We start from the raw sequence: 144,179 nt of genomic DNA on the forward strand, positions 1-144,179 counted from the left end.
TTAGCTCAAGGAAGATAAATCAGTAGAGAATCAAATTCAGATTTTAATAAAATGAGATTCAGACCTGTAACTGCATCATATGCTACATAGAAAAGTAGTCATAGATTGGAACAAGTGTCCCCCAGAACATGTTGGAAGAAGACATGAGAGATTAATTTTAGTTCATTTGTGAAACTGTAAAATAACTCTCATCTGCTTCTATATAGGATCCATTTAATCTGAAATCTGGTAGCAATTGTTGGAAGAAATGTCCTTCTGGGTTTGGTTCCAAGTGGGGAAAAAGACACTGGAGACATGGAGGCTGCTTGGAAAGATGGTTTTAATGGTGGACAGGACCACATGGCTTGAGTCCTGAACAGAAAAGGTGATCACATGCTTCAATGTTGGGAAGAAGAGAAGAAAAGAAGGACTGAGATGTTGAGGCCCTGGTTTTATACCCACTCTGGCCTTTGATCTTGAGCTTGTATTCTGATTGGTTGTCAGACTCCCATAGGGCCATGCAGGGGCAACTCTGTAGGCTACGTTTTGAATCCAGATTTGGTTGAGTTCTCAGATGCCATGTGGGGAGTTGGGTAAAGGGCCAATATTATCATGCCTTAATCCCATCACTCTGGAGCTGAAGGGGAGAACTCTTTATTATGTAAAGTGAACTAGCTCAGGCTTTAATGGCCCATTGACAAGGGGGGTGGAGGCAGGAAGCTGCAAGAAGCTATTCTCTCTTTAAACATGTTTCTTCCTTTTCACATCCAGGGAAATGTAATATTCTGCCTTTTCATTATTTCCTAGGATATTTCATTTTTCTGGGAGAGGGCTGGGTGATAACTTTCTACACAACTTTTTCAACTAATGAAATTTATGAAGAGGCATACGTTTTTGTGATCTGCACTAAGATTCATGAAAGTGTGTACTTTTCAATAAAATGTGTTACTTGAAAAAGATCCTATCAGAGTCCTGATTTTTGCCATCAAAGTTCTCCTCCTACAAATTCATACTTTGGTGGAAAACAGAATAGATGTCTATGTACAGTGTTCATAATCACAAAAAAAAAGAAATAAGTTCAGCTGTTGATTAGGTATAATCAACAAAAGTTTATCAGGATAGAATTATGTAGTGGTTGTTTCAGGATAATGAGGCACATTTCTCTTTCCACTCAATTAACTTTTTCTTTTAATTATGTAGCAATAGTTCCATAAGTATGCTCTGTTTACACTATAAGAAAAAAAAAACCCTGCTCAATGTCCATTTGCTGGACTAAATTAGAAAATTGGAAGTGGTTGTGTTAGAGAATTAAGATGAGGATGAACCAGGCTGAGAATTTGATTTAATGATGAAGTTAATTGGAGATGAAGCTGATCTACTTGCTGGATAATGATTTGAATGTAACTTTAAACACATTTCTGTAAACTAAAATAAACTGAAGGTAAAACATACATGAAAAAATTTGCTTTTTCCTTTCTTTCAACATCTCAATACACATGAATGAACTTAAAGCTTTTTTTTCATAGACATATGTGAAATACATAACAGAATAACAGACTTGGTGTCAGCGTTCCAAATATCATGCAGAATTAAATCATTGTCCAAGGCAAAGTAGTCCTTAAAACTCCAATTTAATAAGACAGGCATGTTGGCATTAAGCTGGTGAATTTCAACTCTAATGTACATCCGGTGAATTCACCCAGTCAAAAGTTCATCATTTTTCCCCACACCCCATAATTCATCACATGGTCCAATCTTCATCTTCCACGCTGGCATGTACACCCCTCTTCTTCCGGCCAGGTGTCGAGGTGTGGAGACAAAAGACGACCTTGAGCTTCTAAGAAATTCATAACAATACATTCCACAATCCTACTCCTTTCTATTCCCCCTTCCCAACTACTATACCAATGAAACAGCATAATATATATATGTTTTAATTATGTGGCAGGCCAAAGATCCTAAAAGGAACAGAATTACAGGCCTGACAGGCGGCCTCTCCTCAAGAGAAAAACGTTTCCTGAAAAGAGAATAACATAAATGTTAACCATCAAATTTTAACCACCTCTTCCTCCCCCAGGGGGACCCTTTGCCTTATCAGGGAATTTCTCATGGAATTGCTTCACTAATTTATCTGCTTTCAGATCCCAACTTTTCACCCACGTAGCTTCTGACAAAGGGTATCCCTTCCAATGCACTAAATATTGTAAATGATCTCTATACAGCCTGGAATCTAATATTTTTTTCACTTCATAATGTGTTTCCCCTTCTACCACTACGGGAGGAGGTGGAGTTTGGGTGGATGGTCTCGTGCTAGACTCCCTTACCGGCTTCAATAAGCTACAATGGAATACCGGGTAAATTTTCCCTAAGAGTCTGGGTAGGCTGAGTCGAACTGTAACTGGATTAATTATCTTTTCTATTGGGAAAGGACCTAGAAATTTTGGACCTAATTTCTTACTAGGCATCTTTAATCTTATGTATTTAGTAGACAAAAAAACTTTGTCCCCCACTCGAAAGGGGGGTTGTAGGGAACGATGTTTATCAGCTTGCTTCTTGTAGGCTTCTGCCGCATCTGTTAGTGCCTTTTTGGTATTCTCCCATCCCTTCTTTAGTGCCTCCAGCCATTCATTCAGGGACATGGATGAGGGAGGTTCCTTAGGTAGTTCAGGCATGGGAACGAATTCCATGCCACTGGTAATCTGGAAATGAGTTAATCCGGTACTGCTGTGAACCGCATTATTATATGCTACTTCAGCGAAAGGTAGCAAGTCCGACCAATTGTCTTGCTGATAGTCCACATAACACCGGATATACTGTTCCACCATCGCATTGGCCCTCTCTGCTGCCCCATTTGTGCTGGGATGAAATGCTGAGCTGAGTCCCTGCGTGGACCCGATCGATTTTAGGAATTCTCTCCAGAACTTGGTGGTGAATTGAACTCCGCGATCTGAAATGATCCTTTTTGGAACTCCATGTAGGCGATAAATGTGTTTCACAAACATTTTCGCTAATTTCTTTGCGGATGGTAGGCTTGAACAAGCGATAAAGTGTGCTTGCTTGGAAAACAAATCAATAACTGTCCAGATTACTTTATTACCACTGCTATCTGGAAGTTCGACAATGAAGTCCATTGCTATCTCTTCCCATGGACGGCTAGGGTTGGCCACTTGTTGTAGTAGTCCAGGGGGCTTTCCCGGACGGGTTTTCATTGTTGCACAAGTAGCACAGCTTCTTACATAATCTTCCACCTCCGACCTCATCTTCGGCCACCAAAATTGACGTTTAGCGAGGTGGAGAGTTTTCAGGAATCCGAAATGACCTCCTAGTTTCGCATCATGACTCCGCTGTAGCACTTGCAATCTCATTTCTGCAGGGACGTACAGTTTGGATCCCTTCCAGGCTACGCCATCATTAATCGTTAGGATGTCTTTGTTGTTGTTGAACCATGGGTCTGTCTGGAGGGCTGCTTTCAGTTCGGTTCTCAGTTTATCTTGGCTTCGACTGGTGTCTTGAGCTGCCTTTTGGTGAGAAGGAGATATGATGGTGTGGAAAATTTCTTCCTTCTTACTGTCAAACTGGGGTTTCCTCGACAGTGAATCTGCTAACAAGTTCTTCCCTGCGGGGATGTGTTTAATTTCAAATTTGAACTTTTGGAAATATTGGGCCCAACGGACCTGTTTGGGGGATAACTTTCGATGGGCAAGGAGAGTTTCAAGGTTTTTATGATCAGTCCATACCTCGAACGGTATATCCCCCCCTTCCAGGAGATGCCTCCAGGTGAGCATGCTCCACCTGATCGCGAATGCCTCTTTCTCCCAAATGGGCCACCTTCTTTCCGTAGTGGTGAGTTTCTTGGAGATGTAAGCGCATGGTAAGAGGTGGCCTTCTTTATTCTTTTGTAGTAGCACTGCGGCTATCGCGACATCACTGGCATCCGTTTGGATTATGAAAGGTCGCTCTGGATCGGGGTGTTGCAATATGGGTTCTTGGGCAAAGAGCCGTTTTAATTTCTCAAAAGCCTTTTGACAGTCGATTGTCCATTTTAATGGTTGGTTTGCTTTTGGTTTAGTAGGAGAAGGCCCCGTTCTTAATAGGTCAGTCAATGGTAGGGCAATTTCAGCAAAGGTTGGAATAAACTGCCTATAAAGGTTTGCAAATCCAAGGAAGCTTTGTAATTGTTTGCGAGTGCTTGGAGGTTTCCAATCTAACACCGCTTTCATTTTTTCTGGGTCCATTTCTACTCCTTCATTGGAGATACGATATCCCAGATAATCTAGCGAGGTCTTGTGGAATTCACACTTTGACAATTTTGCATAAAGTTTGGCAGCTAGAAGTTTTTTCAGGACTTGCCGTACCAGTTTCACATGTTCTTCCATGGTCTCAGAGAAGATCAAGATGTCATCTAAATAAACAAGTACTCCACGGTACAGGTGGTCGTGTAGCACTTCATTTATGTACTGCATGAATACTGCGGGTGCTCCTTGTAGTCCGAAAGGCATGACTTTATATTGGAAGCTGCCTAAGGGAGTATTAAAAGCGGTCTTCCACTCATCCCCTTTCCGGATTCGTATACGGTAATACGCCTCTCTCAAATCCAGTTTGGTGAAGATCTTGCCCTTAGCCAAGTGGTTCAACATATCTTTCATGAGAGGGAGGGGATAGGTATTCTTTTCGCATACCGCATTCAAAGCTCGTAAGTCCACACAGAGGCGAACCCCCCCATCTTTCTTTTCCCTGAAGAGCACTGGGGCCGCTACTTTTGATTTTGCTGGTTCAATAAACCCTCTTTTCAAATTGGTGTCGATGTACTTCCTCAATTCTATCATCTCTTTAGGCGTCATAGAGTACATTTTGGGCTTTGGTAAGGTTACCCCAGGTTTGAACTCTATGGCACAATCTGTGGCGCAGTGAGGTGGAAGGTAGTTTCCGTCTTCCTCACTGAACACCTCCGCCAGATCCCAATAGATCTTTGGGACTCGTTGGATTCCCGGAAGTTTAGTGTCTGCTGCGGTTGCTGCGGGTTCTGGATGGGTTGGGCTGTTAGGTTCCAATGTTCCTGGGTGGCCTTTTGGTTCCACCGGTGGTAACGGCCCAAGTCCAATAGTCACCTTTCTAACACCATCCTCCCACTTTATGGTAGGTTCCCACTTGTCCAACCATGCAAGCCCTAGGATAACTGACTCCTGCATTCCGGGGGCCACGATGAATCTGAGGAACTCATAGTGGCGGCCTATCACCAGTTTTACTAACTCAGTGATCTTTGTAGCCGGAGCTCCCCCAATTAGGGTTCCATCCACTTGCTCAAACGGAATGGGATGTTTCAGGGGTCTGGTGCGTATACCTAGTTGCTCCACTATTGACATGCTGATTAAGCATCGGGTGCAGCCGGTATCTATAATCACCCCAACTTCCCCTTCTACCCCCGTTTTCGGTATTTGGAGTTTGGCTTTTATTTGGAAGGGGCGGATAGGTGCACTCACCATTGGGTCGTCTTCTGGGTTTCCTTCCTCTTCCTCCTCTGAGGTGGCCAGGGCGTTTTCAGTGGCTCCGCTCTCTGCCCCTGCTGGCTGTTGTGCCAGACGACTTTTTTCTGGTGGTTTTCTGGGGGTTTTCTTGACTGTGCTGGCAGGTGGTTGGCGTGGTTGTGGAACTGGGGCTGGAGCCCAGCATGTAGATGCCCGGTGGCCAAGCTGACCACAACGGTAGCACTTTATTTTGGGGGCCCAGGAACGCGGGGTTGGCGGGAGCTTTCCAGTTTGCTGCCTCTGCATTCGGTGGGCTAATGGTTTTTTTTCAGGGGTTCTGGTACCTGGCTTTGGATAGGTGTTAATCTCGTGGTCCAGTATGATTGCAGTGGTGTACCATTCTTGGATACGATCTGGGGTCCCCCTTACGGCACAAGCTTGTTTCAGTTTGGGATCTAAGGCCTTTTTGAACGTACAGACCAATAGTCTCTCTGGCCAGTAACGTAGTCTTCCAGCTATTCTCCGGAATTCCCAAACTAATTCTTTGACCGGCCGACCCCCCTGTCGTAATTCCTGGATCTGGTCTTCAGCATCTACCTGTTGGGCCACATCGTAAAATCGGGCCCGCATCAGTTGGATGAACCCCGTTATGTCATCTAACTCAGGAGCTGCTTCTTCATGGAGTTCCGCTATCCATTGCGCTGCCTCTCCTTCATTCATCCCCTCTGCTATTTCTTGGATCAGTTCTCGATCCGTCAGGTATTGTGGGCCTACTTGGTCAACGTATGCCAACACTCGATTCATAAAGTAAGCTAGTTTGTCTCGGCTGCCATCATAGGTTGCACGGAACCTTGGGGGTGTGGGAGGAGGAGGGGGTGCTGGTGGTTGAACCGGAGCAACCTGTCGGCCTGCTGCTTGGGGTGGTAAGCTTCTTTGTGGGGCCACACCCATCGGTTGGGCAAAAGCCTGCTGAGGCATTGGTGGGGGGGCTGGGCCCTGTGGTGGTCCCAGTCCCTGGCTCTGCCTCTGAGCAGCTATTTGGGGTGGCGCCATTAGTTGGGAAGGGGCAGGCGTCCACTGGCATTGAGCCCATCCATGACCCGGGAAGAAAGCCCAACCTGAATTGGCTTGATTGATGGGTCCAGAGCCATCGCTTTGCAGAGGGGGGGAGGTGAAAGTGTTCCAGGCCCCTTTCGGCTGGTTAAGTTTTACTTCCCAACTTTTTTTCACTCCGGGGGGGGGGGTGCTGATTCGCTGATGGCTGTGTGGAAAGACCCAAGGTCTCCGCTCCACTGCGCAGCAGTTTCTCTGCTGGGAAAGGATAATGTGGGCTTTGCTAGGCTCCACCCGGGTGGTTCTGGGGGCCCCAGGGGTTTTTGTTCACTCACATTTAGGCGTCGGAATTGGTCCGGAAGGCCCATCAAAGACTGGCTGCGTGATAGCGACTGAGATCTCCATTCATTTGCTCTTCTCCCCATGCTCCAGCCGTCTGTCAGAGTTCCCTTGGGGGGGCCCCCTCCTTCCAGCAGGCATTCCTGAGAAGCAATAAATCCCGAAACTTTCTCCCGCAGATCAAACTCCGTCTGTGAGGGATATCTTGGTTTCGGTTCCTTTCGCCGGGCGCCCTGCTGAAGCTCCCTTTGCTTCGCCTCTGCTTGTTGAACCATTTCTTTAGAAGGTGCATAGATGGTTTCGACAAAAATAAGCGATCCATCATCCTTAGCTTTCTCTGCTGCATTCTTTCCTTCCTCCATCTTCACTGAAATTTCGTCCTGCCCAAGGTTGGGTCAGAGCTGGGATTCAGTACCCCGATGAAAGAAAAAAATTTTTTTAAGGGAGAGTTGAAATAATGTCAGCGTTCCAAATATCATGCAGAATTAAATCATTGTCCAAGGCAAAGTAGTCCTTAAAACTCCAATTTAATAAGACAGGCATGTTGGCATTAAGCTGGTGAATTTCAACTCTAATGTACATCCGGTGAATTCACCCAGTCAAAAGTTCATCATTTTTCCCCACACCCCATAATTCATCACATGGTCCAATCTTCATCTTCCACGCTGGCATGTACACCCCTCTTCTTCCGGCCAGGTGTCGAGGTGCGGAGACAAAAGACGACCTTGAGCTTCTAAGAAATTCATAACAATACATTCCACAATCCTACTCCTTTCTATTCCCCCCTCCCAACTACTATACCAATGAAACAGCATAATATATATATATGTTTTAATTATGTGGCAGGCCAAAGATCCTAAAAGGAACAGAATTACAGGCCTGACACTTGGAGGGCCTTAGAGGTGTTCTAGTCCAACCCCTGCTCAAGCAGAAAACCTAAATCATTTTAGACAAATGTTGTTCAATCTCTTCTCAAAAACCTCCAGTGTTGGAGCATGTTAAAATATTCATGACTGGGAGAGATATGGGAACAAGGTCAGCCAATGAATAGGCATAGCAACTAAATCAGCCAATGGGCGCTTAAAAAGGTCTGAATCTATGCAGAGAATTGAAACAGAAACTTAAGCAGTCTGCTGCTCTGAGAAGTAAACTAGCAGACTGTCTGAGCTTGTCTGCTGAAATGAAGCTAACTGCTTCTGTTTGCCTGTAACTCTCCTGCCTTGTTTTTACTTGGAAGAACGACCTGTTGGTATTATACATTTATTCATCTAGTCTTATGTATATAAAGAAGTTAATGAATCCTGCTGCATCAGTTATCTGTTTGTGCTTCTGGATTTGAATTTATGCAACAAACTCTGACACACAGTACCCACAACTTCTGGGGGCAAGTTGTTCCACTGGATTGATTGTTCTGTCAGGACATTTCTCCTTAGTTTAGGTTGCTTCACTCCTTAATTAGTTTCCATCCATTGCTTCTTGTCCTACCTTCAGGTGCTTTGGAGAATAGATTGACCCCCTCTTCTTTGTGGCAACCCTTGAGATATTGGAACACAGCTATCATATCATTCCTTCTTTTCATTAAACTAAACATACTCAATTTCTGCAATCATTCTTTGTATGTTTTAGCTTCAAGTTTCCTAATTATCTTTGTTGCTCTTCTTTGCATTCATTCAAGAGTCTCAACGTCTTTTTTTTATCATGGTGACCAAAACTGCATTCAATATTCCAAGTAGGATCTTACCAAAGCATTACAACGTGGTATTAACACTTCATGTGATCTTGATCCTATCCTTCTGTTAATGCAACCTGGGGATTGCATTGGCTTGTTTTGGCATCTGAAGTACACTGCTGGCTCATATTTAAGTAATTGTCAGCTAGGATTCCAAGATCCCTCTCACAGTTACTACATAAACAGGCTTTAGACAGTCTTAGAGAAGGATCATCTCCAATTATACAACCTTCAGGGGGGGAAAGGATACAAAATCGAAGTTGATTCTGCGTGATAATTTTAAGAGAAGAAATATTAATTGATTAAGGGGTAAGCTGAAATGCTTAATTTAAAAGCATTCAGTGTAGGCAGTCCAGTTTAAGATTTCAACATCTTTTCTGCCCTTTGTTCCTCGTAAAATGCCTTGGAGTGCCTCATGACAACATCATCTATAATACTATACCTTTTGTGAGAGCCAGTTCGGTGCAGTGGTTAAGGCATCGGGCTAAGAAACTGGGAGACCATGGCTTCTAGTTCTGCTTTAGGCATAAAGTCAGCTGGGTGACCTTTTGGGCCAATCACTCTCTCTTAGACCTCAGAAGCAGAATGAAAAACCACTGAAATTTACCAAGAAAACTGCAGGGACTTTTCAAGGCATTTCCCAGGAGTCAACGTGACTCAAAGGCACAAATATACAATACAATACAATACAATACAATACAATACAATACAATACAATACAATACAATAGTAGAGTTGGAAGGGACCTTGGAGGTCTTCTAGTCCAACCCCCTGCCTAGGCAGGAAACCCGATACCGTTTCAGACAACGGCTATCCAACATCTTCTTAAAGATTTCCAGTGTTGGGGCGTTCACAACTTCTGGAGGCAAGCTGTTCCACTGATTAATTGTTCTAACTGTCAGGAAATTTCTCCTCAGTTCTAAGTTGCTTCTCTCCTTGATTAGTTTCCACCCATTGCTTCTTGTTCTACCCTCAGGTGCCTTGGAAAATAGTTTGACTCCCTCTTCTTTGTGGCAACCTCTGAGATATTGGAACACTGCTATCATGTCTCCCCTAGTCCTTCTTTCTCTTAAGCTAAACATACCCAGTTCCTGCAACCGTTCTTCATATGTTTTAGTCTCCAGTCCCCTAATCATCTTTGTTGCTCTTCTCTGCACTCTTTCTAGAGTCTCCACATCTTTTTTACATCGTGGCGACCAGACCAATATGAATATGAACATGCTGTTTAACCTAATAAATTTAGCTTAGGAAATTAATGTCATATAAAGAGAAACAAAGAATTAATATAACCCGATGCCACTTTGAATGCAGAACTTTCATTCTAAAATAGTTCACACATTTTTCATTATATCTTGGCAAGAGGCAATAAATAAAAGCCCAAGAAGCAATGCAAATCTATGCTTATTTTTTTTTATACTTGGCTAAGCAATGCAAGTTTAATAACCATCAGTCTGCAATATTTTTCTTATAAGACACATAAGTTTAGCACTGTCAGTTCCACTCCTGAGTTTTCTATATTGTCGCTGCAGAATTCTGAGAGGTTATAAAAGGTTCCCTGTAATTTTCCATCTCTGGACAAAGTTAATCGAGTAATTAATTTGAGTATGTTTCTCAACATCTATTGCTGAAATGGAAATGATAAAATAGCTGCCATCTGTAGTACAGAATGTAAGACTGCCAACATTAGTTTTGATAATTAAGCAATTCCTCTTTTGTTGGTGTCACAGGGCAACTATGTACTTAAATAAACTGCATTCATCACCATGGTAGGATTAGTGATTTTTGCTTTCCTGTCACGACCTTTAAGAGAAGAGCAGTTTAGGCCCATTGATAGCCCGTCTACTAATGAATATATGAAGATCAGGCTAAAGTAACTGTTCATCCAGAATCATTGATCTATGTACATACAGTATATATAGCTGACAATTCACATGGAACAATGAGACCAATGGAAAAGAAGCAAGCACTCTAAGTCAGTCTTCAACTATGGGATTCGTGGATATCTCCCTTGACGCCTATTTCAATTTTTTTAAATAAAAAGAAAGTGATTAGGAAGATGGCAAATTTCAAAGAAAAGCACCAGTCATCTCCCTAAACACAAAAAACTGTTTCTAAGTTTGTTGCTAATTATTTCTTATTAATTTATCACATTTGTATAGCTGCCCATATCACTTAGTGTGATGAAATATAGTCTGGATTCCCAAAAGGAAGGGGCTGCATCCCAGAGGGCAAAGAGGCAGCAGAGCTTGAGAAATTTGGCCACCAGGAAGATGATGAAAAGAAGCTCCTAGCTTCTCCCAAATTATATCTATAGTTATGCAAATAATTGCTTTAGTCTGGCAAGATTCTGTCTGCAGGTGAGGAGCAATAAAGGAAATTATTCATAAGTAACTCCACATGTAGGTCTTGGACCTTGGGGCCTGACACATAGTGACTCCAAGTACATAATAAGACAAGATACATAAGAAAACCCACAATTAAAATTGAAAATAAGATAAGGAGATCAAAGACAGAATGGCAGCAAGTATACAAAAATTAACTAACATATAGCCATTCACTCTATCATGGGATTCCCAAGGTCACTGGCAGAATTATGTCTTGAAAGACTCTCAGAAGGTCAAGAGGGTTGGGGCCAGCTTCACCTTGGTGGGACTTACGTTCCATGGTTCAACCTTGAAGCCATATGTCAATCAAATCTTTATTTCAGTCATTGACCACCACAGCAATAGATAATCAACCCAACAATTTGATTAGAACAAAATAATCAGAGACATAATTTTCTGCTTCTGGATATAACATGGTATATAAGGGACATGAAATGAGAAGAAAGACCTAAATCAAAATTGCCTATATTTAAGAAGCCAGAGAAGCAATCACTTTTCATCTTACTCTAATAGCAGTATAAAGAAATCTGGCAATGTTCAGAGAAAGACTGTCTGATCAGATAAAAGGAATCACATGTAAAATAAATTAGTGTAGTTTGGACATTTTATCAAGTGAGAAATCAAACAGGCTCTAATGTCCCTATAAAATCAACAACACATTAACCAATGGACAAGTAGATTCTACATCACCTGTACCATATAGGCATAATTGAAGAGCATTTGTATCTTCTTTCCAGGACAGCTAAGGATAAAGCATTAAATTAAGCTTCAAAGTCTCTCCTCAGTTTGAAAATTGTGATGAAATTTAAGCATCTTGCAGGTCTGATTAAAGGAGATTAGCTGCTAAAAAAAATGTTCCTTGACTGGAAGGACTAATTTTCCTGTCGTAAGGTTCCAGCAGTTTCCCCGAGCTACTGAAATTGCAAAGAGAGTGAGACTGGAGATGAGGCTTGCAAAAAATATCAGCTTTTATGTATGGCCATAGCAAAAGCTGGGTGACAAAACTATGTCCAAAACATACAAACAAATGCATGTAAGGAATAGCCACACCCTATGAGAGTGGCTCAGAGTATTATATACATTTTAGGCAGATAGAAACAAAGTTTAATTTCCTGTTGTAAGGTTCAGAACAAAGTTTATCCAATCAGACACAAAGATTCGTTACCAACGTGAATTTTAAAGCGTTCTTTTGTTCAAGCTCTTGTCTCTGTCTATCTTATCTATGGAGTATTCCTATAACCTTGTGTAGGGGGTGGCAGCCCCCCTTTGCCAAGTTGTTTTTCAGCAGAATGCTTTAAGGATTTTGAGCCAGGAAAACTCCTTAGTTTGGGTCCTTTATCTATGCAGCTTGATATTCCCATGTAACAATTTCTTCTACTAGCTTTCAAGAATGTCCCTAGCTTTGAAGCCAAGAATAGAAGCGAGATGTAGCAGTGAAATAACATTTGCAGTCCACTAATTAAGGTTACAATTTGCTAGAAAACAATTAATTTCTAACAGTATACAATAATATAAGCAGAAGCCAATATTGATTCATATTGATTCATATCAGTGATGTGCGGTGAGGTTTATGGCTGGTGAGGCAATGACACAGTGGTGGGTTTCAAATATTTTTAGACTTGTGGACTTCAACTCCCAGAATTCCACAGCTAGACATGCTCAGTTCCGATTTAAAACAACATAATTTGTTTTTCTCCTTTGTGAAATAATTTTCCTTTTTTCATTTTCTTTTTCTTCTCCCTTCCCCTCCTCCCTCCCTCTCTCCCTTCCTCCCCCTCTCTCAAACACACATACACACAGAGAGAAGTTGGATTGGACTATCTCTCTTACCCCCTTCCCTCTCTCACTCACTCTCAAACAAACACACACACACACACACAAGTTGGATTGGATATCTTTTCCAGTGGCTTGAAAGCAGCTCCTCTGCCATCCCCCCCATTCCCCTGCTGCCTTCCCCAACACCTCCACCATTGCAAATGCAGCCTGCCGTCTGGGTGGGAAATGCCTGGAATGCAATAAAGCCCACCCACTCACCTCCTGCTGGCAGGCTGGGGTGAGAGGAGAGGCAGAGAAGCCGGAGGGGAGCTGATCCAAGCCTTCCAAAAGAAAGAGGCTGGGGGAAAGTGTGTGCTACAGCATGGCTCTTTGCCTGGCTTCCGTGGATGACTCTGCTTAACTGTTAAAAAAAGTCTCTAAAAAAGCGCCCTCTACTATGAGGCAGGAGAGCTGCGTGCCTCACCTACATCAGGAATTTTTAGGCTTTTAACCCTTGCTTAACTCTGCTCAAGTGATCATAAAATGCCTAAAGTCAGACTAGATGAGGCATGCAGTTCTCCTGCCTCATAGTAGAGGGCGCTTTTTTAGAGGCTTTTTTTTAACAGTTAAGCAGAGTCATCCACGGTGAGGCAGCAACTAGCTCAGCTTTTTCCTTTTACATTTTTTTTCTTTCATGATGAGAGCAGTGAGGCTGTGCCTCATTTGTCTCACCTGACTGCATGTCACTGATTCATATACTCCTTCACTGTCTATGTCCAGAATATGTCTTTTACCTGTTCAGGCTAGAAAAAACCCCATCTTCTTCATACCACAGAGGCAGAAAGGTTTCCTAAGAGAAACCATAAAAATGCATATTTTTTTAAGGTATCTCTTCACCTAGAGTTATAATCATCTGCTAGTATCAAAGGGATTCAATCCTATGGGTAGAAAATTACCTTTACCCAATATGCAAGGAACATTAGCCAGATTTTAGTTTGAAGTTTCTCATCTCACAGCAGAGAACAATATTGGCGATATTTCTCAAACATTTAGATTCCATAGTTTCTGTCTTGGAATAGTTGTCTTAGGGGCAGAGCAGGGTGCCATATAGATATTGATAACACACAGTGCTAAATAGTTTTAAATTGCATAAAAAGGCCCCTCTGAATTGGTAAAAGAACTTACATCTATGGCATAGTGTGTCCTCTCCTTTCCCATCTCTTTTAAAATTGTTGCCAAATTGTAATTTGCATCACAACAGTAAAAAAATGGTTATAAAATCCATGGGAAATACCAATTTTAAAGGAGGAAAATCTAGAAAAAAAAGATTCTGAACCAAATACTGTAGTAAAATATTTTATATCAACTGTATAAAGTTAACAGCAGTTTAAGAACAATTTTATGTCAACCACGTAACATATTAAGAACTATCCTTACTCTCATTAACAGTCAGTAAAGTCAGTGAACAGTTAAAGTAACAAAAATAAGGCTGTAATGTTTTTATTTGAACCCCAAGAATTCCTCTTCTTCGCTGCTATCAGAAATGGGGAAGGACAGATCCACGCAGTCATTGTCATCGCTTTCTTCCTCACTGGTGTTTGCCTGCCCCGTTTTTAGATGACCCAGGTGGCTACATTCGGCGTATAAGACGCACCCAGATTTTCACCCTCTTTTTTGGAGTAAAAAAGTGAGTCTTATAGGGCAAAAAATACAGTAATTATATTCATTTATTTTAAATCCAAATTAGATTAAATCAGTGCTTCTCAATTATTTTCTGTCATGCCCCCCATAGGAAGAAGAAAACATTTCGCGCCCCCCGCGCGACTGTAAATAGTATCATTTGTCTATAAAATTGTTATAAGTACACCTCTGCATAACACTGTATCCTTATTAACGTATAAGAGAATAAAAAAAGAAAGAAATGTGGATCAATTTACAACAAAGAATAGCTTTATTAACTGTAGCAGAAAAGATTTAAAGGAGCACAGGATTTAAAGGAACACAATATTAAAAAAAACTTTAACCTGCAAAACAAAAATATATAAAATAATTTGAGCTGAGCCCCCCTTTACGGAGCCTCGTGCCCCCCCTGGGGGGCCCGCCCCACTATTTGAGAAGCACTGGATTAAATCAAGTTTAGGTTTTACCATTGACTTTAACAAATTTTGGGAATGTGACCCCCTTGTACACAACTTAAAAATCAAATGTGGACTTCAACATGAAACTTTCAGTCTCATGTAGCACATCCCACATCAAGGCATGATGTAAACCTTTCTGAATCATTTGACCAACCATAGTGGATCTCTCTATTTAATCTAGCAGTTTTTGAGATTCTCACTCCTTTTGCTTATTGTCATTATAGTACTGGATGTGGATCTTCTTTGATGATTCACTTCTTTTATATTGTAAATTGCCATGGGAAACTTGTTTTCCTTGATTAATGACACTGCCAGGTTCTTACAAGAGCTATATACTGTATCTGATTAGATGATCCATGAAATATTGCAATTTAGTGGAAATCCAATTATGAACATTTGGAGATACTTGATGCCTGAAGAACATTTTCTTTTAGGGATTGGTTCAGATATTGTATTGATTTGAAGAGGCTCTTTTCATATTCTGCCACGTTGGAAGTGCAGTTGGCAAGATGGAAAAAAATAGCCTTTTCAATTTGTAGCAATGTATTTTCAAGAGAGAAATAAGAAAGAAGAGCCTAACAATCTTGCTATCTATGCGTTGAGTTTTTGCTCTCTTTAATGCCCCTCAGTTAGACACTCTGCAAAAGGACTACATAAAAGGAGAGCCAGTTTAGTGTAGAGGAGACTCTGAGTTCTAGGCATGCAAGCCAGCTGGTTGACTTTGAGAAGTCACTTCTGCCAGCTCAACCCCCTCCCCCCTTACAGGGTTGTTATTGCTGGGAAAATAGAAGGAGAATAGGAGTAATAGATATGTTAACTGTCTTGAGTTATACATCAAAAGGTGGGCAATAGTAACAATAAGAACTTGGAACAGCTTCCATTCTGCAACATATCTTTAGCATCATCAAACAATATCAGCCTATCCCATGTCCTTGGGAAGGACTTGAAGGTTGGATAAAAATGCCAAATCCAGTTTACACATCTGGCTGACCGTGCAACCAACCAAGGTATATTCCACCAATAGTAATAAGTGCCTTGGGTGCAATTCTAAAACACCTGATTTTTTTAATGCTTGCAATAAAAAATGCATATAAATACTGTTTATTCTGACTGTTGTAAATTATATTGAAGTAACCTTGGTTTTGATGTCATGATTTCAAAAAAATCTCTTATTTGGTGAGATATGGGTTTGATTGACACAATAAATACGGAATTGTATTGCAGCTCAGTTATAGATAGGCAGTGTTGTTTTATTCAGACAAGCTTTTTCAGCTTTAAGTTGACTTGTTTTTTAGTGAAATGGCTTTAACTGGTGAATGTAGTTATTTTTTAAAAAAAATATTTGTTTCCACTAACTGTTGTTATGTTTTAATTTTATTTTATGAATGAGACTATTATTGAAAGGTTGTCTAGGAATTTAATAACAAAATGATTTAAAATAGGATGTGATACCATTATTGAGTTATTTTAACATTGATTTTGCTCCAGAAATGGAAACTATTTAACCACCCCTCACTCACTTGTACCACGTCAATTCAATTTTTGATGGTGGTAGAAGTGATAGTAGTTGGGTTGCTAAATTTAAGAAAGCAAAAGAGAGGAAGGTGGGGTCTAAGGCAATCTTTCTTATTATGTTATCATGATATCAGAATGTTGTCAGAAATGATCCTTGATGCCCGGCTGTCGATGGATGACCATGTGACAGCCATGGCGAGGGGGGCATTCCACCAGGTTTGCCTGGTGCGCCAATTGCGCCCCCTATTGGATCGGGACGCCTTACGCACAGTCACTCATGCGCTGGTGACATCTCACCTGGACTACTGCAATGCTCTCTACATGGGGCTCCCCTTGAGATGCACCCGAAGACTTCAGCTAGTTCAGAAAGCGGCCACGTGGGCCATCATGGGAGGAACAAGATACTCCCATATAACACCACTCCTGCGCGAGCTGCACTGGCTACCTGTGGTTTTTTGGGTGCGTTTCAAGGTGTTGGTCACTATCTTTAAAGCGCTCCATGGCATGGGACCTAGTTACCTGCGGGATCGCATCTCACCTCACACATCTCTACGACCTATCCGCAGGGAGGGACTCCTCCAGGTGCCATCCGCCAAGCAGTGCCAACGGGTGTCGCCTAGGAGTAGAGCCTTCTCTGTGATGGGCCCAACCCTCTGGAATGACCTCCCCCCCGATATTAGAACTATTAACGACCTCCGCTCCTTCCGACAGAAGCTTAAGACCCACCTGTTCCAATTAGCTGGCTTAGCCGATTTATAGCTCCATCTTTCACCTCCTGGCAAACATCTTATCGTGGAATTTTTAAGGGAATTTTAATCTTATTTGTATTTTAATTAAATATGGTACAGTATATTTTCTACCTCCTCCGTCTATGTCTATGTTTATGTATATGTATTCTATTTTGATATGTATATGGTTTTTAATAATAACTGTACACCGCCTCGAGTCCTGTTTAGGAAAGGGCGCGGTTTATAAATAAAAGTTTGATTGATTGATTGATTGATTGATCCAATCTAACCAGTGGTGGGTTGCAGGCGGTACGCCCCGGTATGGGCGTACCGGTGCTGCCGGGAGCACCAGGTATCGTTCCGGCACAGTGCTCCAGAGGGCCCACCCGCCTGCCCTCCTTACCTGTACTTGAGCTCTTTGGCGCTTCTGCTTCCGCGCACAGAGCATTTGGTGCCTGCGTGATGCTCTGCCAAGCAGCTGGAGCATCACAGAGGCGTCACAGAGCATTGGAGGAGGTAAGGACTCATGCGCATGTTGCTGTGCACGTTCATGTGGTGGACACTGGGCCTTGTTGCACATTTCTGATTGTCCAGCTGATGCCAAATTCCCTCACCTTCATTCTAGGTAAAACAGGTTTGTGTTTCAAGTGCTGAAGAATGGTGGATTGTTGTCACTACAGATAGATGTGCCACCTGTCCTGGGAGTTGCTTCAAATGTGTGCCATTCTACAATCTAAGCTTTTGCGTTGTTGCTACTGTTGTCCAACACCAGAGATCACTTGAAGCCAAGCTCCTGTAGTGACCCTGCTCAGAAAAAAAACAAAAAAACAAATCTACAAAGGTCCAAGTGTTAGTGATCATAACCCAGCTACCAATGAGGAAAGGCTTGAGTCCAAGACAAATGATTAACATGGCACAGCTGGTCAATCTGACCTGAATGATCATGCAGTATGGGTATCTTTTGGATGAATGTAGGGCACAGACAGTGCAGCCTTGAAAGGAGTATCCGTAGGAAGGCTTTTAATACAATACAATAGTAGAGTTGGAAGGGACCTTGGAGGTCTTCTAGTCCAACCCCCTGCCTAGGCAGGAAACCCTATACCGTTTCAGACAAATAGCTATCCAACATCTTCTTAAAGACTTCCAGTGTTGGGGCATTCACAACTTCTGGAGGCAAGCTGTTCCACTGATTAATTGTTCTCACTGTCAGGAAATTTCTCCTCAGTTCTAAGTTGCTTCTCTCCTTGATTAGTTTCCACCCATTGCTTCTTGTTCTACCCTCAGGTGCTTTGGAGAATAGTTTGACTCCCTCTTCTTTGTGGCAACCTCTTTTCATTCGGTCCTGAAGACCTGAGGTTAAAAAAATTCCTATTGAAGATGGGAATTCTCTACATGTAGCACAGAAATAATAGATTTTGCTTGATGTTCAATTAAATTCCAAAGGCTTTCATCTTTGTCTAGTATTTCAGCATGTTACAAATCTTTTTGCCAATCCATATGTCATGCTGAGGAAACTCTCCTTAGTCACTTTAATTCATGCTATTCTCTTAAGCACCATTTCAATCTTCTCTATTAGAACTCAACATTATGTTCTGAACCAAAACTGGCAACAGATGATGGACATGCTTTTGGTTGTGCTTGAAAGGTTCAGTAATTTTCTTCTAAACTACTTCATGTTTCAAGATTTAAGATATAAGGCTGCTTGTGAGGCAATCCAAACAATATGAGAGAGAAAAAAGACAATAGTCTATTTGTTGACAGGCATTACTTAAAATACATATTAGAGCACATTATTTAATAGGGTTGCATTTAGCCTTCAAAAGAAATACTTTGGAGCAGCAGTCACCAATTGGTGGTCCGTGGACCACTGGTGGTCTGCAAGAAAATTTTGGTGGTCCACAGAAAAATTATTTGCATTTTTTTATATTGCACTAAATCAGGGGTCCTCAGTATCTCTTGGGCTGGATACATGCAATGAACATTTGTGTTGCTGCAGAGAGTCTCCCCCTTCTGGCTCTTTTGTATGGGTTAGAGGAGGGAAGAAATTCGGACAGGGGGTCTGCTTCAGCCTCCTGCTGTGGGGCTTTGGGCGAAGGCTGGAGTGAAGTGCCACTGGTGGCAAAGAGCTGGAGGGCCCTGTTCCAGTGGGACTGCATCATGGCCTGGAACTGGCTGACCATCTCAGCCCACTGAGACTCCAGGCGCCAGTACCTGGCCTTGCACTCCGGCAGGTCCTCCCTCTGCTTGGAAAGCCTGTGCTCGTAGTCTTCAGTGAGGTGCTTCTGTTGTGCCTCCTTCTCAGTCAGATCCAATTTGAACTGAGCCAGGTGTTTTGCCAATTCTTTCTCATGGTGGCTGCTAAGCTCCAGCAACTGTTTCTTGTTGGGGCCCTCTTTCTTTGGCAATATCTCACATTGGATGCCAATAAAACTAATGAGGAGAAAGCTAATAAATGTTGAGCCTTTGTAGCAGGAATTAACTATCTCAAAATGGAAGGATGGAAGAAGGAAAAGATGATGGAGAAAGCATTATTTTCTGAGAACAATCTGTCCAGAAAATGATTTATTGAACATAGACTTTTTTGCTGCTGCCTAATAAAGATCCTTGCTATCTTAAAAAAATATCATTCACAGATTATTAAGTTCTATGATTTTTTTCCTTAATATAATTCTCTTTAACTTAGTTCATGATTTTTGATCTTAATGGAGGCTGTTCTTCTACTGGTACTAACCAGGGTAATGATGAGCTTAATAGTGGAAAGTAAGATCAATTAGGACTTGAAATGTATGAATATATGCAGCAATATTATCAGAACATTTTCAAACTCTAATTATATGTATCTAGGGTGAGAAAATGGATTTTTCTACATAGTGCTACTATTTCTTTTTAAATCAGTCAGTTTTATGCTGTCCTCACATGTACTTATGTAGAATTTTCAACACAATCCTTCATATGTCTATTTAGCAGTATATGTTACTAAATTCAGTAGGGTTCATTTGCAAATAAATAATAGATTGAACATTATTTGTGAGATGACATACATAGGATTACATATACAGTATCTATGATTCAAAATTACTTCTATAATCAATGGATCTTTTTACGCTGATTTCAGTGGTGTCTAAGTGCAACTAATTCATCAGAATTCAAAGCAATTACAGAATATGGATATATAGCATGCATATAGTACATAGGTAAAACCGCCATCCTGGGCCCAGCGTTTGGGAAGCCAAGCTCTGCCTATCACAAGCCAGGACAAAGGGTGAGTGATGGAGGAGTAACACCTCCTTAAAAAACCTTGGTCCAGCTGGCCCATCTGATAGCATCTTGTAAGGGCCCCTTTCCAGGGTTACAGGAGAAGGCGGTCAATGGTTTTGAAGGCGGAAGAGGGCTCTACACCCCAACGACAGATGAAGCAGCAGAACCATCTTCTAGGAGAAGGGAAACTCTGATTATAAACCTCCACTGCCTTCTGGCTAAATCCACTACTGAAAAGGCTTCAAGAGTCAACCTTGAGGCAAAATCCGGAGACGGAGTCCCGGCAGCAGTTTGTGACTGTGTACCAGTGGCGTAGCGTGGGGGGTGCAGGGGGGGCCGGCCGCACCGGGCGCAACATCTGGGGGGGCGCACGCTCGCACTCGCAGCTCTGACGATGCCATAGGTCCCTTCTCCGATCCGGTTCAGCTTCTCGAACTCCTTGACGCTCCGGCATCTTCCCAGCTGGAAGGAGAGCTGGTGAGAAGGCCGTTTCTGCGGCTTGGGGGCGTGGGGGGGGGAAGCAGCCGGTGTGTGTGTGTCGGGGTGGGCTGGGGGAGCAGCTCCTGCCTGGATGCAGCACCGGCGCCCGGCAGGTGAGCGCGGACTACACACCCCAGCCCAGGCTCTTGCTCCGCCATGCTCTTCCCTCCGCCGCCTCCCGCTTGCGCACAGGCCAGCTGGAAGGGGCGGGCCAAGAAAGCCTGCTGGGTCGCCCCTGCCCGGCCCCGCCTGCCAGCCAGGAGGGCTTGCTTCGTTCCTGGCCACTGACGCTCTTCTCCGAACAGGGGCGATGGGCACCTGGGCAGCCCTTGCCCGGTGCAATTGGAGGGAGGGGGCTCACCAGCCTCCCGGCCCCACAAGGCAGTCGGTCTATTCCTTCTTTCCTCAAAAGCAGGGACCTCCCCCCTCGCCTGGATCCAACTCCATGCCAAGAAGCCTCTTACTCACTTTAGGAAGTGAAGAAATTCTAAAAGTAGGGTTGCTGCACCTGAAATTATAGCCCCAATATTAATTGATGTGTGCAGGTACAGTTCTGTTCTTGACTTACTGCATTTAACAAACACAAATATTGGAAGAGAAGTTACAGATCCCTCATTTACCTCTGGCTAAGCTTTGCCATTCCTCCTTCTCTTCCCCCACCTCCAAATGTGGCCATGAAGGTGGATTTCCATTTATGGGGGGTGGGGAGGAAATATAGCCCCCTAGGAAATATAAAAATGCTTCTTGCTCCTGACGGTCAAAAGAAGGCTGGGAGACCAAGAGGGAAGGCATGGGGGGGGGGTGCTAAAAGCTGCATGGACCTCTCACATTCTGTTGGGAGAATTTCCTGGGTTCCAAGGAAAGAAAACACAAAAAAACAGTTGCTTGGAAAGAAGTTCCCTATTTTATTCGGGTCTAAAATTGTTCAAAGCTTGTTTCTAGGACAGCTGACAACAGACTGGCACATCAGCAAGGTTTATATACCTTTTTTAGCCTTTGGTGTGAGTAAAATACGTTTTTATGACCACGAGAAAGCAGGAAATATTTTTATAGTTAAAGGAAATATTCTGCTTGTTACCTTCTTTATCAGCAGAAACTTTAATAACTGCATAACATTCCCCATTGGAGGGAAGCCTCTCATTACAGCCAAATACAAAAGGCACCGGCAGTTTTAAAATTTCACACACCTCCGCTCCCTTTGCAGGTGCAAAGCAACCAAGGACGTCAGTGGCTGAAAGCTCATCACCCGGCCTGCAGCCCTCTTGGAGTCCACTTAGCCGACCGTTATTGACCCTGCGCCCGCACGGCGTTCAGACGAGACTCCAAGGGCATATCTGGGATGTATCTGCACGCAACACTCCCCAGACACGCATCCGGGGTCTCGTCTGAATGCATGGCCGACCCGTATGTGCACAGGGTCAAGGCTACCGCCGTGAGCAGGGTCGCATCGGGGGTGCGGAAAGAGGGTGCGTGGCAGCTGGTCTGAGACCGGGTTGGAGTCTCCAGGGGACTTCCAAACCCGTCATCCCCAGCCAGCCAATAGCGCTGCCTGGCAGTGGCGTAGCGTGGGGGGTGCAGGGAGGGCCGGCCGCACTGGGCGCAACATCTTAGGGGGCACAAATTACTTGCCTTGCCCCGGGTGCTGACAACCCACGCTACGCCACTGCTGTGTACAACCATGTTCTAGTAACTCCTGCGACACAGGATGATTGGAACCAATCATATCGGCTCTGCCATTCCATTGGACTATTTCAGTGACATGGAGAGGGGGGAATCTACTGCTTGGGAACAGTCTATCCTCCATATTAATCTACCCAGGCCTCGTGCTCTGGAGAGGACACTCCAGCTTTGCATACAGCCAGAGCACGATACCATAGTCTTTTGAGACTGAAGATGCCAATGCAGTACACAGGTATATAGATCACTTTTATTTATGAATCCAAAAGTTTGAATGATGGATGAGTACTATTGTGTAGTTCTTCTAGGAATAATTAAAGAGAAAAAATAACTTTTCTGTCTCATGGATCGATAAAAATATTTTATATCCCCAGAAATCAATCTAAGTTAAATGAAAGTTCTGAGTATTGATCTTGATTTGAGAAATTCTTAAGTGAAGTTGTGGGATTACATTCTTTAAGCCTAAACCTTTAATTCTCTCTCAGAAGATTTCTCTCTCTGTGTCTCTCTGAGTGTATCCACAAGCATGGAATTTTAAATTACGTCAGATAGTCTATTTAATCATCTTTTTAAAAACATTTATGCCTTAATGAGAATTTTTTTTTTTGTCAGGTGAATAAGCACCCTTTAGTTGATATTTCTGTTCTATAAATATTTCCATCCTCTATAATAATTATGCTTGCAAAAATATATACTTTGCTTTTGAAAACCCAGCTGTATTGTCTTGTTTCCACATATTGCATGAAGAATGAGAAATGAATAGTTTTGGGAGACATGATCCTAATTCATGTACACAAGTGGACATTTGCCATTATATCTTTCCATTCTTTATGCTGACAATTCTGCCAGATGGACATTGAATGGGATGAAACAAGCTCCTGTAAAAATGCATTGCTATTTGGTAATAAAAACCTTAATAATCCATGAACATCAGTCCTCCAAGTATTCTGGATGGGATTGCGCTCTTCTGAAGGCATTGATTTATTGCTTGAATCCTCTTGGACATGTGGGTCTTCCATCAACAATTTGTGCCATTAACAAGGAATATTTTCAATACTTCAGCTGGAGTTTCAGTTATTACCCAACATACAGCAGATCAGAATGCTCTGGAAATGTAACTCATCACTTGGTCACCACAGGGATGGACTACTGCATTGAACATTTTACAGACAGCTGCCTTTGGACATGGTTTGAAAGCTACAAGTGGTCCAGAATATGACAGCTAGTTTCCTAATGAGGTATCCGTTTCCCTGGAAAATCCTACCTTTACTAACATCACTATACTGGTTACACCGATCTTTGGGAGCCCATTCAGAGTTTTGATTGTTACCTATAAGGCTCTTTACTGTCTAATCCACAATTTGGAAGATCTTAAAATCCTCCCCACTTCTTGGAAAGTATATGGTGGATGACTAACAAGACTTCTCTGGAGCAATCCAATTTTTGGAGTATGCTTCTGCAGGAACTACCTATTTTTCAGAGTATAAAACGCACCAGAGTATAAGATGCACCAAGATATTGAAGAGGCAAATTTAAAAAAAAGTTTTTGCACTCTGCAGACTTCCCAAAACCACCCCATTTTTTGCGAAAACGGGCTAGTGTTAGGAGGCTTATAGAGTGCTCCTGGGGGTTGGGGGGGGGCAAAATTGAACAAAAATGGCCCATTTTGAAACGTATCCAGCAGCACATCCTGGTATGCTGAATAACCAAATTCCCAGGATTGCTTTTGATTTCTGTGAATTTGTGTTCAAAACTTTCAGCTAACCTCTCATTTATTTTCAGCAGTGCCCTGCTTTATACATGCATTGCTTCAGGCTGATTCCCTGCTAATAGTGGAGAAATCTGTCCTTTTCAGTTTTGCTCAGTTTTTTTCCAGCCTTAAGTTTATTTTGTCCAAATTCACATTAGCTTGCTAATAAAATAAAAAAACCCACATGGGAATGTGTATGGACATGTTTTCACACAGTTATTCTAGAATAAGCAATCTGGTATGCATGTTTTCTTGGAATACTTTTCCAACCATTTTTAAAAAATATTTCTAAATTTGTTACATTATTTTTTAAAAAAATCACTACATTTCTTTGTGTGCAATATTCCCTTACTGTAAGCACTTTTAGGAGCCTATGTGGAGAACTATTTCAAAATTCAGCAAAGTTGCTATATCTGTTTGCAGTTATGATGACGATGGTGTTGATATCTAGTGACTCTGAACAATTCACAAAATAAAATCTCTCTCTCTCTCTCTCTCTCTCTCTCTCTCTCTCTCTCTCCGTCCCTCCCTCCCCCCTTCCCTCCCTCCCTCCCTCCCTGCTTCCCTCTCACCCTCTCACCCTCATACACACCAATACTATTATCTCTCTCCTCCTCCCTCTCTCTCCCTCCCTCCCTCTCCCCCTCACCAATACAATTATATACATACATACATACATACATACATACATACATACATACATACATAGCTGTGTGTGTGTGTGTTCCACCATAACTCTAGAACGCCTTGAGCAATTTCATTCGAACTTGGGACACAGATGACTTACTCTCTGAGGAAAAATACTGTGGGGGTAAGACACCCCTAACACTCCTCAGGATGTGCATTCTGTTAAGATGCAGCCTGTTGTTCCTTAAAATGGCTTCTACTGTACAGCACAGTGATAACAGCTTCACAGTACTGCACAAGGGGGCTCCCTCTGGTAAGAGGGAAAATCTAACATTAGAAATTACATTTGATACGGACGTTTTCTCCCTATAAACAAATACTCAGGCAACACTGGTTAGCGGCTAGTATAACAATAAAATAGCAACAAAAGATACAGAAAAACTAGACAAAAACGAGACCAAGACCCAGTATCCCAGAAGGGGCTTCAACCTTCTAGCCAAAGATCTGGGTAGAATCAGAGTTTTTAGGTCCTCCAATAGGCTAATGTGATTTGGGATGTATATGTTTTGCAGTAAAATGTGAAACCAACAAATACTTCTTCCCAATTGCTGAACAGAGTTTCATTGTTCAGTTGTTTTCTCTCATCTACATGACAGCACAGTTTTGGGACAGATTATACTATCTCCTATATTTAATTGCCTTCTGTATCTTCCTATCACTTTTGTCTTTTTTTTTCTTCTTTCCTCAGAAAATCCATTAAAGGACAGGAGGAGACGAGTCTTTTGACTGATAGTGTTGGCATCCATCCAGCTGGAAGCATCTTCAATTTTATGGTGCACTACAAAATATCATTTTTTAAAAGTATCATCCAATGCATATTTGTGGTATGCTTGCAGAGGTTTACAAAAAGGGTCCAGATTTACAAGATGGTGCTGTCCTATCCGGAATAATTAAAAGTTTATTTCTGCCATGCACAGGCACAGATGGAAGGCTGCTTGTTTCTATGTTAGCCCTATATTAGTCTTCCTCAAGGAAGAACAAATTTGCAGAAATTTTAATGCCCAGAATTCTCAACCAGCATGGCCAATATGAGAATTTTGGGATTTTATGTCAGCATGTTTGACAATCTGATCTGCAATCCAAATTGCAGAAGTTTAGATTCAGATGGAACTGAGAAAGGGTCCCATTGTGTATAGAGGGCTCTTGAACATATATGCATGTACAGCCATGTGGAAAAGTAAGTACACTCTCTTTTAGTTCTATGGTTTTATATATTAGGACCAGAGGTGGTATTTAGGAGGCTCTGACCAGCTCTGGAAAACCGGTAGCAGAAATTTTGAGTAGTTTGGAGAACCGGTAAATACCATCTCTGAGTGGCCCCGTCCCCATCTATTCTCTGCCTCCCAAGTCCCAGCTGATCGGGAGGAAATGGGGATTTTGCAGTAATCTTTCCTTGGAGTGGGGTGGGAATGGAGATTTTACCATATCCTTCCCCTGTCACCAGTGGTGGGTCCCTACTGGTTTGGACCAGTTTGGCCTGCCACGCCCCCGAACCAGTTCTCTTAGCGGTGTTGTAGGCACTGCCATCTTGGTTTTTTGCTTCTATGCATGTGCAGAAGCATTTTTAAAGTACTGTGCATGCATGCATAGCGTGAATCAAGCACATGAATGTGTGCAGCACATCTCTGAGAGAACCGGCAGTAGCAGCAGCCAGAACTCACCCCTGGCATGCCCACCAAGCCACACTACACCCACCGAGCCATGCCCACAGGACCGGTAGTAAAAATAAATGAATCCCACCACTGATTAGGACATAGTAAAATATCTTCTGGTCCTTAGCAGTTCTTAAAATTACATAAATACAACTTCAGGTGAACAACAACACATGCCATTTTACACTGTGTGTGTGGGTAGTATTATTATTTTATTTGGTATATGTCTTCTCTTGAGAGTAAGCTGCAAACAGACTATTTCAAGTATTGAGGAATAGAACATTTCTCAGTTCTACGCTGTAATGTAGAGGAAAATGTGTTAAATTACTCTGCTTTTTCCAAGAATGCTATTGAACTATTTTCCTTCTTCGGTTGATTCCAATGTCTATAATTTATACCAAGTCATTTGTAGCAATGGTGGTGGGATTCAACATTTTTCACAACTGGTTCTGTGGGTGTAGCTTTGTGGGAGTGGCAGGGGAAAGATTCTGCAAAATCCCCCAAATCCCACACACACACCTCTCAAAATTTCCGCTTCCGGTTCTCTAGAATTTGTCAGAACGGGCTGAATACCACCTCTGATTTGTAACTGAGGGTTGATTCATTTAATAAAAACTCCTTTACACAATGTCACTAAAATGTATCATCATGACTAGGCTGCAACTGCTTCCTCCGGATCCAGATTAAATTGGGGCAGAGTTACATGCAAACCAGAAGGGCCCTTTACATTCTTTGCAAACAAAATAAAAACAAATCTAGAATCATAAAGGCATGACATAAATGTTACAGAAATGTCTGAGTGGAATTAGGATTAGTAATCTCTGACTCTCTTTGGTAACTTTAGGACCACCAGTATCTTGTGGCTATGAGTTTTGCAAGCTAATTATACATGCTTATGCAAGCCTGTTTTGTCCCCTGTAAATCCTCTGCCCTCAAACAAAGTTGTTCTTTTTCTCCAGTGCAAGTCACACTCTCATTAATGTTGTTTTTGAGCTTCATGCAAGTTAAATCAGTGACATCACAATACTTACCACATCACAATACTTATCTCTTCTGAAAGTTTATGCTGACCAATTGCCCCCCATAGGATTATTGCATGTTATGATTATGATCATGATTTATCACTTGGTGCTTGCATGTACGCTGAGAGTTTATGCACCGGAGATAAATTATTTTGTGTCCAATCACACTTAGCCTATAAATAATTCTATTCTATTCAGTTCTAGTGTTATTATCTGAGTCTCAGGCACGAGTACAAAAGAACATTGGGATCAGGACACACACATATATGTGATATATATTTGCCACAGAAGCGTACATTTTCCTCATCCAGACTGGAGATGTAAGTGAGAAATTTTAGATAGCAATATTCTTTTGCTTTAGAATGGCTGCTTCATATTTCTTAATATGGGATATACTTTATCTCTAGCAGTCAGCATTAATACTATTGCACATAGCTGTCAGGAGACTATTCATCCGGCCAAACATTTAATCAACGAAGCAGATTCCTAATGGATTACCATTTGTGAGTCAAGCAATAAACGTTCAAGGTGCAAAGCTGTGAAATGAAGACATAATTTGCAGCACTAACAAGTATCTCATGAGGGGGGTGGGGTAGGTGTTTGTGCCAGGTGTTTCTTTTTTTCTACCACTCTTCCAGAAAATTTCTGGAATGATGACATTACAAGTGAGACATTAAAAGGCTGGGGCTTTGATCAGCCAGTTACTCTATTATCTCCCCACACACAAACACTTCTGCAAAATGGTACTCTTTTGAAGAACAGAGCTATGTGTGCCATACACAACCTGTCACCTATGTTAGCTGGCTCTCTTCAGGCACAGATGGTGACATTGAAGCAAGATTTAATAGCTAGTCCAATTTGCTTGCACACATAGAATGAAGGGGAGAAAAAGACTGTAAGCCAGGGGTGTCAAACTTGATTTCATTGAGGGCCGCATCAGGGTTGTGTTTGACCTGGGGGGGGGCAGGGCCATGGCCGGGGGGCATGGCCATCTCTACATCATTTGTGTTAGGGGTGCCAATGGTGGCCCAAGCTCTCAGCCAGCGAAAACGGGCTCCCGGGTTCTGTTTTTGGCTGCAATGTCCTCCTGCAACCCTCTGCCAGGGAAAACAGCTCAGGAGCGCCTCGGGCAGCCCTCCCGAGCTCCATTTCACTGGCAAAGACACCAAGGGCCGGTCCTTCGCTGTTTCAAAGGCAGCCCTTGGGCCAGATTTAAGCACCCCATTGGCCGGATCTAGATCACAGGCCTTGAGTTTGACACCGCTGCCATAAGCTTTGCAGGCTTGCGTTGGGCCACCTCAGTCAGGAAAGGGGGAAGCTCTGCCTCCACCAGACCCTTGTACTCTGATGTAAATAGTACCTTCTCTGCTGTTGCATTTGAGGTGTTGTTGCACAAAGTTAAATTACTAACTTCTGTTGAATATCTACATGCCTCCTGAAGCTTCTACACATCTCTTAAAAACTGAAAAATGTGTAATCGAACATTTGATTAGCTCATGAGTAGAAGAGACAGGCACAAGAATGGAAGCACAAAGTTTCTTCACTTTTTGAAGCCATAGAATGAGGTTTAGACTGCTGCATTATCAGGAAATGAAACGGAACTCGCTTAGCCCAGTTGCATTCCATTATGAGAGCACTAATCTCTTTGGCTGTTTCCAGAATGCTAAGTGGCAGATCATTTTATTAAACCAATATCACTTTATAGTGATTCAGCAGCAAAGAGGGCCAAATGTTGTGCTGTTTTGTAAAAAATAAAATAGAATCCAATCCAATCTGTATTTCTCATTCAAATCCAACTAATTGCTGCAACAGAAATAGAAGATGCTAAACAGCAGAACTCAGATTTTTCTCCGCATTCAAAGAGTACTTTTATTGGGACAATCTTCTGAAGACCATGTGAGGATGGAGTAAGTACTGAAGAATGTGTGATGATGGTAGGGGACAGGGAGACAAATGTCACAAGTGGAAAGGAAAAAGGGTGATTGGTGGCAGGGACAGTGACGTGCAGTCAGGGGAGGCAGAGCCTCACCACTCTCATCATGAAAATAAAAAAAATTACACCGGGAAGCCGCGAAAGTGGCTGGGAGAGGCGTGCGGCTTGGTTTAGCCTCCCTGGACATTGCAGCAGCAGCCTCAAGTGCGCTGATCTCGCCATTTTTTGCATCAGGTGAGCCCGGGATCCTTGCAAGCCATGCGCCTCTCCCAGCCACTTTCGCGGCTTCTCGGAGTATGCTGCAACTAAGCATGGGGTGGGGAGGTGTAAGTCCAGCCTCTCTCACACACACACGTTGCCCAGTAACTCTAACCTAGGTAACATCATCAGTGCTAGAAGGGAGTGGGGAGTGGGAGAAGGAGGAGAAAGGAGACGTTTCTCTTCTCAGAAATGTCTTCTCAGTGGACCTGTGGCAGCCTGCCTGTCCCTTTCAGGAGCTCCACTGAGAAGACATTTCTGAGAAGAGAAAATTCTCCAGTCGGGCTGCGCCCTTGCAATCGGAGCAACCACGCGGTTCACCTCACTGACTGTCTCCCTGGCGATGGGCCGGCAGTTGCCGGTGCTCCACCAGCTTCAGTGCAGCCCGACCAGAGAAGTTTGATGATGTCACCAGCCTCACCAGCCATAAACCTCACCGCACGTCACTGGAATACAACAAGTCAAGATGATGGTTATGACCTCATGATCTAAGCTCTGTTTTTGACATTCCCTTGTCCCTGTCAGGGGAAGATATTTTCACCCTGAACTAGATGAGGTCTTAGATCGCGACGTTTCCAAACAGCATTATCTTTAAGGTGCGAAGAAAAGAAATAAAAATTCCGGAAAACATATTCTAATGAAAAACAAGCTTTTAATACAAAAATAAGAAATAGAATAAATAGTCCCCATGGACCCCCTTGGGAGGTAATTAGTTCTCCCCCTACTTTCCTTCACCTCTCTTTTTCACTCTTTTTTCTCAGTTCCAAGGATTAAGTTGAAGGAGGATTATTTTTACCAGAAATGTGCATGCATCATCATCAAACACCAATACATTTAAATGGATTTTAAGAGATAAACATTTAGAGAATCATACATATAATACAAACTTTTGAGTATTCTAGAATTCTTAAACAGCTCAATCAGTAAATAAAACAAATCAAGACAGAACTGAGAAGGGAAGGAGAAAAAATGGATTATCCTCTTTGGCAACTTTGGCAACACCTAAAGACAGGACAAGAAGCAATGGATGGAAACTAATCAAGGAGACAACCAACCTAGAACTAAGGAGAAGCTTCCTAATAGTTAGAACAATTAATCAATGGAATGGCTTGCTCCATCATTGGAGATTTTTAAGAAGAGATTAGATAGCTATTTGTCTGAAATGGTATAGGGTGGGGGTTCCCAAGCCCCAGACGGCGGCCTGTTAGTTACAGGTCCACAATCTGTTAGGAACTGGGTTTTGCAAGCAGCGGGTGAACAAGCGAAGCTTCACCTGCGCATGTGCAGGATCTAGTTTGTACATGAAACCAACCCACCCTAGCCTGTAGAAGACAATTTTTCTTCCAAAACCGATCCTTGTAACCAGAAAGGTTGGGGGCCACTGGTATAGGGTCTCCTGCTTGAGCAGGGAGTTGGATTGGAACCAGGGGTGGGTTCCTGCCAGTTCTAACCTCTTCTATAGAAGTGGTTCCACAAATCTACAGTGCCGTTTAGAACCAGTTCCAGCTCCCTCCCCCTGCCCGTCCGCACATCATCAAGATGAAGAGCGAGAGGAGGAATTCTGGGAGTTGAAGTCCACAAGTCTTAAAGCTGCCAAGTTCGAACACCCCTGAGATTTTTTTCGGAAAGGATTAGGGATGCAAGGGTCTTGCAGCTTGACAGCTTTAAGACTTGCGTGCTTCAAATGCCAGAGTTTCTGAGCCAACATTTTGGTTGCTAAGCAAGAGTGTTGTTAAGTGAGTTTCACCACATTTTACAAGTTGGCTACACCCACCTGGTCACATGGTTGACAAGCCACTCCCACCCAGTCACATGGCTGGCAAGCCACTCCCACTCAGTCACATGGCCAGCAAACCACTCCCACAAAGCAGGCCACACCAACAGAAGAGGTTCTAAAAATTTTTGAAACCCATCACTGATTGGAACAGATCTCTAAGATCCCTTCCAAGTGTCTGTTATTCTAACTTTAGGATGTGTGTATTTCAGTTTCCGGAATTCCCCAGCCAGCCAGGCTACATTCTATAAACATCAGTATATAGGTAAGCCTGTCTCACATTTAAGTTAGTTACAAACTAGATTAATTCTAAGCTCTGTTTTGACAATGATTTGGGTAAATCAACATTAAACTATAAATCACAATTTACAAAACCGCATATTAAGCCAAAGCAATCCGAACGGTGTGTGAACCCACACAGCTTTTATGGGCATTCCATCTGTGTCTCTCCTACTATGTATTTGTTCAGCTATATTCTTTAAAAAATAAAATAGTGGTTGGCTGCAGATTACAGTAGTGTTTTGTTTCTTTCTGGTGAACGGTTTATGTCATTGGCCATGTATCATGAGAATGAGTGTTTTTATGAGAATGGTCAGAATGTGTTTTCAAATTTCAAAATGTGTTCATTGGCCCCAAAGACTGCTTTTTGCTCTGCTAAGCATGACAGTCATTTCAGAAACTATCTAAGACAATTTTCAGTCAACCTTGCCAGCCAACGTACACATTACACACACACACACACGCAGAAACAAAAATACACAAACAGATTTCAGTTTCCTGTTGAAATTAAACAGGGATTTCGCAACTTCATCATCAGTAATTGTTCCCCACAGCTATTCATGCTTTGTTTTTCCTTTTTGATTATCTATATTGCGCTCCAGAGAATTCAAGACATTGCTTAGGATTTTTCAGGTGACCGAAGAAGTTGTAGACAAGAATTCTTTTTGAACTCATGCTCAGGTATTGATCTTCATCTTAAACTGAAGAAAAGAAATGTAAACTAAATTCATTTAATTGTGTACCAGTAGGTGTCGTTGTATAGTAATAATCTTTTCATTTTTTTAAATAAACTCTTCTGATTATGTTTATTAAAAAAAACATAAACAAAATACTTCCCTTACTTTAACTTAAAGCTCCCCCTAGACCTTTTAGGATAATAACGAACACCTTGAAAAGGTAGTGCAAATCATGCATGCCCTTGGAAATGCTCCTTTTCAATATCATCTAAGAAATATATTGCATATTCTAAGCCAAAGTACTGGAGTTGCATTGCTTTGCTGTGTAACGCCCAAAAATCATACAAAGGAGCAAAAGAGGAATGTGTTTGTCACTGCTTTGCTGCTTTGCTAATGCACTTCATCGTTTTGTTAGAGTTGTTTGGAGATAATTTATTTACAAAAATCTCACTGCATAGTCTCTTTCATCCCTCTGGTACATAAATAAAGGATGCCGTTCTGGCTTAAGATCTTTACTTTCCAGAAGCTTTGGGAACATATCAAAAGGTGCATCTGGCAAATCTTCCTTCATTTAATTTAGATCAGGGATAGATCTCCTGAAATCCCAGGACCACAACTATAATGTCTGGAAAATCACTACACACACGAATACCTATACATACATACAGATACACACAAGCATCTGAAGGTCTCTTCAGAAACCCAGGTACATGATACGTACACCAAATGTTGGTCCACATATAACTTATTTATTGACAGTCTGCCAAAGCTCTGAAGATACTTTTCATTATATGTTAATAAATTTCAGTCTTTTGACTGTTCGTTAAAAAAAATGGAATGGGAGGGAATAGGAAAGAAACATATTTGCATATTGTGATATAAAAAAGTAACACAATGAATGCCAGGCTCTACACTGAGCAGTACAGAAGACAATTTGGAAAAGACAGAAGCCAAACTACAGTGGATCCCGTCAGGCCATTAGAGGAGGCTTAATTGTCTCTATTTTCTCATACACATAATCAAGAGGGGATTCTGTAGAGGGAAATCTTTTATTCTACGAACCTGAACTGAGATCTGATTTATTATTTTGTTTAAATGTATGATATCTCTAAAGTAGCAAGCCAATTTGATAGAATGGCTTAGGCATCAGCAGTGGTGGAAATCAAAAATTTTACTATGGGTAAGGCTTGGTGGGCATGGCTTGGTGGGCATGGAAGAGGAAGGATTCTGTAAAATCTCCATTCCCTCCCCACTCCAGGGGAAGACTACTGTAAAATCCCCATTTCCTCCTGTTCAGCTGCTTGGGAGGCAGAGAATAGATGAGGGTGGGGCCAGTCAGAGGTGATATTTACTGGTTCTCCAAACTATTTAAAATTTCCGCTACCGGTTCTCCAGAACTGGTCAGAACCTGCTGAATACCACCTCTCAGCATCAGGCTAAAAACCAGGATACCAGGAGTTCAAGTTCTGTTTTAGACAGGAAACCAGCTGGGTGACCTTGGGCCAGTCTCTTTCTCTCTCTCAGCCCTAGGAAGGAGGCATTGGCAAACTACTTCCAATCCTTGACAAGAAAGGTTGAAGGATTAATCCAGGCAGTTACCAGGAGTCAATGCTACCTTGAAAGGGGGGGAGGGAAAGGAGTGACTTCTTCAATAGAAGAGACTTAATGGCAGCTGAGGCATTGAAGAATCTGGTCCTTGTAGGCTTTTCAGCTTCACTTACATCTGAGTGTGAAGTAATGGGGCATTTTTCAACTGAACTATTATTTTTCCTTCCGACAGTTCTATATGAAAATTATGAGCATGAATTCCTGACCTTAAAACCAAAGCCACTGTCTGTGGTTATCTTCTGTTAGAGCTTGACCATTGGCTGTCAGACCATTGGCATGTCAGACCTTTAATTCTTGGTCTATTTCCTGGTCCCTTCTGACAAAAGATTGCTGTGTGATTTATGGCATACCAAGCAACTAAAACAGTAGATGTCCTGATGATTTATGATCAACCTGCTTACTCCCTGCTGGAGCTAAGTTAAGCTGTGAAGTAACTACATTACATATTTGGGTTCTGGAAAAAGTTAGGAAGAAGGCAGTTGCCTCAGTGTTTGAGTTCTGAGCAGAGATTGAGATGGAATTCAATACTTCTTCCACTATCAACTTCTCAAAAAAAAAAAGTCTGAGAATAGATTTGAACTAGTTCCAACTCTAACTCCAAAGATCACAATGGCTTGTCCTGAAAGTGACAGCCAAGTAGTTGTCTATCCTATATGACATTCAGAGAAAGAAATATTAGTACAAGCATGTAATGACAAACTTCCTGTTCCATCACATGGAGAAAAGTTATATTTTATGTCTTCCTAGATAGGACTTTCTCTCAAAAATCACACAATTTCTGCCTTAAACAAACTCTCACTTTTCTTTAAAAAAAAAAGAACAATAAGTGAGTGAACTTTTAGCCTTCACGTGAAAGCTCTTCGTGGCTTCCATGTTTAAAGCCTGTCCTGGAAATTTATTTCCATACCAGAGTGACATCTTAAAAGTCAGTATGATGTGATTATTTCTGCCAAAGTTAATTGTAATTAGCTGACAATTGTGAAATGTTCTGTCACTTTTTCATTTTTTATTCAGGCTGACATTTAATATATGAACCAATTAAAATCATTCCAAAATTTGATTGGGGTAAATGGGGTAATTCTTTACACATAATTAACTTACGGAATTCACAGACACAACAAAACTGTCACAACACTAACTGGAACCTGAAGAGCAATGTTGTCATGCACCTCCCCCTTCCGCAAGGTGGCTGCCATCTTGATTCTCTTCCAGCGTCCACTACTTTCTCCCTGCACTTAGTTATCTTTGATCAGGCTGTTTCAAAGTATTTTTGTTTTCTTTTTATGCGATTCACATTTGTTGCTGGGTGAATTAAAAATGCAATAAAGAAATATGTGCTGCTAAAGTGAGATTTTGGTTGCCATTCTCTTTATTAGATCCCATATTTAATTTGTTTCTATGGATGAATTCTCTGTGTTCTTGTTGTCTATGATTTCTACTGACATTACTTGATTAGCCACTTCTTTTATTCAGATAAGGAAAAGTCAACTATGAGCTACTGCATATGATAGTGCAACACAAAATCTAAATGGTCCCCACATTGCTGCAATTTATTTATTTAGCATAGGGCAATGTTACATTAGCCAGGAGACTACAGTGCTAATACAGTAGTTCGGCTGCCTGAGACTGCTAGTCCTGTTTGTTTCATGCTCGCATGCTCTCCAAAGTCCAACACAAGGGCAAGCTAGCTTTCCTGCAGCATCACCCAAGGTCCTCCACTTAAGCTCAAAAATGGGCGTCACAGTCGGGAAGGTCCAGCACCAGCAGGATTCTAATCATCTGCATGAAGTGGTACCTATTTATCTATTTGCATCAGGGATGGATTGCTGCTGGCATTACTGCCGGCTTGCTGCGCCTGCATGTGCAGTTGCTTGTAAAATGTTTTGCACATGTGCAGAATTTTTAAAAAAGAAGAAAAACCATGGCAGCAATGCCAGCAGTGACCCCGGAACTGGTTTGGAGGTGTGGCCATCCCGGGTCACTGCCAGTTCTGCGACCCAGGCCAACATACCACTACCAGTTCACCTGAACCGGTGCAAACCGGCAGCAACCCACCTCTGATTTGCATAGACCAGTGGTTGGCAAGCCGCGGCTCGCGAGCCAAATGTGGCTCTTTACACATTTTAATGCGGCTCTTCAGTGTGCCGGGTGCCCGCTCCCCTCCCTCCTCTCGGGCTTCGGAGGGAAGCTTCTGCAAAAGCCGAGTGACAAGTCTCCCAGGCTGTAATTTGCCGAGCTGTACGCGTGCGCCTGTTTTCCACGGCGTGGAGCAGGGGCAAGATTCTGCGCGACGAGCCATCAGTGGGGGGGCAGGGTCTCCCCTCGCATTCCTCATCTTCCCGGATGGCCCCTGGAATCATCGCTCGCCATGCAGAATCTCGCCGCTGCTCCACGCCATGGAAAACAGGCCCGTGCGCACAGCTCAGAAAATTACAGCCTGGGAGACTTGTCACTCGGCTTTTGCAGAAGCTTCCCTCCGAAGCCCAAGAGGAGGGAGGGGAGCAGGGAAGCTTCTGCAAAAGCCGAGTGACAAGTCTCCCAGGCTGTAATTTTCCGAGCTGTGTGCACACGCCTGTTTTCCACGGCGTGGAGCAGCAGCGAGATTCTGCGTGGCGAGCGATGATTCCAGGGGCCATCCGGGAAGATGAGGAACGCGAGGGGAGACCCTGCCCCCCCACTGATGGCCCCCGGAATCATCGCTCGCCGCGCAGAATCTCGCCGCTGCTCCACGCCGTGGAAAACAGGCGCGCACGTACAGCTCTGTCAGTCTCTCTCTGATTCCCTCTCTCACTCCCTCTCTCTGTTCCTCTCTCTGTCTGTCTGTCTCACTCACACACACACACACACTGTGGTCACCTTGTTGAGTGTTCCAATCACATTTGAAACACTCAACAACTGGCCTGCATTTATGGTATTTTGCAGCATCTATGCTGCAAAATACCATAAATGCAGGCCAGTTGTTGAGTGTTTCAAATGTGATTGGAACACTCAACAAGGTGACCACAGTGTGTGTGTGTGTGTGTGTGTGTGTGAATGAGACAGACAGACAGAGAGAGGAACAGAGAGAGGGAGTGAGGGAGGGAATCAGAGAGAGACTGACAGACACACACAGAGAGAGACAGAGAGGGGGAGGGAGGGAGAGAAAGATAGACAGACAGAGAGAGACACACACACAGAGTGAGTGATTAAGTGAATGAGTGAGAGACATCCACATCCACATCCACAGAGTGACAGAGAGAGAGGAAGGGAGGGGAGAGAGACAGAGGGAGAGACAGACAGACAGACACACACACACAGAGTGACAGAGATGGGGGAAGGAGGAGAGAGAGACAGAGATACAGAGAGACAGACAGACAGATAGACACCCAGAGAAAATGACAAAGGGAGACAGAGAGGGAGGGAGGAAGAGAGAGACAAAGAGCCAGAGAGAGAGAGAGAGAGAGAAAGAAAAAGAAAAAAGAAAGTGGGAGAGAGAGATGAAATTAAAAACAACAACATACAAACCTGACTTACTCAAACTATCCAGGGAAATGCAAGGCCAATGTTCACATTAGTGGTTGTGACTTTGTCAGTCATTGTCAGGATGTAATTTTCTCTTCATTGTAAGGCAAATTTTACGGAATTTAACGTTATCGATAAATAATATCGTTCTAAAGTTTTTGTTTTATTAGTTGTGTTATTTGTATCCTCCCGGCCTATGTGGATACTTGCATGCAGAATATTCTCAATAAAAACTTATTGAAACTAAAAACAGTGTACCATCCTATGTATTTTCGGTTTTAAAAATGCGGCTCTCAAAATAAATTTCAATCGTGGTTTTGGCGAGATTTGGCTCAGTTGAAAAAAAAGGTTGCCCACCACTGGCATAGACCATGCTTTTGAACCGCTGGGTGGGCAGAAGCTGAGACGAGTGACAGGAGCTCACCCCACCACACAGTGCTAGGACTCCAACTGCTGGAGCCAAAACCATCTCTAGTGTCATTTAGCCATTTAGCCACCATACCTCTATTATTGCATTATTCAGACATCGGTTTCTGCTCTCATATATTCTGTTGCTTTTTACCCATAAAAAAATCATTTCCTGTAAAAGCCATGTTCCATGGCTTACAGATCCCAATCTTATACATGTTTTCTGCAACCAAATTCCCCTGTATTTCCCCAACTTTTTTCAGCAAATATATAGTGCTTTCTCTCATCATTTTTAGAGACCTTTTCCCCATAGCTGAGATATAGTGCTATTCGCTTGCTTGTGAACTGATAGAAAACTATACTATTTTAAAATTTCCTGTCTTTGTTATCCTTCCTGTTAAGGATAATGCTGCCAAATAAGGGTATCCTTATTTACTGAGTGCAGTACATGCTAAGCACAGGACTTAGTGGATTAACAGCAACTTTATTTCTGATGGCTTCCTTCCTCTCGAACATCTAACTAATCAGAAAGCATCTACTAATCACTTACTTTAAAAAGAGGACAAGTTTTGCTAATGGTTAAATGAGCAGATTTAGCCAATTGTCTCCAAAACTCACTCCTGGCTTTATTCTAGTGTTTATTCTAGTGTTTCGCCTGTTTTACTTGTAAAGGAGCCTAATAAATAAAAGGCCACACTTGGAATACTGCATTCAGTTCAGTTCTTTTTTACATCGAACGATGTAAAAAAGATGTGGAGACTCTATAAAGAGTGCAGAGAAGAGCAACAAAGATGATTAGGGGACTGAAGACTAAAACATATGAAGAACGGTTGCAGGAACAGGGTATGTCTAGCTTAAGAGAAAGAAGGACTAGGGGAGACATGATAGCAGTCTTCCAATACCTCAGGGGTTGCCACAAAGAAGAGGGAGTCAAACTATTCTCCAAGGCACCTGAGGGTAGAACAAGAAACAATGGGTGGAAACTAATCAAGGAGAGAAGCAACTTAGAACTGAGGAGAAACTTCTTGACAGTTAGAACAATTAATCAGTGGAACAGCTTGCCTCCAGAAGTTGTGAATGCCCCAACACTGGAAGTCTTTAAGAAGATGTTGGATAGCTATTTGTCTGGAACGGTATAGGGTTTCCTGCCTAGGCAGGGGGTTGGACCAGAAGACCTCCAAGGTCCCTTCCAACTCTACTATTGTATTGTATTGTAAATGACACGTCTTAATATGTGGGGGCTGGGTGGATGGAGGGTGAAGCAGCAAGAGAGACCAGAACAGCCCCCTGCTGGTCAGCTGTTGTTCAGGCTTGTTTTGAATACAATTTTGCCATAACTCTGGATCAGCTAAGGATAAGTTAAGGCAGTGATGGCTAAATATTTCAAGACTGAGTGCTCCCAAAATGCAATGTGCGCGTGGCCCCATGCATGCACCCCATCCCCCTGTGCATGCATGCACAGCCCCTGCCCCCCCCACATGTGTGTGGCCCCCACATGCACCCCATCCCCCTGTGCATGCGTGCACAGCCCCTGCCCCCCCGCACATGTGTGTGTGGTCGCCTCTGCACTTGCCCCACCCCCTCATGCACCCCGCCCCCTGCCCATGCACACCTGGCCCCACCCCCTGTGCACAGTCCCACTGCACACACGGGGGCCACCACACACCCCGCACTCCCTGTGCATGCGTGGAAGAGACGGGGTGGAATTGAGAGGAACCATTGGTAGCTTATTAGTCCACATCCTTCAGAAAGCTTAAATGCTTCTTGTCTAATAACATTTTATAATGTATGCCATTTACTTGTCCATTGTACATATGCATAACATGCAAAGGAAGAAGAAGAAATTATCCCTCTTTTTCCAGAATGTGAGCATTCTCCATCCCTAAGAGTTGCTTGTACCTATTGATCTGAAATATTGCCCTGAGTAACATCAATTCATCCAAAGTCAAGCAGAATCAGATTAGTTCTTGGATAGCAGATGATCAGAAAATTCTAGGAATTTAGGCTATTCAAGGAAGGAAGAGGAGGAGGAGGTGGGGGTGGAGGTGGAGGAGAAGAAGTAGAAGTAGTAGTAGTAGTAGTAGTAGTAGTAGTAGTAGTAGTAGTAGTAGTAGTAATAGTGATGGTGGTGGTGTAAGGTTTCTTACCTTAGCAGGGGTTTGGACTAGAAGACCTCCAAGGTCCCTTCCAACTCATTATTCTGATAAGAAGAAGAAGAAGAATATGACAACAGTGGCTATTCACTTAGTATTGCTACCAAGACAACTACACTAAAGTTATATCAGACCCAAGGAACAAAGAACAACACAAGGGGATATTTCAGCATAATTTTTAATTGTTTATTTGTAAGCAGGAATTTTGTTGACCTAAAACAACTATCTGCATAACTGTTACATACCCTGTGAACTGCTGGGTGTGTTTGTCCACGTTCATCCTCTTCCTGCATCCCAAATATTCCAAGCTATGAGGTCTCTTTGCTAACTGTGAAAGAGCCTCTCACTCCTGCATCATTGGACTATATTTCACTGCAAGTCACCAGGAATTGAGTGTCATTGAATGTAATTTTTATCTGACTACCTTAGAAGTGTCTAGGACTAGCTCTAGATAGCAGTAGCACTTAGACTTATATACTGTTTCATAGTGCTTTTACAGCCCTCTCTAAGCTTTTTATAGAGTCAGCATATTGCCCCCAACAATCTGAGTCCTCATTTTACTGACCTTGGAAGGATGGAAGGCTGAGTCAACCTTGAGCCTGGTGAGATTCGATCTGCCAAACTGCAGTCAGTCAGTTGATCAGCAGAAGTAGCCTGCAGTATTGCACTCTAACCACTGAGCCACCACAGCTCTTTGGTAGTTTTCATTCAATTTTTAGAGAACTAAAAAAAAATAAGCATAGCCTTCTTTAAAATGGTTTTTTCACAAAACATTATTCAGTTTTTTCTGTTATAAGTTTCACCTCATGGAGTCTACACTTCATCAAATTCTTTAAAAAAATACATTCAACAATTTTGTTTTAATTCTGAAGAAATTGTGATTTTTAAATTGAAAATGAAATTCAGATTTGAATCAAAATCATATGATTTCCAGTTCAGTTTGAATCTTGCCGTAATAGTAGAGACATGTTTCTAACATTAGTTGCAACAGCTTCTATGGGTGATCAGAATGTCATTGTGAAATGTTAGATGTGTTTATCGAAAAAGTGATTTCTTCAATAATTTTCCAAACTATACATTCAGTTTGGAAACTTTCTTCTCAAAACTTCTTCTGACTTTTGAACACATTTGAAACCAGGAGAATAATTTCTCTATTGAAGGAATCTTCCCATGCAGATAATCTAATTGCTAAAAGTATTTTCATAAGCTTTTCATCTTAAATATTTATTAAACTTGAAGTCACTGCTTTGAAGATATTTCATATTCCTTAAATGATTTCTTGATTAAAGAAATATTTCTGTAGCTACTTTGAGTTTATGAGGTTTGATCATTTTTTAAAAACCCTCCATACTTTAATTTTAAAATGCACATAGAATATCTGCTTTCATTTCCACTTCTTCAGTATCCTCCAGTGGGGTGATTCCTATGGAGTCTTGTTTGAATTTGGATATTTATCAAGTGAAAAGATGAAACAACCCTCCAGACACATGCCTAGGGGTGGGATTCACCTGGTTCGGATCGGTTCAGGCAAACTGGTAGTACTGGCAATCAGTTGACCCCACCTATTCTGTCCTACATTTTCTTTGCTTGAAGCCCAGCTGATCGGTGCAGCATAGCGGATTGCCGCATCTCAGCTGTTTTACTCACTGGGGCTGCAGGAAAAGGTGAGATTTAGTGCTGAATTCAAATGCAATGTTTGCGCGCATAGCACGCATTTGGCACACATGCGTGAAGTAAACCGGTTGTTACACCAGTTGGTAATCCCACCAGTGAACATGTCATGCATACTCCTTTGGAAATAAAGTGGACACATTTGACTGCCTTGCTTCTATTGAAAGACCTTGTAGACTGCTATTTGTGCTACTGCCTCTACTAAACCAGCATTTAAAACTATGATTTCTTTATACACATGCGGTACCTAGACTCCATGCAACATGCCAAACATAGGGACTTAGTTCACATTGTAAATTATGAATTAAGTTATGAACAACCAAATGCATTGTAACTTAGTTGGATAGCCTATCATGAAGTGTTTGAATTCAGTTGTTACTTTATTCCTTGGTTCCCAGTTTTGAAGAGGCCCTGGGCAAAAACTTTTCTTAGTGATCCTTTTGTTTATCAATGTCTATCAATGTACTGTGTTTAATGCATTGTGATGGATGGCTGGATTAGACCATCCTTTTTAATTTTGTCCCTACTTACTTTAGATTAATGCTAAAATGATTTGTGACATCGAATAGAATAGAATAGAATAGAATAACAGAGTTGGAAGGGATCTTGGAGGTCTTCTAAGTTCAACCCTGTGCTCAGTCAGAAAACCCTATACCATTTCAGACAAAGGTTGTCCAATCTCTTCTTAAAAATGTCCAGTGTTGGAGCATTCACAACTTCTGGAGGCAAGTTGTTCCACTGATTAATTGTTCTAACTGTCAGGAAATTTCTAAGTTGCTTCTCTCCTTGATTAGTTTCCACCCATTGCTTCTTGTACTGCCCTCAGGTGCCTTGGAGAATAGTTTGAGTCCCTCTTCTTTGTGGCAACCCCTGAGATATTGGAACACTACTATCATGTCTCCCCAAGTCCTTCTTTTCATTAAACTAGACGTACCCAGTTCCTGCAACCGTTCTTCATATGTTTTAGTCTCCAGTCCCCTAATCATCTTTGTTGCTCTTCTCTGCACTCTTTCTAAAGTCGCAACATCTGTTTTACATTATGCTCAACACAGTGGAGCATAATGGATGCAGTATTCCAAGTGTGGTCTAGCCAAAGCATTATAAGGTGGTATTATAATACTTCATGTGATTCATCTTAGTTTTTGAAGTTTCAAAATTAGGAATATATTGTAAGACTTTCATGAAAATAGTAAATTTGCATGGTACAATCAAATTTCAAGTTCAGAAATGCCACAATATAACTATAATTAATTTAATAACAGATGACTTAGCTAATATTTAAGACGCTCACTGAAAACAGTGAGGCATATGTGACTAATAATACATTTTATCATTAAAAGGGGTCTAATATATTTTCATGAATGCATGCATCAATAGTAAAGATTTGGCCAGGTTATCCATCTAAATCAGCCTAGCAACATTATTTATAGTATTATGCTAAGCTAAACAACAAAATAAAAAATACATTTAAGAGCATTAAAGGATCTACCTAACCTTAACATTGAAAGCATAGCAATTAAAAATGGGGAGCCGAGGAAAAAAGAATATCTGGAAATTAAGTTATAAATAGAGCAATTGTAAAAACCTGGACTATATCGCTTGAAAGTACTTGTGGTGAAAAGATTAATTTAAATGCTGGCAAGCCACCCATATCAACAAGTCATTGCTGCCAGTCAGGTTTTCAAAGTAAGCCAAGTCAGAAAACAGTGCAAGGATTACAGGCATGCTACTTTATTGTAGGGCAGTGTTTCTGAACCTTGGCAAATTTAAGATGTATGAACTTCAACTCCCAACTAACATGCTGGGGAATTCTGGCTGGGGAATTCTAGGAGGTGAAGTCCACACCTCTAAAAGTTACCAAGGTTTAGAAACACTCTTCTGGAATATAGTAATAGAATCTTAAAAGCTTGACAGATTCCCTCTGATTCCTATTACACTAAATAGACTCAAAGTAGGATTGAGTATCTTCTCAGGCCTTCTTTCTCTAGGCCAGGGGTATCAAACTCATGTTGTCACATTGTTATCACATGATGTATCATGACTTTTTCCCCCTTCGCTAAACTTGAGGTGAGCAGATCTGACCTGCGAACTGCGAGTTTGACACCCTTGCTCTAGGCCCATGATGGAAAACCTATGGTATGTATGCCACATGTGGCACAAGGAGCCATTTCTTAGGGCACACAAGGCATTGCCCTGTCAGCTCCAATGTGCAGGCACATACTGGCCAGCTGATTTTGGCCTTCATTTTCGGCCGTTTTTTGCCCTCTGGAGGGTAAAAAACAACCCAAAAACCAAACCGGAAGTTTTGGAACAGAATTCCGGGTTGCTTGTAAGGCCATTATTCACCCTCAGGAGGCTTCCCTGAAGCCTCCAGAAGGAGAAACATGGCCCAACATGCAAACTGAAAGTCGGAAAACTGGTCGTTTCCAGCCTCCGGAGGGCCTCCCCAGGCTCTTAGAAAGCCTCTGGAGCCTGGGAAGAGTGAAAAACAGGTCTACTGTGCCATCATGCACCAAAGGTGGGTGGAAGGGAGGGGGAATCGCAAGTGCATGTATGGGGGGTGCAGATGCGCAAGGGTCATGCATGCAGGCACAGGGGAGGGAGCATAGAATTATGGGTGTGGGCACACATGTGCATGACACCACCCCCGCTTTTGACACATGATGGCAAAAAAGTTAGCCATCACTGCTCTAGGATGAATTGCCTTTTATTTTGCCTTGAGTGTTCTCGCATTTCTTCTGCAACATTATCTATGCATGTATTCTTCTAAAAAAGAACTTCAAACCTTAGAAAAACGGTATGTTTTTTCAGTGATGGGTTAATCAAATTAGATTGGTAATTGTGAAGATTTTTCTGCAATTAATTTTCATAATTAAGGACTAATTATTCACATTGATTAGAAGCGTTTTTAAACATGGGCACAAGAGATCAATGTGTATTCTAACTTATTGAATTGTTTTCTTTCAATCATTTTATGATGCCAACCATAGCTGGCTGACAATGCTGAGAGATTACCCAATTATTCATAATGGGGGATTTGGAGCTCTATGGCAACATCTCACAATCATTATCCAGGGACGTGAAAATATCTGACGTGTGTTTGTTCCAGGCTATGGCAATTATGCCACAACATGCTTTAGGATCCACTTTTTATCTTTTGTAGCAACAATTTCAAAATATTGGGGGTGATCTTTATTGACATACGTTAGATGAGAGACACTACTGTGTGTCTTATGATGGACCACTGAGAACTTACAAGATTTTAACAGCAGAGTCTAGAGAGGAAGAAGACGGGATCCTTCTGCAGATGTCGGGATTTAAGTCTGGCTGAGGGAGGAGATACAGGGATGAAGACTTTGTGAATACGTAGCTTATGAGTGACAGAGAGAACAATGGTTACCCACCTAGCACTCATAGCTTAATTACTGCCACTAAAACTCTATTTGTCCACACCAGTGGTGGGTTTAAATTTTTTTAAAAACCTCTTCTGTAGATGTGGCCTGCTTTGTGGGAGTGGCTTGCTGGCCATATGACCAAGTGGGAGTGGGTTGACAGTCATGTGACTGGGTGGGCATGGCCAACTCATAAAATGTGGTGAAACTCACTTAACAACGCTCTTGCTTAGCAACCAAAATGTTGGCTCAGAAACTCTGGCATTTGAAGCATGCAAGTCTTGAAGCTATCAGGTTACAGGACCCTTGCACCCCTAACCCTTTAAAAAAAACCAGGGGTGTTCAAACTTGACAGCTTTAAGACTTGTGGACTTCAACTCCCAGAATTCCTCCTCCAGTCATGTTGGCTCAGGAACTCTGGCATTGAAGTGTGCAAGTCTTAAAGCTGTCAAGTTACAAGATCCTTACCCCCTAACCCTTTAGGGAAAAAAACCCGAGGGGTCTTCAAACCTGACAGCTTTAAGACTTTAAGGTTTAGATAAGATTCTTAGAGGCGGGCGGGGTGATTGGTGAGCCATTCAATGACATTGAATGCTACCGTATTTTTTGGAGTATAAGATGTACCTTTTTCAACCAAAAAAGAGGGTGAAAATCTGGATGCGTCTTATACACTGAATACAGCATTTTTTGCCTCCCAAAGCCCCGCCCTCTTTGCAAAAATGCCCGTGCATAGCCTTTAGGAGGCTTCCAGAGTGCTCCTGGGGACTGGGTAGGGCAAAATGAATGAAAAATGGGCCCTTTTTTGCTTCTTTTTGCCCCCCCCAGTCCCCAGGAGCAATCTATAAGCCTCCTAAAGGCTATGCATGCCCTTTTTTGACCAAAAAATGGGCCCGTTTTCGCAAAAAATGAGCCGGTTTTGGGAGGTCTGCAGAGTGCAAAAAAAAATTGTTTTAAATTTGCCTCTTCAAAATCTTCGTGCGTCTTACTCTAGTCTGTCTTATAATCTAGTCCATTTTATACTCTAAAAAATATGGGAATTTAAGGCCGCAGTCCTATACTTGCTTACTGAAAAGCATCACAAAGAATTTGTTAAAAGATATCAATCAAAATGGAAAAGATATTGTAGGTTGTGATCTGCAGATGGAACCTCCTCTCCACCCACCCCACTCAATTGGGCCAATTAATCTTGCTGCCTATAAAATGTTGATGGAGACATGAAAAGGCCATTATAAGATTTCATGGTATATCAGAGACTTCCAACCCAGAGCTACAAGACTCTTTTCTGAAAACATGAAATCAGAAGTAACTTGAATCTATCTCTTTAATATTAAAAGTGCACAAGTAAGTGAAGGAAAAAACAAAACAAAATGTGGATGTATTTAAACTGTTAATATGGCAAAGTAGGTGTGAGAAGATGAAGCATCTTGACTATCCTTCTGCAAGTTAAGATCTACAGTGCATCCCTAATAATCTGGTCTTCAATTAATCTGACATATTCAGTGAAGAATGTTGACATTCCATAGGGCATCACAATGCTGTTTTCAGTGTTCTCACATTTGTGCTTGAGGTAATAGCTGAAGAACTATTCTTACGCCTTTTCCTCCACTGAGATTAGAGAAATAGAAACTCTCCCACAGCAGTTTTGAAATAACATTTCCCCCCTCTGTTAACTATATTCCACCGTATGGATAACAGAAACAAGCTATTTCCCAAGACTCTCCTCCTAGAGAAATGCACAAAATACACAAACATGCATAACGCTCAGGGTAAGAAGTCAGTGTGAGAGGTTTTTTTTTAAAATGGTGGTGACATATCCTATGTATAATAATATACAGGGAGTTAAATATACAGCCATTCTTTCTTGAATCCTCCATACGGTTCTGTTTCCAGTGTTTTCTTTGTTTTTCTCATCCCTATTCTCTTAAAATTGATTGACCCTTTTTGTGTTTGTAGAATATGGAGGAAGCTGTAGCTTAAAACTAATCCTGAAGTGCTGCCATAAAAATAAATGAGACAGATTAATCCCAGTGAATTTAACTGGTTGATTCCTATAATGCATTTTGTTGAGTCTACAGCTTTTGTCAAATGATATTTTAAAAACTTAACTGGAAAGAAGCAACAAATAGTTATTTTAAAAAATACAGATTAATATTCACAGTTTCTTTGTCTCAGTACAGTCACCAAGTTTATATAAGTGTCTCTGAATGTCTATAGCCAACCTATCTATCTACTACTAAAACTCTCTTGTCTATAACATTTAACTTGAAAAAGGGTACATCATACAGCAAAATGTTTTCAACCAAAACATCACAAGTGGGTTAACTTAGAATGCCAGAGCCCATTGCCACCAGCAGCTGGAAAAGGAGGGGATTCACGGAAACATTGGCGAGGGGAGGTGTCAAAAAGTCAAGATAACATCCATGCCTGCATGATTGAAGCCTTGCTCCTTTTCTATATGTATTCTTCAGTAGAACTAGTGAATAATGGGCAATGAAAGACATGTGTGGCTGTATAAAAGTGGCATCATCTCCTGTTTTGATGACTATATGTAGGCTTGAATCCATCAGCACTTTTAACTCTTCTGGTAGTTTCTCAAGCTGTGATGAAAGGGCTGAAGATAATGCATTTTATTCACTTATTGTAAAACATTTCCACTGACTTTATATTAACTAAAATAACTACTTAGTTATGTTAACTAATTAACTATTATTAACTAATTTTATCTAAGGTAGCAATAGCAAAAGCACTTAGACTTATACACTGCTTCATAGTGCTTTACAACCCCCTCTAACAGGGTTTACATAGTTTCCATATTGCCCCCAACAATCTTGAGTCCTCATTTTACCGACCTCGGAAGGATGGAAGGCTGAGTCAACCTTGACCCGGTGAGAATCAAACTGCCAAACTGCTGGCAGCCAACAATCAGCAGAAGTAGCCTGCAGTACTACATTCTAACCACTGTGCCACCACAGTATCATGGCTCATACACTAAATATAACTATTTAGTGTAACTAAATCATAACACTATGATTTATTTGAGCAAAATGCTTTAAATGAAATCTTTCACAAATGGAATATAGCGATGAAATCCCCCCTTGCACCCTCCTCTTCAAGGCATTTTCCCCCAATCCAACATGATTCATCAATATGTTTTCAGTTGATATGGTGCTTTCTAGTTAAATAAGAATGTTAAGTATCTGCTCTAACTGAAATCATATTAGTCTGAAGTATTTCTGGCATTGGTAGCTTACAGCAGTGACCTTGGCTATGGTGAAACATCAAAATGCATAATAAGCAGACACAAATGATTCTGCTGATTGTCCACAGCATTTAAATTTAATTACAAAACCACTTGACCAAGTCATTATCAGCTTAACTCTTCCCACTATTTATAATAGCAGTTTAGTTTTGTTCTGTGTCACTAATAGACAGTGGTGGGTTCCGGATCCTGTTGCAACCGGTATGGTGCAATGGGGCCGGGCATTCACCACATGAATGCGTGCAGTGTGTGCATGTGTACTTACCACCCTCGAGGCTCCAGCTGCTCAGCGGAGCATTGCGCAGGCACTGTATGCTCTGTGCGCATGTGCAGAAGCCCCGAACAGCTCAAGTACAGGTAAGGAGTGTGGGTGGGCGGGCGGGCGGGCTCCCCGGAGCATTCTACCGGACCGGGACCTGGTGCTCCCAGCCGGCACCAGTACGCCTGTACTGGGGCGTACCGGTCATATCCCACCACTGCTAATAGAAGATAAGTTTACAAGTTGATAAAGTTAGAGTTAAAATAAGTAATGATGGCCATTTTGAAGATGCACCATTATTATTTTGCTCAATATTTGGTTATCATACTTCCAGTAGATCAGGGCTATCAAAGTTGAGGCCTGTGGGCTGGATGCATCATTCGCTGCCCATGCCCACAGTCAATTTAGTGAAAAAGGCACAACACCACATGACACCGCCATGACAATGTGAGTTTGACACCAGTAGATGAATGAAAAATTGTTGCTACATTGGAAGATGAAAATCTTTTAAAAATAAAATATTCCTCTTGTTTAATGGAGATCATGTATAATACCCAGAGTATATTTTTGGAAGAAGAGCCTAAAAGATTAAGGCTAGAAACCAGGAGTTCTAGTCCCTCTTTAGGATCAAAGCCAATTGGGTTGATTTGGAGTCAGACAATGTTTCAGCCCTAGGAAGGAGGCAATGATAAACCACTTCCAAACTCTTGCCAATAAAATTGCAGGGACTAGTCCAGGATCATCAACAGGAATCAACAATGACTTGAAGGCATACACACACACACACACACAAATTCATTTTGCAAACGTGGCTTAAGAAAGTCTTTTCCAACCTTAAATCCCCAGATATTGTTGGATATAACTTGTTGGATGCAATTAAGCTTTAATATCATGGTATGTTTCACCGAAGATCAAATTTAGAATGAAAATACCCTAATCAGAGAAAAATTCTATGGTAGAGGTGGGGCAATTAGCAAACGGAGCCCCACTTTCTATAGCCTCTAGAGCTCCCTCCAACTGTAACCACCAAAATCAAGGTGTCAACATCCAGCTCGAGAATTCAAATAAAAGTCCAGGATCTTACCATGTTGAGGCGAAGTATAGAAACCTCTAAATATGTGTGAGAACGTTTTTTTTTTAAATGAAGAAAATCCCCAGTTTTCACTGAATTTTCTGAAACCTTGGCTCTCACACTTTTATGTGATACAATCTCACCTTCATTGCCCAACTTTTTGTAAAGCTTCTTTACAATGATTAATTGTTGTGCTCAAAAAGTTGATGTGTTAAAATCCAAAATTGTTCTGTGGTAATATTTAAAAGAGTTCAGTGCAGAGTGTGAATAACTAGCAGTTCTCTGTGGATAAAAGGTGTGGGGGCTGTGTGAAGGGAGGGAGGGAAACAAAGATACTGAATGAAGTTTGGATGTCAGATTTTAGTTCAAAACAAGATCACCAGAGTCCTCAGTAGAACCCTGGTTGGAGGAAACATCCAGAATCTTTGACATGACAATGACAGCAAAAATTGAATACGGATGACAATGCTGTGACAAATAATTTGTCCGTATTCAGTTCTGGTCGCCACGATGTAAAAAAGATGCGGAGACTCTAGAAAGAGTGCAGAGAAGAGCAACAAAGATGATTAGGGGACTGGAGACTAAAACATATGAAGAACGGTTGCAGGAACTGGGTATGTTCAGCTTAAGAGAAAGAAGGACTAGGGGAGACATGATAGCAGTGTTCCAATATCTCAGGGGTTGCCACAAAGAAGAGGGAGTCAAACTATTCTCCAAGGCACCTGAGGGTAGAACAAGAAGCAATGGGTGGAAACTAATCAAGGAGAGAAGCAACTTAGAACTGAGGAGAAATTTCCTGACAGTTAGAACAATTAATCAGTGGAACAGCTTGCCTCCAGAAGTTTGAATGCCCCAACACTGGAAGTCTTTAAGAAGATGTTGGATAGCCATTTGCCTTAAATGGTATAGGGTTTCCTGCCTAGGCAGGGGGTTGGACTAGAAGACCTCCAAGGTCCCTTCCAACTCTACTATTGTATTGTATTGTATTGTATTGTATTGTATTGTATTGTATTGTAATTTAGGCTAGTAACCTAAATTTTAAAAAATCAATTAAATTAAAAAACCCTAACTTACAAAGATACTAAATTAATCATAAAGTTAATCATTTGTCTGGGAAAATTCGCCAAACAAACCATGAAGGCCAAACCAAGAAAGGACTCATTTTCTATTCTTTCTGTTCATGTCCAAAAATCCCACCATCCAGTTGGGATTTCTTTTGTTCATAGGTCTTCTCTGCATCTAAGTGCCTGATGTACCACAATATATTAAACCCCTCATTATGCTCTGAGCAGTCTAGTTGTCCTTAAAATATGCTATACTGCATTATCCTTTTTTCCCTTTCTTTTACCTTGGGAAGCTTTACGAAGAGTGAGTGATCTGAAAGTCCAATTTGGAAATAACAAGATGTGGTCTCCATTACATAAAGCCAAGTGTTATCCACAATATATTTATGGATCCTTGGAGACAAAAACTAACCCTGCTGCACTATTTTTTAATTAAAAGAGGTCCTCTGGTCCCTTGCCATCCATCTCTGTTATTGCCTGTGCAAAACAAACAAACAAGATGCAGACAAGCAGAATTTTCTGAGAAGCTTGTGAGACAGTGCTACTGTTAGTACTAAAAGGGAAATATTAAAAGGTAGCTTGCTTACTCTGTCCACCTCTGTGACTTATGCTGTTATTCTTTTTAGCATTACTGATTCCTCTGACTGCAGCGACTCTCAGACATCTCAAAAGTGGGGCTGCAAAGTCTCGTTCACAAGTTCTCGTTGTTGCTGCTTTTAGCTTAGGAGTAGCATCCAAAATGTTGACAGATTGCTGAGATGCTACTGGTGGGGGATATTGGGAAAATTATCTCTTTAAGATGATATATAGAGAGAGTAACAAAAAAAGGATGAAAAAGCAATTCCATTACTAAGATAGTTTGAAAACCACTGGATTTTCCTAATTAGTGTGATACTTGAACAAAATAAAGATTGTTTATTTTATTTCTTTGATGTATTTCTAGATATAGTCCTGTAATATTTCACCTGAGATAGACTCATAGGTGTGCTATTGAAGTGTGTGTGTACACTAAGGTGACCAGATTTTAACATTGGTAAAGCAGGACACCATTGACCGGGGGGGGGGGTTCTTGATTAAAAATTTGGTCTATATCCTTGCACCCCTAACCCTTAGGGAAAAAAACCCCAGGGGTCTTCAAACCTGACAGCTTTAAGATTTCTGGACTTCAACTCCCAGAATTCCTCCACCAGTCATGTTGGCTCAGGAACTCTGGCATTGAAGTGTGCAAGTCTTAAAGCTGTCAAGTTACAAGATCCTTGCACCCCTAACTCTTTAGGGAAAAAAAACCCCAGGGGTCTTCAAACCTGACAGCTTTAAGATTTCTGGACTTCAACTCCCATAATTCCTCCACTAGTCATGTTGGCTCAGGAACTCTGGCATTGAAGTGTGCAAGTCTTAAAGCTGTCAAGTTACAAGATCCTTGCACCCCTAACCCTTTAGGGAAAAAAACCCCCAGGGGTCTTCAAACCTGACAGCTTTAAGATTTCTGGACTTCAACTTTCAGAATTCCTCCACCAGTCATGTTGGCTCAGGAACTCTGGCATTGAAGTGTGCAAGTCTTAAAGCTGTCAAGTTACAAGATCCTTGCACCCCTAACCCTTTAGGGAAAAAAAACCCCAGGGGTCTTCAAACCTGACAGCTTTAAGATTTCTGGACTTCAACTCCCAGAATTCCTCCTCCAGTCATGTTGGCTCAGGAACTCTGGCATTGAAGTGTGCAAGTCTTAAAGCTGTCAAGTTACAAGATCCTTGCACCCCTAACCCTTTAGGGAAAAAAACCCCCAGGGGTCTTCAAACCTGACAGCTTTAAGATTTGTGGACTTCAACTTTCAGAATTCCTCCTCCAGTCATGTTGCAGCAACATCATCTGCATGGATCTGCTCCATCTTTGGTTTTTTTCACCAGGGTCAGGGCTGCCGCTGAAGATGCCGACGAGCCCCCGCTGCCACCAGAATAACTGCTGCCGCCTCTTCCTCCTCCTCCTCCAACAGCACTACCACATTTGCTGCCTGGCGCTATGGCTGAGGTGAAGCTGCCAAAGCTCCCGCTGGCACCTCCACCCGTGGCAGCAGTGGCGGCGCCACCCTCTCCGCTCAGAGCACCTGAGCTGGGCCCCGTGTTACCCCTGCCACCACCACCTCCTCCGCCATGCTTTTGAGAAGCCATGAGGTGTTTTTTTCCTGCTCCCTCTCCCTCCTCCGCCTTCCTACTGGCTCCTGTGGCCTCATGGCTCCTCAAAAGCATGGTGGAGGAGGAGGGGGTAGGGGTAACGCGGGGCCCAGCTCAAGTCCTCAGAGCGGAGGAGGAGGCGCCGCTGCCACAGTGTTGGGCAACAAATGTGGTGGTGCTGTTGGAGGAGGGGGAGGAGGAGGCAGCAGCAGCAGTTATTCTAGTGGTGGCGGGGGCTTTGGGGGTTCACTTCAGCCACAGCGGCAGGCACAAGCGGCTAGGACTGGCTGCCCACAAAGGACCTCCCCAGGCTTGCTTTGCTGAACATGGGGCGACTGACAATAGTTTGAGCGGGTGCGGCCGGCGCAAACTACCATCAGTCGCCTCACACTCATCAAAACAAGTCCGGGGAGGTCCTTTGTGGGTGGCCAGTTCTAACCGCCTGCAAAGGACCTCCCCTGCTTCCAGAACCTGTGACAGTAGAAATCACTGTGCGGCAGTTGCAAACTGCTGCACGGTGTTTTCTTGCCACGTGCACCTTACCAAAAATCAGGACTTTTTAAAAACACCATGGGACGCAGGTCAAATTATTAAAAATCGGGACTGTCCTGCCAAAAGTGGGACGTCTGGTCACCTTAGTGTACACATACACATAGGCACATATATTTCCATTGCATGCATCATTCTTCAAAAATATTGAAAAATGAATCCAGTACACACACACACACACACACACACACACACACACACAGACAATGTATGTGTGTGTATGTGTATAAAATCATTATGTGTGATCACACACGCAATGATTTTATATATATATATCACTTCATTTTCCAATACTTTTAAAGATGTCAAATAATAGGAGACATCTTTTATGTCCTCTACCAAGTGAATGTGTTCAGATTTACAATCTTTTACAGTTCTCTTTTTTATTTCCTCTTTCTCTCTTTATTGCATAGATGAGACTCCTGCTGATACAGAAAATATCAAGCCAAGATTTTAATAATGATTTGGAAAAGGGTATGAGCTTTAGTTATTATAAAAGTGGAAAGGCTATGCCTTTTGAATTTGATGTTTTTGTTAGATCAGTTCTATCCATTCTGTAAGAAGAGATTTATGTTCATAATGTTCATAATACATTGAGCTATACAGTAACCTGGTTGACTGGACATGTTAAGCTGTGCGGTTAACTAAACTCTGCATCCTGTGAAAATATACTTGCTAGATATTTCACTAACCTGGATGAGTTGTGCAAACACAGCTATGAATATCCATTCTTTTATTAAAAATACCAAGGGATACAGCTGATACCCAGCTGTATATTTCAACCCCAAACCACCCCAACGAGGCTGTCGAAGTGATGTCCCGGTGTTTGGAAGCCGTCGGGGTCTGGATGGGGGACAACAGACTTAAACTCAACCCCTCCAAGACTGAGTGGCTGTGGCTACCGGCACCTCGGTTCAGCCAGCTGATTCCATCGCTGGCCATAGGGGGCGAACAATTGCCCCCTGTGGAACGGGCGCGCAATTTGGGCGTCCTCCTTGATGCCCGGCTGTCAATGGATGACCATGTGGCAGCCGTGGCAAGGGGGGCGTTCCACCAGGTTCGCCTGGTGCGCCAATTGCGCCCCCTACTGGACCGGGATGCCCTACGCACGGTCACTCATGCGTTGGTGACGTCCCGCCTGGATTACTGCAACGCTCTCTACATGGGGCTGCCCTTGGGATGCGCCCGGAAACTGCAGTTAGTTCAGAACGCAGCCGCGCGGGCTGTGATGGGGAGTACGAGGTACTCCCACGTAACACCTCTCCTGCGCGAGCTGCACTGGCTGCCTGTGGTTTTTCGGGTGCGTTTCAAGGTGCTGATTACCATCTTTAAAGCGCTCCATGGCACGGGACCTAGTTACTTGCGGGATCGCATCCTCCCACATACATCCCTGCGGCCAATTCGCTCACACAGAGAGGGACTTCTCCTGGTGCCGTCCACTAGGCAATGCCAACGGGCGACACCAAGGAGTAGGGCCTTCTCTGTGATGGGCCCAACCCTCTGGAATGACCTCCCCCCCGACATTAGAACCACTACTGACCTCTGCTCCTTCCGGCAAAAATTGAAGACTCACCTGTTCCGATTAGCAGGCCTGGCATAATTACAACTGTCCCTCCTGGCAAATGTATTAACTGGTTATTTTAGGGGTATTGTTTTTAACTTATTGTGTGTGTTTTAGGGGTTCAAAATCCTATATTTATATATATTGCTTTGTACAGTTCTTTTAATTCCATTTTTAACCTCCTCCATTCCAACTGTACATATTCAATTTTTATTGTATTTTGATATATTTGGCATGGACTGTACACCGCCCCGAGTCCCTTTTTGGGAGAGGGGGCGGTCTAGAAGCATGAATAATAAATAAATAAATATTAACATTAGACAAGTCAAGGAAGAGAAAAGAATTTCCACAATACAGGCTGCCTCATTTCCACACTCTGCGCATGCACCCTTCCTCTCCCCATCCTCTTGTGGGTGGACCATTGTTTAGTGATCCCACATGGTCTAACTACTTCGAGTGGATACTGTACCACATGGATAAATAAACCATTCTGAAAGTTCTATAATGTGATTATTTTCCTTGAGAGTGGCAGCCAACATCCTAAGCTAGACTGCAGTTCAGCACGCTGTCCTTTCGCATTCTTAACTGACATAATTATTTCAGGATAGCAAAAGTTGGAAATGAAATAAAACACAGATTCACGAAGACATGTATTCTACTGTGCAACAATTATTTCAACTCTTAAGACTTCTAAGTACCTCCAATCATCTCCAGAAGGCCACATTCTACAGGTTAATCCTCTTCGAGAGCAGTGCTAGATCTAAATTGATGGGATGTCCTGTGTATAAACTTGGGTTGCTGGGCAGGTTGGTCTTCTCACAATGGAGTTTCTTTGTGCCAACAGAGGAGAGCCATTACTTCTAGCTGTTGTAGGAGGAGAACCATGGTAGCTTATGATAGCCCAAAATCAGGAGAAGCTCCTTTTCTGGCAAACACATTTTAATAAAATGCAAAAAAGAAAAAAAGAAAAATTGCAACAGCAACTTATGTATTATGTATTGGATGAGTCTGCTTTACTTAAGTTTATGTCTTTAATAAAAATGAAGTTATTTGGAAAATGGGCTACTAGGCTCCTTTTGATTTTCTAGCCAGTGGATTAGGGTTTAGAATTCCTCTGAGGATCTGGCATCAGCTATAGAATGTGATTAGATTTTAGGCAATGCCTTAATTAATTTAGCCAACAAAGTTAGCTAAATTAGTGTGACCATGTTCTAAAGCATTGAGAAGGCAGGCAACAGATTACCAGCTTCTATAGCAGATGGCCACTAACTTCCTTCTCGAATTCATTTCAGGAATTAAATGCAAGAAAGCAAACACACCATTTTTTTTTTAGAAAAATAATTTTTATTGAATGTTTTAATATTTAAAAACAGTAAAAAAAGACACAACAAGGAAAAAAACCACAATAAAACAAAACAAAACACGGAACATACATAACAATATAGAGTAATTTTACAGTTTTCAATATCGGCTTTCCTGCCTAGTTTATATAATTCTCCCTTCTGCATTGCCTTCCTATTACTATAGCCTTGTCCTATGATGTAACAAGCATAGTATAAACACTTATAGTAATATTCATTTTTTGTATCTCCATCTATTTGTATTCTCTATTTCCTGTTTTGGCTTTTGATTTCTAGCCACTTGTATATTTTATTCCAAACATTATAAAAGTCTGATTCTTCTCTTTCTTTTAGTTCTATTGTCATTTTGTCCATTTCTGCACACTCAAGTATTTTCCTGATTGTAGTTTCATCTGAGGGTGTATTAGTTTCTTTCCAATTTTGTGCAAAGGCAATCCTGGCTGCTGTGAGTATATGTATGATTATATATTGAGATTGTTTGTCCATTTTTTGATCCAGTAGTCCTACTAAGAATGCTTCTGGTTTGAGTTCTATTTTTCGCTCAGTAATTTCTTCCAGCCACTTTCGAATTTTGCACCAGTACTTCCTTGTGTTGGGGCACGTCCACCACATGTGATAAAATGTTCTAGGCTTGTGATTGCATCTCCAACAACTATGGGATAAATTTGGGTACATTTTGGTTAATCTCGTTGGAGGCAAATGCCATCTATAAAACATTTTATAGAGATTTTCTTTGTAAGCTGCTGCCTTCGTAAATTTATAATTTCTTTCCCACAGTTTATCCCATTTTTCTAACTCTATATTGTGGCCAAAATTCCTTCCCCAGCTAATCATTGTTTCCTTCCTCCATTTTATATTTTAAAAGAAAATTATATAATCTAGTGACTGTTTTCCCTCCCGTTCCTAGTAATATTTTATATAATTCCACTTGTTTCTCATATATTCTGTATTGTTCCCGATCTTTTTTGAATCTTGTTTTAATTTGTAGGTATGGCCACCATTCTATATTTATTCCCTGTGCTTTCAGATCTTGTACTGATTTTAATTCTCCTTTTCCATCTAAGAGGTCTGCGTATCTTACCATTTTACTAAGGTCTACAGTAAATGGATATGTCATTGCCTCCATGGTTGATAACCAGTTTGGGATTTTCAGGTAGTGTTTTCTTTTTATTTTTTCCCAGACCCTAAACAAAGCATCCCGTATTATATGTTTCTGAAAGTAGGAGTGTGATTTAGTCTTTCCGTCCCAGAGGAAGCCATGTCAGCCTAGTTGGAGATCATGTCCTTCTAGGATAAGGATTCTTTTATTTTTTAATTGGATCCAGTCTTTTAACCATGAAAAAAAATATTCACCTGAGAAGATCCTCTGTGTAATTGCTAATAAATCAAACTTTTTGAAGCAAATATTATTGACACTATGGCTTTCAATACACATTCAATCTGCCATATTTTTTTATTTAATTTGGGTCATTGACAGATGTATTCATGCAATACCTGAAAAATAAAATACTTATATGTTGGAGGTTTAAGGCTCTGATATAATGAAAATAATAAAGATATCTACACCACATTAAGAAAATTCCGTTACAGCTATTATTTCATGAGTTATTAGCAATGCAACCCCATGCATATGTATTAATGTCACTCCAGCTTATTCCCAGATAAATGGATTTATGATTCTAAGACAAAGTGTGCTCTGATCTTCTGGAAAAAAAATACGCATGTAGCTTGTTCCGTTGCTGAATTAGAAACTCTAAGTCAGGATTAGTGTTCTTGCTCATCTGAATTTAATGGCGTTGCTTATATATGGGCTGGAAAATTTATTCAGAAAAGTGAATGATTTATAGGATTCTTTGCTTGACTGGAACTTTAACTGAAGTCCCCTGAAGGAGCATTTTACTTTTCTTGCTTGGAACAGATTAGACATGCTGCTTCGCTTGCATTGATAACAGGTTTCTGGTCCCCTTGGCTAGTTTAGATACATTGGACTCCTGTTGGTTCTTTGTTAAGACTGAATGGCTCTCCTTGGTGAACAAGATGTCAAGCTGATGCAGACTGTGGCTGATCCACATAGGCCTAAGTGTAAGGTCCTGCCTCACCAGTCTTCTCAAGAAAGCAGAACTCTTGAAACGAAAGCCATTTCAAAAGGAACTTTTATTGGAAGATTGTGATAGCAAAAAGATGTAGGCAGGAAGTAAGGTTTCCTGCTCAAAACATTAGATTAAAGCTTTGCAAACAGAGCCCTCCCAAAGTCCAGCCCATCATCGAGTCAATCCCGAGGTGTGAAGATGTCATGGGAAACTCAGGCCGAAAATGTTATAAATGTCGGTCCCCAAGGCAACCCTGCTGCTCTTCTCCAGAGACTTGCTTGAGGCACATTCCTTTCTCCCCCTCCCAAGATTCCAAAAGTTATAAGGCAAAGGAATAAAAACAGAAACCCCATTCAGAGGTCTCCCAAGCCTGCCCCCTCCTCCCAGAATGACAGCATCTCTGTAGAAATCTATGCAGGGGTGGGCTGCTACAGGTTCACCCGGGAGAACCTGTAGCTAACGTTTTGGCCGGTTCGGAGAACCTCCAAATCCCACCCCTGGCTGGCCCCACCCACCTAGCCCTGCTGCTGCCACCCCACCATGCGCCTCCCAGGACTCTCCATGTGGCCCGTTTTGGATGCGAGTTAAGAGCAGGGCCTGTGTGGATGCTCGGGGAAGAGGAAAAATAGGCCTCCTGGAAGGCCTCCGGAGCCTGAGTGAGGCAGTTTTCACCCTCCCAGAGGTTCCAGGAAAGCCTCTGGAGCCTGGGGAAGGCAACCCTCCTGCCTGCCGTGGTGCAGGAGGCCGACCAGGCCACGCGCACCATGGCCACACCCACCCAGCAACCAAGCAGAGAGCCCATTGCTGAAATTTTTGAAGCCCACCCCTGAATCTATGGGGCCTGACATGCCTAAGGCAGATTCATGGACTTCTTAACTGCTCAGGTAGATGGTGCCTAGTATATAAAATAATTCCACCACAACTTGTACTGGGAGTGAATCTATTCATGCCATTCCCACTAGAAACTATGGTTGGGATCCATGTTTTCCTAAAGGCAACACCCATATAAAAGGTGGGATGTTCAAACTCCTATTTTAAAATGCTCCATATTAAGGTGACCAACTGTCCTCCTTTAGGGAGGACAGTCCTTCTTTTGTAAGTTCTGTCCTCCCTCGAAAAGTGTCCTCCTACATGTCCTCCTTTTCGATATTTGAAGACTAATCTGTTGCGCGTTATGTGACGTATTTGTATTTGACATGACAATTCGTCAAGACTCGGTATAGTGTGGTATAAGACGCGATTATGAGACGCATGCGCTCCGCACGGGAGACCTTGAGAGAGAGAGCCACGTGCAAGTGGCTTTGTTTATTTCTTACCAAAACACAACACGGCACATACGCACGCAGTAGACTCACGGCACGTCGGCAATTGAATGACTCACAGTAATTATTTCTTTCTCAGTGAATATTCAATTATACAGATGTAAGTACAATTCACGTTTTATTAAACAGTTTTTAATGGTGTTTTTTTTACTTCATCGCAAGTATATTGAACAGATATTGAATCTTGTGTTGAATTTTTATCTAAAGAAATGCGAGACATTAAAATAGACGAAAATTGTCTCTTTGAAGAAATTAGAAGACTGAACGTATATTTCAGGGGTGGCGAACAAGTTCGACAAAAAGAGCCAAAATTTTAAACTGTGAGAGTCAGAGAGCCACACCACGCACTCCCTTTCGGCGCTAAACCCGGAAGTACGGTCTTGCCCCGCCCCTGGCGACGCGACGACGCTTGCCTGCGCTCCACCAGCTCGGCTGGGAATGGAGACGTTTCCTCAGCGGAGCGGAGCACCTGAAAGGGACGCAGGCTCAGCCTGCCAGGCTGCCACCACTCCACTGAAGACATTGCTGAGCAGAGAAACATCTCCGTTCCCAGCCGAGCTGGTGGAGCGCAGGCAAGCGTCATCGCGTCGCCAGGGGCGGGGCCAGACCGTACTTCCGGGTTTAGCGCCGAAAGGGAGCGCGCGATCCGGGTTTAGCGCCGAAAGGGACAAAATCCAAACTTGGCAAAGAGCCACAGTATACAAAATAATGATAAGAGGCAAAGAGCCGCATTCATTTTGGCCGGGAGCCGCATGCGGCTCGAGAGCCGCGTGTTCGCCACCCCTGGTATATTTAAATTCTGAAAAATTAATACAATGGGAAAATCAACATGTTGAAATTGATAAAAGATGGGTGGATATTTTCAGCCATTTCAAAAATGAACATATTCCATGTGAACATTTATTTATACTTGTTCAATTTACGTTGTGCTGCCCTGGAACTAATGCAGCAGTTGAAAGAGTTTTTTTCAATTGCCAATGATTTTTCGACAAGTGAGAAATCAAGATTGAATGTTGATACTCTAGCTGCAGCACTTGCCGTAAAATTCAATATGAAGGATATTTCTTGTTCAGATATTTCCAATATATTGTTAGAAGATGATACATTGACAAAAAATATTAAATCAATGGAAAAGTACTCATTTAAATAATAATTAACAGGCATGTAAGCATAATTACAATATAAAATGTTGCAAATGTTTTTATTATGCATATATCATATTTTAGTGTATTATTGTTGCAATGAATAAAATATTTCTTTTATTTACGATATATTTTTTCCAATTTATTTGTTCTCCTTTTCATTGTAAAAAAGTTGGTCACCTTATCCATATATTCAGGGACGTGAGGCTTTCTGAAAGTGTAAAGAACCATCTTTTATTAAAGACATCCTAATAAAATAGAATACTAAGCAAATATGTTACTATAGCAACACATCTCTCTCTTCAGTACAAGTTTCTTGGTGGTCGGTTGTAATCATACAACATTCTCGTATCCGGTGGCTGTTCCAGGAACTACTGATAAAGATAAATGATATCTAGGATTAGTCTTCCATAAACTCTGTGAGCATGCAAATTTTCTGACCAGCCAAAAGTTTATATAGATGATTAATTATAAGGAAATCTTGAAAATTTGAAGGACTGGGGAGCTGCTTTGACAAAGTAGGCAATGAAACAGGCTGGACTTTTGAGATCTGCACATCCTTGCCCCTAGAACCTTTAACATTCAAGCAAAATCTACCATGCTTGCAGTATAAAATGGAATGCCCAAGCCACTTATTATGCTCTCACATAAAGTAAATATGTATTTCAACACATCTCAAGAAGTGGTGAAATTCAAAAACTTTTACTACCGGTATTGTGGACGTGGCTTGGTGGGCATGGCAGGGGAAGGATACTGCAAAATCTCCATTCCCACCCCACTCCAGGGGAAGGATACTGCAAAATCCCCATTCCTTCCCCACTCCAGGGGAAGAATATTTCAAAATCCCCATTCCCTCCCTGCTGCAGGGGAAGGATACTGCTAAATCCCCATTCCCACCCCACTCCAGGGGAAGGATATTGCAAAATCCCCATTCCTTCCACACTCCAGGGGAAGAATATTGCAAAATCCCCATTCCCTCCCCGCTCCAGGGGAAGGATACTGCAAAATCCCCATTCTCTCCCCACTCCAGGGGAAGGATTTTGCAAAATCCCCATTCCCTCCACACTCTGGGGCCAACCAGAGGTGGTATTTGGCGGTTCTCCAACTATTCAAAATTTCTGCTATCAGTTTTCCAGAACCTCTCAGAACCTGCTGAATTTCACCCCTGATCCCAAGGTAGGTTTTGTTTATAGAACTGGCAATTCAAGTTATACATCACAGAGAATCTGAAAACCTCCACCAAATAATTTAAAAGGGACTCCAGGTGTCTTTCAAAAACTAGTTTCTGCCATTGCTCTGACTTATCTTTTTCTTGCTACAAAGGCTTCAATAGGCTACTGAAGGTGATCGTTAGGATCAGCCTTGTTCAGAGAGTGTTACTGAGTCCCTCTGTGAGGGAGATGGGTGTTTTCCAAATGTGATAAATAAAAATAAATATTTTGCTGCTTAGGCAAGCGGCAGATTGGCACCTTTCACCTTTCCATGTACAGAAATTGATAGTAAGTCACATACCAGCTGGCAATGGATCAGGACTGTCCCATCTCTCAGCAGGTTAGTTTAGGGATGCAGGAGTAGCCATATATAATTCACAAGAGGCAACATAGCCTGGAGCTGGACAGGGGACAGAAGAAGAGAATCAGGATAGTCACTCCCAGGCTATACCATTAAGATGAGAGTTTTAAGGGTTAGTCTGGCAAGATTCTATTGGGGGTAAGCAAATAAAGAATTTAACTTTGGCGGGATTGTTCTATGTGGGTCTTGGATGCAGCCTGATGCAGTATTTCCAAAATGAAGAGATAGGAGATGGGAGACTGATTTCCTAGGAAAATTTGGAAAGTGGAGGGAGGGAGGGAGGGAGGGAGGGAGGGAGGGAGGGAGGGAGAGAATGAAGTCACAACAAAACAGTGGTGGGTTGCAGATGGTACGCCCCGGTACCAGTGTACTGGACCCTGCCCGGAGCACTGGATATCATTCCGGTATGGTGCTCCGGAGGGCCCACCCGCCCGCCTGAGCTCCTTACCTGTGTTTTAAAACTTCTGTGCTGCCGCGCACGGGCATGGCACGTACAGCGCCTGTGCGATGCTCTGCATAGCAGCTGGAGCATCGCAGAGGCACTAAGACGTATGCATGTGCTGCTGAGGACGCCGCTGGCCCCATTTCAACCGTACTGGTTGGAACGGGATTTGAAACCCACCACTGGAACAAAAGTAACATAGCCAGCAATACTAACAGCTTCTATTACATTGAATTAGATCGTATTGAGTTCATTCTTTTTTACAGTTATTTACCCTCTGGAATGACCTCCCCCCAGACATTCGAACTACCACCGACCTCCGTTCCTTCCGGCAAAAGTTAAAGACTCACCTATTTCAATCAGCTGGCCTGGCACTTTCTTAGTTTTACCTCCCGGGGATTTATTCATTTTAATTGGGTTTGAGGTTTTAATAAGCTTTTAATGTATTATATTTATTATTCTATATACAGTCTTACAACCTCCTTCACCTACGTATTTAATTATTTAACTGTTTTATGTATGTATTTTATAACGCATTTTAATGACTGTACACCGCCCCGAGTCCCTTTCGGGAGAGGGGGCGGTCTATAAATATGAATAATAAATAAATAAATAAATAAATAAATACATGTTTACATTTATTTTAAGATTCTGTTGGAAGAAATGTCCTTCTGGGTTCAGCTCCAAGTGGGGAAAAAGACACTGGAAACATGGAGGCTGCTTGGGAAGATGGTTTAATGGTGGACAGGATGACATGGCTTGAGTTCCTGAACAGAAAAGGGGGATCACATGCTTCCAGATGTTGGGTGAAGAAGAAAAGAGAAAAAAGAAAGGAACTTGCTGGGTTTTTTATACTCTGTTCGGCCCCACCTCTGTTTCCTGTTCCTGTGTAAAAATGTATTCTGATTGGTTGTCAGACTCCTATGGGGCCATGCAGGGGCAACTCTCTAAGCTGTGTTTTGAGTCCAAGTTTGGTTGAGTTCCCAGATGCCATGTGGTGAGTTGGGTAAAGGGCTAATACTATCATGCCTTAATCCCATCACCTTGGAGCTGAGGGCAACTGTTTGTTATGTAGAATAGACTGGCTCAGGCATTTTAATGGCCCATTAAGAAAAGTGGGGGCTATTAAGAGTGAGTCTGTTTCCTGCCTAAAAACATGTTTCTCCATTTCTGATCCAGGGAAATATAATATTCTGCCTTTTCAATATTTCCTAGGATATTTCATTCTTCTAGGAGAAGGGGTGGGTGCTAACTTCCTACAATTCCTGAAATGTTTTTGTCAACAGAAAGGTAGTGAATACATTTAGAAATAAACAAAACGAAGAACATGATTCTAAGTTAAACATTTTGGAAGTTAAATTAATAAATGAACCCTTTTCTCCTGAACTGGACAAAAAAGTTAGATATTTAAATGGGCCTTTTGGGTTAATATTGGAACCTACAGAACAGGTTAAATATATCAAGACCTATTAAACTGCAATCAGGTTTTCAACAAAGGGCAGCCAGATTTCCAAATTACTTCTCTAGAGAAATTTACTAAAAAGCAATTTAAGAACAATTTAAAACTGACTTCTCCAAACGATAGAGGAAACATTGCTGTGATCACTTTACTGAAGCATTCAGGTTTAAGAAGTTTTACATTTTCAGATAACATCCACATGCACAATATTGAAGAAGCTCTTGCACAGTCAGTTTATCCTTCTTTCTTATAATACTATAACAAGTAAATGCATTATCTTCTTCCAACTGCATATTTGATTCGGCGGCAGCTCTTTTTTTTTTTTTTTTTAAGATACAGTTGCTGCAAATAGTAAAATTGCTAGCTGTTAATAGTGATAGATGTGCAAAACTAGTATGACTAATATTTAGGGCCTTTGTAATCCAAACTTAGAACAATGGATGCAGGGGGGAAATGGTTTTTCCTGTTTGAATATAAGCTGACTGCATTACTTTACACTGTATTGGCAAATGCTTAGTTCAGTAAATAATGCTGTATGTTTCTGCAAGGTTTATTTAATTGCCCCATTTCTTTCTTTTTTTTAACTTAGAGAATTCTTGAATATTTTGTAATTTAATCAGTCTCAGAGTTTCTTAAACTTTTTTCCTCTTAGCACACTTCCATTTTTAAAAAATTACGGAGGACCCCAAGTGAGCTTCGCTTTGTATGGGTCATATACATCAATGTTTACAATATTAAATACGATGCGCTCCCCACTGCTGCCTCTTCTTACCTCTCTCCCATTGTTGGATGGGATTTTAATATTGGATTATTTTTTCAACCTAGGCTGTAAAATAATTTTGATTTTGAGGACACCGAGAGGGGCTTGGGCACCCTTGGGGTTTTGAGGGTCCAAGGAAACACTGATTTAGGGACTCTAAATACAATGCAATTTGTGCAAACTTATACAAGTTTATACAATACAAACATTTCACTAGATGTTTATCACAAAGCGTCATTAAAAGGTGTGTCCCAGTGGTGGGTTGCAGGCAGTATGCCCCAATACAGGTGTACCAGTGCCTGCCGGGAGCACGAGGTACCATTCCGGTATGGTGCTCCGCAGGGCCCACCCACCTGCCCTCAGTTCTTATCTGTATTTGAGCTCTTTGGTGCTTCCGCGGACGGAGCGTACAGCGCCTGTGCAATGCTCCACCAAGCAGCTGGTGCATCGCTGAGGCGTTGCAGGAGGTAAGGATGCATGTGCGCGCTATGCACGTTCATGTGGTGGCTGCTGGGCCCCGTTGCACCATATCGGTTGCAACGGGATCTGGAACCCACCATTGGTGTGTCCATTGATTGACTACAAAGATTCTTCCAAAAAATTGCGTACAAAGATAGCCATAAAACATCTTCAAGAGGTTTAACCAGAACATACTACTGGGGTTGGGGGACATCGATGGGATTCAAATAATTTATGTTGGATCGAGTGAATGAAGGCACACTCAGGCTTCAGAGTAACAAACAGCTCTTTATTAGCACAAGTCAACTATGTACAATCCAGCGAAGGCTCAGTCTGACAGCAGCCCTTTTATAGGGAGCTGTCAGACCCTTCGACAAATCATATTGAATCTCTGTTCCCCCGGAACAGAGGATCTTGGTGTAAACTATTACCAATGTTTCTGGTATCTAACACCCCTCCCCTCTTAGATGGGCTCAGCCGACTTGTGACATAATCATGCTGGTAGGCGGACTTTCTGGTGGCTCGCCCAGACCTGCGCAGTTCAGTTGGTGGGTGTTCTTCAGTCAGGTCGGATGGACCTGTTGTCTCCCTGGCTTCACCTGGTGGAAGCTCCTGGAACTTCTCACAGGCTGGAGTTTCTGGAACCGCTTCACTCAGAACTCACTGAGGGCCTGCAACAATTACAGATAAGTACCACGGTATCTTCGGGATTGAGTTATCTGTGGAAGGAGTGAATTCGTGCTCCTTTTGTGCAGGGCTTTGGCTAACTCTTGCAGGAGTTACCTCTGGTTGCCTAAGACTGGAGTTGGAGATGCGGCCACAGAGTTGGTCAATGTGCCATCTTTAATTTCGACCGTCTTTGAGGTCTAATAGGTAAGAGCGAGGTCCGGTGGTTACAAAGAAGCAGGGGTAGGCCGGTCCCCAGCCAGCAATCCCAACAATGGTTTGTGGTCTGTGATAAATTCAAAGTCACAGCCGTAGACGTACTCATGGAACCGTTTCACGCCGGTGACTGCAGCCAGAGCCTCACGGTCCAGTTGGCTGTAGTTCTGCTCAGCAGCAGACAATGTTCGTGAGTAGTAGGCGATGGGCGCCTTGGTTCCATTGGGCATGCGGTGGCTGAGGATGGCTCCTACGCTAAACGGGGAAGTGTCGCACGTTAGGACAAGTGGCAGGGTCTGGCTATATTGGACCAAAAACATGTCCGCTGACAGCAGTTTCTTTACCGTGCCAAATGCAGCTGCTTCAGCTCTGCCCCAGGACCACTTGGTGTGCTTGCTGAGAAGCCGATGCAAGGGCTCAGCAACCGTGGCTTTCTGCTTGAGAAAAACACTGTAGAAGTTAAGGAGCCCAAGGAACACCTGCAGTTCGGTCTGATTGCGAGATGTAGGGGTGTCCTGGATTGCCTTAATTTTTTTGTTGGTCAGGTGAATCCCAGAGCCATCGATGAGGTACCAAGGGAATTCAACCCTTGGCATGCTAATTTGGCATTTTTCTTTTTTGATGCAGAGGCCTTTGTCTCTGATTCTGGCCAGAACAGTTCTCAATCTTTTAAATAATTGTGCCTTATTTGCAGCCGATACCAATATGTCTTCAAAGTAGGGAATGACTCATGGAATCCCCTGCAAAAGCCGTTCCATGACACTTTGGAACAGTCCAGGGGCGATACTAACTCCGAATTGAAGGCGGGTGCGTCATGATGGCTTGGGTCTCTGCCACGGTGCCATCTACAGGCAACTGCTGGTATGTCTGCACCATATCTAATTTTGCAAAAACGTTTCCGGGTGCCTAATGAGTGCAGTAAATGCTGTACAATGGGTACAGGATAAGCGCTTTGCTGCAAAGCTTTGTTTATTGTGCACTTGTAATCTGCGTAGATGTGGACAGACCCGTCAGACTTGACAGATGTTCCTATAGGGGGTCTCCCAGAGTGCGTGATCTACCAGCTCTAGGATTCCCTGGCAAATCAATTTTAGGGTGGAGAGCGAAAGGTACTCTCCTGGGTTTTAGCCTGATGGGGGCCACATTGGGGTCCAAGTAAAAAGATATTGGAGTCCCCTCATACTTACCTAGACTGGTGCCAAAGACGTCCTCGAACTCCTTAAGGAATTCCTCAGTGCTTTCGTCTTGTATGTCATTGATTCCGATCACTTCTAGGCCCACGGCTTCGAAACCAGTCAAGCCCTAGGAGGCTCTGTAGGTCTCCGTTGACTACCATCACTGGTAGCTGGCCGCAGAAGGTCTTGAACCTCACCTGGAAAGTCCCCTGGCCCATGATGGGGACTCGGTTCCCCTGGTAGTCGTGAAGGCAGATGTCTGGAACCCGCAGCTAATGCTTTTTAAGGCTAGGGATAGTCTGTTTGAACGCTGCCCAAGACATTATGGTCAAGTATGACCCTGTGTCAATCTCATATTGCATGGAGAATCCTCAATGAGGACTGTGACTTTCAGCTTGTTTGGCCGCTTCGTGCGGACTTGGCCTATGGAGGTGTGGTAGGTGACTCTGGTGTCGCCTTCTGCCTGAATTGACACTCAAGAGTTAAACTAAGAAAGCTTTATTGCGCAGGTCATAAAACAAAATGTTATCTGAAAGTGATTTATTGCGCACGCGTTACACATTCCAAAATTCTTTTTCTTCTTTGTTCGGCAGCCAACTTTGGCAGACGTAGCTTTCATTATCAAAATGTAACCATTAGTTATTTTCTGTTTCATTTACTTTTATTATTTTCGTATTAAAGTTTGTTTATTAATTAGAATACTTAAAGACTTTTATTTTTCTCAATATCTCAAAAGATATGCGGAAGGGAATCAGCCACGGTTCATTGATCTCAGATTTCCCCAGGGCATTTTTTTTCCCCCTGACAACTTGGTAGCAGAGGATGGTTGTAGCTGAGATGGCTTTCTTAGTTTAACTCTTGAGTGTCAATTCAGGCAGTTCAGGCCTAGCAAACTTTTTAACATCGTGACACCCCTTCTTTTGCTAGTCTGGGCTGACGTCATCAAATCATCAGTTAAGGCACATCTTCTTTCGCAGATACTCATGTTGATTTGCGGCGAGTGGTTTGTTAAGCATGTCTGCAATCTGATCATGTGTAGAAACATATTGCAATTTAACAAAACCTTGCTTAACTAATTGCTTTGTGTTTTGATAACGAATGTCAATGTGTCTGGACCTAGAACCTGTGAAATATGACTCAGAAATATAAACAACAGATACATTATCTTCCATCACGGTGATTGGTCGAATCGGACGTATCCAGATATCTGTGATCAAAGCATCAAACCACGTTAGAGAATTACAAGCATCTGAAACACAAGCATATTCAGCTTCAGTAGATGAACATGAAACAAAACTCTGTTTTCTCACTTGCCAGTAAACAGGACAACCATTTAGGAACATCATGTAACCAGAAGTGCTTTTGCGTGACTTCTTGTCGCTCGCCCAGTCGGAATCAACAAAACAAATCAACTTTGGTTGATCAGTGTGTATTGGTTCTAGCAATAACTTCATGTGCTTAGTGTGTTTCAGGTATTTCAACAACTTCTTAATGCATGACCAATGAAATTGTGTTGCCTTACCTACGTGTCGTGATAAAAGATTAACACTAAGTGCGATGTCAGGTCTGGTCCAACTACTAATGTATAATAGTGAACCAATGACTGAACGATAAAGTGTTTGATCCTCGAACTCAGGACTTGGTTCATGTGTTAAGTTGTGAAAATCTGTTTGCATGGGTGTCTTTGTTGTGCTAGCATCTTTCATGTTGCAATGATGTAGAATGTGGTCAATTTTCTCCTCTTGTGAAAGACTAAACCCCTTCTGTGTCTTTTCAATTTGAACACCTAAATAAGTGCTAATGTGTCCTAAAGATTTTAGTGTGAAGTATCTCTGCAAACTTTTGGCAAAAATCTCACTCATTTTCTTATTTGGACCAATATAAACAATATCATCAACATAAACAAGAATTATCTCATATGCATTGTTAGATCTTTTTGTGAACACGCATTCATCAGTTTCGGACTTAATAAAGCCCATTGAATTTAGTTTGTCAGTAAGACATAAATACCACATTAAACCTGACTGTTTCAGACCATAAAGACTTTTGTTCAGGAACCAGGTATCCCCTTCTTGCTTTCGGAATCCTGGAGGGCTTCTCACGTAGATCTCTTCATTTAGGTCTGCATGTAGATAAGCTGTGTCTACATCAAATTGGAAAACTTCTAAACCAAGAATAGTTGCAGTGGTTAAGGCAATTTTTACACTTTCAGTTCTGACTGTTGGTGAGTAAGTGTTTGTGTAGTCCTCAGGATAACGTTGAGCGAAACCCTGAGCTACCAGTCTGGCTTTGTATAAAGACTCACCATTTGGTTTCTTCTTGATTCTGTAGACCCATCGGGTGCCAATGACTTTCTTATTTGCTGGAGGTTTTGCAGGTGTGAATACATTAAGTTTCTTTAAACTGTCCATTTCATCCTGCATTGCATCATACCATTTGTCTTGTTCTGAATCAGGAAGCTGTTTGATTTGTGTGAATGTCTCAGGAGGAAGAGTAACGTTGCAAATCAAAGGTACTGGTGTTTTTGTCAGTTGCCATGAATAACGTTGTGGAGGGATTCCTTTTGTGGCCCTCTTGGAGCGTCTAGGAACATCAGTCCAGTCTTCTTCTTCTTCTTCATCATCCTCGTCCTCACGTTCGTCGCTAGCATCAGCATCCGCGGTTTGCGAAGACGGAACATCAGGTTGTGAAGAGCTGGTAGAAGGAACATCTGCCTGCAAATTGTCATCAGGCTGCGTGGCATCTGGAACACCATCTCTAGGAAAATAAACTTCAGGATCATTGGAATGAATCCTGGACCAGTCAATGTCTTCCTCAAAATTAGCAGATTGTGAAATGACAATCACATGTTTAGTATCAATGAATTTGTACCATTTTGAATTATCATCAATACCCATAAATCTCAGTCTCTTTGCTACTGTACCTCCCTTTCTTCTTTGACTTAAGGGAGTGTTCACCATAGCATATGAACCAAAAATGTGGAGGTTCTTGAGATCAGGCTTGTAGCCATACAGCATGTAGAAAGGAGTTTGATTGATTACACTGCTCCAAGTACGGTTGACAATGTAATTTGCATATTTGATTGCTTCACCCCAGTATGCGTTACTGAGATTGGCATCTTCTAGAAGACAACGCATCATGGTTTGTAGAACCCCTTGTCTTCTTTCTACGACTCCGTTATGAGCCGGTGTATATGGAGCAGATGTCTGATGAAGAATTCCATTCTTACGCATCCAGTCCTGGGAACGCTGAGACATGAATTCTGCACCACGGTCACTCTGGATTCTGGCGATGCGAACTTGGTATTGTGTAGAAACAAACGCTGCAAAGTCTTTAAAGATCTGAAAGGTCTCAGATTTCTCTCTCATAGGATATACAAATCCATATCTAGAATGATTATCTACAATTGTTAAAAAATACTTTCTGCCACCAAGTGTTGGTGGGAAAGGACCCACTATGTCAGTGTGTACCAAATCAAAAATGCGTGTTGACCGGCGTGTAGCGTGTTTGGGAATTGCAGCCGCCTAGGATTTAGCCTTTTTGCAAACCGCACAATCCAAAAACACCTTACACCCCTTTAGATCCAAACCTTTTGCGAACTCCGGCATCTTTCTAAGAACACGGAAACTGGCATGCCCCAATCTTCTGTGCCACTTATGAACACACCTGGAATGCAAAGGTTTAGCAGTTAGTGAATTCTCAACATTTACAGTTTCATGAGGACCCTCAGGCTTGCTCTGAGCAATCTGTTTTTGTTTTCTCTGTTTGTTGGCTTTAGGAGCCTTTGGCACAGTAACGCTTTCTCTCTCTGGGACAACTCTCTCTGGGTCTGCGTTGTGCCCTTTTGGAGTTTGCATACTTGCCTGTGCTTGCCCTTTAGGCTTTGGCTTTAAGTAATAAACACCACCAATCAGCATGGTTTCAGCAACAATATCACCATCTTTAACTAAGTAACTTGCTTTTTCGAGGTGGTGAACCTGGAACTTTAACTCTCTAGACAAGTGACTTTGACTAAGCAAATTACTGGTTGCTGAAGGTATGTAATAAACATCAGGGATGTGTGTATCGAGCTCTTCAATGTAAACAGTTCCTTTTCCCATGACCTTGCAAGTGTGGTTGGTGAAGGAATACAGTTCTCGATACTCGGGCTCTGGTTCGCCCATCTCTGTGAAAAGTTCCCTTCTGTGGGTAACGTGCACAGCTGCTCCACTATCTAAAGTCCACAAAAGACGTCTGTCGAACTTTGGATCAGGTTGTGGAACGTTGGTTATGGCCAGTGTCACAAGTGGAGCTTGTGAATCACGCCTTGGACCACGACGGCCTTGTCTTCCGCCTCTACCTCTGCCTCTGGAATCTGTTCCTCTGGGCTGGTACGTGACGGGAGCTGGAACTCGTTGGGGACAATCCCGGGTGTCATGTCCCACACGGTTGCAGGTGTAGCATTTTGGCATCCTTGGAGCGTAGCCTCTTCCTCGGAAGGGACGTCTGGCTGGAGCCTTTGATGCTGGAGGCCGTTGCAGATGTGGGGTAGCTAACCTGATAGCTTCGTCTTCCACTAAAAGTCTGCAAACGTGGTTAACTGTGCGTTGAGCAATAGGCACGTAGTTAATCTTTGCAACAGCATCTTTCCATTCATAATTCAATGAGTTAATGATGATGCTAATCATTTGGATATCATCGATTACATGGCCATTTTGTCTCAATTCACTTCTCATTCTTTTCAGTTTGGTCAAATGTCCACCAATTCGTTCACCAGGTTTCAACTTCGAACCATGGAACTCAGACATGAGCAAACATGAAGATTCAATTGAAACGGGCCTGTAGCAATCTTCCAAAATAGCCCATATTTCTTGGGCAGTTGCATCAGGTGGAAAGATACCTTGGATCTCAATTTCCATTGACATGAGTAAAGTCGTGATTGCTCTGTTTTCGAGGTCTCTTATTGCAGGCGTCCACGGTGGAGGAGGAGGATTAAAAATCATGGAATGTGTGCCTTCTCTTCGAAGTAAGAGCGCAATTTCACTGACCCAGGCTTTATAATTCTCTCCTGACTCCTTTAATTTGGACTCACCAGTCAAGGGGGTGACTGTGAATACCTGCTGAGGAACAATTTGTTGCTCTGGTTGCAAATCTGGTTGTTGAACCAGGGGATGCTGGGGTTGCATCATTGGCCTTTGCGTGGCAACATCAAATTGGCTTCCTCGAATTCGCCTTTGGCTTTGCCTTTTTCCATCTAGGGAGGATTCAACGCCGCCAGGGGGTGTTGAAGACTTAACCTTTGGGGGAAAAGTTTGGGCTTCTGTAAAACTCATAGACAGATCTCTAAAAATCTGGTCCAATTGCTTCATCTTTTGCTGTAATAATTTTTCTCCGCCAGCAGATGGCAGTGCAGCTTCACTTTTTGGCTGCCTCACCTTTCTATACGTATGCGGAAGTTCAGTTGACTCAAAGGGACCACGTGACCTCGGTGACGTGTACATGTCTCTTTGTTCTGATTGACCAATGAACTCTGTGGGGTGTGTCTTAGGCTGTTGTTTTGAAGACAAGATGGCGTCCTCAGACATTTTGGGAATGGGGGAGCTTCTCCTACTTCGCCTTATCTCTTCAAAACACACTCTCGCCTCCCTAGCATATCTTTCGAAACGTTCTATTTGATCAAGATAGCTTTGCATTTCTTGCTCATCATCTGGGGGGATTTCATAAAATCTGCTTTCTGCGTGGGAGGATTTTTTTTGTGCCGGCAGTTGCCATTCATCAATCGTTTGATAATCTGCGAGGGTCTGGGAATGGAGTGGCTCTGGCAGAGTGGGAAGTTTTGGCTTGGCCCCCAAAAATTCATAATCTCCTGGAGATATTTTAGAAGGAGGAACCACTGACCTCGTTTCATGGATGTCGCGTCCTGTAGCTCCTTCCCCCATATTTGGCTCGGCACTTTGTTGCTCCTGAAGCATGTTTTGATCTTGCTTCTCTGTGTCCGAGGGGGTCTCCTTGTCAGAGGAAGCTGATTCATCTGTGCTCGCCCCATCTTTCCTTTTCTTTTTTTTCTTTTTCTCCGACATTGCTAATTAGGCTTAGTCGGTTATCTTTAGATAGCATGAAGGGAAAATACAGCCATAAATTGTAACCATCTCAGCTGGTATCATCAAAACCATCCTCTGCTACCAAGTTGTCAGGGAAAAAAATGCCCTGGGAAATCTGAGATCAATGGACCGTGGCTGATTCCCTTCTGCATATCTTTTGAGATATTGAGAAAAATAAAAGTCTTCAAAAGTATTCTAATTAATAAACAAACTTTAATACGAAAATAATAAAAGTAAATGAAACAGAAAATAACTAATGGTTACATTTTGATAATGAAAGCTACGTTTGCCAAGTTGGCTGCCGAACAAAGAAGAGGAAGAATTTTGGAATGTGTAACGCGTGCGCAATAAATCACTTTCAGATAAGAACCTTTTTTGTTTTATGACCTGCGCAATAAAGCTTTCTTAGTTTAACTCTTGAGTGTCAATTCAGGCAGTTCAGGCCTAGCAAACTTTTTAACATCGTGACACGCCTGATGTCTTCTGCACACTCTTTGGACTATTTTGGTGCTGCAGGGTTTCCGTTGATTTAATTGAAGACTCAGTAGCCCTGGCTTCCTCTAGGGCAATTTGGAGAGTAAGATTAGTTTTTGCTAATAACCTCCTCTGCAGGCCAATGTCCCTAACACCGCATATGATGTGGTCAAGTAGTAGTTCATCAAGATCTCTAAACTCGCAGTATGCTGCGGCCTTTCTGAGTGCCGCAACGTATTCGTTGATGGATTCACCTTCTTTTTAGTTACGGATGTTGAATTCGTGCCTCCGGACATATTTAGATGGTCTGGAAGCGTAGTGTGTCCTCAGTGTCTGTTGTAGAACTGACCAAGTGACCCATTGGAGTGGCATTGGCTCGGACAAATCCTTCGCTGTCTCAAACACCTCTGGTCCGCAGTAGCTCAGGAACATATTTTTTTCCGGCCTTCAGAAAGGCCCATGAGGTCGTTGTCTTCGAGGAACTAATTGAACTTCATCATGTAGGATTCCCAGTGTTCGGTGGCTGGGTTGTACGGAGTCGGTGGGGCATGCGTTGTGTTCCTAAGCGCGTTTGAATTTGCCGCTCAAAGATGGCTGCTTGATGCCGCCCCGTGCTCCGGGCTGGATTGACTTGCTGGATTGTGGTGCTCTTTTTGTCAGCCTAGTTGCCTTCCAATCCCACCTTTGTCACCACTGTTGGATCGAATGAATGAAGGCACACTCAGGCTTCAGAGTAACAAACAGCTCTTTATTAGCACAAGTCAACTATGTACAATCCAGCGAAGGTTCAGTTTGACAGCAGCCCTTTTATAGGGAGCTGTCAGACCCTTCGACCAATCAGATTGAATCTCTGTTCCCGCTGGAACAGAGGACCTTGGTGCAAACTATTACCAATGTTTCTGGTATCTAACAATTTAACAACTGGTTCTCTGCCCTAATGATTTCTTCCAACTACCAAACTGCTCGGTAACTTAACAACTGGTTCTCCCAAAGTGGTGCATACTAGCTGAATCCCACCACTGGGGGGGGGGGAGGTGTTCCTGCTCAAAACGTCTTCAGAAGACTTGTTAACACAGTTTCTGACTCAAACTATAAGCAGGGAAAACTCTGTTTTTTGTTTGAAAAGCAAAGCAAATTATGTATCATTCCTACCATTATTTATTAGAGACACCCATAGCTGTTATTGATAATAAAAAAAATCTATATAATTGTTTTAGTTAATTGCCTTACTAAATCTTTTCCTAGAATGCTAGATCTAATTGCCCTAATTGCAATTTTCTTTTCCTAATATGATAGTACTTAACATTAACTGATATAATTATCTTTTAACAATTGTCTTTTAAGGATAATCTTCTGATAAGGTTAGCTTTGAAATGATTATCTAGATTCTTTCCAGTCAGGGTTGAGCCTGGATAGGGAATGGGTTTTTGATAATCTTTGGCAGCAGCGGGATTGAATTTGTTTCAAGCTCATGAAAAGAGAAGTTGAAAGAAATTTCAAAAATTATATTCCAAAAATTATATTCCTTAAAAAAGAAGTGATGGCTTTTTACAGGACGAGGAGAAAATGCTGTTTAAGAATTACTTTTGTAAGTTAATAATTTTTTTAAATTCAAAGCATTTCATCTAAGCAAATAAAAAATACCATATTAAAACACCGCATAGCTAAATTTTGGGTAAAAGGCATCTCCTGCTTAGCTTATTTGTTGTTTTTTTTAAAAAAGAGTATGCATAAATAATAAGGTGACCAACTTTTTTACAATGAAAGGGAGGACAAATAAATTGGAAAAAAATATCGTAAATGAAAGAAATATTTTATTCATTGCAACAATAATACACTAAAATATGATATATGCATAATAAAAACATTTGTAACATTTTATATTGTTATTATGCTTACATGCCTGTTAATTATTATTTAAATGAGTACATTTCCATTGAATTAATATTTTTTTGTCAATGTATGAACTTCTAACAATATATTGGAAATATCTGAACAAGAAATATTCTTCATATTGAATTTTACGGCAAGTGCTGCAGCTAGAGTATAAACATTCAACCTCGATTTCTCACTTGTCCAAAAATTAATATTTTTTTGTCAATGTATCAACTTCTAACAATATATTGGAAATATCTGAACAAGAAATATCCTTCATATTGAATTTTACGGCAAGTGCTGCAGCTAGAGTATAAACATTCAATCTCGATTTCTCACTTGTCCAAAAATCATTGGCAATTGAAAAAACTCTTTCAACTGCTGCATTAGTTCCAGGGCAGCACAACGTAAATTGAACAAGTATAAATAAATTTTCACATAGCTTATGAGTGACAGAGAGAACAATGGTTACCCATCTAGCACTCGTAGCTTAATTACTGCCACTAAAACTCTATTTGTCCACACCAATGGTGGGTTTACATTTTTTTAAAAACTTCTTCTGTAGATGTGGCCTGCTTTGTGGGAGTGGCTTGCCGGCCATATGACCGAGTGGGAGTGGCTTGACAGTCATGTGACTGGGTGGGTGTGGCCAACTCATAAAATGTGGAGAAACTCACTTAACAAGGCTCTTGCTTAGCAACCAAAATGTTGGCTCAGAAACTCTGGCATTTGAAACACGCAAGTTTTAAAGCTGTCAAGTTACAAGACCCTTGCACCCCTAACCCTTTAGAAAAAAACCCCCAGGGGTATTCAAACTTGACAGCTTTAAGACTTGTGGACTTCAACTCCCAGAATTCCTCCTCTCGCTCTTCATCTTGATGATGTACGGACGGGCAGTGGGAGGGAGCTGGAACCGGTTCTAAACGGCACTGTAGATTTGTGGAATCTCTTCTATAGAAAAGATTAGAACTGGCAGGAACCCACCCCTGCTCAGATTATAGTGACAACAGAACAAAACTTTGTCATGCTTGATGTCTCATTATACCTTTGAAAATTATTTTAACCATGTATTTATATTCCACTATGCACTAAAGCATCTCACTGGTTAAGAGTAAGAAACAACTTCTCAGCTGAAATTTTAAAAGCTGTTAAAAGAGTATGGCTGTACATATAAAAGAGGTTCTCTCAAATAGGCTGATCTAAGGCTTTAAAATTAAACCCTTAAGCCATATAAATCTTAAACCCTAAGCCATATAAGGCTTTAAAATTAAACCCTTTGTACTTTGTTTGAAAATGAATTAGACAATTTAAGTACAGGCATAATATCATGTCTTAATATTCTTTTCACAAACAGCTTGGCTGATAAATTTTATACCAAGTGAAGTTTCTAGATTAAACACAAAGATAGCCCCACATCGAGGGCACTGTTAGAGTGAAGCCTGGAGATTACAAGAACATTATCCCACTCTTTTAAGGTTAGGATCATCCAGGAAAGGATGCAAGTGATGTATTAAATGAAGTTGATAAAAGGTGTTCCCTCCAGTCTGGGAAATCAGAGATATATTTGGGAGGAAAAAAGCAATGAAGTCAAAGAATGTGTTTACTGAAACAATATTAAAGGACAAAAATTGATAAGGTGAAAATAAACACTGCTGTGATATAGTTTATGTTAATGGACTAGCATTTGTGTGTGTCTGTGTGTGTGTGTGTGTGTGTGTGTGTGTGTGTCTGTGTCTGTGTCTGTGTCTGTGTCTGAATAACCAGCTCAAGGTCAATCAGTTGGCTTTATGCCTAAGGCAGAATTAGAACTCAGAATCTCTGGTCTCTAGTCTAGTGTCTTAACCACCACACAACTTGACTCTTATTTGTAGAGAAGACTATTTTTTATGCAGTATTGTCCATTTAGTTATTATCTTTTTCAAAATTAACTTTAGTAGTAAGAAATGCAGTGCAATAATTAATGTTATAAACCAATCAGTAATATTTAGTTTTGAAATCCAAGTGTAAAGAATCATTTGACGAAGACAGGCTTCCAATAAAGCCCACATTGTATTTTGATTTATCTAAACTAAGAACATGTTTACTTCAGTCCTGATTCCCTTTAGCAAACTGAAACTTCTGCAGAGAAAATTGTAAGCATAGATTTTTTTAGGAAGTTTATCGTCAATTCAGATCACCTTTCATGTAACCCAATAGAGCCAGAATTAAAGACTGCATTCTCTTCTTCTTCCACAATTGCAATTTTCTAACATCTGAATAGAAATTAAGCTTGCCCACAAATTGCAGCATGTTTTCTTCCTCCAAATTTGGATGAGTGACAAGTTCTGCAGCCGGGGGAGGGGGGGAAGGGGAGGAACAGGGCAACTCTGATGATCTATAATTCTACGGAGAACATTGATTATGGAGAAAATTCCTTGAAATGAAAATGTTAAGTTGTTGCAAAAATCTTCCTTGAATTCTGTAGAGACAATAACCAGCCAGATGGAGCATAGAAGAAATTTGCTTGAAATGTTTTTGAAAAGTGTGGGAGTTAAAACAATCAACATCTGTAACTTCTTCCCACTGTATTTTGTTCTGGCTGGAAAACAAAGAGAAATTGTAATTTGTGTTAATTTCAGAATCCTTGATGAAGTTGAGTAATTAGAAATCTGTTGAATGTATAATTTGAACCCATCACTTATTTCTAAGAGTTTTGTTAAACACTTTTCTCTTGTGATTTCTGCATACACTTTCGGAGAGGGGAAAAAGGACAAAGTATGAGTTACAGTGCAATGCACCGTAGTGTGTGATGATTAGTCATTAATCATCACAAGTGTTCCAGAACACACTGACAGAGAATATACAGAAAAATAATGATTCATGAAGGTCAAAGAATAATGAATAAATGAGACACCATGCTTTTTGTTAGGCTACATTTTCCCCTTTAACTGCAATGCAAAACACAAAAGAATACAACAATAAATAAATGGATGGCCTAATAAACAAATCAACCTCATCTCCCCTGTATTGAACCAAACACTACCTCTCCAAATTATGGATGATGGCTACCATGCCTAAATACTTCCTTTATCCTTTCTTTAACATGGATTTGGGTTGGGCAGCTCTTTAAATAAGAGGACTGTCTCTAAAATAGGAAATTTTAGGGGTTTCAGTAAAATGTTTTAGTCTGCAAATCATTTGTAGAAGGTTATAATCGTCCTGACCTGGCAAGTTATATATGACTCTGAAGATACACTTAGATGTTACCAATATGATGCCTACCACTCTGCTGACAGGGTAGTGATTTCTGTTCTTTCTCTGCCTTCCAATTTCTACCTTTTAGTTTGGACAGCTACACTTTCTCTTCAGCTGAACATCCATCCAATTTTGCTTCCAGGCTATTTCACATCTCTCTCCAGCCTTGAGATCCTTTGCACATGTTACCTGCAGGTTACCTGCCTCAGACCTACCGCCATTTATAGCTTGAGCATCTGACATGGGACAGAGTGCAGACTGTATTTCTAGCATGAAAACCAGACAGGTCATAGAGAAGACAGAATAAAAAGGAATCCAGATTAAAACAAACAGTGCCAAAAAACCCATATGCTTTTGAGGGTTTTTTAAATCTCAGGTTTCAAAATAATTTGAATTTTGTCTTGAGGTAAGGATTCCATTTGTGCTTCTACCTTGAAAATCAAATATGTCTGATACTTTTTTTATAGCCTGAAGGAATAAGGATCTTTGATTGATTCAGTCTTTTGTCATGTTTTAATGAATTGCCTCAGGCTGACTTAATTTAGGCTGTTCTAATAAAAGATTCTGCAAATTACAAATAAAAGAAAACTCAATCAAATGAGCTTTAATGAGAATAGAAGAAAAGAATATGCCTGCTCCTTATTTTATTTTTGTTTCCTTGGCTGAGATAATTATTGTATAAATCCTAATGCAATTATTACAAATTTTATTTTTCATTTGAACAAATAATCTAAGATCAATGAAAATAAGTTACATTTGAATCTCCCTGGTAGGTGTGTTTTTCCTCAAAAACAAAGGATAACAGGATCTTTCCTTCGTTAAAAAAAAGTATTTACAAACAGAAGAAATGTTGTAAAACTGAATCGTCATGACATAGGAGCTTTACAAAACTGTGTAAAATAATAAACAAACATCTCTACCTCATTCTTTAAATTTCTTCTGTTTATTCATTTTAAAGATTTATATAGCTGCCCATCTTATGTAATGTTACTCTGAGTGGCTTACCACAACAATGAAATCAATAAAATATAAAACAAACATTTTCCTAATGCATTCCTCACATTTACAAACAATGATTAGGCTCCAACCACACACTTGTGCGCTCATGCATTCTATTAATCATTCATTCATTCATTCATTCATTCATTCATTCATTCATTCATTCATTCTTGCTCCTTTGAGAACAATACAGCTTAAACTGGAGAAGCTAACAGAGGTGGCAACATTTGGAGATGAAGCCATTTCCATGATCATATAGCAGCATTTCATTTGGAATATTTTACAGAAGTATCAGATACTTGCATGGGTTACTTCAGGTTATAGAGTTACAGATTACACTGGTAAAATGTACATATTTATATCTATGTCTAGGCTTATATATATCTCTGTCCTGTCTGTCTGTCTGTCTGTCTGTCTGTCTGTCTGTCTGTCTGTCTGTCTGTCTGTCTGTCTGTCTATCTATCTATCTATCTATCTATCTATCTATCTATCTATCTATCTATCTATCTATCTATCTATCAATCTATCTATCTATCATCTATCTTCATCATCATCCATCCATCATCTATCTATCTATCTATCTATCTATCTATCTATCTATCTATCTATTTTCTATATCAGTGAAGGCGAACCTTTTTGGCACCGAGTGCCCAAACTGAAATGCGCGTGCATGCGCGTGCAAGTGTGTGCGCCAGAGCGCCGGAAGACCAGCTGGCCTGTGCGTCGCATGCCTGATTTTTTGGCCATTTTGGGGCTGTTTTTCAGGCCAGTTTTAGGATATTTTCAGGGTGTTTTTCAGGCCATTTTCAGAGTGTTTTTCATGCTATTTTGGGGCTGTTTTTCAGGCCATTTATGAGCTATTTTTCAGGCCATTTTGGGGCTGTTTTTCAGGCCATTTTCAGGGTGTTTTCAGGCCATTTTCAGGGTGTTTTTCAGGCCATTTTTGGACCTGAAAAACAGCCTGAAAATGGTTCGAAAAAACCCTCCAAAAACTGCCTGTTTTTTTAAACCAGAAGAGCAGCTGGTGAGGGCTCTGTGTGCCACCTTTGGAATGCGTGCCATAGGTTTACCATCACGGATCTATTTCTATCTATCTATCTATCATCTATCTATCTATCTATCTATCTATCTATCTATCTATCTATCTATCTATCCATCCATCCATCCATCCATCCATCCATCCATCCATCCATCCATCCATCCATCCATCCATCCATCCATCTATCTATCTATCTATCTATCTATCTATCTATCTATCTAGTCTCTTTCTCTCCTCCTCCCTCTCTCTGTAATGATGAACTATTGCTGTATTTTATTTTATAGTTTACCAAAAAGTACTATGCAAACTTAACCATCATGTCTCAAGTCAATTGGGGAGATGTAGATTGGAAGACTTTCAAAGGGTTTGTGATGTAATCTGTTACCAAGGGTTCCTGAGCAAATTTAGCTTTGTGGATTCAGAGGACATGTTTCTTCAACATTTGGAATTTGGTTTTTTTCTCACAGTAGAAAAATGTGTAAACTGCATTCCATCATAGTTTTGTGCTGAAACTGTTTTTTATCTTTTCAAAAGAATACTTGGAGTTAGAGATGAACTTTGAATGGTGATGTTTGCTAATAACGCCAAATTGTTAAATGATAAAGTTTCAAAGAGTTTGCAAGAAACTTTAAAAAGGATCCTGCTAATCCAATAATGGCATTTATTCAGTGTAAAAACTGCAAAATGTTGCAATTAGAGAAAAAATTGCAAGCTGATTATTGAAACTAATGACACTAACTAACCTGACTGGAAACTTCTAATGAAACATGGGAAATGGTTGACCCCATGAGAAATGCTTGGGGGTGGGGAAATACTTTCTGTGGAAGAATCAATAGCATTGCTAATAAAACAATAATTTGTAATGCTGATAACATATCTCTGATGTGATTAGATTTTGAACACCGTGTGTCAGTCAGGTTACTCTGTTTCTGATATAGCTGTGCAAGAATACCAACAAAGCCAACAAAAATGATTAGAGGGTAAAGCATGGCTGGCTGGGGAATTCTGGGAGTTGAAGTCCACAAGTCTTAAAGTTCCCAAGTTTGGACACCCCTGCACTAAACTAATGACGACCTTTTCAAATGACATAAAATTGCACTGTTAGTTTTTTTAAAATATATTTCTTTGAAACTTTTCACCAAAGATGTAATACATACTGTATGTATTAAGGAGAAACTTCCCAACAGTAAGGACAAGTGGGACAGCATGCTTTCAGAAGTTGTGGGAGCTTCATCACTGGTGGTTTTTAAGAAAAGACTGGACAGCCATCTGTCTGATATGGTCTGAAATGGTTGAGCAGTGGGCTGGACTAGAAGACCTCTAAGATCCCTTCCAGCTCTCTTATGATTGATTGATGTTATTCAATAATGAATGTGGAAAGTAATTCAAGGCAAAGAACTGTGCCTAATTCTCCCAGGTGCACCCTGTATATCTTTACTAAGAGGACAAAAATACTGGTCATTTACCTAGATTCTTTATTGTTTTTTCGTATAATTTGCTTAAAACAATATTGTATTGTTATGCCTATGTGGGATCTGATTTTCTATGACCTTAAAAGATAGAGAAAGGGGGCGGTGGGTATTTTTGTGCAAGTTTTTGTTCTCTATAATATGAAAAATAGCCCAATAGAAAATTAAGGGGCAATGCTTTGAAATACTGAATAGATTTCTTGGAAAAGAACCATGAGATAGAAATAACATCTCCTCTTTTTATATCATTATTCATTTTCCAAGCCTGAGTGCAGTAAAAAAAACTTTTGATCAAGTTACCTAATATAGAAGTTGTAAAGAGAATATGTTTACATTACAAACTATTCAATTTATACACAAATATACCAGGATACACAAAAATAAAAACAATGTTTAAGTACATGACCTCTTAAAAGATACTGGCAATATAATTTTTTATATTACAACTTTAATATAAAAAAATCTTAGTACAGCAACGCACACCACTCAAAGGAGAAAAGAAAAAAGAAAAGAAGCAACCAAAAAGATCAAAACACAATATCTCCAACAGCCTAAGCCAAGATAAGCAAGGATTAACACCAGACGAACAATGAGAAAACAATACCCTAAACAAGGAAATACCAAGGAATACAAAGTCAGCATATTGCCCCCAACAATCTGGATCCTCATTTTACCGATCTTGGAAGGATGGAAGGCTGAGTCAACATTGAGCTGGTCAGAATTGAACTCCTGGCAGTGAGCAATGAGTTAGCCTGCAATACAGCATTCTAACCACTGTGCCACCAGAGATCTTAATGAAACATTTGTAACCAAACAACGAAGCTCAGGGAACACTAAGGATTCCATTGCTACTTTAATTTGTAAGATTAAATACCTTTTTTAAAGAAAGCACATTGAGGGGGCTTTAGTAATGTATATCTCACAATAAAAACATAGATCCGTGACTTCGTTTCTCTTTTTTAGCCTCTCCTTATCAAACACCATCAAAGTCCCCTAAAAATACTTTAGAGAAAAGTATTAATCTTATAAGATCCTTTGGCTTAGCTTCCACTCAGCAGAAATGTAGAGTTTAAAGAGTTTGAGGAGGGACAGAAAGCTAATATTACCGTTTCACCTGTTTTTCCCCTACTTTAAAATTCTTATCAAAATCAATTTTAATCTTTGATGTGACTTCTGAATCTTCCTTCAAATTTTAGAATATAACCCGATCTAAAGATTTATTCTGATCAACTAGGACAGTATTTTTCAATCTCACTGACTGGGAAATTCTGGAGGCTGAATTCCACCTATTTTAAAAAGACTGAGGAAACACTGCTGAAGGGACTAACTTTAATTGTAATTCATATTATATGCAAATCCATCTTCTTTCTAGTGAGATCAAAATGGAAAATGAATCCATTAACATAACATGGCTGTTGCCAAAGGTGGCCTTTCTGGTTTTCCTTTGCAAACAGTGATACAAGATACAATAGCAGAGTTGGAAGGGACCTTGGAGATCTTCTAGTCCAACCCCCTGCCTAGGCAGGAAACCCTGTACCATTTCAAACAAATGGCTATACAACATCTTCTTAAAGACTTCCAGTGGGGCATTCACAACTTCTGGAGGCAAATTGTTCCACTGATTAATTTTTCCACCTGTCAAAAAATTTCTCCTCAGTTATAAGTTGCTTCTCTCCTTGATTAGTTTCCACCCATTGCTTCTTGCTCCACCCTCAGGTTCATTGGAGAAAAGTTTGACTCTGAATGAAGGCACACTCAGGCTTCAGAGTAACAAACAGCTCTTTATTAGCACAAATCAACTAAGTACAATCCAGCAAATGTTCAGTCTGACAGCAGCCCTTTTATAGGGAGCTGTCAGACCCTTCGACCAGATTGAATCTCTGTTCCCGCCGGAACAGAGGACCTTGGTGTAAACTATTACCAATGTTCCTGGTCTCTAACACCCCTCCCCTCTTAGATGGGCTCAACTGACTTGTAAAGTAGTCATGCAGGTAGGCGTGCTTTCTGGTGGCTCGCCCAGACCTGCGCAGTACAGTTGGTGGGTGTTCTTCAGTCAGGTTGGATGGACCTGTTGTCTCCACAGCTTCGCCTGGTGGAAGCTCCTGGAACTTCTCACAGGCCGCGGCTGGAGTTTCTGGAGCCAGTTCGCTTGGAACTAGCTGCAGGCCTGCAACAATTACAGATAAGTGCCCCAGTACCTTCGGGATTGAGTTATCTGTGGAAGGAGTGAATTTGTGCTCCTTTTGTGTAGGACTTTGGCTAACTCTTGCAGGAGTTACCTCTCGTTGCCTAAGACTGGAGTTGGAGATGCGGCCACGGAGTTGGTCAACGTGGCGTCTCCAATTTTGACTGTCCTCGAGCTCTAATAGGTAAGAGCGAGGTCCGGTGATGCCTATTATTGTGGCAGGAATCCAAAGAGTTCCCCCAGCGTAGTTGTGGGCGTAAACTTGATCCCCTATGCTAAAGTTTCTTATTTTGCCAGTCAAATCTGGAGGCGACACAGCAGAGTAGTTTGGGTGTAGCCGGTCTAAGTGGGACCTTAGCCAGCGACCCATTAGAAGTTTGGAAGGGCTTCTACCAGTGGTAGCACTTGGCGTGATATGCTTTATGAGGAGGAATTGATCAACCCGTGTTTGCCAATTTCCAGGGCCCATCCTGGATAGGGCTTCTTTTGCAGATCTCACCATTCTCTCTGCCTGACCATTGGAAGACAGATGGAATGGAGCGACCAGGGCATAACTGATTCCCTGTGCTGCTAAATAGGTCTTGAATTGCATGGCCGTGAATTGGGGCCCGTTGTCAGAGACCAAAACATTGGGCAGTCCGTGAGTGGAGAAAAGTCTCCTTCGTCACCAGTGTTAGATCAGGTGAATGAAGGCACACTCAGGCTGCAGAGTAACAAAATGCTCTTTATTAGCACAAGTCAATTATGTACAATCCAGCGAAGGTTCAGTCTGACAGCAGCCCTTTTATAGGGAGCTGTCAGACCCTTTGACCAATCAGATTGAATCTCTGTTCCCGCCAGAACAGAGGACCTTGGTGTAAACTATTACCAATGTTTATTGTATCTAACAGACTCCCCCTTCTTTGTGGCAGCCCCTGAATTATTGGAACACTGCTATCATATCTCCCCTGGTCCTTCTTTTCATTAAACTATACATTGACAGTAATCTAAACTAGACAGTGTGACAAGAGACTATTCAGGCAGTTCTAATAAACCATGAGAAGAAGCCATGACAAACCCAAACCAAGGGCAGAGGGAAGAAAAATAAATCCCTTATAGTCTACTTTGTAGTGCAAATTGCCATTTAGGATAAAAGCCCTTGATATCACCTGTGAAAATTTGGCTTTCATCTGTTGGAAGAGCCTGTTAGACATTTTAACTATTTTGCAAAAAAAAAAAAAAAAGATTTGACTGTTTATTGATTTGCAAGCCTCAGCATTTACAAAATATATTTAGGCATACTTATGATAGATTTTTAGAAATGCATCTAAATTAATTTTTAAAAGGAAGAATACAGAAACGGGGAGGGCAAAAAATCTTTTAAAATGCTTGTGACACACAGCTCCTGGTATTTTCAATTCATGCTTATCCATCAGAATGAGAAATAGCTTCTACCTATATGTGTGTGACATTTTTTGTAATATCTGTATCTCAACATTTCCTCAAAGAATACACAGATATTTGTATCTCAACTTTCCCTAGAGGAATTTCTTCAAGCATTTTAGACGGTTTTATCTATATTGAGATATTGTGGGCTAAAATATAGTGATTGTATTTAGCAGTGGATCTTAGATAACTTCCACAGTAAATACTGTTCCTTCTTTTAGAAGAATGGATAATGGGCTTCTGGTGGTTTACTGTATTTTTCAGATTATAAGATGCACCAAGATTTTGAAGAGGTAAATTAAAAAAAAAGTTTTTGCACTCTGTAGACCTCCCAAACTCTCTGCACACCTCATTTTTTTTGTGAAAAACAGGGCATGCAGAAAGTTTGAGAGGCTTGCAAAGTGATCCTGGGGGCTGGGGGGGGGGCAAAAATGAGCAAGAAACAGCCCATTTTTGCCAAAAAGGGGCATGTATAGCCTTTAGGAGGCTCAGAGAATGCCTCTGGAGGCTGGGGAGGGGCAAAAACAAGCAAAAAAAAAAAGGCTCGTTTTGGCTCGTTTTTGCCTTCCCCAGTCCCCAGGAGCACTCTGCAGGCCTCCCAAACCCTCTGCATGTCCATTTTTGTGAAGGGGATTGGGTTTTAGGAGGCCAAAAATGCTGTATTCAGTGTATAAGACACACCCATATTTTCACCCGCTTTTTAGGGAGAAAAAGGTGTGTCTTATACTCCGAAATATATGGTAATCCTACAACCTGCTGTAGTTATTCTAATTCTCTGTTTAAATATAAAAAAAGGACCAACATGTCCTGAGAAAAAAGAAGTTAGAGGAACTTGTCAAATCCAATTCATCACTTTTAAATGACTGGGAAAAATTGGAATGATTAAAATAAACGTTTGCTCAGAAACTAAAATCATAGCCTGGAGTAGGTTCTTTGAGATAATTCAGCTCAATATTGTCCAACTTGGCACCTTAGAGATGTGCCGAGACTAGAATTATACAGCAATAGCACTTACATACCGCTTCATAGAGCTTTACAGCCTTCTCTAAGCTGTTTACAGAGTCAGCATATTGTCCCCAACAATCTGGGTCCTCATTTTACTGACCTTGGAAGGATGGAAGGCTAAGGCAACCTTGAGCCTGGTGAGATTTGAGCTGCCAAATTGCAATCAGTCAGCAGAAGTAGCCTGCAGTACTGCATTCTAATCACTGTGCTACCACAGCTCAGTGCAACTTGTGTATATATGAGCTTTTGAATTAGCCCTTTATTAATAAAATGTAAGGATCAAATAATCAGTGTGGCCAGGATTTAACTTTTTTAAATTACAGGACAACAGATGTCAAAATCTGTCATTTAAATTCGGTTTGCATTTTGCTATCAGTTGTCTTTGACTTTTGCTTTTTTGTGTATGATAGCTGTTCTGTCCTTGTTACACATTACCTATGTGCAGCTTGACATGCAGCTAAATCCACCTATCCCCCAATAAACCACACTGTGTGCATAGGTCTGGGTTCTTTATTAAAGGAGCAGGATGGGGGAAACAGGGAAAAATAGATATATACAGTGAGAGCCCAAAACAAAATAAGTTGTGTTGAATGGCTGGCGAGCATAACAATGAACAAATACAGGTAAATCTAAATCTCACCAGTGATGCTGTGTATATGGAAGGTGGAATTTTGTCCTGAGATGAACATGTATCATGGATTAGACTGGATTTGTTGTGGCCCGTCAGGAGCCAGCAGAGCTGGTGGCAGACTCAGACTGTAAGGAGGCTGGGGAGGAAAATGGGCCAGTCCTGGAGTCTGGGGAATGCTCTGATGAGTGCTCTGCGTTGGAGGCAGAGATGGGGCCAAGGCCGACTGACAGTCATCAGCTGCCTTCAGAGTTGGACATCATGGGGCAGAAAACAGCTGGAACCTGTTCCCAGTGCGCGCATGCACAGAGCTGCCAGGAGAAGGGAACAGCTAAGGAACAAGGGTTGATTTAGGAGTAAAGTCACAGGTGGACGGTGAATGGCCCCTCCCATAGGGAATAAAGAGGAGCAAAAGGGAAGTGGAGTTTGCAGGAGACAATTAGTTCAATTCATTAAGGTGAAGATCTGTTCCTGACTTCTTGCCAAGTATTGTCTGCTACAGAGTGGCATTTGGAAGATATTGACCTGGCAGCTCTCCAAGCTTGATAGAGTTATGAAATCTCTTGAAAGACTGTTGGGTGGGACTTTGCTGAAGAGGAATTCACTTTAAACTAAATAAAAGGGGTTTTATTGGGATGAAGAGGTGGCTTTTGAGAAGCCTAGGTCAGAACAGGATTTTTCCTGGTGCTTCTGTTTCCTCAGAATGCTAAAAGAAATAGAATCTGGTTTCCAAGGATGCACTTATTTGGGAAATAAGAGTTAATGGGAAGATGGATCTTGTTAAGCAAGTAAGCTCCCCGTTAGGAGAGCGAGTGTGCAGAGAAGCGTAATGAGAGTGGTATGGAAGAACATACACAAACCAGCATACAGATACATCGAATAGTATAAATAATAGTAGTTTACTATGTGGAAATATAGTGGTATTCAGAGTTCAATTTACAGTCCAAGTCATACATGGTTCAGTCAGTCAGGTATCAATGTTCTCAGTTAAGGAATGATCCTTCGAACACAGTCCAGTATCAAATAATCAGTTCAGCACACAAAGCAGCTAACAGTAGCAAAAAACACAGTGCCTCACAATACATCCACAGATCAGTGTCTAACAAACAGAGAGCTAACAGTCATTCTGGCTCCCTCTTATGGCTGCTTGAGGTAACAGCAACCAATCACATTACAGCAATACTTAAAGCAACAGTACTACCATCCTGGTTTATATATTGCTAACCCAACTGTTAGCTTACATTCCTAACAGATCTCTTAAAGGGTCAGATCAGTTTCTAAATAATAAAGATTGGTATTTGGCCCCAGCCACTAGTTGGGGGCCAGACAACAACAGTGTATACACAAATTATATGTTGATGGGCATGGCAATGGCAAAAGAAAAAACAAAAACCCTACAACAGAAACAAATGTGAAGGTCATCATCTTAAGCAGAACTTAGTTAGTTCCTTGTTTCAATTTCTTGCCAGTCAGTCTGTTAAGATAAATTAATTTGTACATAGAAGATTAGTTGTTTAATATTTCTGTTCATCTTAGTGCTCTGGTTAGTGCATTATGTAATTTCATTTATCTTTTGAGAGCAGAGTGATATATACTTGCTCACGGCTTCTAATAGAAGATAATAGTTGAGCTAGAACATCTATCAAAATAGAGATCAATAGCTGTTGCTATTGAAGTGGGCAACTTTTGAGCACTGGGCCTTTACAGTACTTTCCTCTTTACAATTATTTTTGACATAATGCCAAACATTGCACAAACAACAAGACTATTTTTTTTAGCATTCTCAAAAAATGTTCATTTTTTTTGTTCTTTTCTGTGCACTAAGCCAATAAAAAAATTAAAATATTTCCCTTCCTTAGTTTCCCACTGAAAAGCAGCAGGAAATCCTGCCATGATTGCAGGCTGAATTTTAACAGCCAAACACAGGGCTCTGGAGACCTTACCTCGGAGGTTTAATGATTGCAGCTTTCCTATCAGTTGTGGGTTGCCTATTGTTGTGCCGTTATTATTCATAGCTACCGCATGTTTTCTCTTAAAACAAATGAGCACAGATAAACATCCTAGATTAAAATAAAGGATTATGTTCCATTCAGATCAATTCAGATCAATGGGAAGTCAACTAGGTAGTTTCAAAATAAAAGATCTATTAGTTTAATATGCACTTGATTGGATTTTTATTGGGGGGAAAACTTGTACAGGTTGCAAAACTGTTACAATAAAAAAAGGAAACTAAATGTGTGATATCAATTGATTAGATAACTTCAGTGTTATAGGCAGCAGATGCTTTCTCTTTGAAAGAAAAAGGGGACGAATGTGAAGAAAACAAAATAACCAATAACATCCATTTTTAGTCTGCTTATTTTCTTTCACTTTTAACTACATCAGTGTAATGCATTTACGTATTGTACATTTAGCCTTTTTCCTCTAGAAAGAAAAAAAAGAAAGAGAAAAAAAGTCACTCAAAGCTTTCTCTTCAAAATTGGTTTCATCTTTTTTTTTTTTTTACTTCCAACTTTCCTGTCTCCAGTTCTTGGGAATAAAGGAATTGCACAGCCATGAATGGCATAATTCATTTACGTCAATTCATGAAAATAGAACACCCTACATTTCTGCAATCAACGTCCAGTATGCATGGATACTGTATATGCAAACCTATTTCATTGGATTAATACTGTGACAATCATGTTTTCCTCCCTAAATGTTATTGCATTACTGATTTTTTAAAATCTTGCCTTCTCTTTGTAGTAAATGGTGTGGCAGAGCTGGTGTGTCTTGCACACAGCACCGTCATCGGCCAGGGGACAAGGGGCCTTTGTAAATAATTAATTTATAAGGAGATCCAAGCATGCTATATACATGTAGGTAAATAAGTAAGCAAGCAAGCGAATAAATAAATAATTAGCAATGTCATACAATAAGTGATCACCTAACCAGATACCACTTCTGCCTATTTATACAGCTGATTATTCTTGTTTATCTCTCATCTCTCTGTGGATCAAGCCAAAGAACCAGGGTTGAGTTTCATGATGGAATTGTGCATGTCCCTTGTCTACATCTATGGATTTACAAAACTGAAAGTTATTTAATAAATTAAGACCAAGGGTACATTGTTTTCCCTTAAGGATTTGCATTAAATTCTGGCGTGTAAATCATGGCAGTAATCTGTTTTTGGAAATATTTTGAAAATGTAGCTGTGTGAGTAGAATTCCTAATGAGATCTTCTCTTCAAAAAGTTTATTGCACAATTTGAGGGCTGAGATATGTGTGGGAGTAGACAGTGTTGGACTGGGACTTGGACACAACAATGATGGATTGTAGCCTTTCCTTTCAGTGCCACAACTCCAATTAAATTAGCCCCTGAGCTGCTATTAGAGAAGCAAACTTGTTCAGCTTGTCTACCTTCTATAGCACCTCACACATCTAATGAATAGATAAATACATTTCTTCCTGGTAAAACAAAGAAATCTCTCCAGTGTTTGACTTCTAGAACATCACAACAAGTGTAAAACAAAAGATGTCTCTCTGCCTTCTTGCACAAAGGAAGCATTTCAAATTAATTTTGAAAGTAGCATGACAAATCAAGTTAAATGAGAAGCCCCATTTGCTCTTACCCTATTGTTTATAAATTCATTGAGTTGAGAAATCTGTATTTGGCAGGAAGGAATACGGAAGGATTTTAGTGCCCTGTTTTCTTACTGAATAGCAAGTGTCACAATGAAGTTGGATGATATTCTATTGCTCATTCATAAAGCAATGAAATGAGGAAAATGAGTAATAGCCTGGCACTGAATCATGTGGGGCTCTTGATATTCCATAATTAAGTCTTAGTTACAAATAAGGCACTGTCAGAAAGAAAACAATGCTTTCCCCAATATCTGTTTGATGTTGCTTAAAGATATAAACAAAAGAGCAATGCTCTTTTAGAAGAATGGGCTTCTTTTTTTTCAACCCTAGTTGACCCTCAAAGCCTTTTGACCAATGCTGGTCAGGTTTTTGCCCATACTAAAACTATATATAAAACCAATGTATGGTTGGATGCCCTGCAAGGATTATGCCATGTGATGCTCACTATAACAGCATTGCCAAAAAGGCATTGAAAGTTGTTCACCTAATCTTGAGTAGCTTCTTCTCCAGGAATATTGAACTGCAAACTAGGGCATACAAAACTTTTGCTAGACCAATTCTTGAATACAGCTCATTTGTCTTTAACCCGCACTGCATATCAGACATAAATACAATCAAACGAGTCCAGAGATATTTCACGAGAAGAGTCATCCACTCTTCTGCTCGTAACAGAATACCTTATGCCACCAAACTTCAAATTTTGGCCTTAGACAATTTAGAACTTCGATCCAACCTAAGCATAGTACATAAGATTATCTGCTATAATGTTCTACCTGTCAATGAATGCTTCAGTTTCAACCACAACAACACACGAGCTCACAATAGATACAAACTTATGGTAGAGTGCTCCAAACTTGATTGCAGAAAATACGACTTCAGTAACAGAGTTGTCAATGCCTGGAATGCACTACCTGACACTGTGGTTTCTTCCCCAAACCCCCAAAACTTTAACCTTAGACTGTCTACTGTTGACCTCACTGCATTCCGAAGAGGTCTGTAAGGGGGCGTGCATAAGCGCACCAGCGTGCCTACCGTCCCTGTCCTAATATTCCCTTGTATTCATATTCCTTTCATGTATTCATAATCATGTCTATACTTATATCTGTTATTTAATTCATGCTTGATGAAATAAATAAATACATAATAAATAAATTTCCTAACACTGTGCAAAATGAGAAATAGATTTTCGATATTAGTAACTTTTGCTTTCAAGCAACTTTTAAAATCACTTCTTTGTCTCTCTCTCTCTCTGCTTCTTCCTCCCTCCCTCGAGCACAATTCATTGCTGTAATTATGTGGTTCTTCAAATCCATTTTCTCATAGAGGATAGATTGGTAACCCCATAAATTCCACTTTAGTTCATTCTGGGGCTCCATTACTAGGGAGTTATACTGCATCCTGGCCATGTATGCTTGCTGTTATACTTTCAAGAAACTGCCTGGCAGTTAGAATACAATTTTATATTTTAAGGACCAGAGAGAACATTACAATCCCCATCTTTAATGGATAACACACAATTTGATGATTTACTGAATTACATCTTGGGTTGGCAATTTTGTTTTGCAGGCACAATCATGTCAGCCCCCAACTTGAAGCCACTTTTCAGTTCCATAAATTGAAGCGAAAGGGAAGATTTGTTCCTGAAGTCCATCTGCGATTTCCGCTACCAGTTCAGGCTAACCGGTCCAAAATGGCTGAATATCACCTCTGTGTCTGATCTCAGAAAAGCTCAGCAATCTCAGATCTGGTTAGTTTTGGGATGGGAGGTGATAAAGAAACCTTAGAAAAAAAAATGCATTTCATTTATTCATTTGTTTAATTTAAATGATGTATCTAGCTGTCCACCTCTCAACACTGACTCTGAGCAATGTACAGGGATTTTAAAAACTACAGCAAAAAAGCAGCAAAAAATCATGTTTGCACTATTGCCAAGAGAATGATATGAGGTTTGACTTTGAATAGGGAATCTAATGTTTTTATGTTGCCCCACATGTGGATGGCTATTGGTCTAATGGTTATTTCTGCTCTTGCTTCAACCTGACATGACTTACAGGTGAACAATATATAACATGGGTGTCAAACCTGCGTCAACACGGTGTCATCACATGAAATATCAAGCTTTTTTCTCCTTTGCTAAACCGGGCGTGGTTGTGGCCAGCGCATGACACATCTAGCCTGCGGGCTGAGAGTTTGACACTCCTGATATATAAGAACTGCTGAATGCTAAAGATCTATTTTGGTAATACCGTGCAAAAAAAAAAAGGAGATGGATGCTTATTTGATAATAATTTGATGTTGTTGTGCATGTTTATGACATCATTTCATGAATTAAACATGGTCCGATTGAAAACTAGAGCTGTTAAATGCTTATGCACATGTCACTGTGAAACTCTTATGCATAAGTCCTTGACTTATGACTACGATTAGGACTCGAATTTCTTTTGCATGGTCAAATCGGAGACAATTTTACAACAATTTCTATGGTGGTTGTTAAATGAATCATGGAGTCATTAAGTTTAATCTAGCTTCCCCAACGGTGATTTTTGCTGGAAATCAGAAAAAAATGTCACAAATCATGATTGTATGACTGCAAGCCACTGCAATCTATACATGATCACACAGATGGTGCAACGGTTGTGAGTACAAATTGCAAGCCACTTTTTCCAAGGCCATCATAACTCTGAATGGCCATAAGTCAGGACTATCTGTAGGCAACTTCCTGGAGGATTGGTTGATTCTCACCCATTTCAAGGAAGATGGTGCAATTGAGAGGCAGAAAGAAACCAAGTCTGCAAATAGAAGTCTGCTTAATTGGCTGCAATTTTCTAATTTGTAATAATTAAGTTTCCCTCTCTTATTTCACATCCCTATATCAAGGAAATCTACAAGTTGTGTTCAAACATGATACCAAATTATGATTTGGTATTTTGTTGAACCCATTCTTGGTTATGAACCATAATTTGAAAGGATTTTCCAAACAAGGCTATTAAAGCATAATTTAGAACTGGTCTACAAATTGCATTTATTGTCACTTTTTACTTCAGTGAGGTTCTACACAATATAACTACAACAGTAATCCACGCAAATAAAGATTTAAAACAAACAACTGTAAGTCATGGTTTTCCTACTCTATGTCTGGAAATTCAAACCATGTGTGAACACGGTCCTGGACTGTGTGTGGTCATAAATTCACATGAGATCTGAACTGAGCAGAAATGCATTAAAGTTGCATTACATATAGGAGTGAGAGAAAGGAAGGAGAAAGGAGGGAGGGAGGGAGAGAAGGAAGGAAGGAACGAATGGAAAACCAGCAAGAACATTTAATTTGGTCCTTAATGCTTTAAGCACATTCAGTATTGTACAATAATAAATATTTTCTGGCAACATTATTAGCAGTTTGACTACACATTGTAATCAAGCTCTATAAATAGGAGATGGTGCACTCGCCTCTTTCAATGCTTTCATTGATCAAACATCCTGGGGCAGACAATTCATGAAAAGAGGCATTTAATTGCAATTAGCAGCTTTTCTATAACAAATCAATCTGGCCCTGCAGAGGCAAAAGGCAGAAAACCTCCCGTACCAATCTATTGATTGTGTACAAGGTACCGATCAATAATCTTGTCTCTCTGCTGTGAATTGACTGGAAACATTTTATTGGCTGTTCATGTAACTAACATGTTTTGGTTGCTAAATTCTTGTAGACCACAAATTAGGAATGTAAAACAGTACTGGAAAAAGAATAAACCAAAAGTGTCTCACAGTCTAAATACATTTGGGAGTTAAAAGCCAGAGGGTTCACAGGGCCAGGATTAGATTTGATGAAATTAATATTAAATTTTAGTTAACATAGTTATCATATATTTCAGTGGTGGGACTCATCTCTGGGGGGGATGAGTCTGCCTATCGAGATGAAGTGGACTGCTTGTTTTCGTGGTGTGGAGACAATAACTTTGTCCACCAATAAGACCAAGGAGCTTATAGTGGACTATAGAAGGAATAGATCAGACATTCAGCCCTTGCTTACCAGTGGAGACTGAGTGGAACAAGTGGCCAGTTTTAAGTTTCTGGGTGTTATCATAAAAGAGGACCTGACCTGGGGCACTCACATTGCAGCACTGATCAAAAGGGCCCAGCAGAGATTATACTACCTGACACTTCTCAGGAAACAGCAACTGAATGAAAAACGTCTGGTGACCTTCTATCGGTGCACTTATTTATTTTAACTTATTGCATCTGTGTATGGTCTGCCAATTTCACAGTGGCAGATAGGACAGCACTTCAGAGGTTAATGTCATTCATTAACAAATTCCCTGTGTGTCCAATCACATTTGGCCAATAAAGAATTCTATTCTATTCTATTCTATTCCCCAGAGGATCATTGGTTTCCCTCTCCCCTCTTTGGAAGAGCATTATAGCTCCCCTGCCTTAAGAAAGTTCAAAAGATTCTTAAGGAACCATCTCATCCTGGGCACTCTTTTTTTGAACTTTTACCATCTGGCAGACGGTGCAGGATAATAAAAACAAGGATACTATATTGAATTCTATTGTATAGTGCAGTACTAATGCAATATTGGGTTTTCGATTCAATTGTATAGAATTGAAGGATGGTTCAAGGTGTTTGTGTTTTATTTTTATAGTTATAGTGTACACCGAAGATGGCATTTAATTTCATTGTACAAGGTGCAATGACAATAAAGTAAACTTAACTTAATACTATTATCATATCAAAGTAAAAGTTAAAATTTAACAGCAATATCAGCAGTGCCTCTGGAAACTGGAATTATGGTATAAAAATCTGGTTGATTTTATATTTGAGAGAATCTCATATCTTTTATCTGCTAAGCTTCCCATAATTATATATATATATATATATATATCTATATAACTCCATATCTATCGCTTACATGGTTTTCCAGGTCTCCCAATGGTGCACCCATGGCAGCTATAAGTGGCTCCATTCATCTTGCTGCTGGATATCCTTTCACCTTTCCCAGCATTAGAGCATTCTCCAGAGACATATGACCTGGCAGAACCCACTACTGTACAGTTCCTGCATGGACAGTTGCATGACCATGAGATGACTTGGAAAATGAGGAGAGAATGGGGACCACTTATTCTTTCTGACCGTGCATTCAACCAAAACGTTTGGGGAAACATTTGTACAGCTACCCACATTCTTCTACTACTACTTGATAAAGTAGAAGAATGTGGGGTTAGACAGCATCTAACTGGCTGACTAACCGCACTCAACGTGTAGTCCTCAATGGAACTGCATCTACATGGAGGGAAGTATGCAGTGGAGTACCCCAAGGCTCTGTTTTAGGCCCAGTACTCTTCAACATCTTCATCAATGATTTGGATGAGGGAATAAATGGGGAACTCATCAAATTTGCAGATGACACCAAGCTGGCAGAAATAGCCAACACTCCAGAAGATAGGCTTAAGATACAGAAGTGACAAACTTGAACATTGGGCACTATCTAATAAAATGAAATTCAATGGTGAAAAGAGTAAGGTTCTACATTTAGGCAAGAAAAACAAAATGCACAGATACAGTATAGGTGGTACCTTGCTCAGTAGTAGTAACTGTGAAAGGGATCTTGGAGTCCTAGTGGACAACCATTTAAATATGAGCCAGCAGTGTGCAGCAGCTGCCAAAAAAGCCAACACAGTCCTAGGCTGCATCAACAGAGTGATAGAATCAAGATCACGTGAAGTGTTAATACCACTTTATAATGCCTTGGTAAGGCCACACTTGGAATACTGCATTCAGTTCTGGTCGCCACGATGTAAAAAAGATGTGGAGACTCTAGAAAGAGTGCAGAGAAGAGCAACAAAGATGATTAGGGGACTGGAGACTAAAACATATGAAGAACGGTTGCAGGAACTGGGTATGTTTAGCTTAAGAGAAAGAAGGACTAGGGGAGACATGATAGCAGTGTTCCAATATCTCAGGGGTTGCCACAAAGAAGAGGGAGTCAAACTAATCTCCAAGGCACCTGAGGGTAGAACAAGAAGCAATGGGTGTAAACTAATCAAGGAGAGAAGCAACTTAGAACTGAGGAGAAATTTCCTGACAGTTAGAACAATTAATCAGTGGAACAGCTTGCCTCCAGAAGTTGTGAATGCCCCAACACTGGAAGTCTTTAAGAAGATGTTGGATAGCCATTTGTCTGAAACGATATAGGGTTTCCTGCCTAGGCAGGGGGTTGGACTAGAAGACCTCCAAGGTCCCTTTCAACTCTACTATTGTATTGTATTGTATTTCTTTAATTTAAGTTCATTTGTTTGTGCCATCTGGGATTTGGCTTTATTATATTTTCAGATATTATGGAGAACTACTCTCTTTACAATTCCAAATAAAACTTAGTTCTACTTGTCTCCAGAACTTCTAGATGAATATGAAAGGTTAGAAGGAAGAGGAGGAGGGTTTAAAGTCTTTATGCATTTAATATACTTAATAAATGTATACATAAATAAATAACGGGCATGGATAAAAAATTATCTGGACCTTGCAGTGTAGAATTTCTGTCTTTGTATACATTATAATTTATCATGCTGACTTGATATGCTACCTGGAATCATGAAAATTGTAATCAACACATTTAACATTAGTGCAATGTATCGAGTTATCAACACCTAAAACACAAATTTACACCTACCAGGAATTTAGAGACTGCCCCACCCTTTAACAGTTTCCCCATTATACTGTCTACTTCATTCTGTGTGTTTTACATTGATTGTCTTACATTTGCAGCAAACAAATGATTTTTACCTCACTTGAAAAACTTTTAACAACTATCATATATTCCTTTGAGAGCCAAGAAAGCATAGCCAACTGATCAAAACCCTTTTCGTTATTTTGGTAATAAATTGTCTTGGTATTGATACATATTTGTAAAGTTCTTTTTGCCATAAAAAAGCTTAAGGTGAAAGTATTTTATTCCAAAGAATAAAATTCCTGTGGACAATTTGTATTATAATATAACTGTGGTGCAACTTCATCAGTTGAAATGGTAATTTTTCAGAATAGGTATAAGATCAATTTAGCTAAATTTGACCTTTTTAATAGCACAGTGAAATCTGAGAACCATATGCTTAATCTCTTTGTTTATTTTAATTGCAGTGACAGAAAAAAAAATATTTGCACATATTTTTTCATGCTTAATTTTAAAAAGGCACCAAAACTCAAGCCACTCTTGAATTTTATATATGGGAGTTGGTCACTGTTTGATGACATATATTTACACCTCCACTCCAAAGAGAGAGAGAAATAAAAAAGGACTGTATGGGGGAAAAGGCACCATATTTATTGGCTCTGGGATTTCCTTAATATTCTTGGGTAAGATTTCCATTCTTTCTAATGAGCTCAAACATTGTCTTTTCTAGTGATCTGAAGTTGGTTTTTTTTATTTTTGCAAGGAAAATGGGGTATAAACAGCCTTTCAAAATTCTCCATCAAATTGGAGGACAGGGAAGTTTGCTGAACAATTTTTCCATTTTCTTTAAGAGGGAAGAGAAATTTTCCTATACTTTTTCTTACACCACGGTGGCGCAGTGCTTAGAGGGCAGTACTGCAGGCTACTTCTGCTGATTGCCGGCTGACTGCAATTTGGCAGTTCAAATCTCACCAGGCTCAAGGTTGACTCAGCCTTCCATCCTTCCGAGGTAGGTAAAATGAGGACCCAGATTGTTGATGGACAATATGCTGACTCTGTAAAACTGCTTAGAGAGGGCTGTAAAACACTGTAAAGTGGTATATAGGTGTTGTGTCCTACCAGCCTCGGCCACCAGATGGCGTTCGGAAAAGCGCCTCTGATTGGCCCAGGCACGCCTGCCGGCCAGTGGGAAAAATACTAACTTCCCATTGGTTCCCCATCTGACAGCTACACCTATAAATAGCTGTCAGATGAGTTCAGTGTTGTTCGTTCCAGTCAGTTAGTTATGTTAATAAACGAGTTAGCTTTAACAATTCTGCCTCAGTCTTTTCCTACTTAAATTTTTAAAAATAAGACTAAGTGCTATTAAGCAGTGACAGAAGCACCAATCCTGAGAAAGACTTACAAGAGGAGTTACTTCTTTGGGATTTCACTGATGCATAAGAAGCAGAGAAGGCTGCAGACTGTTGGAGAAATGGTTATAAAGTATAAGACAGAAAAAAGAACATTTATAGCCTTGGAGTATCTCATAACTGAATAAGTAAAAGACCAGCACATTTTCTCCATGAAAGTATCTCCATGATAATCATTCTTATTTTGAAAAAAAAAACATTCTGAAGCAATTTCTCTTTCATCAAATTGAATGAGAACCAGGAGATAAAAAATGCAAATTCTCTGTCTTGCAGTAATTGTAAGTGGCTGGCTGTTTATCTATACTTGTTTTTATAGCACAGAACAGATTCAGAAGAAGGTAGAAAACATTGGAGGGATTTGAGATGGTGTAGATCTAGAGAACTGATCCTTTTGGAGGCTTTCTGTCACTCTGAAGTGTGCAAATGTATTTTCTCTATCTCTGCAGGCTGGATGAGTTAAATGACATAATGGTAGGTTTCAGTTAAAGATCAGGAGAAGCTTCATGGCATTTTGATAATGAATCCAACCACCCACAGGGGTTATAGTTTTATTTTGCAAGAAGCTTAAAGTGAAAGTTAGAAAGTCACAAACTGGAGGATTCTGCAATGAATGTGAACCAATCCCCCTCCCTCACCCTCTCCTCTCCCAATCTGCGATTCTATGCTTTCATGTACAGTGGTGCTGAAAAATTCAAGACCCTGGAACCTTAAAACCATTGCCACAGAAGTGCTGAAGAAAATCAGCATAAAGTGTCTTGTATCTTTTAGAGACCTTTTAGAGAAATGAAAAAAAAAATTATCCTGACTTTATTATTTTTAATAAATAGCTCACGGCAATGAACTCATACAATATTCCTTTCTCCTTCTATTTTCCCTGCAACAACAATCTTGTGAGTTGGATTGGACTGAGAGAGAGGGACTGCCCAAGGTCATTCAGTTGGCTTTCATGCCCAAGGCAGACTAGTACTTAGAGTCTCTCCTGGTGTCTAGCAACCCAACAAGACAGACACAGACTTCAACAGATAATTAGAACTGCAGAAAAAACAATTACTGCCAACTTGCCTTCCATTGAGGACCTGTATTCTGCATGAGTCAAAAAGAGGACTGTGAAAATATCTACAGACCCTTCACATCCTGGACATAAATTGTTTCAACTTCTACCCTCAAAACGATGCTATAGGGCACTGCACACCCGAACAACTAGACACAAGGGCAGTTTTTTTCCCAAATGCCTCACTCTGCTAAACAACTAATTCCCACAACACTGTCAAATTACTTATTAAGACTGTGTTACTATTATTCTTCTCATCCTTCCTAGTATCTATCTCTTCCCACTTATGACTATAACCATGTTGATTGTATCTTTACAATTTATATTGTTTTATTTGTTTCCTAGTATGATTTGATTGCTTATTAGTAACCTATGATTATCACTAAGTGTTGTATCTTATGATTCTTGATTAATTTATTCTATTTTATTTTTTATTTATGGACATTTGAGAGCACATGCCCCAAAGACAAATTCCTTGTGTGTCCAATCACACTTGGCCAATAAAGAATTCTATTCTATTCTATTCTGTTCTGTTCTATTCTATTCTATTCTATTCTATTCTATTCTATTCTATTCTATTCTATTCTATTCTATTCTATCAAACTGGCTCTCTTGAAATGCTTGACACAACTAAGCTTTGCTTTTCAATGTATTGTAATTCTTTTAATCATGAGAGGAGGATACAGGGAGAAGGAAATGGGAACTGAAAAAGAGAGGTCTATTCAATGCAGAGGAAGATGGAAACTATCTCTCCTCTGAAAGCATTGTTGGTGTATTAGATTCATGGACGTAAACCTATTATGGCTGATAAAAAGAGTGAAATAAACAGCAAAATTACCTGCCAGGTTGTGTCCTGGTTGATCTCTCCTTAGAGAATTGAAAAGGTGTGCTGCATTTTCAATCACTTCTGATCTCACAAGGCATTCCTTTTAGCAAAATACATTCGAAAGGCTCCAGTCCAAGTCACAGATGAAAGCAAAAGCAGGCAATTTAATCTAATAATCCTTCCATGCACCTGTCAGCAAAGAATCATTACAAAAATGTCTTGGCAGAAATACCTAAAATGTATAGTGGGATTCGTTGAAATGTCATGTTATATTAAAATATCAGTTTTGCATTCGGCTAAGGCAAGGGGAAGAGGAAGGGAGCTCTTTTTTTAATATAGCAATCAAATCCATATAAACAGCTCTTTTATTTGATTGGACTTAGGCTGTAAGAAGAAAAAATTAAGCTGTTCTTTGAAACCAGCAGAGGGTTGAAGTAAAACAGTCCTTGGAGAATTGCTTTGGCATTTGGGGGGTGATTGAACTCAGCATCGTAAAAGTAACAGAACTGGGAATAATTTCTACTGCTTGGAATGTCTTGAGGTTGGGGAAAACAGAATTCTTAAATACCTATTGCAGGTTTTCTGTATTCCTAGGCTTTTATCGTTCACATTAACTTATTCATACAAACTTATTCTTTCTTTAGCTTCCAAAATGGTTTGGAGAATTTTATTTGTACTTGTAATCTTAATGGATGCTTTTTCAAATCTTTTGCCCTGCTCTGCTGTACTCTCTTCCAACAGTAAGTGTATAAAATCCTTGCAGCCATTAAAATATACAATGCCAGTTCAGTATATTTTAGTGCAATTTAATAATATGGTGGGAAGCCGCCCCACTCTAGGAGAATGAAATATTTTGGGAAATATTAAAAAGGCAGGATAAAATATTTGCCTGGAGAAATTAAAAAAAATCTCAAGGAGGCAGAAACCAGTCCCAGTTTCCCTGCCCCAAGCAGAAACGGAGGAGGCCAGCTTTTAGAAATGCAGATTTGGTAATCTATTCAAAAAGACTGGGTCAAGACAAAAATACACATAAGCAACAAACAAAAGGTTGACAAAATTAGCTCAGGCAAACACCTAGGATTTTCATTTCCTCTTTTGCCTTTAGAGCCAGCTATGACCCCTACACAACTCCTACATGACCCCCATAGGAATCTGACAACAACCAACAGAATATTGAAGAACATATTCTTGCACAGGAACAGGAATCTGAAATACAAAGTCCAAAGAAAGTATAAAAACCCACCCATTTTCAACTCCATTTTGTCAGCTTCCCAGAATTATACGCGGTTGGTAGTTCTGCTTCATCAATAAAAAGAACTTTTTCTTTCAGTCAGCCTCCAGCCTCCATTTTATCTCCAGTGCCTTTCTCCTGACTTGAACCTGGACCTGTATATTTCTTCCAACAATATTTCAGGATGGAAATAAAAAAAAATCCATTCTATAATATCTTACTTTCCAGTACTGCTGAGTTTTAAATATCATTACCATATATGCAAAAGGACCTTATGTCTTCATTACAGCCCCTAATTTTCCACTGAGAAAATGTTCATCTATATAAAATGAGATGTTTAATAGCAAAGCAAAAAGGCATCAACTTCTCTATCAATCCATATACTGCATATCTATGCAACAATTTTGGAAGACTTTCATGGAAGAGTTGGAACTCTAAGAAAATGTAACCCATGAAATTTGGATAAGATAACTAGCATGGTAATACAATCTGAAGTTCAGAACAAGCTCTACCAGCTTGTTTCTTTGAAGCTGCAAATTCTTGAAATTAGACTGCAATAGTTCATTACTTGTTTGTATCAATGGTTTTATACTTTAATGAAGTTATTAAATAACTAACACAAATTTATTTTGTCCATCTAGAAAAATTGGTAAATAATTATCCTTAAATAGAATTTTTTATTTTATTTTGTTATTTATTTTACAGTACTTTCTTAATTGTATTAAAGCCAGTAAGTTGGTACATAAATTGCTTTTTAGAAGAACCTCTTTTTGTAGATCTATTACAATCTCAATTGTAAGGAATGTTCTATTTAGATTTTTGCTAGATCACGTTACTATCACCTCATAAGCAACATAGGTGCCATAAAAATTTAATAAACAAACAAACAAACAAGTAAATAAATAAATAAATAAGATTTTAAGAAACACTTGGCAAATTGCTGCATAACATATTCATTATAGAAATGTGTTTCTTTCTGTCCCAAAGAGTAGTGATACTTTTTAAATTTTGTCTCCTCTGTAACTGATTATCTAACTATTTTGACTAGCACTGATGATGTTTCCTAGTTAGGGTAATGAAATGTCTGCAAGAAAACAAGTAAGCTCAGAGAGCACCAAGGATCTCTCATATTTAACTATTTCCGTGGTTTTTATTTTTCACTGTATTTGGGTGAATAAAGTTCAATTATTTTTGACAAACTTCATTTAATTCCAAAAATTGAAGCTGTTTCAAATTATTTTTATCTTTTTCTGTCCAATTCATTACTCACTCACATCTTTGAAGTAGATTCAAACATAAACAGATCATCACTCAATACTTGTAAAATTTAATAGATAAAATCCTAAACTGAACAGGTGGAGAATTAATGAACTGCTACTATTACAAGATGAGATTAAATTGAAGTGTTAATAGGAATTGAAGATTTTCTTTCACACTAATTTAATTTCTGAAACTTCTCTCATCACAGTAAGCAAGGTTGGCACAGTAAAACACTTTTGAGAGAGCTGTTTATGTTTTTAGTGTTAAACCAAAAGATAGCCATGTAGAATCAGAAATATATTTTATTAATGCTCTGAAAGCGTTCAACACAGGTTAGACCCAATTCTTTTAGCAGCGGCTTTTTTCTTTCTAAGTTCTGAGTGCTATTTTTAAACAAGGAGTAGTCAATCGGTGGCTACCAAGATATTTGTAGTCTTAATGTTCAAATCCCTGAATAAATGATCAAATTAAATCTTTCACACGAGCAATCAGATTCATCCTTACAGTTTGCTGGATGCAGCATGAGATAGCAATAGCATTTAGACTTATATACCATTTTACAGTGCTTTACAGCCCTCTCTAAGCAGTTTACACAGTCAGCATATTGCCACCAACAATTTGGGTCCTCATTTTACCCACCTCAGAAGGATGGAAGGTTGAGTCAACCTTGAGCCTGGTGAGATTTGAACTGTCAAATTGCAGTCAGTCAGCAGAAGTAGCCTTCAATACTGCACTCTAACCACTGTGTTATCATGGCCCATAGTAAGTGCTGTGTGCCCCTTACCTACCAAGATGAAAAATAAACATATTACCGTGTTTCCCCGAAAATATGACCTGTCCTAAAATTAAAGCCTTGCCACATTTTTCACATGGGCAAAAATATAATCCCACCCCTGAAAATAAACCCCCTGGACACCCCCCCCCTCTGGACAGGCAGAGCACCGCTCACCGACATAGTGGTATTCTGAAGGCTCCAAGCCACAAGAGCCAGGGTGGGGAGAAAGGCGCTCACATTGCTTGGCGCCTTCGGGATACCGCTAGGTTGGGGAGTGGCATTCTGCCTGGCTGGATGGGGGATGTTGCCGGGCGGCTGCTCCCTTGTGAACTGACTCCTGAAGAGTCGGGCACAGCCTCAGGGGTGAAGCAGCCATGAGGTGACCAAGCTCACGAGCAACCACCCAGCAAACCCCCTCTCCAGCCAGGCAGAGCACCATTCACTGACCTAGGGGGTATCACTAAGGCGCCAAGCCATGTGGTGCTCTGCCTGCTCCCCAGCTCCCGCGGTTTGGCACATTAGGGATACCCGCTAGGTCAGTGCATGTAGCACTGCCCGGCTGGAGAAGGGGTTTGCATAGCATCTGTTCCACCTCCAGCAGGCATGTCTCCTAGTCTCAACATGTCTGTGCCCAGGTCTGCTGGAGGCGGAACAGGTGCTCGTGCAACCCCCTTCTCCAGCTGGGCAGAGCTCCATGCACTGACCTAACGGGTATCCCTAATGTGCCAAGCCGTGGGAGCTGGGGAGTGGGCAGAGCGCCATGTGGCTTGGCGCCTTAGTGATACCCCCTAGGTCAGTGCATGGCGCTCTGCCCGGCTGGAGAGAGGGTTTGCCGAGCGGTTGCTCATGAGCTTGGTCACCTCATGGCTGCTTCGCCCCTGAGACTCTTCGGGAGCCAGTTCGCAAGGGATCAGCCACCTGGCAACCCCAAAACAACAAGCTGTCCCCTATAATAAGCCCAAGGCCATATTTTGTAAGTAAAAAGAAAATAAGACCCTGTCGTATTTTCGGGGAAACATGGTATGTGTTAATAACTCTAGAGGTTTCCCTTGCTTGGACATTAGGCTTCACTGATAGGATTGGTGGCCATTCTATAAAGTTAAAAAGGAAAGAGAGAACAGAGAAAGACAGGAAGATACAGACAGACAGATAGTTTGGTATAGTAATTAGGGGTGCAATGGTTAACATGCAGTATTGCAGGCTAACTCTGTCCACAGCCAGGAGTTTAATCCTCACCGGCTCAAGGTTGACTCAGCCTTCCATCCTTCCGAGGTTGGTAAAATGAGGACTCAGATTGTTGGGGGTAACATGCTGATTCTGTAAACTGTTAAGAGAGGGCTGTAAAGCACTATGAAGCTGGAGCGATATATAAGGCTATTGCTATTGCTATTGCTATTGCATCAGGCTAGAATCCTGGAGACCATGAATTCTAGTATTGCCTTAGGCATAAAGCAGCTGGATGACCTTGGATCAATCCCTCTCTCTCAGTTCCAGGGAGAAGTCAATGGCAAACCATTTCCAAAAATCTTGCCAAGAGACTTTCAGGTTGCCAGCAGCCACACTGACTCGAAGGCAACCCCTCCCCCCCCCAAAGTAAGGAAGAGAATAGAAGGGCACATGCATTTCATGGCATGGCACCTGCCAATTTCCACTTCTATTATTTTTTCAAATGGATGCCCAAAGGGAAGCTAAACCTCTGTTTGCTTTATTGAGAGTAAACCCATCAGTATGATTCAGAGCCCTGCTTCTCTTGAGTCTGGAATGATACCAAGAGCTTTATTCACATTTTGGCCAGAGTAGGTATCATTCCCACAGATATTTTTACTCTTTGTCTCCCATTTTGGATTTCCCTCTAGCAAATGCCTAACAGAGCTACCAGTGCTAATCTGCCGAAATTCAGATGATCACTAAATGTCTATAAAGATACTTTATTCTGTATCTCTTTCCTGCATTTTAATGGTTCTCTGCAGTGGTGGGTTTCAAATAATTTAACAACCAGTTTGTCCAGGGTCAGGTTGGCTGTCACGGAAAGTGTGACCCATCCTTGTCCTCCAGCTCCGCTGCGCACGTAGGATGAGCCTCCCACAGCAGCCAACATGACCATGGGTGAATCGGTTGTTAAAGTACTCCGCACACATACTATCAAAGTGTATCCAGGGTGCTGCACTGTGCTGCAATGGAGAAAAGGAAAATGGAGCGGCTGGCATGAGGGAAGGAGGAAGAGCAGGGAGAAGAAAGAGGGAAAGCGTTGTCCTCCTTCCCTTGTGCCAGCCACTCAGTTTCCTGTTTCTCCAGTGCAGCGCAGCACCCTGGATCCACTTTGATAGTAAGGGTGCGGAGTAATTTAACAACTGCTTCGCCTGAACCATTGCAAACCGGCTAAACCCTACCACTAGTTCTCTGGTTTTTGCATTGATCCAGAGATGATAGCCATGTATTATGGCCATATAGGGGATAGAAATACACCAGGAAATTGATTCAAGTGATGCTTCCTTCAAGAATTAGCTATTTCTCAATTTAACATCACCTACTTTCATTAATAATTAGTTAATTCATTTCCCTGCATTGAAGAATGGAGCAATTTTTTTCTTTTCTCTCATTCAAAATTACAATCTGAAGGGAATTTTAATGGAAGCCAGGAACTACAGTCATAGTTTTTGGAAGCAGGGATTCTTGACCTGTGATCATAAGGAAAAGTGCTGTGAAATCTAAACCTCCATGTTTTATTCAAATTTATCCTAAAAGATAGGGTTATTGCCCACATTGTTTTTGAAGACAAATTAAACATGCACAAACTTGAATTTTTGGTAACAGGGCGCCATGGCAAGGGCAATGTTTTAGATATCTGGAACAGTTATTGTCTCTCCAATCCTAACAAACAGGAGTAACTCTTTATTTTTAATCTCAAAGAATATATTATCAAATATAGGATGATAGGAATGCTACTTCAGATCAGATTATTTCATCCCTCTCCTTCTTTTCAACTTCTATTGACTCTCCGTCACCTGCCATCAAAATATTTTAACAAGAAATGTCAAGGACTCTTTGAATGCAAAGCATGTGCTCTAAAACTGAGCTATGCTTCTTTGTATTACATATAGTCCTTTACCCATTTTTGTTACTTTTGAGTATTCATGCTTTGGCTTGCAGCCAGATTGAACCCGTTATATAATTTTATCTGAAATCTCTTTCTTTGAATGAAGCCATTGGAGCAAAATTAAGCCTGCATGCATTTAACAATAGTAATCTTATCTTTTCCAACTCAGGCATCTAGATTCATTATGAATACCATTTTGGATTGTAGGTGACGATAGTAGAAGAAGAAAAATCCTAGCAAAACACAGTCACCATCAACGAAAATAGCAGTAGCATTAAAGGGCATTGCCTTATTCCTTATTAACTATATTATACGGTGTAACATAAGGTATATAAGAAAAAGCAATAAGAGATTCTAAAGATATGTATTTCATAATGCATAAATCAACCACCTTTCTCTACAAAATAATTGAGCAGATCTGGGAGTGAAATTCCCTGCTTTGCTTGCTTTGAATACAAACAAATGAATGAAAGAATAATCCTTTTGGTGAAAAAAAAATCTTACTTTGTTTGCTTGATGGCATTATGGCTGCAAATGCCAGTACAGCTGTTCACAAAGACAAAAATATTAAATTCTGGGTAATTGGCTGATAGGGGTTACATATTGGCTTTATATATGGCTCACGGAATACCAGACAATCCTCATTTGCTTCACAGTGTATTGCAGATAGAGATGCCATTAGGAAAATAGACATTATCTTATGAGTTGCAGAAAAAGTATAGCAATTAAATACAATCTATGCTGGATTTAAAGCATGGAATTTGTGGTTACAAATTATAGTACAGTTTCCTAGTTTTTAGAATAATCCCTGGCATATTATTAATTGAGATGATAATTGTATTGTACCTTCTTGTTTGAGGGGACATATCTCTGAATATGTCACCACGTTGCCTAATGCTTTTGAACCTTTTATGTGGTCTACAGCTGATTTGCTCTTCTAGGGAATGAGACTGAGACATAGAGATATAAACATTGGCCTAATGTAGCAGGATCCTTGTGCTTCCGAATGAAATTTCAGGACACCTATTCACGTCTTGAATAGCCTTGGACTACATATCACTCAGCTCCAATGGTTTTCAGAATCTGTAAAATGTAACAGTTAATAATACCAGCCCTATGTGACAGGTTTGGAGTAAAAATCAATGTGACATGGTATGTTCATGGCTTTGAAAATCTTGTTTCATCCTCATAGACCTCTGTCTTTATTTTCCAAACATAGGGAATCTGCCTTAACTCAGAATAATGGTACATTGTGTAACTGAAATCTCATCCTGCTGCTAATACCAATGGTCATTTGCTAATTTTTTTTGTAGTTCCAGGATTCATCACAGAAAAAGACCAGTGGGGGAAGCAACAATTGGAGAAAAAAATTCATAAGTGTAGTCCTGCATATGTTTTTTTAAAATCCAAACTAAAGAGATGATAAATATTTTCATTCAGCAAGCAAATGGTGAGTACATATTGTACATTTGATGAAGTAGATACTGCGATATGTGTGGGCACTGATTATGGTTGCTTGTTATTATGATCACAATGAAACTGAAATATATAATCATTTGTATTGAGGTATATTGTTTATACTTTTCATAAGCCACTTAGATTCATTTACCTGAAGGATCACAAAAGCACTTGGAATGAATGAATGGATGAATTTCACCTTCTTTCCTAAATAGAAAGATGATTTTAGGTTATTTATTGAATAAAGAGCTTTCCTTTTCAGGTAACCTTTCTAAGCCCCTTTCATTCCTCTCTCTCCCTCTCTTTCTTTTGCCATTAATAAAATATGTAAGGAATCCTATAAGCTGAGGGATGTGGTAGTTATGAGGCTGGACTAGGACAAGACCCAAGTTCCAGTCTATTTTTAAGCTCTTTGGGGCAGCCACTCCATGTCAACCCAAACTACCCCAGAGGATTGTTATTGCAGTGTTAAAAAGAAGGATCTATCTCTTTACCTCCTACCTTGAATCTTGGAGGAAAAAACAGGATATACCTAATAATACCATATGTGGTATTAATGTGTGCTATCTTTCTTCCAGGATGTTTTTCTGATTTCATACTTAATCTACCTCACTAAAATTTTGTATTAGTCTCCTATCTAACTACTACTAGTAACTAGTTCTTTTCCTGCTTTACTGGTTATTATGCTCCTGTCTGCTGCGATTCTTTTGATATTAATTAATTTAAAAACCCCATAACATCCAACCTAATAAAGCTATAATTAAGGTTAGGTGGAATAGTTTCTCAAGTAGATTCAGTTCATGAAAATATGCCTGTTTCTTAAAGAAGGCACTAGTGAAAATGGTAAAAATTGAGGGATTTTCAAGCAGGATTCCTAAAGGTTTAATAAAGTTCTTTAGTGTTATTGTCAACAACTAATTTTGTTTTTACTGCTTCTGCTCTTTTCTGTTTCATGATATCTTTTATTTTCTACTGTTTTATTTCTTCATCTTTAATATCCCTGTGCACTTTGGGCTAAGCAAAGATTGTATCTGGTTAGAATTAAAATAGAAGACCTCTCAGGATGTCAGAATGAGATTGTGAAATTTAAAAAACTTATAAGACAATGGCTTCTTGAGGGTTGCCAAGAAAATTACATGGACATCATATAAACAAGATTTTTAAAAAGTAGCTAGAAAACACAAGTCAAGGCTATTGTTTTTCCAGTTGCAATGTATGGCTATGAAGGCTGGACCATAAGAAAGGCTGAGAGCCAAAGAATTGAGGCCTTTGAACTATGGTGCTAGAGAGGACTCCTGCAAATCCCTTGGGCTGCAAGGTGATCAAACTGGTCAGTCATAGAGAAGATCAACCCTGACTGCTCTTTAGAAGGCCAGATCCTGAAGATAAAACTCAAATACTTTGGCCACCAAATGAGAAGGAAGGAGTCATTGGAGAAGAGGCTGATGCTGGGAAAGACTGAAGGCAAAAGAAGAAGGGAACGACAGAGATTGAGGTAGCTGGATGGAGAAACTGAAGCAGTTGGCGTGAGCTTAAATGGACTCCAGAGCATGGTAGAGGAAAGGAAGGCCTGGAGGAACATCATCCATGGGGTCACAATGGGTCAGACACAACTTCACAACTAACAATAACAAGCAAACACAAATAACAATAAAACAAAAATCAAGCAGCATCAAAAAGAAAATACCTTAATTTATTTATTGTCCAGCAAGAGTGGATAATAAATAACAAGTAGTATACACTGTATAGTTTGTACTAGAGACCTTCATGAGATCAGGAAGCTCATGACATTTCAAGATGAGTATCCCATTTCAATTTCTTTTTAAAAAATACAGAACACCCTAACATACATTCTAAAGGTTTATTTACAGAAAAGACATTTACAAAATACAGACTTCTTGTTAGGGTTGGCTGTTGATAGTAAGATCAGGTGCTAATTCATTTAATTAACTAAATTTCTGTGTTGCTTTTTCAGAATGACTGTAGATATTTGAAAACATTGCCAGAGCAGGAACAAGAATGGAAAAATAATTCAACTGGTACTGTAGATTTTAGGATTCTTTAGATTAAACCATGTTCTTGCAATTGATATAGATCTAATCTACACTCATAGATAGGACCATTGAGTCTTCTGAAGTCAACGTTTCTGATGACTAGAGTTCCAATTAGTCACCTGGTTTAGCTATCAGCCTTTGTTAGATTAAGGTTAAGATCTGGACTATCTGGATGACTACTAGATGTCAGTAATGGGATAAAGAAGACTCATTAACTGCCTTCTAGTGGCCATTTGATGCTCTTCAGTTTAGGAACTCTAGTGTGGATTAAACCCTGTTTGAACACAGGGATAAGATGAAAGAAAGAGAAGGCAGCTGATTTTTTGTATCAATCTTCATTTGGAAATTATTGGTCATATGTTGGAGAATTATAAGCATCTGGTATATGTTGAAAAAGTGATGAACAATGATTTGTTCTAGCATCCCAGCATCAGACACAAATATGTAAGCCATGATAATGTCACATGGTTTATCACATTTCAGAATACTCCTCCACTCTCTCTAATAAATATCCATTATTGGGGGGGGGGGTTGTTTAAAGCCCTAGAATGCATGCTACCACAACCAGGTAGAACCTTACTCCTTTTACGTAAAACAACACATTGTATATTAATGGAATGAAACCATTTTTAATGACATATCTTGTTATGAGCTGAGCAGTGGTGGGTTTCAATTTTTTTAGAACCTATTCTGTAGGTGTGGCCTGTTTTGTGGGAATGGCTTGGCAGTCGTGTGACTGGCTGGGAGTGACTTGGTGGTCATGTGACTGGCTGGGCATGGCCAACTTGTAAAATGTGGTGAAACTCACTAAACAACGTTTTTGCTTAGCAACCAAAATTTTGGGCTCAATTGTGGTCATGAGTTCTATTTCTTTCCTTTCTTTCTTCTCTCCTTCCTTCCCTCCTTTCTTCCATCAGGACTACTTCCGATCTCCGCTCCTTCCGTGTACAGCTGAAGACCCACCTCTTTCAATTATCTGGCCTGGCTCAACCGTAAATTTTTCTTACTCCTCCTGACAGTTCTTTTAAATTTTAAAAAAAAATTAAAAAATTTTTTTTTAAATTTTAAATTGTGTTTTACAATTGGGGTATTTTTAATGGTGATTTTTAATTGTCCAATGTGATGTAATTTGTTACCTCCTCCGTGCATGTATGTCCTGTATATATGTATGTTTATGTGTTGTATATGTTTTATATGCTCCATTGTACGCCGCCCCGAGTCCTGTCTGGAAAGGGAGCGGCTAATAAATTTAAATTTATTATTATTATTAATTTATTATTATTATTCCTTCTCTCTCTCTCTCTCTCTCTCTCTCTCCCTTCCTCTTCTTTCTCTTTTCTTCTTTCTCTTTCTTTCTCTCTCTCTCTCTCTCTCTCTTACTCTTACTCTTTCTTTCTTTCCAAAGAATAGGTGGACTTAACTAAATGTTATGCACCATAAAATATATGGCACCTTACAAAGCTGACCCACCAACTGAGCAACAGACACTTCACTGCTGTGAAACAAAATTCCTCGTACTTACATAATATTCCACCTTTTATAGGCTTTATATATTTATTTCCATAAGAGAAGGGAGAGATCAGCTGACAGAAGTGGGCTGCATTATTAATCTGAGGGGACAGCCAGCTTTACCTTTCCTTTTCATCCAAAGCTGGTGAAACAGTGGTTATTCTGAACTGGTGATGGAAAAGGATGAAGTGAGGGGCCAATATCTTTGTCTCTTGTATTCACGCAATATAAAGGCATTATTGCAGGTGCCTTATTTGTCTGGATAAAAAGAACAGCTTGAGAGGAACAGCCATTTTATCAACTCAGGTACCCTAATAGGTTTAATACTGTTTTGACAGATAGGTAGGTAAATAGAGATATATGATAGATAGATAGATAAATAGATAGATAGATAGATAGATAGATAGATAGGAAGAAAGAATAGATAGATAGAGAGGAGGGAGGGAGGAAGTTCCATCTTCTGAATCCATTTTCCAGCATGTAGTGAGTCTAATCATTAATCAAGGGGAGAAGCAACCTAGAACTAAGGAGAAATGTCCTGACAGTGAGAACAATTAACCAGTACAATGGCTGCCTCCAGACGTTGTGGGTGCTCCATCGCTGGAGTTTTTTAAGAAGAGATGGACAGCCACTTGTCTAAAATGATATAGGTCTGCTGCTTGAGCAGGAGATTGGACTATAAGACCTCCAAGGTCCCTTCCAACTCTCTTTTTCTGTTATCCTGTAGATACAGAACTCAATGCAATTATTCTCAGTGATATTGAAGAAGCCTACATTTTGTTGTGGACCAAAGATAAAAGGTCAAAAGCAACAAAAATGTACTTATGTAAATATTATAATACTGACATTTCTTGAAAAGGTCTGCAGCCTGGATAGCGTAATCTGAAGAAAGACATTTTAGAGATGGAAGGAATACAAGAATGCTCACCTGTAATAATAATGATTTAATGTGTGGTGCAGCTTTCCATGAGGTAAAGGTAAAACATCTAGAACTATTAACATGTTAAAACTGTCTGAAAGCAACACTTCCAAAAGATGTTAATTGTGAATTCCTGGCAATTGCAAAGAAAGAGTGGGTGGAATATTGGTAATTGAAAACTGAAAATGACAATATAATGTGCATCTAAGAATTTTTCATACAAAAATGTAGATATTGATTACAGTGTTGAGGATATTATCATTTTCTACAGCAGTCCTGATGATCAGGGAAAGTGGAATGATGTTTTCCCCAGTCAGAAGTATGGAAGTAAGAATGGGACTAGAAGTGTTCAAAAGTTCCTTCTGCTATTGTGTTATCCAACCCCATGAAAGGAACACATCTAAGATATAGAAATAGAAGGAGGGAGTTAGCTACAGATAACAAAATATGTAAATATTTCATGCACTTGAAATGCCAATACAGCTGGCAACAAATACTTGCAAAGAAAAATGTAAGAATTAATACAGGTATTTATTATGCATTCATAACAGACCTTCCTTCCCTCCCAACTTAACAAGACTACATAAAGTCATGAGGTCTAAACAGAACAAGATGAATGGCTTTCATTGCTCTGAAGAGAAAGTAGCTTCTAAGCAGGCTGTATTTTCCACAGAGCTCTCCTTTGTGAATTTGGTCTTTAAAAAAAACACTCAAATTAATAGCAATCAATTATTGCTGCCACTGGAGAGCTGCAAATCACAAATGTTCTAATTGCTCTTGCCATGAAAATTGATGACAATAGTTTGAAAAATGGAAGTGTAGCTCTCCAGCAGATTCAATCCAAAAGAGGCAAAGCACCAAACTGTTGAACTGATAAAAGAAAGATACATGCTTTACCAATGTGTCTTACCAATGTGTCACAAATGCTAATGGTCAATTTACATTATTCCTATGAAATGTTACAGGAACAAGCTAAACCCTTTGACCAAAGATACTTTTTCAGTGGAAAGAAAATCTGGGTCTGTACATTTCCTTTGTGGCCTACAACACAAAAACACCAATTACTAACTGTGCATCACGCACATAACACATATTTAAAGGGAGAGTGCTCAGTTTTTCATTCAAGCAGCCCATTGTTTCTCAAGCTTCGGTGCAAATGTGAAAAAGGCTGCCTGCCTTTAAACTATATTTTAAAAAAACAGTTTGAAAGGGAAATTACTGGATTTATTTCAATCCAAATTTCTTGTAAAGAAACCTTCTCAGTTAAGTGCTATTAAACTTCCAGCAGAATTGCTGTGCTTAAGAAACTGATCAGCAATTTTCTTGCCAGCTTAGAGTCCACTGGAGTTGGGCAGCTGATATATTTATCAAACAAACAAACACTAATTTTCATCAGTGATGGATTCCACCTGTGAAGTACTCGGAAATTTAAGCCAATCCTTCCCCCTTATATTTTGTAAACACCTGGGTCTTTATCAATTATCTTTGAGGATAACTGACTGGAGACATATCAGAGTCTTTGGGATACTGATTTTTTATATTTTATATTGTTATTTGTGAGCTGAGTTTTTCCTTTACAAACTCTGGCCAGTTGGACTTCGTAATTACCATCTTTATCGATACACTTTTCATTTGGTTTAATTTGCAGACATATTCTCAAATTCCTGAGTAAATGGAACATTTCAAAAGACATTTCCAATATAATAGGTATGGTAGGAGGCGAACCAAGTTAGTCTATGGTGGCAAATATGCAGGAGTCCGATAATATTTTTTTCTGGCTAACAATGTATATTAAAAAGCTGTAGCTCATAAAACTGTATGCCTTTTAATAAAACATCCTGGGTAATATATCTTTTAAATATTAGCTATTAAAAAGCAAAAGTACTTGTTTGGGAGTTTGGGATGCAGAAGTAGGAGTATTCTTGATCAGTTAAGTCTAGTTGGTAATTTTTTCCCTTTTCTCTGAGGAAAAGATAAAGGCCCAGCAGCCTTTATCACCCCAGAAGGGGAAATTTGCAATCTTTAACAGCAGGCCATGTTCTCCATCTCTGCGTGCATTCTTGCTGGCAAAAATTATTTGCCACTTTAATATCTTTATTATAAGTTGCTTCACCTGTGACCATTCGTTTTTTATATTTAATTTTAGTTCCACACAAAGCCATGATTTCAATTTGGTAGCCAATTGGCAACCAGATTGCCTAAACAGAAATGTAGCGGGCATCAGTAAATGCTTCACTCAAAAATTTGGCTCTTTGCATCCTTTAATTTTGAAAGAGTGCAAGCGCAGTTACAACAGGCAAATTCCTATGATTTCTCTGGGAAATGTTCATCCACAGCATCCCCATCTACTCAGAATTCAAATTAATATACAAAAAAAGAAAAGAAAATGAGCTTGAAGAGGGATGCTGAGTGGATATGGGTGGGAGGAAGGGATGGCATTACATTAAAAAAAAAGACCAGAAAGAAGACTTGTGAGAAGGGGCACTGTGTTGATTTGAGTGAATCAGATAAATATTTGCTTACAGTTTTCATGTTTCTGGTAATTAAATAAGCTCCTGGTTGGAGTATGTATGTAAACTACTAATACTTTACCGTATTTAAAAAAATACAAAAAAGAGAATCTGTGCCAAGCAGGACAGGATTAATGTTCTGAGTCCAACTTCAGTTCAGTTAGAATTCAAATCATCAAATAGAATCTGTGTTCCAAAACACATTCCAGGTAACCTTGATTATTTGTTATGGACCACCAATCTAGATGAGCAAAGGAGTATCAGTTCCATATCCTGGCCAAAAATCTGACTGAAATTGGGGTCCATATAAATTAAACATTTCAGATGCATTTTGAGTGCATGCACCTCTCTTTCCCTTATCTGAGCCAGAGGTTCCAACTTTTGGAGCAGCTGTTTTCTAGATCTTATCACTGATTGTTCCTGCTTGATCTGAATCAGTTTAAGTTCTTGTTTTTGTTCAACATAAGTTGTTGGAAAGAAGGGAGGGAAGGGAAGAGAAAGAGAGAAAGAAAACACTCTATGAATCCTCAGATGAACTTGTTAATTATCATATTATACATGCATATCATTTAGGAAAGCATGAAAATTTCTCACACTAATTGGCATTTCATCTCTAGAACATTTATTTTGTTACAGGTAATAATATGCAAAGAATCAAGGTCGCAACATAACTTGATTAATCTTAAGGAGTGCTACAGGAGCTGAGTTATTACAAAGATTTCAACATTATGTTTTTATATAATCAGTATAAGAATCCTTTGTGAATTCTAAATAACAAAACTCACTTGAGCCTATGTATCATGTTGTGTGAAGTTTTATGTACACTAACTGCAAATTACAAGAAACAAAGACATACAATTTTATAGCCCTGATTGTTGCATTGTAGACAAAATAGCATTGTATTTTCCTGTTTTTGGTCAAATGAAACACCACATCAATAGGAAAGATCGGATTTTTTCTTACTTCCTACTAACCATATCAGGACAAAAAAGGCAATTATGAAAATTACAAAAATGTCATTGTTTTTAATTCTTCTGAGAAATACTCTATGGCCAGTATCATACAAATTTTATTTTAATAGAGGAATCTCTTCAGGAACCTTGGTTATGTATAATTGCAGAAAGGTGTTATGATTCAGATGCGAAACTGTACAGAAAACATGTTCTAAAGGCAAATACAGGGCATTGCTGCTAAACATTCTAGTCTACCTCTACTGGTAATCAAGGAGAAAACCAACCTAAAATTAAGGAGAAACTTCCTAACAGTGAGAAAATTAACCAGTGGAACAGCTTGCCTTGAGAAGTTGTAGGTGCTTCATCTCTGGAGGTTTTAAAAAAGAGACTGGACAGCCATTTGTCTGGAATAGTATGGGGTCTCTTGCTTGAGCAGGGGGTTGGACTAGAAGACCTCTATGGTCCCTTCCAATTCTATTTTGATGGAACAATAGTCCTGCAAACACCTAGTTCTCTTCAGCCCAAGATGTTATTTAATGACACTATTATAGGGTTTAAACTTCCTCTCTTTAAAATCTCTGATGCCTCAACCCTCTGAGGTAGCCCAGACAATAAACAAAATTACGAGTACTAACACTACACTTGCTGCAGGATCCAATCCGATCCAATCACCTTCATTCACTACATTTATTGCAAGTCCGAAAGCACTCCCATCCACACTTCACCTTTATTTTCCAGTGAACTAGGGAGTGTCTTTTCAGAGACATTTCCCTGCTTCCCTGTGGACTACTAAGGTATCTCTTGCCTGACCATTTTCAAGGCTGAGGCTCTTCGTTCTGTCCACCAAGCTTATTCCTGAAGATATCTTACTTCAGCTCCCATCCAAGCTCTGTTGTCAAAACTAGAAATCTAGGATACTATAAGCAGGAGATTGTGGTCCAAAATGAAGAACTTACTTCAGAAAGGCGAAATGGGGAACCAGGTATCACACATCAGTCACACAAGAAGAGCAAGGTATGCAAAAAGAGAAGTCACCTTCTGGTTGGTGATTCAATCATAAGGGATGTAAATTTAGGAAAGGATATGGAGGTTTTAAAAAGGTCAGGTGCTACTGCCAGCAGAGACAAGAGGTATTCTTAAGATAGTAAATAATGCAAGTAAGGACTGCAATGTTGATGCTATTATACATCTTGGCACAAATGATCTGTCCCAAAAAGATGTACTTTATGTGAAGAATGATTTCCAGAGCTTGGTGTATGAACTTAGTAGTATAGGTTGTAGGCTTATCTTTTCAGAGGTTTTACCAGTATATAAGGAACAAAAAGGGAAGGGCCAGTGTGTAGCAGAGTTTAATGTATGGCTAAAGGAGTGGTGTAAAAGGGAGACAACTTCCGGCAGCCGAAGGTGACGGACGCGTGCGTCCACCTTCTCGCTGTTTTGGTGGGCTCCCCTGAAGTCTAGGGGGAGCACAGGGTGCCTTGGAGGGGCACCCTGCCATAGGGGTGGCTTGCTGGGACCCCTGGAATGGTGGCAGCCACGGGGGGTCTCCAGCTTTGTCCCAGGAGCCGGAAAGCGTAGGGAGCATGCGGAATGCCACCGCGTGCTTCGCCGAATGCAGCCTGGAAGGAAATGATCAATTTGAATGAAACAGCTGAAGTGCGGTGAGGTGAGGGGTCTCCCCAGGTCTTTTATTGTCTTTACTCTATTGACTGTTTTGCAGGTTTTTTTTGGGGGGGACTCTGTTTCAACCTTTGGAGGAGTTAAGATTGGAGGGGGAGGAAATTTCTACCCCCTTTGGAAAAGCAGCACTTGAAAAAGCTCTCCCTTTTATGGGAGAGAGAGAAAGTTTAAAATCTATTTTCACTTCCCTTAAAGAAACTGCAAAGGATTTGTCTATTCATCAGATGCTTCAATCCATCTTAAAGGGACAGGACGAAATGAAAAAACAACTGCAGGACTTAAATGAACAGCTCAGAGAGACCAAACAACAAACCATATGGAATGAACAGAGGGTAGGTGTACTGGAGGAGGGTGCAGTTGGGATGAGAGACGAGGTGAAGACAATCCAAAGGGGTTTGAATTTGAAAATCATATCATAAAAATGGAATTTGAAATGATGTCTTTTTTCCTTAGGTTCCAAAACTTGCTAGAAGTTGAGAATGAAGATCTTAAGGAGATTATGACCACAATACTAGCAGAATATATTAATAGAGATAAACAACAGCTTTGGTGGGATATTGACCTGATCTATAGGATTAATTCAGCCTATGCAAGAACACACAATGTTCCAAGGGAAGTTCATGTTAAATTTCTTAGAAAAACTATAAGATATGAGGTTCTAGGAGCTCAAAGGGGAGGACCATTAAAATATAAGGACAAAGAAATAACCATTCTTAAACAGATCCCAAAGAAAGTAAGAGATAAGAGAAGGAAATATTCCTTCTTAGCAAAAAAATTATACAATAATGGGGTCTGGTTTAGGTGGCTATTACCAGAAGGCATGTTGAATTTTTGGGAAGGCAGTAGAATTAGAATCAACACAGTTGTGGAAGCAGAGACTTTCACTAAAAATGCAGTGCTCTCTTAGGTGAAATGGGGGATGTTACACAAGAAACAAAGGAGGGAGAGGCTGAGGCTCTGCCAGTGGACGGGGGGGGGGGGGGAAGGATGCGACAACTAGAAGACTCAGATCACAAAAGTGATTTGAAACATTATTGCAATTGTTGTTACAATGTACCTTTATGGAAGTGATATATAACAAAATGATTGAAACATACTGATGATTTTGTGTTAAACTCAAAACTGCTAATACCTATGTAAATGTTGATATTTTTCTATTTTTGTTTGTAAAAGTTGTGAGACCTGGGGGGCTTCTCCCCCCCGCACGATGTAGCTGTCAAAATGTTCTATAACCTTTCAACCCTTTTTCCCTGTAAAACTTTTAAAATCAATAAAATTTGGACAATAAAAAAAAGGAGTGGTGTAAAAGGGAAGGCTTTGGTTTTATTATTCATGATGTTTGCAGCTGGTCTAATGAAAAACTGTACAAAAGAGATGGGTTGCACCCATCCAAGAAAGGGACTGAGTTACTTGGCATTAAATTCACAGATTTTCTGGATAAACATTTAAACTGAACAGCGGGGACATAGAATTAATTGATACAGAACATTTCTGTCATTTCTGTCCCCAGCAATCTAAAATTCATAGGGTTATCAGTGCATGTAACACAGATGTTTGTGAGGGTAAGATTATCACTCCTGCTGTCAAGCAAAACCAAGCATTTAATAGTGAGTGCCATACCATGTGCATGAATCATACAAGTGGCAAGAAAATAGGGGCAGTGAGGCATAACACAGGTTATGTAGACAGTAAACACAGGGTCAGTCAAAATGGACTCAAATGTCTATATACCAATGCACAGAGTATGAGGAATAAACAGGGCAAATTAGAAATTCAAAAAAAGAGAGCAGATACCATATTATTATGCCATTACAGAAACTTGGTGGGATGAAACCGACAAATGGAACATACAGCTAGAAGGATTTAAATTATTTAAAAGAAATAGATCAAATAAAAGAGGAGGTGGAGTTGCACTATATATAAGAAATAATTATCTCTCTACAGAAATAGAGCACAGCAATGATGAGAACTATCTTGAATGCATTTGGGTCAATATTAAAGGTTGGGGGGGAAATGACATTGCCATAGGTCTATACTGCAGACCACCCAGTCAAGCAGAGGAAGTAGATGAACTTTTTGCTAGTCAGCTAACTAAGGTATGTAGGAAGCACAACACAATAGTAGTGGGGGATTTTAACTACCCTGACATCAACTGGGAAACAAACTCTGCACCAAGTGGAAGATCTAACAGGTTCCTAACAAACCTAGCAGACAACTTTGTTTCCCAAAAAGTAGAGAAGGGAACAAGGGGATCAGCCATATTGGACTTAATTCTCACTAACAGAGAGGAAATGATAGAAGGTGTTGAAGCCACAGGAACCCTGGGGGCAAGTGACCATGCAATATTAGAATTCAACATTATGCAAACACAAGTAGTAGAACAAAGTCAAACTAGAGTCTTGGACTTTAAGAAAGCTAATTTCAATAAACTTAGAGAGAGCTTGGGAAAAATTCCATGGATGAGAATCCTCAAAGGGGAAACAACTCAAGAAGCTTGGGAAATTTTGAAAAATGAGATTACAAAAGCCCAGTCTAGCATAATACCATTGAAGAAGAAAAATAACAGCTCCCAAAAGAAACCAGCATGGCTGAATAAAGAACTTTCTGACAAATTGAAAGACAAAAAAGCTAAGTATAAAAAGTGGAAAGGGGGGATATAACTAAGGGAGAATATCAGCAAATAGCCCGAGCATGCAAAGATGAAGTGTGGAAAGCTAAGGCTCACAATGAAGAAAGGCTTGCCACAAAAGTAAAAAATAACAAAAAAAGCTTCTTCCAACATGTTAAAAAAAAAAGAAAAAAGTTAAGGAAACAATTGGTCCATTGCTAGGAGAAAGTGGCAAGAAGGTGACAAGCAACAGGGAGAAAGCAGAAATATTTAACTCATGTTTTGCATGACTAGGGGTGACATGATTCAGCAGTGTTCCAATATTTCAGGGATTGCCACAAAGAAGAGGGAGTCAAACTATTCTCCAAGGCACCTGAGGGTAGAACAAGAAGCAATGGGTGGAAACTAATCAAGGAGAGAAGCAACTTAGAACTGAGGAGAAATTTCCTGACAGTTAGAACAATTAATCAGTGGAACAGCTTGCCTTCAGAAGTTGTGAATGCCCTAACAGTGGAAGTCTTTGAGAAGATGTTGGATAGCCATTTGTCTGAAATGGTATAGGGTTTCCCTCCTAGGCAGGGGGTTGGACTAGAAGACCTTCAAGGTCCCTTCCAACTCTGCTATTGTATTGCATTGTATTGTATTGTAGGAATGACTACAGTAGCACAGTGGTTAGAGTGCAGTACCACAGGCTACCTCTACTGACTGACAACTGCCTGCAATTTGGTAATTCGAATCTCATCAGGCTCAAGGTTGACTCAGCCTTTCATCCTTCCAAGGTGAGTAAAATGAGGACCCAGATTGTTGGGGGCAATAGGCTCACTCTGTAAAACCGCTTAGATAGGGCTGTAAAGCCCTGTAAAGCAATATATAAGTCTTAGTGCTAGTGCTATTGTCTACTTGGGGGGGGGGGGGGTGATCTATTTCTTAGTTATCACCCTCCTCAAGAGGATATTTGATGCTGTAAATAAGCTATTTAGAATTCAATTGTTTGATCCTTTTACTACTACTTCTTCCTCTTCTTCCGGTCAACTTTATTCCATTTTCTTGATGCAATGAAATATTTCTTCATTCAGATTTTCTACAGTTTGAGCCAATGGTTGAACAAACAATCCACAGATCTTTTTCATTAATGCATTATATTGATGGTTTATGCCGTGACAAAGACTATTTGGTGACTTCTGAGATGGAGGAGTAAAGCTTCCTGTTCACCACCTTATCTTCTAAGAGGCTTTTGCCTCTGCCATTACCCAGATGACAGCTTCAAGTGGGAGAACTAAGCACTTTCTCACTCTGTGCTTAGAAAAAAAAACACTAAAATGCATTTTTAATAAAAGAGGCTCACAAAAAGACCACAACTAACTTTACATATTACACTAATCCATGGATTAATGAATAATCTACAATTGGCTAGGTTCAAAGAACATACTAAGGATCAATCCACAGATCAGATACCACACTTATGTTAACACAAACCATTAAGCCATGGAGAAGTAATGTTGTTTCTTTTTTTAAAAAAAAATTCGATTTTATTAACAAACATGTAAAATACACACACACAAAACTTAGACGACAACACATTTACACAATGCAATACAAACAGGAGCTTCCTGTTCTTTCTAGTAGCAATTATCAATCGATAGCGCTCACCTTATATTATTTCCCATTCAATTGCATTTCATTTGGGTTTCACCATTCTTAAGTTTCTTATTTTACTCATAACTATTATTTTTGAGTTTTGTTATATTCCTTCATTGATTCTTGTTTCTTTCCTCCATCCACCTACACCATTTATCCCATATCTGGTAGAATTCTGATTCCTCTTTTCCATGAATTTCTTTAGTTAGTTTATCCATTTCAGCACAATCCATAACCTTTCTTATTATTTCATCTTCACTTGGAGTTAGTTTGTTTTTCCATTTCTGGGCAAAGGCAATCCTTGCCGCCGTTATTATATGTAGTATTAAATACTGGATTTCTTTTTTGTATTTTGCAGACATTATTCCTAATAAAAAAATTTCAGGTTTCAGTTCTATTTTAACCCCCGTTATTGCCTCCAGCCAATTTTTGATCTTTTTCCAAAAATTTTTAGCCTCCTCACTGGTCCACCATAAATGGTAATATGTTCCGTGTATCGATTCGCATTTCCAACATTTTGGGGAGGTATTTGTTGAGATTTTAGTTAACCTTGTTGGTGCCAGGTGCCATCTATAACACATTTTGTATTGGTTTTCCTTGTATGCAACTATCATTTTTAAGTTTGTTCCCCAAAATTTTTCCCATTTGTCTAATTCAATATTATAGCCAAAGTTCTGTGCCCATTTTATCATTTGTTCTTTCACAATTTCTTCTTCCATTTTATACTTCAGGAGAAATTTATATATTCTCCCTATCATCTTGTCATATAATTTGATATCTTTATTGTATTTAGTTTTGATTTGAAGGTAAGTTAGCCAGTCAACTTTCATGTTCTGTTCTGCCAATTCTTCAATTATTTTTAAGTGTCCCTGTCGATCAATTAAGTCTCTATATCTTAGCATTTTGTTCAAATCTGTAAAATTTGGATGGGTCGTCCTTTCTGTCGGTTATAACCAATTCGGAATTTTCACATAGTGGTTTTTTTTTATTATTATTTTGGGCCATTTTTGCAATAACACTCTTCTAATTAAATGATTTTGAAAGTATTTGTGTGTTTTATTAATGTTTCTAAGCTATTACTTATTTTGATTTTAGAAAAGGAGTTAAGATACTCTTTGGCCAAGCTTTTTCAGTCTGAATCTGCTCACAGTGATTTTTAATGTTTTGCATTTTAATTGTCAATTGCCTTAAGCATCTGACAGAAAAGCAAGACTCCAACTGTATAAATAACCCAAATAGCCATTGTTGTTGTTATTTGCAAAGTTATATCTGACCCATCACGACCCCATGGACAATGTTCCTCCAGGCCTTCCTGTTCTCTACCATCCTCTGGAGTCCATTTAAGCTCACACCTACTGCTTCAGTGACTCCATCCAGCTGCCTCATTTTCTGTTGTCTCCTCCTTCTTTTGCCCTCAATCTTTCCCAGCATTAGGCTCTTCTCCAGTGAGTCCTTCCTTCTCATTAAATGGCCAAAGTATTTGATAGCCATTAATGTCATATATGAACAGATTAATTTCTGAAGTTATGTATTAAAATATGTTTTTATTTTATGGATTTTTTTCTCTCTCAAAAGCATCTGTTAGAAACCCCCACAAATCAATTAAAGCTTTGTCCAACTTAATCCAAATGGATTACAGCTATATTGATAGCTCCATATCAGCCCTTTGAGGTTGACCAAGTTCAGAAATAGACATGGGTGGGTTTCTGGAATGCTGTTTAGTATAATATGTGGAATAATAGTATCTTGAAAGATTGCTCAAGCTTTTATTTCTGTTTTATACTAAATAAAATCAGAGTTAATGTCAAGCACCAGGGAAATCAGGAAATTCAGGTAGTTCAAACGAGTATAAGCTGTGTACAAGAATCTGAACTATTAACGATCAAGGGAAATGAGCAGGTGATGAGAAAGGCATTCAAAATAGGCTGGACTTAGATCTCTTGCGGGCATGCAGGGACTCATGACTTATGACACATTTGACCCCTCCTTCAGGCTCAGCCTGGCTATGTCCTGCAGTGGATTATTTTGGGTTTCTTTTTAATACTTCCCTCTATTTTAGGACCATGTAATATTTTCTGAAACTTCTCCCTTAACAGATTATTCCATACTTCCCTCTGGTAACCTTCCCCAAGGCCAACTTTAAATTCCCTGACATTCTATCTGTTTCATTTTAGAAAGGATATTAAATGGAGAGAGAGTTAGCCTCAAAAATCTCATTTTGATTTAAAGAATCAGGACTATCCCATTGAGGCATTCCAGATAACATTCCACATAGCCTGTTCTCACCCAGGCTTCTTTAGAAAGCAAAAAGCAAAGTCTTGGTCCCTGCAAAACCTCTTTTATTTACACAACTGTAAATTCCTTTCATTCACAGTCAGCAAGGCTTAGTAAACAGTCTTTCAGAGGAATGCTTATCCCCACACACCTTATCTTGTTTGGAGCACTGCCAAATAACTAGTTTACAAACGCAGGGCAAGGCAAACTTGGCACGGAGTCTCTTAAAGTCACACACAGAACTTTCCATTCTTGAACCGACCGAATGAACAAATTGTTTCCTGCAAAAGCCCACTCCCCATTCATTCCTCTTTTGTTTCCTATGGGAGGGGCCAATCACCTCCTATGGGAGGGGCCAATCACCAAGGGGCCAATCACCTCCAAGACTTAGGCTTTACTCCTAAGTCGATCCTGCTTTCTTAGTTGTTCTTGTCTTCTGGCAGCTTTGTGCATGTGTACACTGGGACCAGGCTCCAGCTGTTCTTCTGCCTCACTCTGTCTAATCCCCTCTCTTCCTCTGATGCAGAGCCCTCGTCTGATCTTTTCTCAACCCCCAGGACTGGTCCCTGTTCCTCCCCAACCTCCTCACTGTCCTACTCTGCTGCCAGCTCCACTGGCTGATGGCAGGCCACAACACAACCTCACTGATTGCTAATAATAATAATAATAATAATAATAATAATAATAATAATAATAATAATAATAATAATAATAATAATAATAATAATAAATATTTATTTCTTAGCCGCACCCTCTCCCGAAGGACTCGGGGCGGCGTACAATAAAACACATAAAATACATATCTGGACAAGACATACATATAACAAAGACATATATAAGACGTGTACAAGGAGGAGGTAAGCTGATGGATAAAAACAATTAAAATCACAATGTTTAAAAACCCCAATAAAAATTCAATTAAATTACCCTAATAAAAAACCCGTCAGGAGCGATATAGTTAGATCATGATTGAGCCAGGCCAGCTACTTGGAATAGGTGGGTCTTGAGCTTTATTCGGAAGGAGCGGAGGTCAGAAGTAGTCCTAATATCCGGGGGGAGGTCATTCCACAGGGCTGGGCCCGCCACAGAGAAGGCTCTACTCCTAGGTGCCGCCCCTCGACACTGTCTGGTGGACGGCACCTGGAGGAGTCCCTCTCTGTGCGAGCGAATTGGTCGCAGGGATGTATGGGGCAGAATACGATCCCGCAAGTAACTAGGTCCTGAGCCATGGAGCGCTTTAAAGATCGTTATCAAAACCTTGAAACGCGCCCGATAGACCACAGGAAGCCAGTGCAGCTCGCGCAGGAAAGTTGTCACATGGGAGTACCTAGTACTCCCCAAAATTACCCGCGCGGCTGCATTCTGGACCAACTGCAGTCTCCGGGTGCATTTCAAGGGAAGCCCCATGTAGAGAGCGTTACAGTAGTCCAGGCGAGACGTCACCAGCACATGAGTGACTGTGCATAAGGCGTCCCGGTCCAGTAGGGGGCGCAATTGGCGCACTAGGCGAACCTGGTGGAACGCCCCCCTTGCCACGGCTGTCACATGGTCATCCATGGACAGCCGGGCATCCAGGAGGATGCCCAAATTGCGCGCCCGCTCCACGGGGGCAAGTTGAACGCCCCCGATGGCCAAGGATGGAATTATTTGGCTGAACCGGGGAGCCGGTACCCACAGCCACTCAGTCTTGGAGGGGTTGAGTTTGAGTCGGTTGTCATCCATCCAGACCCGCACGGCTTCCACACACCGGGACATCACTTCAACGGCCTCGTTGGGGTGGTTCGGGGTGGAAATGTACAGCTGAGTATCATCAGCGTACAGATGATATCCCACCCCGAAACCACGGATGATCTCACCTAGCGGCTTCATATATGTGTTGAACAGGAGTGGCGAGAGGACCGACCCCTGTGGCACCCCACAAGTAAGGGGGCTTAGGGTTGACCTCTCTTCCCCTGTCAACACACGTTGCGTCCGGCCGGAAAGGTAGGAGCCGAACCACCGCAGAACAGTGCCCCGGACCCAAAATCCCTCCAGCCGGCGCAACAGGATACCATGGTCGATGGTATCAAAAGCCGAGAGGCTTTCGAGAGGTCTAATAGGACCAGGATAGAGGAACAACCCCTATCTCTGGCCCTCCAGAGATCATCCACCAACGCGACCAAGGCCGTCTCCGTGCTGTGCCCGGGGCAGAAGCCGGACTGGCGCAGGTCTAGATGATCATCTTCCTCCAGATGTCGTGGAAACTGGTCAGCCACCACACTCTCTACAACCTTCGCCAAAAAGGGAAGGTTGGAGACCGGACGATAATTGGCCAGCTCCATAGGGTCCAGGGAAGGTTTCTTGAGCAAGGGTCTCACCACCGCCTCTTTCAAGGCGGCCGGAAGAGACCCCTCACTCAACGAAGCGTTCACTAGGCCCAGGAGCCAGTCTCGTGTGACCTCCCAGGATGCCAGTACAAGCCAGGAGGGGCACGGGTCCAATAAACATGTGGTGGGTCGCAGTCGTCCACGCATTCTGTCCAAATCCTCGATGGCAACCAAGTCAAACTCCTCCCAGATCGATTCCTCAAGACTCGCCACGGACGTCTCCATTGGACCACTGACAGGGACCCAATCCTTCCAGATTTGAGCGATTTTATCCTGCAGATATTTCCCAAATTCCTCTGCCCTGCCCTGTAAAGGGGCCTCCCGGGGCCTCTGAAACAAGAGGGAGCGGGACACCCGAAACAGGGCGGCAGGGCGGTTCTCTGCGGATGCAATGAGAGTGGCACAGTATTGGCGTTTGGCCACTCTCAATGCCACAAGGTACGTCCTTAAATGGGCTCGTGCCTGTGTTCGGTCAAATTCGGAATGGGAGGATCTCCAACGACTCTCTAGGCGTCTCTTGCGGCATTTCATCACCCTTAGCTCCTCGGTAAACCAAGGGGCCAGGGTGGATCGTTGCCGCCGGAGAGGCCGCAAAGGCGCCACCCGGTTCAAGGCCCCGGTAGTCGCACTATTCCACGCGACCACCAGGTCCTCTACCCAGGGGTGGGTCAGGGTTACAGGAGGTGGCCCAAGCTCCATCTGGAACCTATCTGGTTCCATCAGGCGCCTGGGGCGGAACCATCTAGTGCTTTCCGGTTCCGCCTCCCCACAGCGGGAGGTAGCACCAGGGAAGTCAAGTCGAAGTAGTGAGTGATCTGACCATGACAGGGGAGTGATGGTTAAGTCCCCTCCTCCCAGATCACTCAACCACTGGCCAGAGACAAAAACAAGGTCCAGGGTGTGTCCTCCCTCGTGTGTCGGGCCCTGAATCAATTGAGTCAGGTCCATGGCTGTCATGGAAGCCATGAACTCCCGAACCCCCTCGGATGCCTCTCCCACCGATGGCAGGTTAAAATCCCCCATCACTAGAAGTTTGGGGGTCTCAACCGCCACCGATGCGATCAGCTAGAGGAGTTCAGGCAGGGCCGCTGATGTATAGCGAGGAGCCAGGTATACAATCAGCAGGCCCAACTGTCTCCCAGGGCCCCATTTCACAACAAGGGATTCACATCCGGACGTCTGTGGCACAGTGCACTCCCTTGGCTCCAAGTCCTCCCGAATAATCGCTGCTACCCCACCGCCCCTTCCCTGGGCCCGGGGCTGGTGAAATGCTCGGTAGCCTGGTGGGCACATTTCCACGAGGGGAAGACCTCCCTCGTGGCCCAACCAGGTCTCCATTATTCCCGCGAGGTCCGGCTCCCCCTCTAAAATTAGATCGTAAATGAGGGGGGCCTTGCTAACAACGGACCTCGCATTGCATAGCAACAGCCTCAGGCCCTGGGTCTGTAACTCCTGACCACCTAGAACGCGGGGGTTGGTGCAAGTGACCGGGTGTAACCAGCACCCACGGTCTCCCAACCGACTATAGGTTCTAGATCTGTCCTCGTATCTGCCCCTCCCTGCGACCGTTGGAATTAAAGAGCCCTGTATAGGAACGATATCCTCCCTCTCCTCCTCCCTTCCGCTCCTTCTGCTCGCGACCACACCTGAAGACCCGGCTCTCTCATCGCTCCTGACCTGCCCCTCCCACCCCACAACCCCTGAACCCCCCTCCCTACACATTTTTAAAAAACAATTTACTAAAAAACCCCTGAGTCTCCGCTTCCTCCACTGTTACCCTTGGAGATATTGTCTTTTGCAAAGGCCCACATGCATGTCTGCTGAAGGAAAAGTTACTGCTTTGATTTTCTTTATGCAGTTATACTAAACACATAAGTGCCCGGAGAACCAACATCATTTGAGCAACATTAGCAGAGAGTGGATTATGTGCATTCATATGCTGAACATTCCAGTAACTAAACAATCTCTGAATATTTTTCAGAATAATGTCTGATCCAGTCTATGAGACTTATTTAATACTACTAAAATTTTTGTCAATGGAATTCATCTTTATTTTTCTTAGTGATTTCACTAGAGTGGTTCATGGCTGAGAATTAAACATAAAATGAGTAAAAAGCTGCTTCCTCCTACATTGAACAGGAGAAGCCTGTTTCTCACAAGCAGTGAGCATAGTGGCGTTTGTGAAATAAACATCTGCTATTTCTGCTTCTAATGACTTTGCTCATATGTATCCAATTGCTGTGACGCTAAGCTTCATCAGGCTTATCTGCAGAGGGCAAAATGATTTTCCATGGTAATTTTCTTCAGATGGTACATAAACACAGCACCGGAATTTTTAGTAGATATCATTCCTTGAACATAAGACAAGACTCAGCTGGAGGCTCTTTTGAAAAGAATGCAGCATGGCTCATATCCTTATCATAAGAAAACTAAATTAGGGCCAATACAAAGGTTATAGCAGAAGAATCTGTTGCCTTTGTTGGTTTGTGGCAAGACTGGCAAGCTTGTTTGTGCTGGTCAATGATCAAAATAAAAAGACTTCGTTGTTAGTTGCCAAGTCATGTCTGACCCATCATGACCCCATGGACAATGTTCCTCCAGGCCTTCTTGTCCTCTGCCATCATCTAGAGTGCATTTAAGCTCACGCCTACTGCTTTGGTGACTCCATCCAGCCACCTCATTCTTTTTCGTCGCCCTCAATCTTTCCTAGCATTAGGCTCTTCTCCACTGAGTCCTTCTTTCTTATTAGGTGGCCAAAGACTAAGTTATTGAATATCTGGCCACAAAAAGGCAAACTTCTTGAGGTCAGATATTAATGGCAGGTGTGTGTCTCTAGCTGTTTAATAATGAATTTCAGCCCTTCACGCTTGCAAATATGGAGGTTAGCAAAAATGTGGAGAAGGATGACTGGTTTGGTAGAAATGAACATTATGGCTTCCTTCATTTATTGCCCAATACCTTAAATTTTCATCTGGAAATAACTCTTTCCCCCCTCTGAATAGAGAATCAGGCTGCCAGAGACATTGCTCTGGAGTGAGAGTAAAGAACAGTAATTAACAGCAGCCAGACTGATTTTGCAGTTAAAATGTAATCATACTTTTGACCTTTTCGTTTTACAATCATCTAACCTAATATGCCTATGCAAATAGGAATGATACTCAATTATTCTACTTTATGGAATATGAGCCACTTTAATGTTCTGTCAGAATACCTTGATTTAGAAATTCTTAATAAATGATAATTATCAATTCCAGAGGCCCTGTGTTATTACAGCCTGTACCCAGGGGGGTGGGGGAGATCTGTCTGTTAACATTCATCTACTCCATCTGCCATTTCGTGAACTTTTTGCCATCTGCTGTTATTACTTCTCTAGGTCTTCCGTTTCTTCCTCTGTTTTCAGGCGAGATAGCAGACAGTATAGAAATATATGCCAGAAGTTTATGAGAAGCTTTTAACATGGTTAGTAGATATAATCTACATTTCCCATCTTTGGGATAAAAGATTTTATTATATCCCTCACAGTATTTAAAATGCTCCACTATAGAACTGTAGCATTCTTGACCTTATAGGAGACGTGTCAAACTCGATTTCATTGAGGGCTGCATCAGGATTGTGTTTAACCTCGGGGGAGCGGGAGGGTGTAGCAGGATGTATGTGGCCAGCTCAATATCACTTGTATCAGGGGCTCCTGTGGTGGCCCAAGAGCTCTGCCAATGAAAGTAGAGTTCGGGAGGACCCCACACCATCCTCCCGAGCTCCATTTTTTGCTGGCAGAGGGTTTCAGGAGGCAGTCGCAGCCAAAAACAGCTCAGGAGGACTGAGTGTGGCCCTCCTGACCTCCATTTTTGCTGGTCCTTTGCTGTTTTCTAGGGTGGTCCCACGGGTCAGATCTAAACACCCTGCAGGCCAGATCCAGCCTGCAGGCCTTGAGTTTGATGCCCCCACCCCTGCCTTACAGCCATTCTTTGCACTATGTGTTTGCTGACTGAGTGCTTGTCAAAATGGGTGAATGACAAAAGGCCAGTCTCCAACCCTGTCTGTGAAAGTCTTGTCCTATTCTTTCAAAATCTTGATCAATCCTTGCAGAGCTGGCTTCCAGCATCAATAGTATTGAGTGCTAGTTGAACTTCTTATTTCCTTCAATCAGAGATGTACAACTTGAAGCTTCATGGCTCTTATGTCCCCCAGATTTGGGGTACAACCTTCTTTTAAACATTATAAACAAATTGTAGTATTGAATGTGATAAGGGGGAGATTATTATATACATAAGCGAGCAATTGTATTAAATATATTTATTTTCACATACATGAAATCCATATTTTTTTGTTCTTTGGATCCCACTCATTATTTTAAGGAGCAGAGCCTTCAGCATGCCAATCAAAAGTCGAATGTAATCTTTGACCCAGAAAAATGTGTCCTGGCTTGGCTTAAAAAGACACACTACCAATTCCTGAAACTTTGTGACTCCACTACTCCTGACTATTTGGTCTCAGACTGAGGATCAGTGTCAGGAATGGGGACACAGGGATGACATATTCATCCTCTGGAATCAGATAGCCAACTGTGCCTAAAGAAGAAGCCAGGCAAATGAGCCACAGAAATAAAATAAAAAGGAACGCAAAGTGAATCTTCCTGAGAAGCAGAGACTTTGAAACGTTTAATTCACCTGAGGTTGACATTTGGTATCAATCTCTAGGCTACAAAATTTAGGCTTTGTTCTACTCTTCTGCCCTGCCTTTGCCTAAGCCATTGAATGAGGATGCCACTTAAAAACTGAGGACAACTCAGTTTGACCCTGTTTCAATTGTGAATCCCTGTTTTACAAGAAATATTTACAAGAAAAAACCAGCAAGGATTGTGGCAGTCCTCTGAAATCAGTGCATCTTCCATTCATATGTCATTTGAAAGAATAATTAACAAGTAGGTAAAATCAAGTAAATTTAAAAAAAAGTTCTTTAATATTCTTTCACCACAAGAGCACAACAGAGATTAGAGCTGGTATTATTCTCTTTTTTAAAAAATGATTGTCTTGCCTGATTTTGGTTCCATTATCTAAACCATTACTTTAGATGGTTAATATGTCCTATTGCAGATCCTGGAAGCAGAGAATATCAAGTGGCTTGCAACACGTTATAAAAACATAATGCTTCTTTTTATTGCTCTGCTGAGCTGTGACAATGATCTAAGCAGAAAAATCCCAAAAGTTATTTTGCACTTCACTGTGCAGATATATATTATCCGAACAACCTGAAGGTTTTTCTTTTGGTTAATGTTTCACAGAAGTGAATACATATTGTATCAAATCATTTAATTACAGGTTTGATTGAAGCAGAAGACATGATTAGAAGTGGAAATAAAATCTTGCTGGTCATTGACCAAATTGATATTAAGGGCATGTTCTTTCATCTTATCTATTGCTGGCTTGCCATTCCAGCAGTGATATTGGTTTATATTCGAAATGTTCTGCATTTGTTTTAATTTCCTTCTTTATGATCCAGAAATTATAAAAGAAAAAGGAACATTTCAAATAACTAAATTCATTGATTTTTCCCCCCTTTCAAATTTAATTAACTTAGAAATGGAATGTCGCATGATAGGTAAGGACAAAAATGCTTAACATTACAAAAGCCCAATTAAACTGTTGCATACCATAACTATTAACTGCAGAGGCTTTGGGTCTGATCAACATTTCAAGGATGCATGACACGTTTACAGAATAACATTGTTGGAAGGGAACTTGTAGGTCATCTAGTCCAACCCCCACCCAAACAGGAGATCCGACACCATTTCTGACAGATGACAGTCCAGTCACTTCTTGAAAGCTTCCAGTGGTGAAGCTCTCACAACTTCTGTGTGCAAGCTATTCCATTGGTTGATAGTTCTCAGTGTCAGAAAAGTTCTCCTTATTTCTAGGTTGAATCTCTCCTTGATCAATTTCCATCCATTATTCCTGAAGAGTGAGGAAAAACAGCAAAGACCACTGAATAAATTTTCTTCAGCCAAAACTTTTTCAGTTTTACTTAGTGAGTTTTAACTGCTTTTGTAAAAGTTTTGTGCTTAGGTTCTATTTTTTATTGCTAAGTGCCTTGAATGTCCTCTAGGCAGAAAGATAAAATGAAGATCATATTAAACAAAAGGGGCAATATCTCAAACCTGAACACTGTGAGTTTCTATATTACATTTTATTTCTTGGCCAAACATAGCTTGTTTAAACTGCCCCTTCCTTTGTTCCAAAAGTTTCAGCAATGATAAGTGGGGGCACCTTTTTGTTCTTGGGTTAGGTGATAAGAGGAAAAAAATAATACTGTATAGATGACAGAAAAGAACAAATGTTTATATAACCAAACATTGACCAGTTTTCTGCTTATTCCAAAGATCATATTCTTGCAGTCCATAGCATGCTATTCTTAGTAGAAACTTCATTCCATAATAACCTGGCTTTTGATCTTGCTGGTATATGTTTTCCCTATATTTCATCTCTGATTTATAACTGCATGTAATCAATCCATGCACAGTAAATAACCTAAATTTTGTAATTATCCTAAATCTAAGACCATGTGTCATGTTCAATAACTTTTGGTAATCTTCTACAACAATAAATGGCTATTGTTTCTACTTACATAAACCAATCTGCATTAACTTTTAGATTTGTAGATTACTGTGCCTCTACAAGTCACAATTATTGTACTTGAAAGTAAGTCAAAGAACATGAGTGATATTATCAAGTTTATTTTCCTTTGCCTTGTTTCTGAAGATTCCTATGAATTTCCCTACAGTTTCTCTGGACTTAACTGCAAATAACTTCTGTTTTTTTCTTAATTATCTTATTGTTAGTCTTAATATTATAAGAATTATGGTAAAGATAAAAGTTCCCCTTGCACATATGTGCAAGTTGTTCCCGAATCTGGGGAGCGGTGCTCATCTCCATTTCAAAGCCAAAGAGCCAGCCCTGTCCGAAGACGTATCCGTGATCACGTGGCTGGTATGACTCAATGCCAAAGGCACATGGAACGCTGTTACTTTCCCACCAAAGGTGGTCCCTATTTTTCTACTTGCATTTTTTATGTGCTTTCGGATTGCTAGGTTGGCAGAAGCTGGGAAAAGTAACGGGAGCTCACTCTATTACTCGGTGCTAGGGGTTCGAACCACCAAATAGATGACCTTTCTGATCGACAAGCACAGTGTCTTAGCCACTGAGCCACCACATCCCCTGTTATAAGAATTAGGTCTAATAGAATTCCTATATGGTTTTTGGTTCTGATCATCCAAATTTAATTCACATTTGGGATCCAAAAAGCAATTTTGTTGATGGTAAGTAAAATTTGTAGGCTGAAAGCAAGTCTATAAGTTCATTTTCAAAATGGAAATCAGAATTCATAATTTTTAACTCTTGATTGGCTTAATGAATTATACTTACTGATATTAACAATAGTTAGTGTGTAACTTTTGGCAAAATGTATACTCTGCTGTATATATTTTAAGATTTTAGCTCAGTTCACTCAACCACCTCCAAAGTTATCACTAAACACAAAGATTATTCTTATATCTTTTTGAAAAAGGTTTCAGTTCCCAAATATTTTAGAAATTGTATTTTGAATAGGTTTTTTTTGTATGCATGTCTTTGCTTCTTTGATTTTCTCTTCTTTGCTCACATTCAATAATTAATAGTTACAGCTATAAGGCATTGAATAGACAATGTGAAATATGTCAAGAAACATAACCTGTACCATTCTGAATCAAAGCTTTCATGAATCCAATTCCATTGATATTTAAATTCCTTTATATCAAGAGATGTATATAAACTGTAACAAGATAATTAGAGGTGATGCCATTAAAAAATGTGGATAATTTTCATCACAATGTGCAAAATACCATTTGAAGCCAAAATAGTTATGTGAGGATATTTAAAGAATATTGTTATAGGCAGTGAAATAGTAGTATGTTTGTTGTGCATTACCAATTTCAGAGATATGTATCTGCCTTAGAAAATTCCTAGTGGGAATTCTTACTTCGTTCCGTCTCTCCTTCTCTGAACCCGGAGCCACCTGTGATATTTCACAGGCAATTTGTCACAAATTGATTCAGTCTTTCTACTCATTTTCACAGTTTCTGTAGTCAGCCTGCTCTTCCCTGTCATATGTCAGTATCCATGTAAAGCATGGCACAGGACCTAGTTACCTGCGGGATCGCATCCTACCCCATACATCCCTGCGACCAATCCGCTCTCACAGGGAGGGACTCCTCCGGGTGCCGTCCACTAGGCATTGCCAGCGGGCGGCGCCCAGGAGTAGGGCCTTCTCTGTGATGGGCCCGACCCTCTGGAATGACCTCCCCCCCGACATCAGAACTACTACCGATCTCAGCTCCTTCCGCAAGAAACTCAAGACCCACCTGTTCCAATTAGCTGGCCTGGCCCAACCGTAGTTTCAATTTTCAATCCTCCTGACCGGCATTTTAAATTTTAAGGGGTTGTCCTTTTTACCTGTTTTAATTTTTATTATCACTGTACAGACCCTAGATTTAATTTGTTTTTAATAAGGGTATTTAATATTGTTATTGTATATATGGTTTTAGCTTTTGTCTGTACACCGCCCCGAGTCCCCTCGGGGAGAGCGGGCGGTCTATAAATTCAATAAATGAATGAATGAAATGAATGACGCTGACCTCTTGCCTTACAATCTTAGGACTCAAACAAACCACTCTCTATCTCCTCATCACAACAGATGCATCAAGACTTTTGACTGCAACTTACCATCACGATGTCAGCATTGTTTTTTTTAAAAAGAATAATCTCTCTGTTACTGCTATAGATATCATTACTCATTTAAGTATCTTCTTTTATTTACATCTTTTAAAAGCCGTTTGTTCATTATGCTTTATTAGTAATCTATAACCAGGAGTGTTGGATATTCAGAGTAATCATTTTTTATATGCAGGAAAATAGCATATAAAGACTATAGACCAGTGATGGCTAACCTTTTTGTCGTGTGCCACAAGCGCATGCCCACACCCATAATGCAATGCGCAGGCAACCCCCCCATGAGACCTTCACCCCGCGCATGCAAATGTGACCCCCCCATGTGTGCCCCACCCTTGCGCAGGTACACGTGACTCCCCTGCGCTCCCTTCTGCACATGTGCTCTGCCTCCCCCCTTGCCCATTTTTGGCTTCCAGGTTGGTGCAAGAGGCTTTCCAGGCCCAAAATGGGGTGGGGGGGCATGCATGGCAGAGACCTGAAGACCAACTTGCCAGCAGGAGGCGCATATTCATGTGCAGTGAAGCTGGGCTCGGGTGATGGCTGGCGTGACCGCAGAGAGGACTTTGCGTGCCACCTGTGGCATGCGTGCCATAGGTTTGCCCTATATCATGGGCATAGACACATTGCTGCCTCTGGGTATAGTTACCAGTAGTTACTTGGACAGTGTAAAGAAGCAAAGCAGTATTTGTTTTGGAAAATATACTGACTAGAAATAGAGAGGCTCTCCTTTGTGCCGAAGCCTGGCCAGAAAGATGTCAACCGACGAGGTATATTTTGCACTTTTCAGCTCGAGAAGTCTTTTAAGTAATTTGGATGAATAAATGAAATTGCCTTGCGTCATAAATCTCAGTGACAAATGGAAGAATACTTTTAGTAGCTTGGTGAGAATGTTCCCTGAGGATTTTGTTCCCAAGATGAGCAGACGTTATTTTTATTTATTTTTTGTGGCTTATTTATGAAGATCACATCCGTTCTGTCTTTGAGCTCTGACAAGTCTTTGAGCTTGCCCAAGCCTTGAGAGTTTCCTGACAAGGAAACTGAAGGCAGTTTTTTAAAGAAAATGTGGTGATTATATTGCCTCCAAACAAATCTGAAGGCAAAAGCATTTTTAACGTTAAAATGCACAATCTACAAAGGTGGGACACAGTTATTCATGTTCTTGAAGGACTTGCATTTTGGAAGAAGGTATGCAATGAGTTCTGTCTTTAGCTCTTTGTCCAGTAGATGGCGATCAGAGAGCCTACATAGATGCTGGTATGTAATTTTAACATCTTTCAATGCAGCCATTCCTTGCCAATTTGGTCTAGAGAGAACTTCTGGTTTTGTCTCAGAAGATGATTTGCACTCTGATGTGTTGTTCCCATGCTCCAAAAAGGAATGATGCACCATTCTCTTTGCCAAGCATTGTACTTAAATCCGGTTTTCTAATTGTTTCATTGTTTAGAAATCTGCTTAATGGCCATTCCAGCTGCATTGTCTTTGTCATCACCCTCACACAATCTGTATAGGATAAATAAATGTATATATTTCTGGATTATTTGTCATAAGAGCAGGGTTTGGGTGATTCTTTTGGCTGCATGGGAGTTAAACATTTAAAGAATCACTTGAAATAGGAAATAATTTTATTACCAGAGAAGGTAGAACTGTCAAAACATATTTGGAGCTCTTTCTTCATTTTTAAAAGAGATATTGGAACTGAGGGATTGCAAATACAGAACCAAATACGGCTATGTATGAAGGACCAAATGATAAAAGTATTGTATGTTAGAATGATGCAGAATTTCCCCCTCTGGATATCTTCTTAGCTATTGTTTTCATCAAGCAGAATAAAATTTGCTTTTGAAATTTATTTATTAAGTGTGATTAATTTCTCACACTTCACTGAAACCCTATAGCAATAGATCAGAACAGAAGTCCTCCTTTGGGGGCTTTTTCATATCGGGTTCTTGGTCAGCCAGGGGGGCTATTCAGAGATGGAAGCAAAGAGACAGAAAATAATACCAGCAACAACTCCGCCAGCCACATTCAACAAGAAAATATGCAACAATCACCATCATGAAGCTTGAAAGAAATTCAGAAGCACTCTAAAAATTAAAGACACCAACGGAAGTTTCTTTTTCAGGGGAAGAAAATTCCAGCAATTGCAAGGCAGACTCTGGTGCCTGTAGCTAGGAGACGTCTTGCAATAGTGGTCCCCTTTTATTTCCAGTGGAATCCTGGAGGAAGGAGCTACAGTGGAGTTGGAAAAATGAATAAAGCTGGAAGGCATTTGCCACAGAGGTGACAGTTTCCCACAGCAGTGACGTGCGGTGAGGTTTATGGCTGGTGAGGCTGGTGACGTCATCAGGAAGGCGGAGAATGGGACCACGTGTGCAGGAGGCTGAGGCAGCCTCAGCCCCCTGCACACGTGGTCCCATTCTCCGCCTTCCTTAGTCAACATGAAGGAGACCGCGGAGCGTGAGCTGGAGCGCGCTCCACAGTCCCCTTCATGTTGACTCAGGAAGGCAGGGAATCGGACCACGTGTGCCTTTTCCCTTTTTTTTCTTTTCATGATGAGAGCACTGAGGCTCTGCCTCCCCTGCCTCCCCTGACCACACGTCCCTGTGACCCACAGAGAATCACCTACACTTGAAGAGGATTGAGACTAAGAGGGTAAAGGCACTTCGTGTGTGATGATTGGGAGTGCCCAGTGGACCTGGCAAAGCCTTAAGATGATGAGCAGCTGATCCAGATTTGCATAAGGGACAGTGAGAAGATGCTGCAAATGAAATTGAGCTGTGTGTGAAAGAGAAAAGTGCCAACTGTTCCATGAGCCTTTTGTAAGGTTGCTAAATTTGTGAGCAGGAAGGAATTATCCCGTGTTTGTGCTTTTTATCATCTTTGTTTAAAGAGCTGCTATTCTTGCATGTTTATACATCCGTGCAAATCTATCAGTAGGTCTGTGTGACTATGAATTACTGCAAGAAATAAATTAGGGTTTTCAAGTTTTGCTTTTGAATGCAAAATAACAGAGTAAAGGAATACCACTGGAAATGTAACTAAGTCTTGTTGGATCAGTGGAAAAGATAAGGAAACCCACCTTAGAGACTTTCCTCATTGAAAAGGTAGAAGCAGACTTCGTTAAATTTTGAATAAAAATTAGGAAATATTGGCTGGGAGTTTTCCTTGAGGACAGTTTGCCAAAGTCTGGACTAGAATTGCCGGTATCTGAAGAAAACAGTAACAGTGAGTGGGCAGTCAAACAAATCAATCAGACCCAAAACTAAACTAAACTAAAATATGTATATGCCTTCCTTTCACCAAGCCTTGATTTTATGAATAGAAATATTAGATGTTTAATATTTTGATTGAGTTATTAAAATACTAATCACCTTGAGTGCTCATCTAAAAGAAAGACGGGAGTATAAATCAAATGTATAAATAATCCCATAAAGAAATCTGCAACATATATCTGTTGTAACTCATGGCCATGAGCATTAGGAAATATTCCTTGGGATCTACTAAGGTCTCTGGGCCACTAAATTGTTATATCTTTAAGTTAGGAAAACAGGAAACTCTCACAAAGCTAAACTTTCTGCATAAATTGTATTTCCAAGAATGTTTCTGTGTTCCAAGAGAGTCCCATAAAATTTTCTACAAAATACAGATGATGAACAGTGGAAATCTAATACTTTGGAAATATATCACTAACTTAAAAAGAGCAAAGGCAAGGAGAGATAAACAGATCATGCTTGTAAACTAGATACTTTGCACTCAATCATATATCTTCCTGGAAGACATTTTGCTAATTGTCAAACTTATATTTCAAGAATATCTACTGCAATGTATTCTCAAAGTTCCACCTGTTTATCTGTTCCTAAATTATTGGGTGCCCTGGCATTCATGTTTTTACGACCTATAGTGACATTGGAATTAGATTGCCTTCTGTACAACAGGATACATCAGGGGTGTCAAACTCGCGGCCCGCGGGCCAGATGCATCATGTGCTGACCCCACCCAGTTTAGCAAAGGGGGGGGAGTTCCCATACGTCATTTGACATCACCGTGATGACATGAGTTTGACACCTCTGGGATACATGCTTTCCCAAAAGAGAAAATATATATTCCCCAAAAGAGAAGAAAGGGAAAATATTTGAATGACATTGAGAATGCTTATTTACATAAAATAAAATCTCCTTAAATTGAACTTAACTCTTGGTTGCTACATGGCTGTATTCATCGTACATTTCTAGGAGACAATATGAAATTGTCTTTGAAGCTGAAATTGAAAGACAACAAATTCTTGTTGGGAAGACTCTAAGCAGGTCTCCTGCCTGCCTGCTGAGACTCAATGATGTTGCCCATTTTATCCGGTAACTTCAAGGCTCCTACTCTCCATTCTTGAAATCCTTTAATTTAAGCTTGAGTTGTATTTCAAACTGAAATGCAGAATTATTCTCCTGGAAATGTCACATCTAGGATTAATCTCTATAAAGCAAGATACATGACCTACTGAATTCTCAGGAAATTTGCTGGATTTCCAGGAGGAAGAGATTACAGCAATAAGCCTTATAGGTGTGTGGCAGTTTTAATATTTTATATTTTGTAGTGAGCTAAAGAACTTTGAAATCATTTCTTTGGACATCATCCAAAGATATATATATTTTAAAGAGTACTCTTCTCTGGTCTGGCAACTTTTGAAAGTTGCAGCTGAACACACTTGGTGGGTGGTGAAGACTGCTTTAGATTGCTGTAATTTTCGGAGTATAAGACACTCCAGAGTATAAAACGCACCTTAGTTTTTGGGGAGGAAAATATGAAAATAAAATTCTGCCTCTGCTTACCAGCATCCATGGTATTCATCTGGCTAGTGCCCTGTCAGTGTGTGTGAGAGTTGAGGGCTGTTTGGAAGCAAACAGTATTTGCTGTGTGAGCAACAAGGAAGGAGACAGAAAGGAGCCAGGGCGTGGCTTGTTCTGTACTGAAGCTGCACGCTCTGCTGATATCTGAAACTAAAACTGAAAGTGAAACTTCTCTGCTGAACTACCATGTTGAAAAACCTGCTTTTGGTATTGCATATTTACTTAATGTATTATATTAAATATAAAGAGAACTTATTGAAATCTGCTGAATCAGTTACTTATGTGTGCTTTCTGAATGTGATTGCTGCTGCAAACTCTGACACGTCCTTGCAGCTAATAGTGAGCAGGCAGGTCAGCTTCAGCACATTATTGCAGCCTGTTTCAGCATGAGCAGCTGATTGGCAGGTGGATCGGCCTCCCAGTATACCCCCAATCAGCTGTTCCAGGCTGCAGGGATTGCCACAGACCATGCCTCTTGTTTTTGGCTACATTTGGTGTATAAGACGCACTCAAATTTTCACCCTCTTTTGGGGGGTGGGGGGAGTGAGTCTTATACTCCGAAAAATATGGTATTTAGAGTAGACTACAAATAAGAAACTAAATAAATAGAGACCTAAAGGGTAACAAAATAAATATTGAAAAAATAGCAATACTAATTAAGAAAGTTTTGATGAAAACAAACAAACTTTAGAGTGACTTTTCTAATAATAAATTTCACAGCAAAATAAAACCACTTCTCTCATATTGAAAGACAAATGGCAAAAGCTGTGGAGAGGCACAGAAGAATCAAACATCACAAAGAAACAATTTCTCTGGCAGCATAAACAATTATAATCTTGGATTACTTTAGGCAGATCAAAGCATAGTATGACAGCAATACACTCGAAACAAAAGAATAGATTTTGAAGTTTTTGGAATATCTGCATCATCAGCTCATTTAGTATTGTGTGGGTACTCATGCTTGATGGACTAATATCCATTGAGTGAATACAAGTAAAAAATAATCCAAGGGAATACCAAAGAATAAAGATTAAATAAGAAGAAGCACAGGTGGTTGTCAGACAGGTGCTTTTATTATTTTGTCATAATCTGTGCAACTGTTTATCAGTATTTTTTTCCTCCCCAGCTGTGGCTTCTATTTTAATATCTGACTCTCAGGAATTTATTTGCATGGTATTTTTGAGCTTACTTGATCATCGCAAGGAGTTGTTATTCTTTCTTTCTTTGTACATTTCTCCTATGCTCCACAGCTACCACAATTTCTTGATCTGAAAAGGCATTGTTGGAAGAAATGTTCTTCTGGGTTCAGTTCCAAGTGGGGAAAAAGACACTGGATTCATGGAAGTTGCTTGGAAAGAAGGTTTATTGATGGTGGACAGGACCACATGGTTTGAGGTCCTGGGGGAAAAGGGGGTCACATGTCTTGAAGATCTTGAAGAAAAAAGGAAGACATGCTGAGAGAGCCTGAGTTTTATATCCTCTCTTGGGCCACATCTTAGAGTTTCTTGTGACTGTCCAAGAAATGTATCCCATTGGCTGTCAGTCTCTAGGGGGTGGGGGTCTTAGCTAACTTTGTAGGCTGTCTGTATCCTAGGCTAGGGTGATGCAATCTCCCCAGGTGCCATGTGGTGAGATCTGTTGCTAGATGGGTGGAGTGCTAATTCTATCATGTCCTGAGAACCATGCCTTAATCCCATCACCCTGGAGCTGGTGGGAGGGAGCAGGGAGCTGCTTTGTCTTTAAAACATGTTTCTCCTTTTCTCATCCAGGGAAATATAATATTCTGCCTTTTTAATATTTCCTAGGTTATTTCATTTTTCTAGTAGAGGGGTAGGTGCTAACTTCCTTCAGCACCATGGGAAGAATTTTTCCAAGATGCCTTCCCTTGAATTGGAGTGAAACTGAAAACACAAGGAGACTGAAGACCTTTAGACTAGTGATAAAATTCAAATTTGTTTACTATCGGCTCTGTGGGCATGGCTAGGTGGGCGTGGCAGAGGAAGGATACTGTAAAATCTCAATTCCCTCCCCACTCTGGGACCAGCCAGAGGTGGTATTTGCTGGTTCTCTGAACTACTCAAAATTTCTGTTACCGGTTCTACAGAACCCGTCAGAACCTGCTGAATTTCACCCGTGCTTTAGATATATAATGTAGAATGGAAGAGAGGTCATGTACTTATACCTCTCAATTTCCTTCTTATGAAGGCAAATACAAGAATCCAAAATCCCAGCAGTGGTAATATTGCTAGGCAAGGAACTTCATTTCAGCAAATGGAATGAACATTGTCAAAACTGCAGAGGAAACATGTGGTACAATGCTAACATATATAGCATATACTTAAATGTTATTTTCTAAGGTCTCTTAAAAGCTCTTCCAATTTTCCCCTCCCCTGAAACT

This window comes from Natrix helvetica, assembly GCF_964273705.1.
Source record: "Natrix helvetica genome assembly, chromosome: 2".
Lineage (NCBI taxonomy): Eukaryota > Metazoa > Chordata > Lepidosauria > Squamata > Natricidae > Natrix > Natrix helvetica.